This window comes from Pseudochaenichthys georgianus, chromosome 19 (genome assembly GCF_902827115.2).
Source record: "Pseudochaenichthys georgianus chromosome 19, fPseGeo1.2, whole genome shotgun sequence".
NCBI lineage: Eukaryota > Metazoa > Chordata > Actinopteri > Perciformes > Channichthyidae > Pseudochaenichthys > Pseudochaenichthys georgianus.
Window position 1 is genome coordinate 5,282,420 of NC_047521.1, and position 117,777 is coordinate 5,400,196.

At 43.7% G+C, this 117,777-nt stretch overlaps 1 protein-coding gene and 1 pseudogene across 1 annotated transcript; both read right to left on the bottom strand.

Moving 5' to 3' along the window:
* Window positions 1–11,162: 11,162 nt before the first annotated feature.
* Window positions 11,163–39,567, bottom strand: LOC117465155 (zinc finger protein 420-like; annotated as a pseudogene).
* A 3,131-nt stretch (window positions 39,568–42,698) lies between these two features.
* Window positions 42,699–74,490, bottom strand: LOC117464991 (ras-associating and dilute domain-containing protein-like). Its single transcript, XM_034107811.1, has 18 exons — window positions 74,342–74,490; window positions 72,376–72,578; window positions 71,832–71,994; window positions 70,005–70,237; window positions 68,567–69,006; window positions 61,787–62,083; window positions 61,266–61,670; window positions 60,516–60,553; window positions 60,230–60,423; window positions 59,727–59,839; window positions 48,115–48,379; window positions 47,160–47,332; window positions 45,950–46,094; window positions 45,671–45,855; window positions 43,865–44,249; window positions 43,593–43,789; window positions 43,370–43,509; window positions 42,699–43,262 (listed from the first exon to the last, which is right to left on the bottom strand). Exons 1-18 carry the CDS (start codon window positions 74,467–74,469, stop codon window positions 43,169–43,171), a joined length of 3,798 nt encoding a protein of 1,265 aa, XP_033963702.1. The 5' UTR covers window positions 74,470–74,490; the 3' UTR covers window positions 42,699–43,168.
* Window positions 74,491–117,777: the final 43,287 nt, after the last annotated feature.

Genomic DNA, 117,777 nt, shown 5'->3' on the forward strand with positions numbered 1-117,777 from the left:
CCTACACACTGTACAACACACACACACTCACACTGTACAACACACCACCTACACACTGTACAACACACACACTACACACTGTACACAACACCTACACACTGTACAACCACACACATACTGTACCACACACACCTACAGCTGCTAAAGCATAATCAGGCTACAGCCGTTGTGTATTTTATTATGTGAAGCACTAAATGGTTTTAGAAAAATATGGACTCTTTGTAGATATCTACTAAACTAAAGCAAATAAAGAGAGTAGGCCTGTTATACTGAGTGATATATATTTTACACACTGCTCTGCTTTCTGCAGGACCTCACAGCTGTTCTCACTGTAAACATCGCGTTGCGATGAGAGCAGGTTCTCAAATAATATCCAGGGGATGCATGCAGAGCTGTCATTGGCTGAGATAAGTCCGGCCGTGCGTCACGCCTCCACCGTTCCCGGAAATGCATCCGTGGAGGAACCATCAGTGTATCCTCGGTTATAGCTCCTCCAGAGAGCCTCCTCGATGCTCGATCCTCGGTCCTCGGTGTGCATTTAGAGAAATGAGACGTCCTTCAAAATGGCGCGCTGAAATTCATTTCCGGGTCACTACCGGAGGACCGAGGAGTCGAGGAGTCGAGGAGGGGAAATTTGAGTATTGAGAAGCCTCTATGGTGTAGTCCCAAACGATAGCTGAGGATTCTGGGTAGTGTAGTGTCTTCTGCCGTCCAAAACTCCGAAAAAATATTTGTTTCTCCGAATCGAAGGGGGAAAATACAAAAGCATTGTACACAATTCAAACCAATCAATGTTGTGTAATTAACAAGGACAATTTGGTGTTTTTTAGTCGATGAGTAGTGCAGATATCACTGTAAAATCAATCGACAGTAAGGAGAATAGGCTACTTACTTCCGGGTGTAAAATTCTCCGTTATCCAATGGGAATGGACGCTCGTAATACAGACATGATCATTATCTTTTAAATAACGTTAACTAAAGGGAACAATCTATTTGACACAGCTGAAGCTCTGGCCTTCCTTAAAAACTAACTAATTTAATAAAATCACAGTTGCATTACACACAATGCACTGTTTTTTGAGAACACAAATTCGTAACTAATGTAATTTTACATTCTGACGAAAAATAAAAATAATTATGAATACAAATAAAATAAAAGAAGCCTCCCGTGAGTTACTACACGCTATAAAGTAGATTTAAAAAACGTTGTATAGAATAAAAGCTCACTGCGGGACGTTGTAGAAATGCGTGTGTGCACCACGACAAAGGAGCCTCATTCACTTTACATTGGGGTTGTTTGCGTGGTGCCGACACGCAAATGTAACAAAGTTCGTGACTCCACCACGCATTGTGGTGTTAAGGAGTCGTGGTGGAGTCACGCATTCTGGTGAGATCAGGTTGCACCAGAAAGACCGATGGTACTGCATCTCCATTGAGTAATGGTTGTTCTTTAAATCCCATGTTTTAAATCCCATACTCTCAGAGTAGTCGTCCGGAAATGTGAAATGTTCGCTGCATACATGAGCCTGTAAATCTCTCGGTTCGGGCCGGCCACATTTCGCTAGCCACTGCCTCCGAATGTACTTCTTATGCTTACCTTTTGGCAACAGATGGAACCGAGCATTCCGTGGATTGTTCCTATCCGAATTATGGCAATATTTCGCGATACAGTGAGGCATATTTGAATAGAGAAACTACAGTAAATAACATGGAGATCAACGTGTCTTCGAAAACCAAACGCATGGATTACGTCACGTCCGGGAAATGGCGGCGCCCACAGTGTTTATTATTTCGGTATATAATCAGTTTAAAATCACTGATAATGTCATCGGATTAAAAAAAAAAAAGAGAGAGAGAGACTGGCAGAGACTGGTCTGTTTTATCGGATGATAATTTTTAAAAAATGAGTGTCATGAGCATACCATTCCTTTAAACAACAAATGAAGAACAAGAAGAAACACAACAACAAAACGAACTAAATACAAGAAGAAGAAAAGTTAGTATGGCGATTTCAGATAACACACAGGAGCTAGAACCCACCTGCTTCTTTTAAATCAGCTGTGTGGGAACATTTCGGGTTCCCTGTGGACTACAATAACGATGAAGTGTGCGAGTGGTGGATCCGACGAGGACGGTGTGTCGGCGTTGTTCCACAGCGGTGCGGTATGCTAAAACCAACACACTCCAAACATGCTAAATCATATCAGAAGGCATCACCCAGATTTGCCACTCACCGGAGCCCGGCAAAAGACAACAGCTGTTCAGCAGCTGATCCCCGCTGTTTTTAAGAAGCCAATAGACATGAGAGCCAGAGACCAAAATAAATAACGGAAGCTTTTGGCATATGTTTTTCAACGACTTTGCGCTCTTGAAACACTTTCTTATTATTTATGATGTAAGACATTCTTTTTAGTTTTACAGCTTGATGAAACCTTTTTGTTTGACATCAGCCATTATAGATAATATGGCCATCTGAGTGTGTGTGGTGCTGTTTATGGTTTGTTTTTAACTGTTTAATACAGTTAATTATTCAAAATGTCAGAGTTCCTTATTTTGAGACTGAAACTTGCACTACTGTTCAAAAATAAATAACAACAAACCTGGAATTATGCATTTGGGACTTTTTTTTGCTTTTTCTTGTTGTACCAAACCGTACCGAACCGTGACCCCCAAACCGAGGTATGAACCGAACCGTGACTTCTGTGAACCATTACACCCCTAGCGCGTTGTAATTTTGTCAGACATCCCCACGTGCCCCGCGGCCATAGGCGGCGCGTGAGGCTCAGGTTTGGGAAGGCTAAATCACTTTTTTTTTACCTGATGCTACCCGCCTCCGGTGTCTATAGAAAAGAGATCAACTCAGTGAAAGCACCACCTGCTGAACAATCAGAGCTCAGTGTGCGGAGTTTAAATGTATCAAGTCATATTACAGGATAAAGGAAATACAGTTTAAACTGCTGTATGCAGAGAAGACGCCGACGTGTCGCCCTTCATTCATATCACATTCAATCAGATCATCGATCATATAATATCATAGCCTATAACCTATATTATCTCCTTATCTGAGTTAGCTGAGCCGTATCTGGCCGTGCAACACTCACATGCGGCTTTCACACCAGCGCTTTTCAGTTTCTAGCTCCGAGCGGGAGCTTTTCTGGTTCAGCTCCAGTTTCCCTTTTCAGCTCCCGCTCTGTGCACACCGCCCACTGGCGCCCCAGAGCTGCCCTTGCTGCGTCATGACGTCACTGTTTACATCGCTGATTTGCCCCCCAACGGCAGCTCACAACAACAACAACTGCGTCGGGTCGATGATCGTGTTGCTTTTAATCACACGAAGCCAGAATAAATTGAATAACGACTTCTCCAACCTTATGCTTTGCTCCAGAGTGCCGTGGTTCATTGTTTATTAATGTGTTTCTGCAGCATTTACCGACCGCTGCAGTGCTGGCTGCTCTTCCACGGAGTTTTTCTCCCGTTAGCTCCCGGTTAGCTCACACTGCAGCGGCCGCTCTAAAGTATTCACTGTCCGACTCACACAAGCAGCTGATGCATATCCCCAGTTCCCCTTAGCCTAAGTGAATGTGTGTCAGTCTGAATTGACACTGTTTGGTATCACAACGCTGTTATGAAAGTTTCTCTGGTATAAAACGGGTGATGTTGGCATAGCAACCGAAGCTAAACTGACTACTTGCATCCGATAGCTGCAATAATACAAAACAACACGTCTGCCTCTCTCCACAATGATCGATAACAGCGAACGGATGGTCAAAGTAAGGCACAAATAAACAGAATCACACGAAGCCTGGTTAGTGTTGCCTGACTTTATAAAGTGTGTTTATAGTCACTACTGCTTGTAGGCAGGCATAACAGTCGACCCATGGGAGGTGGGTTTAGTTTCCTGCACGCCTCGACGTAAGAGAGACGTAAGCGACGTCACCTCTTAGCTCCAAAGCTCTTGCCTCTGGACCGACAATTTTTTGGAGCTGGAAATGAAGCGGATTCCGGAGCTAAGAGCCGGCGCAGCTCCGGTGTGAACTGGAAAACCCAGCGCTTTTCAGGCTCTAGCTCCGAGCCGGAGCTGAAAAGGCGCTGGTGTGAAAGGGGCATGTGTGTCACATTACATACTGTATGCAGAAGTATTATTTTAAGCAACACATTAGGTTGACGAAACACTCAACTCAAATGTAATTAAAGTCAGATCCACTCGTGTCTTAGGCTGCGGCCCCACGAGGACGAATTCGGTCGTTTGCGTTACTGTTTAGTGTCATATAGACCGTTCGGCCACACGAGGACGACCGAATATGGCACTAAACGACTGAGGAAACGACAACGGGTCCCAAGGTGGATAGAAATGCATACGCCACTCTCTGGGGGGTCAAACAGCTCCGTGTGTGCGCCCTATACGGACATTTTCAGATCACTGATAGTGATTGCGCAATAGCCCCGCCTCTCCCCACCTCTTCTGCTCACCTCCGCTTACCCCGCGCCAGTGCTGAAGTGTTTCGCCACCAACAACAACAACAATGGCGGATCGCAGAGTTGCTATTGTGCTCCGGACGCTATTGACCATGCTACAGTTGTTTGTGCAACATCTACAGCAATAATGATGAGGCAATAGCCCCGCCTCTCCCCACCTCTGCTGCTCACCCCCACGTCAAAGTAAACTGCATCCTGAATTCAGATTATTTATCGTTCTCTCGCGAGTGAAGTCTAATCTGACAGGAGGGAGACACGCAGCTCTGCTCACCTGCAGCTCCTCCCTCTGCAGCAAAACACACACTTCAAGTCAGATCATCACCCTTAGCTATTTTAATTACCTCTCAAACTCCCTAAACTAGTTATAAATATGTTTATTTTTATAGTCGGCCGGGTCACTGATTACTGGATGAGCTGCTGCATGAGACAGACACTGGCGCTGTCCGAAGAGAGGGAGGAAAAAGAGAGGCTCCGTGTATTTATTATTATATTATATAGAGTCGTTATTCATTTGTTTTAAAGCTCAATAAATAACAAAGAAGACCTTTGACCGGCACTTTTATAATTTTGTCCGGAAGATTTCAACTTTAATACACGCTGACTGGCGAAAAACTCTGCCCGGTTCCCTCGGCCCCCACCGCGGAGAATAAACAGAAGGGCAACCATGACAACCTTCTTCTTCGCTGCTTTTGTGGAGGAAGTTACAGCGCCACCTACAGGCTCCTGCATATGTACTGCAGCTTCTCCAGCGGTTGGAGCTAAACGGAGCGGTCTCCTGTGGGCAGACACTATCCGGATAATTATTGCATGTGGACGGAAGCCGTTTGCGATTGCGTTTGCGTTAATCCTATGCGTTTAGCCGTTTTCGTCCTCGTGGGGCCGCAGCCTTAGATGGGGCAGTGATATCATAAAACTGTTACGCTTTCAAACACTCGGTAGTTTATTTATTTTGTAACCAGTTGTTCTGTATTCACCTTGCAGGTGGCTTGTATCCTGGATTATTATGTTTAAGTCATGGATGACTAATATTAGACAAATATGAACTTTAAAGTTCATATTTGTCTACTATTAGTTTACTTTTCATTAATGAAGTATGACGCTGCGCTGTCAGTACACTTGTCCCTGTTTGTGATTGGTCAAATGTTGCTAACTCCACCCCTTTCACGTGAACGCGCTCTCAGCTGGTGAGAGAAGCTCTGGCTTGATTTACCGAGTTGATATTAACCAGCAGCGTCGAGATCTCGTTTGTTAGGGTTAGTTTAGATAACTCAAACATATCCAGGGTTTGAACTGGCTTCGTAGTACAGGGCACAGGTGGCTGCATAGCAGTGCTAATGTCAAAGACACAAACATTATACATTATATTTTTTATTTTACCAGGATGCAGTGACACAAATATTTGGGAAGGCTTACCCCCTAAACGCACCAGGAGCGTCTGCGCCGCGTTACGGCAGCGCCGCGGCGGTCGTAAGGATCGCGGCCACTCTAGTCAATGGGTGCTATTCCACCACACGCGCCGCGTTACGGCTCAGACGCGTCCCAGAAGCGGCTCGGCGCAGCGCTTCTCTAAAATTAGGATGAATCCTATTTTTGCCACGGCACAGCCGTAAGGTAAGGTCGGGCAGGCAGCCCCCCCCTCGCAGGAAGTGGAAAGGTGAGCATCCGGGCCAGGCCCATCCCGCATATATACTAATTTAGCAGACCCCCCTCCTTCATCACAACACCTCCACTACGATACGCACAATGGAACGACGAGGTGTTCATAATGGAAGTGGAGAAACACACCATTTTATACGATGTAACCAATGCTTTTTACAAGGACAACATCAGAAAGGACAAGGCCTGGTTTTTAGTCGCTGCAGTTTGTGGAGTGGAAGGTAACAACTACATATTAATGTTTTAAAGTTAATTAAGAACTGCGAGGCTGCACACACGACGCTCCGCTTCCGCAACGTTTTGAAACGCGCCTGGTGTGTTAGGTCGCAGGAGGAGGTCGCAGCCGCAACGTAACGCGGCGCAGACGCTCCTGGTGCATTTAGGGGGTTAGCCTTCCCTAGCCTACAGCACCCGCCGCCCCTGCCCGCGGCACTCCCGTACGTGCCCTGGCTGCAGCCCCTCCCTTCCCTGCTCTCAACGTGAACGCGCAGCGCGCAGAGCTGACAATCAGTCACTCAGTCAGACAGGCCACGGCGGGTGTGTGGTGCAGCAGCACGATTAAAAGTGCCCTCGTGACGACCAAGTAAGTAACCACCAGGTAACAAATACAACGAGTGTATTGTTTAATCCCCTAAATCAGATGCCAAACTAAACTATACAGGGTTCGTACGGTCATTGAAAACCTGGAAAAGTCATGGAAATTCAAAATGCAAATTCCAGTCCCTGGAAAAGTTATGGAAAAGAATATTTTTCCCAAAGTTTTGGAAAAGTCATGGAAATGTAACTAAAGTTGCGTAAATATAATTTACATTTGATCTAATCGCCGAAATAATCTGCGGTCGCGAGCTGTTCTGTGTTCTGTTCGTCCCCCCCTAGCTTCAGATTGGACCCCCCTAAGTCATTTAGAATAATACAAATAAATGTTAAAATAATAAAAACTGAGTGACAGTCAGTCACTCAGTCAGACAGGCCACGGCGGGTGTGTGGTGCAGCAGCACGATTAAAAGTGCCCTCGTGACGACCAAGTAAGTAACCACCAGGTAACAAATACAACGAGTGTATTGTTTAATTCCCTAAATCAGATGCCAAACTAAACTATACAGGGTTCGTACGGTCATTGAAAACCTGGAAAAGTCATGGAAATTCAAAATGCAAATTCCAGGCCCTGGAAAAGTTATGGAAAACAATATTTTTCCCAAAGTTTTGGAAAAGTCATGGAAATGTACTAAAGTTGCGTAAATATAATTTACATTTGATCTAATCGCCGAAATAATCTGCGGTCGCGAGCTGTTCTGTGTTCTGTTCGTCCCCCCCCTAGCTTCAGATTGGACCCCCCTAAGTCATTTAGAATAATAAAAATAAATGTTAAAATAATAAAAATGTTGATAATAAATCAGTAAAATCAGGCAAAAATAAGAATTAAATAACATAACCCTAACACCGAAATAAAGTAACCAAAAACCGAAAAGAAACGAACAAAATCCGCCATTATCCGGCAATTTTTTGCGCACAATTTCGGAGGGCACAATTTCGGCGCGACCGCCACGACGACTCAGAAGGTGCCCTTTTTTTTTCTCTTGAGCACCTGCCCCTATAAATGTCTGTGCACGCCACTGCATTTCAATAATCATAAAATCATGGCCATAACGAATAACATACCATTTCCAATATGAAAAAAACATTGAAACTTGTTTATTAATTTATTTTTGGTTCATTTATAGTTGTGAGTGTGTCTGTGCTCCTGAATCAGCCTCTCCTGTCTCCCTCCTCTCCCCCTGCTCCTCTTTGAGGCAGCGGCAAAGACTAGTTTTCTCTCAACAAGTTTTAAAAGTGTATCTTACCTTTTTTCACCTTAATATGTGTTTACATAACTGGTGACCACACCGTTTGAGACCCACTGAGAACTTAGACTAAGTTAACTATCTAAACACTCAGAGAGTCCTTTACCTCACCTGAGCTGAGCTTATCCCGAGCTTGAATGACACACAGACCAATCAAGGGCTTTGATTTATGATCTGTATGACAGTGGCCGTGTCGGCAGGCCACATCATGTGGACAGCCAGTCACCCTGTGTGAGGCAGGCCACTTAACAGGCCAGAAGGAGGCGAGATCAGTGCAAGGGAGCGAGGGATCATTGTCCACAAGTTAATCGATCGCAGATGGCGTCGTGGTCACGGACGAATACAAAACAAATTATAAAAAAGAAAATTATAAAAAAACAAAACCTAAATGGGTCGCGAAATATACTTGGGCGGCCGTTAATATACCTGGGCGGCCCGCCCAAGTATAGTCTATGTGTGGGAAACCCTGTTCTGTATTCACCTTGCAGGTGGCTTGTATCCTGGATTATTATGTTTAAGTCATGGATGACTAATATTACACAAATATGAACTTTAAAGTTCATATTTGTCTACTATTAGTTTACTTTTCATTAATGAAGTATGACGCTGCGCTGTCAGTACACTTGTCCCTGTTTGTGATTGGTCAAATGTTGCTAACCCCACCCCTTTCACGTGAACGCGCTCTCAGCTGGTGAGAGAAGCTCTGGCTTGATTTACCGAGTTGATATTAACCAGCAGCGTCGAGATCTCGTTTGTTAGGGTTAGTTTAGATAACTCAAACATATCCAGGGTTTGAACTGGCTTCGTAGTACAGGGCACAGGTGGCTGCATAGCAGTGCTAATGTCAAAGACACAAACATTATACATTATATTTTTATTTTACCAGGATGCAGTGACACAAATATTTGGGAAGGCTTACCCCCTAAACGCACCAGGAGCGTCTGCGCCGCGTTACGGCCGCGCCGCGGCGGTCGTAAGGATCGCGGCCACTCTAGTCAATGGGTGCTATTCTACCACACGCGCCGCGTTACGGCTCAGACGCGTCCCAGAAGCGGCTCGGCGCAGCGCTTCTCTAAAATTAGGATGAATCCTATTTTTGCCACGGCAGCCGTAAGGTAAGGTCGGGCAGGCAGCCCCCCCCCTCGCAGGAAGTGGAAAGGTGAGCATCCGGGCCAGGCCCATCCCGCATATATACTAATTTAGCAGACCCCCCTCCTTCATCACAACACCTCCACTACGATACGCACAATGGACGACGAGGTGTTCATAATGGAAGTGGAGAAACACACCATTTTATACGATGTAACCAATGCTTTTTACAAGGACAACATCAGAAAGGACAAGGCCTGGTTTTTAGTCGCTGCAGTTTGTGGAGTGGAAGGTAACAACTACATATTAATGTTTTAAAGTTAATTAAGAACTGCGAGGCTGCACACACGACGCTCCGCTTCCGCAACGTTTTGAAACGCGCCTGGTGTGTTAGGTCGCAGGAGGAGGTCGCAGCCGCATCTTAAAGCGGCGCAGACGCTCCTGGTGCATTTAGGGGGTTAGCCTTCCCTAGCCTACAGTACCCCGCCGCCCCTGCCCGCGGCACTCCCGTACGTGCCCTGGCTGCAGCCCCTCCCTTTCCTGCTCTCAACGTGAACGCGCAGCGCGCAGAGCTGACAATCAGTCACTCAGTCAGACAGGCCACGGCGGGTGTGTGGTGCAGCAGCACGATTAAAAGTGCCCTCGTGACGACCAAGTAAGTAACCACCAGGTAACAAATAACAACGAGTGTATTGTTTAATCCCCTAAATCAGATGCCAAACTAAACTATACAGGGTTCGTACGGTCATTGAAAACCTGGAAAAGTCATGGAAATTCAAAATGCAAATTCCAGGCCCTGGAAAAGTTATGGAAAACAATATTTTTCCCAAAGTTTTGGAAAAGTCATGGAAATGTAACTAAAGTTGCGTAAATATAATTTACATTTGATCTAATCGCCGAAATAATCTGCGGTCGCGAGCTGTTCTGTGTTCTGTTCGTCCCCCCCCTAGCTTCAGATTGGACCCCCCTAAGTCATTTAGAATAATAAAAATAAATGTTAAAATAATAAAAATGTTGATAATAAATCAGTAAAATCAGGCAAAAATAAGAATTAAATAACATAACCCTAACTTAACCCTAACACCGAAATAAAGTAACCAAAAACCGAAAAGTAACTAACAAAATCCGCCATTATCCGGCAAATTTTTGCGCACAATTTCGGAGCGCACAATTTCGGCGCGACCGCCACGACAACTCAGAAGGTGCCCTTTTTTTTCTCTTGAGCACCTGCCCCTATAAATGTCTGTGCACGCCACTGCATTTCAATAATCATAAAATCATGGCCATAACGAATAACGTACCATTTCCAATATGAAAAAAAATTGAAACTTGTTTATTAATTTATTTTTGGTTCATTTATAGTTGTGAGTGTGTCTGTGCTCCTGAATCAGCCTCTCCTGTCTCCCTCCTCTCCCCCTGCTCCTCTTTGAGGCAGCGGCAAAGACTAGTTTTCTCTCAACAAGTTTTAAAAGTGTATCTTACCTTTTTTCACCTTAATATGTGTTTACATAACTGGTGACCACACCGTTTGAGACCCACTGAGAACTTAGACTAAGTTAACTATCTAAACACTCAGAGAGTCCTTTACCTCACCTGAGCTGAGCTTATCCCGAGCTTGAATGACACACAGACCAATCAAGGGCTTTGATTTATGATCTGTATGACAGTGGCCATGTCGGCAGGCCACATCATGTGGACAGCCAGTCACCCTGTGTGAGGCAGGCCACTTAACAGGCCAGAAGGAGGCGAGATCAGTGCAAGGGAGCGAGGGATCATTGTCCACAAGTTAATCGATCGCAGATGGCGTCGTGGTCACGGACGAATACAAAAGAAAATTATAAAACAATTATAAAAAAAACAAAACCTAAATGGGTCGCGAAATATACCTGGGCGGCCGTTAATATACCTGGGCGGCCCGCCCAAGTATAGTCTATGTGTGGGAAACCCTGGGCTCACCAGCCAACTTTTAAAGTAAACTAAGGTACCAAAGTATACAGGAACACAACGCCTAACATTCCAAATATACAGGCCTCAAACAGAGACAGAGACATGCTGCACACTGCAGCCAGAGGAGAAGGAGAGAGGCCACTGCAACCTTCCTCAGGTCCTTGAGAGATGAGAGTCTCCTGTGTGGACTCTCATGTGTTCTTTAAACTTCCACTATGTGAAAAAGCTTTCTTACAGACTGAGCAGCTGTGTGGTTTCTCTCCTGTGTGGACTCTCATGTGTGTGTTTAAATTTCCACTCCATGAAAACGTTTTTTTTACAGACTGAGCAGCTGTGTGCTTTCTCTCCCGTGTGGATTCTCATGTGGTCCTTTAAATGTCCACTCTGTGAAAAAGCTTTCTTACAGACTGAGCAGCTGTGTGGTTTCTCTCCTGTGTGGACTCTCATGTGGTCTTTTAAACTTCCACTATGTGAAAAGTTTTCTTACAGACTGAGCAGCTGTGTGGTTTCTCTCCTGTGTGGATTCTCATGTGTGTCTTTAAATGATCACTCCGTGAAAAAGCTTTCTTACAGACTGAGCAGCTGTGTGGCTTCTCTCCTGTGTGAATTCTCATGTGTTCCTTTACATTTCTACGCTGTGAAAAAGCCTTTTTACAGACTGAGCATCTGAATGGTTTATTTACAGCACTGCCTTGTGGATCACTGACAGATTCATGTCTATTTTTCAGTGAGTTTGAGCCTGATGCAGGTTCTCTGGTCTCTTTCCAATCAGCACTGTCTTCAGTGTCAGGTTCAGAAGAGTCTCCAGTGTCAGGTTCAGAAAAGTCTCCAGTGTCAGGTTCAGAAGAGTCTTCAGTGTCGTCCTCAGTCTTTGGTTGTAAACTGCTCTCTGGATCTGAGTTCCTTGCTGGTTCTAGTCCTTGACAGTCATCTCCATCAGCTTCTGTTTCCATGTGTTCAGTTTTTCTTTGACGAGGCTGTGAGGACTGAGGTTTCTCTTCATCGTCTTCACTCTTCACAGGGTCAGGAGTGAAAGTGGACTTGGTGATATCAGCCTCCTCCAGCTCCTGAAGCTGCTCTCCCTCCTGACTGATCCTGAGTTCCTCTGTTCCTGCTTAATGTGTGGGGGGGGGCTCTGGGTCCTCCTGGTCCAGACTGGTGCTCCACTCCTGCTGGTCAGGGAAGAAGCTCTTCTTTAACCACCACCAGCTGCTGGGCATCTGCAGGAAACAGGAAACACACATCAGAACAAACTGTTAAGTGTTAGCATTTAAAATCTAATCACCATTACAATGGGAGACATTTTGCAGCCCTAATCAATGCCTTGTTTTTTATACTTTCACATTATCTTTCTTAGTCCCACCTATTGTGTATTTTTGTTGGCTCAATTCACCTCATGTAGCCCAACGCCTTTCCACTTCCAGTTATAAATGAAAAAGGGTTTAGCACTAGCCGCAATGTAAACAATGAATTGTATTTGGGATCGTTCACAGATGCACTACGCCTACAGTATATAATGAAAATACTCCGTTACAAATTAAAATCCGGCATTCAAACCTTATTTAAATAAAAGTATGCAAGTATCATCGGAACCATTTACGGCACCTCCTTATGTAAAAGTAATGATGGAGCAGTATTCCCCGTCAGTGTTTAATTTATGATGTTTCTTGATTATTTTGTATGTTGCATTTTACTGCTGAACATGTTCAAAGTTGCGCTTGTATACATGATTATAGATGAGGGAACCTGCTAAATATTCAGATGTGTTTTTTTAAATACAGTACCTGTCAAAAGTTTGGACACATCTTCTCATTCAATGTGTTTTGTTTATTTTAATTAGTTTCTACTTTGTAGATTAATATTGAAGACATCAAACTATGAAATAACACATATGGAATTATCTAACAAAAAAGTGTTAAAAAATCAAGAACATGATTTTTATTTTAGATTCTTCAAAGTAGCCCCATTTTGCCTTGATGACAGCTGTGCACACTCTTGGCTTCTCTCAGTCAGCTTCATGAGGTAGACACCTGGAATGGTTTTCAATTAACACGCATGCCTTGTCAAGAGTCAATGCGTGGAATGACTTGCATTCTTAATGTGTTTGAGACCATCAGTTGTGTTGTGCAGAGGTAGAGTTAGTTCACAGTGGAAAGCCCTATTTGACTGCTGTTGTAATCCATATTATAGCAAGAACAACTCAACCCAGTAAAGAGAAACGACCGTCCATCATCACTTTAAGAAATGAAGGCCAGTCGATCCGGAAAATGTCAAGAACTTTGATGTATCCTCAAGTGCAGTCGCAAAAACCATCGAATGCTATGATGAGACTGGCTCTCATGAGGACCCCCCGGGAAAGGAAGAGCAAGAGTTACCTCTGCGCAGAGGATCGATACATCAGAGTTACCAGCCTCAGAAACCGCAAGTTAACAGCACCTCAGATTATAGCCCACATAGGGCTCAAGGAGCAGACAATCTTAACCAGTTTAGCCCTAAGCCTGTTTTTCAATTCTCAGGCTCGAAAATGACCATATCTTCCCTTCTAAAAGGGTTAAATTAATGTTAGTTGGATGTAGAAGAGTCAGAATCAATATAGATGTTTTTATTTTAAAGAAAATTCAGATTGAACATAGTAAAAAACTGTAAATTATAGTGTCCGTCCAAAAATAATTTTGTACTTATAGTGAAAACTACCCTTGGATGATGGTAAGGTAGACTAAAAGCTTTAGGAATCCAAAGTACAACATATAATAAGTACCTGTATCAAGATTGATGTAAAACAAGTGACATTTGACCTGAAATGGGGGTTTTACCGTTTCTCTGGAACCCATTGGTCGATTGGTGATTGACATCTCTTTCTGACCGTTAGAGCCAATAGAATCGAAGGGGAATCTCCCCACTCACACACATGGTAAAACAAAAAGGTGGGGGCTTTGCGGACGCAGTTTTGCATGAGAGTGAAGCTATAGAGCTCTAGCTCTGACATCTGGAAACCGAAAAGCAGATTTATTGCTCATGGATTATCAGAAATCATTTCAAAGGGACACAGACACATTGGATTAATTTATGGATTAACTTCAGCAGCGGTTTATCGTTTTAATGCCATTGAAGACTGACCAGACTATGACACATGTGAGCCATGTTAGCATTTTTAGCTAGCTAGCGCCATATGTTTTGATGTCTGTTTTGTTATTACCTCCGTGAGTTCATATAATTGAGTGATAATAAGGGTACCCTTCGATTCTGTGTCACCTCACGATGTGAAAAGACGTGTTGGATGTGCACCAAAGATAAATAATAAGGTTTTGTGAGTGCATTTCGGTGCAGTCATCTGTTAGCATTTTTCGCTCGTTGCTAATTCAGAGGCTCAGCGTTAGCATTGTGGGGTTTTTTTGGATTTTTTTTTTTTAAATGATCAGTTAGATGAGTTTCTACCCGTTACATGGATATAAAACATTCATAGTTATTAAATGAACATGCCTTCAGACACTGTTTCCTGCAAGATGTTGCGGCAGTGCCCCAGTACCGGGGTCTCTCGGGCTTAACAGGTTAAAGGTCCCATGTCATGGCCATTTCTACTGATCATAATTCCATTGTTGAGGTCTACTAGAATAGATTTACATTGTTCAATGTTCCAAAATCACATTGGTTTCTCATACAGCATCTCTGTATAGTATGTGTATTCACTCTCTGTCCTACACACCTTGTTGGAGCTTCTGCCCCCCCCTCCCTATGAGCCCAGTGTGCTCTGATTGGTCAGCTCGCCCAATCTGTTCTGATGAGTCCACCGTTACAGCTGAACATCAGTGATTATGTTTTTCAATGGCGTCAATGGCAACCAGAAAATGACACCAGTAATGACAAACAGATGAGAATGCTGCGTGGGGGGTGGGTGCCGTGTTGGCGGGACGTTGCGGGGCTCGCTGCTCCGCCCTTTGAGGCTCGAGGAGCAGACAGTGTGAGCTGGATTACTGGTGGTGTCGTTCCTGGTTGCTCTGAGTGTGTTCGTGTACGGAGCTCGCGCAGCACCGCGGCTGAGAAAGATAAGGTTGTGTGGTGTGTGTGTGTGTGTGTGTGTGTGTTGTGTGTGTGTGTGTGTGTGTGTGTGGGTGTGTGTGTGTGTGTGTGTGTGTGGTGTGTGTGTGTGTGTGGTGTGTGGTGTTTGTGTGTGTGTGTGTGTGTGTGTGTGTGTGTGTGTGTGTGTGTGTGTGGTTGTGTGGAGCTCCGTGGATTGGTCCATTTGGACTTCGTTACGTCAGTATGCCCCGGAGGGAAAAAATGGAAAAAGAAAAATCTCCAATGAGGTGTTCTGGGGCAGCATAAATGTTAAAGGGGAAAGGAAACACCAATTACAGTTATAATATTCCGGTAGTTTATTCATTTTACAATGGATATTGATCGTAATATTTATGTGTATGATATTACTCGCCAAAAGAAAATTAATTATCCGCGGCCGGGTGGGGAATTCCGGGACCAGGCCCGCCATTAGGGAGTCCCAAATGGTGACGTCACTGGCTGTGTTTTCGCTCCACCTGAAGTCAACACAACGTAGCAGATATGGCAGCGATGGAGGAATTTTGCAATGAGATCGACGTTTTGAACGATGAATTTGACTATTCGTCGGGAGATGACATTGATGTGGAAGCATCTACAGTTACCAGGCATCCCATGGCCTATGCTTATGAACCGATTCGGTCGAATAGAGTGGCATACGATCCGGAATAAAAAATAAAAAAACACAATGCTAACAGTGAGCCTCTGAATTAGCCCCGAGCGAAAATGCTAACCTATTACTGCACCGAAAATCACTCCTAGCTCCCTTATTACTTATCCTAGCCGCACATCCAACACATCGTTTATGATCGCAAGGAGACACAGAATCTAACGGTGCCCACCTCAACACTGAAAGATACAAACTCGCGAGGTTATCCACAAAAACGTACATCAAAACAAGTGGCGCTAGGTACTAACATACGCCAGGCTAACGGCTTACCTTCCTCATTGTCTGGTCTAAACTGGTCTTCAATGGCATTACAACGATAAAAACGATGATGTAGTTAATCCATAGGTTAATATCCAATGGGGCTGTGTCCCCTTTGAAATGTTCTGATAATCTATAAGCAATACAACTGCAATTCCGTTATCTGCTGTCCGCTCTGTGCTCCGTGCGCTCTGGGTCCTGCAATACCATCCATCATCAATACTAGCCTTTTTAGGGCTGTTTTCGACAGATGAGCGTGTGTATGCCAGTTTAATTAGTTGAGCTATAGAACACCCCCAATTCTCTATTGTGCGTCATAATAATAGCTACCATTTAGTTTGGACGCGATTGCGTTAATTAATAAGGTCACACTGTGTCAGTAAATACATGTGTGAGCTAGTAATCTGGTAGTGTGCTGCAATATGTACCTCTCTCTCGGCAGCTGAAGCAACTCGTTTGGTGGCTCGAACTTCACGTTTGTTGACACTGTCATTGTCTTGCGCGGCCGACGTGCTGGGACGGTCGGTGTTCCCGACTGCATACGTTGAGAAATCGAATATTGTGGGAACAGATCCTGGCTTCAAATCCAATGTTTTGTATTGAACCAGGCATCCAGACTGGACTTTGAGCAGCTTCTCATCCTTTAGTGGCAGCCTATGGAAATGTACTTCTTCCTTCTTTGTATACAATCCATTTGTGCAGCCTGGGCAATACAATAAACTCCTGACGACGACCGTTTTCTTGTAATGTAAACTACTGGTGCATTGCACGCTTTCTCCCGTGTGAAAAGTCCCTAGATATTATGAGGTAATTGTTGATTTGCGGCTTTTGAACATAATTTGAATAGTTTTATAGTCAACCAGGTCTTGTAGTTTTAGTGTTTTTAGTTTGATGAATAATTTATTTGTTGGTTCTCTGTACGTAGTTTTATGTATAACTCGTATGGCTCTTTTTTGCAGGATGAAGATAGGATGTGTATTTGTTTTATGTGTTCCCCCAAACTTCCACACAATACATCATGTATGGAAGAATGAAGGAGCAGTACAGCATAAACAAAGAAGCTTGATTAATTAGGTATTTGGCTTTATTCAGAATTTCTATTGATTTGGATATTTTGGCTTTGATATAGCTTATATGTGGTTTCCAACTTAATTTATTGTCTATGATTACTCCAAGGAATTTTATTTCCGATACTCTTTCTAATTGGACGCCATTTATAGTGAGTTTCTTCTCTGTATTGGTCGATCGATTCCCAAATATTATGAGTTTGGTTTTGCTTGCGTTCAATGTTAATTTATTTTTGGTCAAACCAGATCTTCATCCTGCTCAGTTCCTTCTCCATTGTGACCAATAGCTGTTCTAAATCGTCCCCACAGAAGAGTAGACTTGTGTCGTCTGCAAAAAGAATGGTTTTAATAATTTTTGATACTTTCACATATATTATTAATATACAGAATAAATAGTAATGGCCCCAGGACTGAGCCCTGAGGCACCCCACATGTAACCCCCTGCAGTAGTTGTGATTTATGGCTTTGTAGTTCAACGTACTGTTCCCTGTTATGTAGGTAGCTGGATAGCCATGATAGTGCAACACCTCTAATGCCAATATCTCTGTAGTTTTTAAATTAATAATTCATGGTCAACCATGTCAAATGCTTTCTTAAGGTCCAGAAATATCCCTATTGCATATTCTTTATTTTCTATTGCCTTAGTAATGTGTTCCATACATTCTATAACTGCAAATGATGTAGTTCTGTTTGCTCTGAAACCATATTGTTGTTCATAGAGTATGTTATGTTTGGTGATGAAGTCATTTAGTCTTGTCTAGTAGATTGTTTCCAGTATTTTAGAAAACTATGAGAGCAATGAAATTGGTCTATAGTTTGACAGTACATGTTTATCTCCAGATTTATGTATTGGTATGACTTTAGCAGTTTTCATTTTATTTGGAAATACACCGGTTTGTATTGACTGATTACAGATGTGAGTTAGTGGTTTGGCTATACATTCAATAATGTTTTTAACTGTATACATGTCAATATCATGACAGTCTTTAGACCTTTTACTCTTACGTTTTTTAACTGTGTCAATAATTTCATTTTCATCAGTCCCTCTTAAGAATATAGTTTCCTTCACATATATATCTTTACTTTCAACACCATCACTACAACCAGTATTTGGAATTTCACCAGCTAGACAAGGACCAACATTGACAAAGTACTTATTGAAATCTTCGGCAACTGAGGTCATGTCATAAATTACTGTATCGTTTTTTGACAGAAAACTGTTTGGGTATTGTGCCTTTCCATTTCCTTTTTTAATAATGGTATTTAATACATTCAATGTGTTTTTAATGTTGTTTTTGTTATCCTCCAATGTGTTGTAATGATCCATTTTGCTACATCGTATTATCTTTGTTAGTTTGTTTTTGTATGTCTTGTATTTTTGTTCAGCCTCTACTGATCCATTCTTTAAGAAGTCTTTATACAATTCATTTTTCGTTTTACATGCATTTAATATTCCCTTAGTGATCCATGGTTTTTCAGCATATTTTTGTTTCACTGTTTTCTTTACACGAGGACAATGTTTTTCATACAGCCCTGATAGAATATGAACATGATTTCAGTTGGGGGGGACCTAACCTCCTCTAGGGGGTCCGGGGGCATGCTTTCCCGGGAAGATTTTTTTTTTTTTAAATGTTGAAGTTAAAAGCATCAATCTGGTGCACTTTGAGAGCAACATTAGGAGATCTATGGATACATCTCTCAACCTCCATATGAAACAGAATTGTAAGCAGATTTATTTTTCTTTATGGATATTTTACAAATCACTCCCCTTTCAAATTGTATTCTTGTTTATTAATAACAACTTTTTGCTACTGTCATATAGTATTTTATACCTGTTTACTTTATTCTCTTATTTTTTATATAACTATAATGATCATATAAAGATGTGCCTTTACCTCACTGGTAGTAGAAAAAGCTTCTTATATTCATTAGCATAGCTAGCTAATCAGATGCTAATAACAGTTATTGACTGTATGATCAGTATGACAGATGAACAGATCGCCACTGGGCTTACAACTAAGACACAGCCACGCAAAAACTGCGGCATGTGTACAGCTCCTTATGGGTACTGCAATTTGTGAAGTCCCGGCCCAGAGCCGTTTTGGTGCTCTCCGTCAGATTTGCACCCCTGTCAGACGAGACATATACCACGTGATGACACGTGGCACTCGCTTGTTTAATTTTTTTGCGGTCTAGATTTATTACATTTTTCTTTTTTGCGTGTGTTTTTAAATTACCTCGAGGGCCGTACCAAATGGTCTCGCGGGCCGTATACGGCCCGGGGAGCGGAGGTTCCCCACCCCTGACCTACACGATTGAGCTATCAAATTTATTTTTTTGCTTAAAATGCATGAAAAATGCACATTTTTCAAAATGGCCAACTTCTTGGGGGGCGGGGCTAATGGAAGCTAATTAGTAATATGTCCGCAATTCCATGAGGAATGTCTGTGTCAACATTCGTGAAGTTCTGAGAAACTATATGTGACTACCACACAATAGGGGGCGCTAGTGAGCAGCTTTTTTGAAAAATTACTTTTATTTTTACATTCTCGAAAAGGTCGTGGGCTGTGACGTGTGTCCCAAGTTGTGTCCGAGGCTCATTTTATGCTATCGCAATTTAAAAAAAATGTATAGGCCACGCCCACATTCTGCATTTGTTGCAACACTTTAAATCTCAGTTTGTAGTCACCCCCAGAGTATGTGTACAAAAAAAAATAAAGAAATTCTTCCATCCATTCTCGAGTTATAAATTGGTGGTGTTTTTGGCGCCCCCTATAGTCCAAAATGAAAATGCTTTGGTGTGCGTGTTCCCCAAGACAGACTGAACCTATCCATCAAAATATGTGATGTTTGGATACGTTGTTGATGAGTTATGAGCATTTCTTTCTAAGCCCCGCTGTTACGTTCCCTACTGGGCTAGGAGAACCAAAGGGAAGTAACACACATTTAAAATGACCAGGCGAGAGAAAAAGAAGAGGAAGCTGATCTCTGAAGCCACAAATTGAGGTTTTAATGGACAAAAAGAAAACGGGCTCACCAGCCAACTTTTAAAGTAAACTAAGGTACCAAAGTATACAGGAACACAACGCCTAACAATTCACAAATATACAGGCCTCAAACAGAGACAGAGACATGCTGCACACATGCAGCCAGAGGAGAAGGAGAGAGGCCACTGCAACCTTCCTCAGGTCCTTGAGAGATGAGAGTCTCCTGTGTGGACTCTCATGTGTTCGTTTAAACTTCCACTATGTGAAAAAGCTTTCTTACAGACTGAGCAGCTGTGTGGTTTCTCTCCTGTGTGGACTCTCATGTGTGTGTTTAAATTTCCACTCCATGAAAACGTTTTTTTACAGACTGAGCAGCTGTGTGCTTTCTCTCCCGTGTGGATTCTCATGTGGTCCTTTAAATGTCCACTCTGTGAAAAAGCTTTCTTACAGACTGAGCAGCTGTGTGGTTTCTCTCCTGTGTGGACTCTCATGTGGTCTTTTAAACTTCCACTATGTGAAAAAGTTTTCTTACAGACTGAGCAGCTGTGTGGTTTCTCTCCTGTGTGGATTCTCATGTGTGTCTTTAAATGATCACTCCGTGAAAAAGCTTTCTTACAGACTGAGCAGCTGTGTGGCTTCTCTCCTGTGTGAATTCTCATGTGTTCCTTTACATTTCTACGCTGTGAAAAAGCCTTTTTACAGACTGAGCATCTGAATGGTTTATTTACAGCACTGCCTTGTGGATCACTGACAGATTCATGTCTATTTTTCAGTGAGTTTGAGCCTGATGCAGGTTCTCTGGTCTCTTTCCAATCAGCACTGTCTTCAGTGTCAGGTTCAGAAGAGTCTCCAGTGTCAGGTTCAGAAAAGTCTCCAGTGTCAGGTTCAGAAGAGTCTTCAGTGTCGTCCTCAGTCTTTGGTTGTAAACTGCTCTCTGGATTTGAGTTCCTTGCTGGTTCTAGTCCTTGACAGTCATCTCCATCAGCTTCTGTTTCCATGTGTTCAGTTTTTCTTTGACGAGGCTGTGAGGACTGAGGTTTCTCTTCATCGTCTTCACTCTTCACAGGGTCAGGAGTGAAAGTGGACTTGGTGATATCAGCCTCCTCCAGCTCCTGAAGCTGCTCTCCCTCCTGACTGATCCTGAGTTCCTCTTGTTCCTGCTTAATGTGTGGGGGGGGGGCTCTGGGTCCTCCTGGTCCAGACTGGTGCTCCACTCCTGCTGGTCAGGGAGAAGCTCTTCTTTAACCACCACCAGCTGCTGGGCATCTGCAGGAAACAGGAAACACACAATCAGAACAAACTGTTAAGTGTTAGCATTTAAAAATCTAATCACCATTACAATGGGAGACATTTTGCAGCCCTAATCAATGCCTTTGTTTTTATACTTTCACATTATCTTTCTTAGTCCCACCTATTGTGTATTTTTGTTGGCTCAATTCACCTCATGTAGCCCAACGCCTTTCCACTTCCAGTTATAAATGAAAAAGGGTTTAGCACTAGCCGCAATGTAAACAATGAATTGTATTTGGGATCGTTCACAGATACACTACGCCTACAGTATATAATGAAAATACTCCGTTACAAATTAAAATCCGGCATTCAAACCTTATTTAAAGTAAAAGTATGCAAGTATCATCGGAACCATTTACGGCACCTCCTTATGTAAAAGTAATGATGGAGCAGTATTCCCCGTCAGTGTTTAATTTATGATGTTTCTTGATTATTTTGTATGTTGCATTTTACTGCTGAACATGTTCAAAGTTGCGCTTGTATACATGATTATAGATGAGGGAACCTGCTAAATATTCAGATGTGTTTTTTTAAATACAGTACCTGTCAAAAGTTTGGACACATCTTCTCATTCAATGTGTTTTGTTTATTTTAATTAGTTTCTACTTTGTAGATTAATATTGAAGACATCAAAACTATGAAATAACACATATGGAATTATCTAACAAAAAAGTGTTAAAAAATCAAGAACATGATTTTTATTTTAGATTCTTCAAAGTAGCCCCATTTTGCCTTGATGACAGCTGTGCACACTCTTGGCTTCTCTCAGTCAGCTTCATGAGGTAGACACCTGGAATGGTTTTCAATTAACACGCATGCCTTGTCAAGAGTCAATGCGTGGAATGACTTGCATTCTTAATGTGTTTGAGACCATCAGTTGTGTTGTGCAGAGGTAGAGTTAGTTCACAGTGGAAAGCCCTATTTGACTGCTGTTGTAATCCATATTATAGCAAGAACAACTCAACCCAGTAAAGAGAAACGACCGTCCATCATCACTTTAAGAAATGAAGGCCAGTCGATCCGGAAAATGTCAAGAACTTTGAATGTATCCTCAAGTGCAGTCGCAAAAACCATCGAATGCTATGATGAGACTGGCTCTCATGAGGACCCCCCGGGAAAGGAAGAGCAAGAGTTACCTCTGCTGCAGAGGATCGATACATCAGAGTTACCAGCCTCAGAAACCGCAAGTTAACAGCACCTCAGATTATAGCCCACATAGGGCTCAAGGAGCAGACAATCTTAACCAGTTTAGCCCTAAGCCTGTTTTTCAATTCTCAGGCTCGAAAATGACCATATCTTCCCTTCTAAAAGGGTTAAATTAATGTTAGTTGGATGTAGAAGAGTCAGAATCAATATAGATGTTTTTATTTTAAAGAAAATTCAGATTGAACATAGTAAAAAACTGTAAATTATAGTGTCCGTCCAAAAATAATTTTGTACTTATAGTGAAAACTACCCTTGGATGATGGTAAGGTAGACTAAAAGCTTTAGGAATCCAAAGTACAACATATAATAAGTACCTGTATTAAGATTGATGTAAAACAAGTGACATTTGACCTGAAATGGGGGTTTTACCGTTTCTCTGGAACCCATTGGTCGATGTTGGTGATTGACATCTCTTTCTGACCGTTAGAGCCAATAGAATCGAAGGGGAATCTCCCCACTCACACACATGGTAAAACAAAAAGGTGGGGGCTTTGCGGACGCAGTTTTGCATGAGAGTGAAGCTATAGAGCTCTAGCTCTGACATCTGGAAACCGAAAAGCAGATTTATTGCTCATGGATTATCAGAAATCATTTCAAAGGGACACAGACACATTGGATTAATTTATGGATTAACTTCAGCAGCGGTTTATCGTTTTAATGCCATTGAAGACTGACCAGACTATGACACATGTGAGCCATGTTAGCATTTTTAGCTAGCTAGCGCCATATGTTTTGATGTCTGTTCTTGTTATTACCTCCGTGAGTTCATATAATTGAGTGATAATAAGGGTACCCTTCGATTCTGTGTCACCTCACGATGTGAAAAGACGTGTTGGATGTGCACCAAAGATAAATAATAAGGTTTTGTGAGTGCATTTCGGTGCAGTCATCTGTTAGCATTTTTCGCTCGTTGCTAATTCAGAGGCTCAGCGTTAGCATTGTGGGGTTTTTTTTGGATTTTTTTTTTTTTAAATGATCAGTTAGATGAGTTTCTACCCGTTACATGGATATAAAACATTCATAGTTTATTAAATGAACATGCCTTCAGACACTGTTTCCTGCAAGATGTTGCGGCAGTGCCCCAGTACCGGGGTCTCTCGGGCTTAACAGGTTAAAGGTCCCATGTCATGGCCATTTCTACTGATCATAATTCCATTGTTGAGGTCTACTAGAATAGATTTACATTGTTCAATGTTCCAAAATCACATTGGTTTCTCATACAGCATCTCTGTATAGTATGTGTATTCACTCTCTGTCCTACACACCTTGTTGGAGCTTCTGCCCCCCCCTCCCTATGAGCCCAGTGTGCTCTGATTGGTCAGCTCGCCCAATCTGTTCTGATGAGTCCACCGTTACAGCTGAACATCAGTGATTATGTTTTTCAATGGCGTCAATGGCAACCAGAAAATGACACCAGTAATGACAAACAGATGAGAATGCTGCGTGGGGTCTGGGTGCCGTGTTGGCGGGACGTTGCGGGGCTCGCTGCTCCGCCCTTTGAGGCTCGAGGAGCAGACAGTGTGAGCTGGATTACTGGTGGTGTCGTTCCCTGGTTGCTCTGAGTGTGTTCGTGTACGGAGCTCCGCGCAGCACCGCGGCTGAGAAAAGATAAGGTTGTGTGTGTGTGTGTGTGTGTGTGTGTGTGTGTGTGTGTGTGTGTGTGTGTGTGTGTGTGTGTGTGTGTGTGTGTGTGTGTGTGTGTGTGTGTGTGTGTGTGTGTGTGTGTGTGTGTGTGTGTGTGTGTGTGTGTGTGTGTGTGTGTGTGTGTGTGGAGCTCCGTGGATTGGTCCATTTGGACTTCGTTACGTCAGTATGCCCCGGAGGGAAAAAATGGAAAAAGAAAAATCTCCAATGAGGTGTTCTGGGGCAGCATAAATGTTAAAGGGGAAAGGAAACACCAATTACAGTTATAATATTCCGGTAGTTTATTCATTTTACAATGGATATTGATCGTAATATTTATTGTATATGATATTACTCGCCAAAAGAAAATTAATTATCCGCTGGCCGGGTGGGGAATTCCGGGACCAGGCCACAGCCATTAGGGGAGTCCCAAATGGTGACGTCACTGGCTGTGTTTTCGCTCCACCTGAAGTCAACACAACGTAGCAGATATGGCAGCGATGGAGGAATTTTGCAATGAGATCGACGTTTTGAACGATGAATTTGACTATTCGTCGGGAGATGACATTGATGTGGAAGCATCTACAGTTACCAGGCATCCCATGGCCTATGCTTATGAACCGATTCGGTCGAATAGAGTGGCATACGATCCGGAATAAAAAAATTAAAAAAACACAATGCTAACAGTGAGCCTCTGAATTAGCCCCGAGCGAAAATGCTAACCTATTACTGCACCGAAAATCACTCCTAGCTCCCTTATTACTTATCCTAGCCGCACATCCAACACATCGTTTATGATCGCAAGGAGACACAGAATCTAACGGTGCCCACCTCAACACTGAAAGATACAAACTCGCGAGGTTATCCACAAAAACGTACATCAAAACAAGTGGCGCTAGGTACTAACATACGCCAGGCTAACGGTTTACCTTCCTCATTGTCTGGTCTAAACTGGTCTTCAATGGCATTACAACGATAAAAACGATGATGTAGTTAATCCATAGGTTAATATCCAATGGGGCTGTGTCCCCTTTGAAATGTTCTGATAATCTATAAGCAATACAACTGCAATTCCGTTATCTGCTGTCCGCTCTGTGCTCCGTGCGCTCTGGGTCCTGCAATACCATCCATCAATAGCAATACTAGCCTTTTTAGGGCTGTTTTCGACAGATGAGCGTGTGTATGCCAGTTTAATTAGTTGAGCTATAGAACACCCCCAATTCTCTATTGTGCGTCATAATAATAGCTACCATTTAGTTTGGACGCGATTGCGTTAATTAATAAGGTCACACTGTGTCAGTAAATACATGTGTGAGCTAGTAATCTGGTAGTGCTGCAATATGTACCTCTCTCTCGGCAGCTGAAGCAACTCGTTTGGTGGCTCGAACTTCACGTTTGTTGACACTGTCATTGTCTTGCGCGGCCGACGTGCTGGGACGGTCGGTGTTCCCGACTGCATACGTTGAGAAATCGAATATTGTGGGAACAGATCCTGGCTTCAAATCCAATGTTTTGTATTGAACCAGGCATCCAGACTGGACTTTGAGCAGCTTCTCATCCTTTAGTGGCAGCCTATGGAAATGTACTTCTTCCTTCTTTGTATACAATCCATTTGTGCAGCCTGGGGCAATACAATAAACTCCTGACGACGACCGTTTTCTTGTAATGTAAACTACTGGTGCATTGCACGCTTTCTCTCCGTGTGAAAAGTCCCTAGATATTATGAGGTAATTGTTGATTTGCGGCTTTGAACATAATTTGAATAGTTTTATAGTCAACCAGGTCTTGTAGTTTTAGTGTTTTTAGTTTGATGAATAATTTATTTGTTGGTTCTCTGTACGTAGTTTTATGTATAACTCGTATGGCTCTTTTTTGCAGGATGAAGATAGGATGTGTATTTGTTTTATGTGTTCCCCCAAACTTCCACACAATACATCATGTATGGAAGAATGAAGGAGCAGTACAGCATAAACAAAGAAGCTTGATTAATTAGGTATTTGGCTTTATTCAGAATTGCTATTGATTTGGATATTTTGGCTTTGATATAGCTTATATGTGGTTTCCAACTTAATTTATTGTCTATGATTACTCCAAGGAATTTTATTTCCGATACTCTTTCTAATTGGACGCCATTTATAGTGAGTTTCTTCTCTGTATTGGTCGATCGATTCCCAAATATTATGAGTTTGGTTTTGCTTGCGTTCAATGTTAATTTATTTTTGGTCAAACCAGATCTTCATCCTGCTCAGTTCCTTCTCCATTGTGACCAATAGCTGTTCTAAATCGTCCCCACAGAAGAGTAGACTTGTGTCGTCTGCAAAAAGAATGGTTTTAATAATTTTTGATACTTCACATATATTATTAATATACAGAATAAATAGTAATGGCCCCAAGACTGAGCCCTGAGGCACCCCACATGTAACCTGCAGTAGTTGTGATTTATGGCTTTGTAGTTCAACGTACTGTTCCCTGTTATGTAGGTAGCTGGATAGCCATGATAGTGCAACACCTCTAATGCCATATCTCTGTAGTTTTTAAATTAATAATTCATGGTCAACCATGTCAAATGCTTTCTTAAGGTCCAGAAATATCCCTATTGCATATTCTTTATTTTCTATTGCCTTAGTAATGTGTTCCATACATTCTATAACTGCAAATGATGTAGTTCTGTTTGCTCTGAAACCATATTGTTGTTCATAGAGTATGTTATGTTTGGTGATGAAGTCATTTAGTCTTGTCTAGTAGATTGTTTCCAGTATTTTAGAAAACTATGAGAGCAATGAAATTGGTCTATAGTTTGACAGTACATGTTTATCTCCAGATTTATGTATTGGTATGACTTTAGCAGTTTTCATTTTATTTGGAAATACACCGGTTTGTATTGACTGATTACAGATGTGAGTTAGTGGTTTGGCTATACATTCAATAATGTTTTTAACTGTATACATGTCAATATCATGACAGTCTTTAGACCTTTTACTCTTAAGTTTTTTAACTGTGTCAATAATTTCATTTTCATCAGTCCCTCTTAAGAATATAGTTTCCTTCACATATATATCTTTACTTTCAACACCATCACTACAACCAGTATTTGGAATTTCACCAGCTAGACAAGGACCAACATTGACAAAGTACTTATTGAAATCTTCGGCAACTGAGGTCATGTCATAAATTACTGTATCGTTTTTTGACAGAAAACTGTTTGGGTATTGTGCCTTTCCATTTCCTTTTTTAATAATGGTATTTAATACATTCAATGTGTTTTTAATGTTATTTTTGTTATCCTCCAATGTGTTGTAATGATCCATTTTGCTACATCGTATTATCTTTGTTAGTTTGTTTTTGTATGTCTTGTATTTTTGTTCAGCCTCTACTGATCCATTCTTTAAGAAGTCTTTATACAATTCATTTTTCGTTTTACATGCATTTAATATTCCCTTAGTGATCCATGGTTTTTCAGCATATTTTTGTTTCACTGTTTTCTTTACACGAGGACAATGTTTTTCATACAGCCCTGATAGAATATGAACATGATTTCAGTTGGGGGGGACCTAACCTCCTCTAGGGGGTCCGGGGGCATGCTTTCCCGGGAAGATTTTTTTTTTTTTTAAATGTTGAAGTTAAAAGCATCAATCTGGTGCACTTTGAGAGCAACATTAGGAGATCTATGGATACATCTCTCAACCTCCATATGAAACAGAATTGTAAGCAGATTTATTTTTCTTTATGGATATTTTACAAATCACTCCCCTTTCAAATTGTATTCTTGTTTATTAATAACAACTTTTTGTTACTGTCATATAGTATTTTATACCCGTTTACTTTATTCTCTTATTTTTTATATAACTATAATGATCATATAAAGATGTGCCTTTACCTCACTGGTAGTAGAAAAAGCTTCTTATATTCATTAGCATAGCTAGCTAATCAGATGCTAATAACAGTTATTGACTGTATGATCAGTATGACAGATGAACAGATCGCCACTGGGCTTACAACTAAGACACAGCCACGCAAAAACTGCGGCATGTGTACAGCTCCTTATGGGTACTGCAATTTGTGAAGTCCCGGCCCAGAGCCGTTTTGGTGCTCTCCGTCAGATTTGCACCCCTGTCAGACGAGACATATACCACGTGATGACATGTGGCACTCGCTTGTTTAATTTTTTTGCGGTCTAGATTTATTACATTTTTCTTTTTTGCGTGTGTTTATAAATTACCTCGAGGGCCGTACCAAATGGTCACGCGGGCCGTATACGGCCCGGGGAGCGGAGGTTCCCCACCCCTGACCTACACGATTGAGCTATCAAATTTATTTTTTTGCTTAAAATGCATGAAAAATGCACATTTTTCAAAATGGCCAACTTCTTGGGGGGCGGGGCTAATGGAAGCTAATTAGTAATATGTCCGCAATTCCATGAGGAATGTCTGTGTCAACATTCGTGAAGTTCTGAGAAACTATATGTGACTACCACACAATAGGGGGCGCTAGTGAGCAGCTTTTTTGAAAAATTACTTTTATTTTTACATTCTCGAAAAGGTCGTGGGCTGTGACGTGTGTCCCAAGTTGTGTCCGAGGCTCATTTTATGCTATCGCAATTTAAAAAAAATGTATAGGCCACGCCCACATTCTGCATTTGTTGCAACACTTTAAATCTCAGTTTGTAGTCACCCCCAGAGTATGTGTACAAAAAAGAATATAAAGAAATTCTTCCATCCGTTCTCGAGTTATAAATTGGTGGTGTTTTTGGCGCCCCCTATAGTCCAAAATGAAAATGCTTTGGTGTGCGTGTTCCCCAAGACAGACTGAACCTATCCATCAAAATATGTGATGTTTGGATACGTTGTTGATGAGTTATGAGCATTTCTTTCTAAGCCCCGCTGTTACGTTCCCTACTGGGCTAGGGGAACCAAAGGGAAGTAACACACATTTAAAATGACCAGGCGAGAGAAAAAGAAGAGGAAGCTGATCTCTGAAGCCACAAATTGAGGTTTTAATGGACAAAAAGAAAACGGGCTCACCAGCCAACTTTTAAAGTAAACTAAGGTACCAAAGTATACAGGAACACAACGCCTAACAATTCACAAATATACAGGCCTCAAACAGAGACAGAGACATGCTGCACACATGCAGCCAGAGGAGAAGGAGAGAGGCCACTGCAACCTTCCTCAGGTCCTTGAGAGATGAGAGTCTCCTGTGTGGACTCTCATGTGTTCCTTTAAACTTCCACTATGTGAAAAAGCTTTCTTACAGACTGAGCAGCTGTGTGGTTTCTCTCCTGTGTGGACTCTCATGTGTGTGTTTAAATTTCCACTCCATGAAAACGTTTTTTTACAGACTGAGCAGCTGTGTGCTTTCTCTCCCGTGTGGATTCTCATGTGGTCCTTTAAATGTCCACTCTGTGAAAAAGCTTTCTTACAGACTGAGCAGCTGTGTGGTTTCTCTCCTGTGTGGACTCTCATGTGGTCTTTTAAACTTCCACTATGTGAAAAAGTTTTCTTACAGACTGAGCAGCTGTGTGGTTTCTCTCCTGTGTGGATTCTCATGTGTGTCTTTAAATGATCACTCCGTGAAAAAGCTTTCTTACAGACTGAGCAGCTGTGTGGCTTCTCTCCTGTGTGAATTCTCATGTGTTCCTTTACATTTCTACGCTGTGAAAAAGCCTTTTTACAGACTGAGCATCTGAATGGTTTATTTACAGCACTGCCTTGTGGATCACTGACAGATTCATGTCTATTTTTCAGTGAGTTTGAGCCTGATGCAGGTTCTCTGGTCTCTTTCCAATCAGCACTGTCTTCAGTGTCAGGTTCAGAAGAGTCTCCAGTGTCAGGTTCAGAAAAGTCTCCAGTGTCAGGTTCAGAAGAGTCTTCAGTGTCGTCCTCAGTCTTTGGTTGTAAACTGCTCTCTGGATCTGAGTTCCTTGCTGGTTCTAGTCCTTGACAGTCATCTCCATCAGCTTCTGTTTCCATGTGTTCAGTTTTTCTTTGACGAGGCTGTGAGGACTGAGGTTTCTCTTCATCGTCTTCACTCTTCACAGGGTCAGGAGTGAAAGTGGACTTGGTGATATCAGCCTCCTCCAGCTCCTGAAGCTGCTCTCCCTCCTGACTGATCCTGAGTTCCTCTTGTTCCTGCTTAATGTGTGGGGGGGGCTCTGGGTCCTCCTGGTCCAGACTGGTGCTCCACTCCTGCTGGTCAGGGAGAAGCTCTTCTTTAACCACCACCAGCTGCTGGGCATCTGCAGGAAACAGGAAACGCACAATCAGAACAAACTGTTAAGTGTTAGCATTTAAAAATCTAATCACCATTACAATGGGAGACATTTTGCAGCCCTAATCAATGCCTTTGTTTTTATACTTTCACATTATCTTTCTTAGTCCCACCTATTGTGTATTTTTGTTGGCTCAATTCACCTCATGTAGCCCAACGCCTTTCCACTTCCAGTTATAAATGAAAAAGGGTTTAGCACTAGCCGCAATGTAAACAATGAATTGTATTTGCGATCGTTCACAGATGCACTACGCCTACAGTATATAATGAAAATACTCCGTTACAAATTAAAATCCGGCATTCAAACCTTATTTAAAGTAAAAGTATGCAAGTATCATCGGAACCATTTACGGCACCTCCTTATATAAAAGTAATGATGGAGCAGTAAAATATTCCCCGTCAGTGTTTAATTTATGATGTTTCTTGATTATTTTGTATGTTGCATTTTACTGCTGAACATGTTCAAAGTTGCGCTTGTATACATGATTATAGATGAGGGAACCTGCTAAATATTCAGATGTGTTTTTTTAAATACAGTACCTGTCAAAAGTTTGGACACATCTTCTCATTCAATGTGTTTTGTTTATTTTAATTAGTTTCTACTTTGTAGATTAATATTGAAGACATCAAAACTATGAAATAACACATATGGAATTATCTAACAAAAAAGTGTTAAAAAATCAAGAACATGATTTTTATTTTAGATTCTTCAAAGTAGCCCCATTTTGCCTTGATGACAGCTGTGCACACTCTTGGCTTCTCTCAGTCAGCTTCATGAGGTAGACACCTGGAATGGTTTTCAATTAACACGCATGCCTTGTCAAGAGTCAATGCGTGGAATGACTTGCATTCTTAATGTGTTTGAGACCATCAGTTGTGTTGTGCAGAGGTAGAGTTAGTTCACAGTGGAAAGCCCTATTTGACTGCTGTTGTAATCCATATTATAGCAAGAACAACTCAACCCAGTAAAGAGAAACGACCGTCCATCATCACTTTAAGAAATGAAGGCCAGTCGATCCGGAAAATGTCAAGAACTTTGAATGTATCCTCAAGTGCAGTCGCAAAAACCATCGAATGCTATGATGAGACTGGCTCTCATGAGGACCCCCCGGGAAAGGAAGAGCAAGAGTTACCTCTGCTGCAGAGGATCGATACATCAGAGTTACCAGCCTCAGAAACCGCAAGTTAACAGCACCTCAGATTATAGCCCACATAGGGCTCAAGGAGCAGACAATCTTAACCAGTTTAGCCCTAAGCCTGTTTTTCAATTCTCAGGCTCGAAAATGACCATATCTTCCCTTCTAAAAGGGTTAAATTAATGTTAGTTGGATGTAGAAGAGTCAGAATCAATATAGATGTTTTTATTTTAAAGAAAATTCAGATTGAACATAGTAAAAAACTGTAAATTATAGTGTCCGTCCAAAAATAATTTTGTACTTATAGTGAAAACTACCCTTGGATGATGGTAAGGTAGACTAAAAGCTTTAGGAATCCAAAGTACAACATATAATAAGTACCTGTATCAAGATTGATGTAAAACAAGTGACATTTGACCTGAAATGGGGGTTTTACCGTTTCTCTGGAACCCATTGGTCGATTTTGGTGATTGACATCTCTTTCTGACCGTTAGAGCCAATAGAATCGAAGGGGAATCTCCCCACTCACACACATGGTAAAACAAAAAGGTGGGGGCTTTGCGGACGCAGTTTTGCATGAGAGTGAAGCTATAGAGCTCTAGCTCTGACATCTGGAAACCGAAAAGCAGATTTATTGCTCATGGATTATCAGAAATCATTTCAAAGGGACACAGACACATTGGATTAATTTATGGATTAACTTCAGCAGCGGTTTATCGTTTTAATGCCATTGAAGACTGACCAGACTATGACACATGTGAGCCATGTTAGCATTTTTAGCTAGCTAGCGCCATATGTTTTGATGTCTGTTCTTGTTATTACCTCCGTGAGTTCATATAATTGAGTGATAATAAGGGTACCCTTCGATTCTGTGTCACCTCACGATGTGAAAAGACGTGTTGGATGTGCACCAAAGATAAATAATAAGGTTTTGTGAGTGCATTTCGGTGCAGTCATCTGTTAGCATTTTTCGCTCGTTGCTAATTCAGAGGCTCAGCGTTAGCATTGTGGGGTTTTTTTGGATTTTTTTTTTTTTAAATGATCAGTTAGATGAGTTTCTACCCGTTACATGGATATAAAACATTCATAGTTTATTAAATGAACATGCCTTCAGACACTGTTTCCTGCAAGATGTTGCGGCAGTGCCCCAGTACCGGGGTCTCTCGGGCTTAACAGGTTAAAGGTCCCATGTCATGGCCATTTCTACTGATCATAATTCCATTGTTGAGGTCTACTAGAATAGATTTACATTGTTCAATGTTCCAAAATCACATTGGTTTCTCATACAGCATCTCTGTATAGTATGTGTATTCACTCTCTGTCCTACACACCTTGTTGGAGCTTCTGCCCCCCCCTCCCTATGAGCCCAGTGTGCTCTGATTGGTCAGCTCGCCCAATCTGTTCTGATGAGTCCACCGTTACAGCTGAACATCAGTGATTATGTTTTTCAATGGCGTCAATGGCAACCAGAAAATGACACCAGTAATGACAAACAGATGAGAATGCTGCGTGGGGTCTGGGTGCCGTGTTGGCGGGACGTTGCGGGGCTCGCTGCTCCGCCCTTTGAGGCTCGAGGAGCAGACAGTGTGAGCTGGATTACTGGTGGTGTCGTTCCCTGGTTGCTCTGAGTGTGTTCGTGTACGGAGCTCCGCGCAGCACCGCGGCTGAGAAAAGATAAGGTTGGTTGTGTGTGTGTGTGTGTGTGTGTGTGTGTGTGTGTGTGTGTGTGTGTGTGTGTGTGTGTGTGTGTGTGTGTGTGTGTGTGTGTGTGTGTGTGTGTGTGTGTGTGTGTGTGTGTGTGTGTGTGTGTGTGTGTGTGTGTGTGTGTGTGTGTGTGTGTGTGTGTGTGTGTGTGTGTGTGTGTGTGTGTGTGTGTGTGTGTGTGTGTGGAGCTCCGTGGATTGGTCCATTTGGACTTCGTTACGTCAGTATGCCCCGGAGGGAAAAAATGGAAAAAGAAAAATCTCCAATGAGGTGTTCTGGGGCAGCATAAATGTTAAAGGGGAAAGGAAACACCAATTACAGTTATAATATTCCGGTAGTTTATTCATTTTACAATGGATATTGATCGTAATATTTATTGTGTATGATATTACTCGCCAAAAGAAAATTAATTATCCGCCGGCCGGGTGGGGAATTCCGGGACCAGGCCGCCGCCATTAGGGGAGTCCCAAATGGTGACGTCACTGGCTGTGTTTTCGCTCCACCTGAAGTCAACACAACGTAGCAGATATGGCAGCGATGGAGGAATTTTGCAATGAGATCGACGTTTTGAACGATGAATTTGACTATTCGTCGGGAGATGACATTGATGTGGAAGCATCTACAGTTACCAGGCATCCCATGGCCTATGCTTATGAACCGATTCGGTCGAATAGAGTGGCATACGATCCGGAATAAAAAAATAAAAAAAACACAATGCTAACAGTGAGCCTCTGAATTAGCCCCGAGCGAAAATGCTAACCTATTACTGCACCGAAAATCACTCCTAGCTCCCTTATTACTTATCCTAGCCGCACATCCAACACATCGTTTATGATCGCAAGGAGACACAGAATCTAACGGTGCCCACCTCAACACTGAAAGATACAAACTTGCGAGGTTATCCACAAAAACGTACATCAAAACAAGTGGCGCTAGGTACTAACATACGCCAGGCTAACGGCTTACCTTCCTCATTGTCTGGTCTGAACTGGTCTTCAATGGCATTACAACGATAAAAACGATGATGTAGTTAATCCATAGGTTAATATCCAATGGGGCTGTGTCCCCTTTGAAATGTTCTGATAATCTATAAGCAATACAACTGCAATTCCGTTATCTGCTGTCCGCTCTGTGCTCCGTGCGCTCTGGGTCCTGCAATACCATCCATCAATACTAGCCTTTTTAGGGCTGTTTTCGACAGATGAGCGTGTGTATGCCAGTTTAATTAGTTGAGCTATAGAACACCCCCAATTCTCTATTGTGCGTCATAATAATAGCTACCATTTAGTTTGGACGCGATTGCGTTAATTAATAAGGTCACACTGTGTCAGTAAATACATGTGTGAGCTAGTAATCTGGTAGTGCTGCAATATGTACCTCTCTCTCGGCAGCTGAAGCAACTCGTTTGGTGGCTCGAACTTCACGTTTGTTGACACTGTCATTGTCTTGCGCGGCCGACGTGCTGGGACGGTCGGTGTTCCCGACTGCATACGTTGAGAAATCGAATATTGTGGGAACAGATCCTGGCTTCAAATCCAATGTTTTGTATTGAACCAGGCATCCAGACTGGACTTTGAGCAGCTTCTCATCCTTTAGTGGCAGCCTATGGAAATGTACTTCTTCCTTCTTTGTATAAAATCCATTTGTGCAGCCTGGGGCAATACAATAAACTCCTGACGACGACCGTTTTCTTGTAATGTAAACTACTGGTGCATTGCACGCCATGTTGTTTGTTATTGAGCTTTGGCCCAGGAAGCCGTACCCAATCAGTGACGTCACTGGAAAAGTCCCGGAGCAATGGAAGCGCCCATGGTCATTAGGCACGTATTTCAAAAAGTAAATTTGCGTATCTCGATCGTTTACATTGGAAATAGACTAGATAAATACATTTCCTAATGGGAATATTGTCGCATGGAAAGCAGTTTGAAAAGTGTTTCCATTTCCCTTTAAGTGCCCATCTCCTTGTTGTCTTTTCTGTCTCCCTGCTGCGGTGCACCTGGTCTGCCCCTGGCTCCGCCTCTGCCCAGGTGTTCCTAATTCCACTCAGCCGTATTATAAGGAGAAACTGGAGGAGAAGGAGGTCTCGCCTATCCTAACGCCGGGAGACACTCGCCTTTAATTATCTCTCTGCTACTTTTGAGCTGTAGACCATTTATCTGCCGGATGCTTGTGTGAGTAAACGGCTATGCTTCAATAAATGATCATTACCAAGTACTGGTTTTTACGTGTATTATTTTATGTTGCGGGTCTCCCCAGGAGCCACTACCACGGAGTAGAGGACGGGTCGTAACAATAGACACGTCTTTTCTGTTCGAGTTTTACTCGCTACAGGGTGTACTTTGAGGGTTTGTGACTCTGCAGACCGTTTTCAGAAAAAGCTACATAACACACAAGGGGACGGGTAATAACAGGAAAAACATGACATGGGACCAGGCCCGCCGGATTCATTTTAGAAGTGGGGGGGGCAAAAAAGTGCGTTTGTATGGCCAATTCCCAAACCACGCCTTACACCCTACCCCTACACACTCCCCCTCCGTGACAGAGTGAACTCCGTGGAGTGACACTCGCAGCTCAACGAGGCTCCCTCCTGTCAGATGGAGGGAGTAAATACAGCAGCAGCAAGCTTTGGGACGGCCTCCCCTCTCTCCGGCAGAAACAGGAAATGCCGTAACTGTATGTAACAACGGTTTCAAATCAGCATCTCTTTGACAAAAAATGTAAATTGATCATCTTTAATTGTGTTACTTTTTTGTAAAGCTCGTTTAGTTTTAAACCTGATGTTTATAAGCTTCTTAGTTTTTTGCAACAGTCTGTAAATATACACAACTTTATAATAAAATGCACACATTTACCTTTTTCTAGACTAAACACAGGTATGATCCTAAGTTAAAAACATATGAGGATATCATGAGGTTGTTAACATTGCAATTTATCAGTGGGTTATTAATTCTGCGTTAGTCTTAGCTTAGGACAGTCATACATCATGAAGTCTTCATGGACAACATAATCAGCTGATACCCTCTGCAGGACGGAGTCCAGAACAAATTCCTTACAGGGACAATAAAGTACTATATCGTATCGTATATACCCATCGTACAGTCAGAGACAACTGTTCTGCCCGGAGCAATCGCGAGTTTCATCCACAATAACTGTCTGCATAGTGTTTTGCATTGCTTTTAATTTCAGTTAATATAGTGGTGAGTGACTCCAGATTAGAGATGTTAAGATTCACCGATTCGCATCGGTGCACCGGCATAAACGTTCACGATGCGAGTGCACCGGTTGAAAGAGTGCACATCGGCTACAGTTTGGGTTGAACTCGCGATGCATCGATTGCGTAGCGTCTTTGCATCGGTAAAAAACCGATTCAAAATCCCCTCATCTTGTCAACGCTCAGCAGAGACGATCTTTGATATTTGCTTCGCCACTACGGAGGCCAAGAGTCTCAGTTATCAACACACACGGAAGTTGAGGAGAAAGAGAAACACAGCGCACCGAAAAATACCTACAAATCAAACGTTTGGCAATACTTCGGATTGTTCAAGAAAGACTGTAATAGTCCTTTATGCTATATAGTTGACCGCAGGTCATGGAGAGTAATAAGGTATCCGTAGACCTTTGTATGAGGTATCTTTATTACTTAACAGGTCTCCAGCCATGATACATAGATCCGTCCAGAAGCGGGCTTGCATACACACAGTATCACTCCGCAGCCGCACGCCATCAGTAACGTCCTGATGGTATATGTGCGCGGCACTATATACTACAGACGGTCAACTTGAAAAATCGCTCGCAAATTGTTAACGATGCCGAGCCACTTTAAAGTACACGCGTAGTACGAGGGACTTAGCGACGCACATAAAGAGGCGACGTTAAATCACTCAGTGAGGTGTTCTGTCAGAGAGAATGGTGTTTAATTTACAGCAGCCTGTGTCGGCCAATAACAGTTTAAATGTCTTCCTTACTGTAAGCAGTTATGAAAGAGCTGTTTGTGAAAGGTTATTTGTATTCTTTATTGTTCCTATAGAACCCACTGCTTTCTGCTCACTGGTGAGTCAGCCTATGGATGAGTGTTAAGCACATCAGGCTGGCAGCTGTATGGGCATTGCACTATGCTAGCTGTTATTTGCACATTGTTAATCATGAGCAATGCATCCTTACATTGTTTAACTGTGGGGTGTTATACAATTGTACTGTAGCCTACTCTGGAGAGCTTTTTAAGGTAAAAAAATAAACGGCATGATGGGATGTGCAGTACCAAATATGTAAAGCACTTTTTTGTTAATGTATGATTTGCTGCATATAAGGAATAAAACAAAAATCCTCTGTCGTACCATATTGAAGTATCATTATTTTTGCATCGAGTTGAATCGCATCGTATCGCACCGAATCGCATAATGTTAAATCAAATCGTATCGAACTGTATCGCCACAGGGGTGAATCGTATCGTATCGCATCGCCTGGTGTTTCAAATGTATCGTTAATGTATCGTATCCTGGCAACGTATCGAGATACGCATCGCATCGGCCTCAGTGATGGAGATGCACATCCCTACTCCAGATACATTTGATTTATAAATTCATTAATTGTCTCGTGTGATGCATATTTCCCAGTGAGCATGAAGCTTTTCAGAGTGGGGTTTTTCTCAGCTTTTGGAAATTGCTCTCCTTATCCTCATGCCCCCTGATTGCTAGGCCCTGTCGGGTTAGAAACTGCAGACAACGCAGTTGCTCCATCATTCCATCTCTTCTTTTTTCCTGCTCAATACGCTGTTGTTTGACAAGCTGTATGTTGACTGGTGTTTGACTGAAGAAAGCGCACTTTATTTTAATACACTCTGTGGAAATGAGACTTTGCGTGGCTGTCCAGGAGGCTTGGGCACTTTTTCCAGTTATTAACTCCGGTATTAACAAAGCTATCATCTCCACATTTTGATTAATGAGATTTTACATTAATTTATATTAATGTTTTAATTACTTAATGACCTTTGTACGAGTTCCCCTATTCTTTATCAAGTAACATTTTAGAAGTGTTTAATTTATTATTGAACATATTTATTCATTGATTTCTTTATGAATTATTCTCGCGCAATTTGAATTAATCCAAAGTATTTGTTTTTATTTGCTTTTACACATTTAAAAAGAAAAGGTGAATAAAGAAGCACATTAAAACTAAAGTAACAATGTATGTCACATTTAACCAACTAGTGGCTACATGTATGGTAATTTTTAAATCAGTACATTAAATGGCATATTATCAATGTATGTATTTTTATAAATATATTTATTTTTGTAGGTTACTCTTCCGTAATACATTTTAATTATTATAATAAACTACATGTGTAACAATACTTACATACTTGTACTTAAATAAGATAAGAATCCATTACTTTAACTTGTAATGGAGTATTTTCACAGTGTGGTGTTTGTACTTTTACTTCAGGATCTACTACCTGCAGCAAGTGCTGATGAAGGGTCTAAGTGTTATTAATGTGATAATAAAGTGCTACTGGAGAGTGTAAAGTGTTAATTAAGGGTAAAGGGAACATACTTGCTCTGTGTATCCGAAGCTGAGGCTGTGAAACAGCGTCCAGTAGTTTCTGGAGTCTCTTGTTCTCCTCTTTGGAAAGAGACAGCTCCTCCTCGAGCTCTGCTATAGTTTTTTCAAACAGAGCAAATATGTCTTCAGCAGCAGCAGTGAGTCGCTGCTTCTTCAACGACAGCAGCATCTGGACTTTACTCATGTTTCCTAGATCACCATTTCCTGCATACTCCGTTAAACACACCGTTTCTCTCTCCATCAAACTCTCAATCTGACTATTGTTGCTAACGTGTTTCCCGCTAGCATGCTAGCTCCTATAGTCCGAGGTAAACGCTCCAGAAAAAAGAGCACACAGTCCATTCGGAGGTTTATCCGGACACACAGATGATGGATCAGTAGAGCTGGAGCTCACAAACACTTTCTCAGGAACACAGAGAGAGAGAACCGTAGCGACGAGACGCCACATGGGCTGCGTTTCACTTATCTTATTTTTCATTTCCTCGGTCTCGGTCTCACCGGAAGTTGATGCCGAAGGACCGAGGAGCCCGATTCTCACTTCGGTTAAATGGATTCCTTACGTCCCTGACTTGCGTTCCCTGTGACTAGTCCCTCCCACCAGGGAAGCATGGAGAGACGCAAGGAAACCACGAGAAGCAGGGGCCCCGGTTGCGTTCCAATAATCCAAAAATCAGCTCCTAAATTCTAACCCCATCTCCTATTCCTTGACCTCTGAGTGAAACGTCACGGGGTTAAGGGATAGTGGATAGGAGAATTCAAAAGGACTTAGGAGAAGAGACTGCGGTACTTTAGTTTAGAGAATCCGAATGCACTTTCACTATCCGACGTGTTTATGATGCGCCTGCGGACGTCATGAATGTGCGTCTGCTGCTGTGGGGAAACTATGGAAACTACAGTTTTCTATACAGCGGACTACAACATGGATGTTTAATAAGAACCACAGACTACTGTAAACTCATATAGAGACTCTGCACCATGCTCTGATGCTGTTGTTTTATGCTTTATGAACGTGGACAACAGAGAAACATATTCTTCATGACCAAAGTTGGAATTTAAATAAAAAAGGAAAGTGAAACTTATGCTCATCACCCTCTCCCTCCGGTCCACTTTAATTCAAATGATCCCAATACCTATGATTGTATGAACTATGAAAATATCTTAAAATCAATACAAATGTATTGATTATAAACGTTAGTCCTTAAAGGTGGGGTAGGTAAGTTTGAGAAACCGGCTCGAGATCGCTAGAATTTGAAAATACACAACCGGAGAAAATCTGCCACTTCCTTATAGAGCCCCTCCTCCAACACACACGAACGCGCACATGACCAATGAGGGCACGAGATAAGTTTGTGCCCCGATGGAAGGCTGACAGGCAGGTAGGCCTGTAAAAAGTACAATCAATCCGTTTAGCCGGGCCGGCTAAACGGATTGATTGTACTTTTTACAGTATTACGGCTTCTACGGATGACATTTTTTAATGGATTTTTTGTCAAAGCACTTAAGATATTCATTGCTATCGGGATGTTAAGAGCATTCCATGGAATATAACAAAAAGTGTATCTCGAGCCGGTTTCTGAAACTTACCTACCCCACCTTTAACATCTATCACTGTGTATATCACCATTCAAACATCTTTTAAAAGTTGAACAAACCCCACACAGCTCAGTAAAGACTGTGAAATGTTGACTTTATTTGATAATTTCAGTCAAAACTATAACGTTCATATTTCTCTTTTTGATTATAATACTGATGAACGTTCAGAAAAAAGCACTTTGGCAACTTACCACATACGTTTTAAAAAGCTTAATAAGCACCGTAACTTTCATGATATAATTTCTCCGTCATAATCGGTTGTTTCCGTGAACGGCCGACTGTTGAGTGACGGCAAATGCTGCGGCTGCAATGCATTGTGGGGCAGCATTTTCTCCTCTCCTTTCGGTAAGGGAGGTCCAGTGGTTCCTAAGCTAAAAGAGGTTATAAAGGAAGTTTGAAACCTCCTTTCCTTTCATTTAGAGAATTGGAACGGCACTTATCATGGCTGCCACTGAGGGACTTCCGGGTCATTTTACTTGGTTAGGAAGGTTCCTAAGTTAGCTAGATGGACTATTGGAACGCAACCCCCGTCTCAGGCATGGATGTATAATAAGAACTGGATACAGCGTGGGAGGCGGGGCCTCATTCATTCCTATGAGAGTTGGGGCCCTTCTCACTTCGGTTAAATGGATTCCTTGCGTCCCTCACTTACGTCGTTTCCCTGTGACTAGTCCCTCCCACCAGGGAAGCATGGAGAGATGCAAGGAAATGAGTTTTAAGAGCAATGGGACGTCCTTTCCTCCGGAGTGTCACGTGAAGCGACGTCCGTTTGTGATGACGCTGCACAGCTGATCGTCTGACAGCAGCCAGCTCTGTCCCCGTTATTTCCACCCCCGCCTCTGTTAGTACACATTTACTGACACAAACATTTGTATCATCTGTTGTAGACCCAAATAAATAAAATAAAATAAGAACTAATTCTCAAAACAGATACAAGCCATTCTTAAAATGTATAAACGAACAATAGTTTGATTAATATTGATTAGAGGGCACAAAATAAATAAAATAATTCAGAGAAGAAAAAGAGATATTATCTATCAAAACCCAGTTAGATTAACATTAATTGGATTGAACACTTTGTTTGTTTGTGTGGATATGTAGCACATTAACATTTTAATAGCACTTAATGACTGACTGAATGGAAATGACAATAAATGAAAATGTAAAACGAAAAAGGCGATCATGAAAATGTTTCCAAAAAATGAATAAAATGATTTTTGACCACTTTGTTGTTCAAATATATCACATATTTGTAACTAAATGATACATTAATTGAAACAAAACACAGTATAAACTGAGGAGTGACTCCCGTGAGGTTCATGTATTTTCTTCACTCCGCTAGGAAACTGCTCTCATGTCAAGAAGCATCAGATCAGTGCATGCACTGCCTCGTCCAATCAGTGAGCGATACACAGTAAGGGGGTGGGGCGAGTGTCTGAGGATTTCATCGGAGGATGGTCTGGTGGTTCCTCGGTTATCGCTCCTCGATCCTCGGTCCTCCGGCAGAAATAAGAGCCATGGGACGGTACTCAAGATGGCGCAGATCAACTTCCGGTGGGAGCGAGGAAATGAAAATAGTCGACCTGAGACGGGGCCCATCCTTTGATGAAAGATAACTTTAAACAAGATAACTTCATTTGAAAAAGTGACAACATTTGGGGGTAGGGGCATTGATAAGTCCTGAGTCATCTATGGCTCTTCGGGAGATGGTAACAGGAAGTGAGTCGTAATGTAGAAACTGACATATTGTATTTCTAAATAGTAAGAACATATTACTCAATTCAAAGATGAAATAATGTTCTTCAACTGAATTAAGATGTTCTTTTTTTGCATGTTGTGTTGCAGGAATTGCTGGAGACTGGAAAAACCAACTAACCGTGGAAGAAGCAGAGTACTTTGTCGCTATTTACAAAGACAAAATTAAAGATTTCCATTACAAATTTGATACTTAAACAATGCCTTTTCCAGCAATCAATAATGCAAAGAAACCTATAAGTTAAATTCAACTGATTAAAATGTACATTTGGTTATTGAGGTTTGTGGCAGCAGAAGTACAGAAAGACACACTTTCATTAAACTTCTCTAATTAGAGTTGATTGTCTCGTAGATGATTGGTGTCATTGGTATTATGCCAGAGCAACTTTCTCACTTCTTTATTTGTCAATTCAGTGTGTATTTTTACATTCAAGCTAACAGCATTACCAGACTTAGATATTAGACTCTAGATATTTGATGTAGAAAACTTCGGATCAACTTTTACTTGGCATTATAAAAGAATAAACTCGATGAGCCTCAGGTCTCCTTACTTGTATATATGTACGTTCATAACAACACAAATGAGATATCAGACCTGGTCATACCAAGAATTGAAAGTGACAATGAAATGACTTTGCCTTATAGAGAATGTATGAAGATGACTATGACTAATAAAACATTTCAAGTTAAGGTAAGCAGTCTGAAATCAATATTCTGTATTCACTTGAGCACAAACTCAAATATAGACATCAATATATCATGTTACAATGTAAAAGAAAACGCTTCAAGACTACATTAAGCAAATACAAACTATACTAAATACAAGGACAGGACATGACTCATTTTATAGTGCATTTTTATCTTTACATCACCCATACAGTAAACTTATATTACGGCACATGTCCTGAGCTTCAATGTTGAGCAAGATCTTATAGTTATCTTCAAGTGCGCTGATGGAGTCTTGGTTAAAATAAACAATAAAAAAAGGCCGTCAGCATTCAGTCTGTACAGCCTTAGTCATCCAGTCAGCTCTGGCCAGCAGTAACCTCAGTCTGTCCCCTGATGACTGGATCAGATCCTTGCCACTGAAAGAGATAAAACAGAGACACAGAGGTGTAGAAGACAACAACAACAACAACAACCTGTATTTGATATTTCAATATGAGTTTGCTCAGATTTGAATATTTCTTACCTGTGGTAGTCCAGTCCAAGCAGACTGACTCCATTAACAGCCAGGATCCTGTCTCCTGGCAGCAGCTTCTGACAGCGTGCTGCAGGAGAGTCTGGCACTACAGCGCGGATAAAGATGCCTTTCACCTTCAAGGGCGTGTCCTGGAAAGACATTTCAAAGTGTCATAAAAAAGCAGGAAAATGGGCTACTGTTTTGTATGTTGGTGTACATCTCTTTCAGTCACCCTTGTGTCAACCAGAGCAAGACCGAGTCCTCTTTCCCCTCGCTCCAGCTCCAAGCTAAAAACCTCATCATTATTGTCATCATAATGGTCATCCTCCTCCATTTCCTCTTTCAGTTCAACACATCTCTCCATCCTGGGGCAATCTGAATTAAAACGGTCTACTCTAAGAGCAGACAGACATTCAAACACCAATCCACCTAAGGAGAAAATAAAGCATGTTTAGTTTTTTGTTACTGCTGACAAACAGGAGACAATCATGAACGATGATGTACCTTCATCATGTGCATCTACATCCGAGGTGAGAAGTGTCTCACTTTCCCCATTCATCCATCTTTCCTGGTCTGGCCTCACCAAATGAACACGATCTACGATGTGGGGGGTGTTGGGCGGGGTGAGGAGACAGGAGGTTTCCAGAGCTGACCTCGTCTCACTGCTTCCACCAGTCTGCAGCTCCAGATTTCTGAGCTTCTGGGACAAAAGGATGGCACCTGAGGAGATGAACTCATCCAGGTATTGCGTGGATGACGGTGTTGGAGGGGATGGCGGTGATGGAGGTAAGGCACCAAAGGTAGTAGAAGGGGACTGGTGGTCAAAGACAATAGCCTCAACTGAAGACGTATCCAAGGTTTCCAGACTGGCTTTTGGAAGGATATCCATCTGAATGACAAATACAACAATCTTACTAGGGTCGAAGTAGTCTCTGTCTGTCTTTATGTCTTTTGAGTAACTTGACAACCATTTCAGGACTTCAGACTTGGCAGATGTATTTTTGCGAACCTACTGACGGGTGGTGTTGAGTGGGGAGTTGTTCAAGTTAGCAGTTCCTGAAAAAGTACCCAACACTAAACACTGGTTTAGATCAATTAGAAAACCAATTTGTAGAATTGGCCAACTTAAAGGGGAATGCAACCAATGTTATGCATAAAAGTGTGCTTGCAGGTCTGGGCAGTACTAATGCATGTGAAGTTGTAATGAACCTTTTTTGCCACCAGAGGGAGCTGTTTAACCCTCCTATTGCCTTCGTTTCCCCCCCCCTTACTTTGGTGTTCGGTCAAATTTGACCAGTCCTGTTTTAAATGCTATTACATTAACCATTAGTCATCACCAAATTTAATTTAACACCCTTTCAAACTGTACATATTGGATCAGACTACTGGTATACATGAACACTGCAGTAAATATAGAAAGAATAGACACTGAACATGTATTGCGTGTGCCAGGTGTGATCTATGTGGGGGGATGGGCACATAAGAGCGGGAAATGTGTCAAATTGATCTGTGTGTGTGTGTTTGTGTGTGCCAGGTGTGATTCACATGGGGGGATTGGACACATAAGGGGACACACACACAGCTAGAGTGTGTGTGTGTGTGTGTGTGTGTGTGTGTGTGTGTGTGTGTGTGTGTGTGTGTGTGTGTGTGTGTGTGTGTGTGTGTGTGTGTGTGTGTGTGTGTGCGTGTGCGTGCGTGCGTGCATGCGTGCGTGCGTGTGTGTGTGTGCGTGTGTGTGTGTGTGTTTTATCTGATCCGGATGGTTACTAATTCCTTTTCTTTATGGCGGTAAAGGGGAACACCATGGAGTTACAAAGTTGACTAAATCATCCAAAACTCAATGGAAGTGGTGATCAGCACTTGTATATGTTCACATGTCTCCTGTGAAGGATATCATAAAGCCTGAATGCAATTGAATACAAAACAAATAAGTTATGATTGATGAAAGTAGCAAATCGGTCAGATTTGACCCGAAGACAACAGGAAGGTTAAAGTCTAATACATTTGTGATGTCATGAGTTTTGTTCAAAGTACAGCCGTTATGTCAATCTTACATTAATCATATTACCAATGTGTCCTGAGGAAAATAGACTCCATTTGTATAAAACACTTTTACAGTATTGCGAACAGTCTCAAGGCGCACAATCACACACCGTTGGCAATGCTATTGGGAGCAATATAGTGTTGGATGCCCAATAATACTTTGAAAGTTGGTCCCCCCGAATGGCTGACAATCGCTCTACCTCGCTATTAGTATTATTTATATTCTTCAGTATAGTTATTAAAAATCCAACAATATTAATGTTGTACCTCTTGTTCCTTGGTAGCTGGGGCCTGATTGGACTTTGAGCTAGAAAGGCCAGACATGAACTCTTTGAGCTTGTCCAGCTGTTCCCTCACAGCTGAATCTGTTACCTGTCCGCCCATCTCAAACTGGTAACCCCCATCAGGCAGCACCAGAGGGTGATGGGTGTCAAAACTCTCCAGTATATCAGCTTAGGAAAACATGAAATTAAATGAACAAAACATTAGGGGGAAAACTCACGTGATCTTGTGGATTCTCATATTGTCATGTTTTTGACCTGTTACCAGTTTGGTGTGCTGCAGCCTGGTCCTGAACAGAGGGGGTCCAGCTGTGTCTGCAGGGAGACGCCGGGCCATAGAGACTCAGGAGGTGGTGCAGTTGGGCCGGACTCAGGGCGGGGTATTCAGAGCGCAAAGACACCCACGATGTCTACACACACAAATACAACATCACTTAAGGGGAATTAACATCTAACCCTAAACCTAACCCTTACAAACCATAACCACTAGATACCGAAACCTAAACCTACCCATAAACCAAGTATCCAACCTAGAATGTAATGATTCATTTTAATGTTCCCAAAAGGAAGGCGAGTCCCCACAATGTGACAGTGTTAACATATGTCCCCACACCACAGGCTATACAAGCACACCCACACACACCCACACACACCCACACACACGTTGTAGCTATAATGTCATAGGGACATCTTCAGACTTCGCTGCCATGACTGTCCCAACGGATAACCCTGATTATTTATTTCATAATGGAATCTGATCATTCAAGTGTAAGCTAGTACATTTTTACTGATAAGTACAATACATATTTAACAAAATATTCCTTTCTTAGAGAATTGTTCTGTGTTCTCTCTCTCCCTGTTCTCCTTCACACAGACATAAGGTGTCTCTGACAAGGACCATGTCTGACTAAACGAGCTCCTGGATCAATGCCTGCATGCTCTCATGAAATGTATTCTAAAATACCACAGCCCTGTTTCAACTGAGGAGGGGGGGAATTGCGCACGCTGACCTCAAACATGAGATTGTTATGGTTGTGGACTACCCACAGAATATTACCACATGGTACATAGCAGTAAAAAACCTTGCTGTACATTCCGTTAAAAAAAATATTATTAAATGAATCATGTACATTTCTTTTTTTTTTTTAAAGAATAACAAGATTATTAACATAATTTCTTAGGGTTTATTTACAAGAAGTGCTGGGTTGTTACCAAAGACTGTATACAAATATAATAGAGATTTATTTATACAGTCTAAACTAATAAAACTACCCACATAGTCCAGATAAGTTGAGTTTTTGACTTTTCTGGATATTTAACATTGTACATAAACACTTTAGATCTGAAAGCAATATCATGTTTCCACCCCTCTGCAGAATTCACATCTCTAAATGTTCAGCCTGTTATGTCTCTGCTGATTATTTATAGTAGGTTGAACCCAACTCAGCGGAATGTAAAGTGAGTGTATGTTTTACCTGCAGTAAATTCTTTCTAGGTGAAGCCAGCAGATTGATAGCTGATGCGAGTGTGTGTGTTTGCTCCAAGGCGATTTCCCCCAGTCCAGCTGTATGAGCCCATTCCAGGAGAAAGTCCAGATTGGCCCGCATGCGGACGCCCCTGGACCAGTGGTAGAAACCTGGCTCAGAGCCTGTGAACACATCAGGAGGAAATCAACTTTAAATCATTCCTTGTTCATTGACTTGGTTTCTCAGCTTTTAGGTCAACAGCAACACATTTGAGTCTTTCATCTCTGCTGTTGACCCTGGAAGTTATGTATTACCCATTATTCTAGACAATCTGCATTCATAACAAATCTGAAATCTGCCTGGTTGACAGGTTACACATCCTTTGTTTAGCTGCCACAGCAAAAACATTAAGAATTAAGCATTAGTCTGACTTAATTCTTTATTATTCTTGTTGTCAATAAATCTAATGAAAGGAACAAAATCAACATTGAATTCTTACTCGAAATACTCAATAATTGTGTGTGTGTGTGTGTGTGTGTGTGTGTGTGTGTGTGTGTGTGTGTGTGTGTGTGTGTGTGTGTGTGTGTGTGTGTGTGTGTGTGTGTGTGTGTGTGTGTGTGTGTGTCGTAACCATGAACAATGACACAATATTGTATGTTTTATGACTTCGTTACAAATACTCTTTCTAGCATACTAAATAAAACATATTGTATTCAACAGCTGAAAATAGTACCCATCAAATTCACTACTGATCTTGTTTGAGTAAAAATGTCCCTTTAAATGTTTGTTACAAGCTTTTAAAGATTGATGTCTTTAGGGAGGGTTTGGGATGTCAAAAGATGTTTAGACATTGGATTGCAAGAAGAATACAGAATGGTGCAATTCTACAGATAATAACTTATTATTATTATTAAAAAAAAACTAGTAGTAGTTGTAAACCTGCATACTCTTTGTGAACTGGTACCTCTCTCCATGAGTGAGTTGAAGAGGGATGCGTTGATGAAGTAGAAGAGGTAGCCAATCAGCTGTGAGGAGATCTCTGGGTGGAGCTGACAGTCACACAGCAGTCTCCAGGTGTCGCTCAGAACATCCACAAGATGCTGGATCTCACCAGGGACCTGCAGGGCACCGCTACCCAAGACAGGAGCACTCTCGCCAGGCACCTGCAGGTCAGGACTCTCGCTGAATGGGTCGCAATCCAGAAGGCCCGGCAGGACGGGGTAGAGGACCTTATGAGACGGAATGGGTGGGTTAGCGAACTGTGCAGATCAGCATGAGAGTGACTCACTCATCCATGTAGAAGATTGTTGACATTTCTGTGGGTACATTTGAGGTTGGAAAAGTTAACGTTGTGTGGTGGATGTTCTGATCACTGGGGTAAACTCAAATATTTCAGACCACCCATATTGCCTCTGCAATTCCGTCTCTGTGTTTCTTACACTACAACATACAGTAGTAGTATACTATATACATGTTTATACTGGGTAGTTTATTAACTTAAAGAGGCCCTATTATACTTATAGGGTTTTCCCTTTCATGTGGTACGTTATGAACGTTTTCTGTGCATGTAAATGGTCTGCAAAGGCCAAAATCCCAGAGTTCCCTCCAGAGGGAGTTTCATGATATGCTAAAGGAAAGGACATTCCCGACAAATCTCTGAGCGGTTGATCAATCACAACAGAGCCGGCCAGCTAACCAATCAGAGCAGACTGGGCTCTGGTTTCAGACAGAGGGTGAAAAGAGGTGCTGCAGCACAGGCAGTATGAGAACAATAAAGAGCTTTTTGAACATTAAAGCATGGAGACGTGTCACAGTAGAGACACTAAATACAAATATGAACCAGAACATTTGTATACTATGTCCTCTTTTAAAAAAAAATGATCCGCTGATTTACAACCGTCTGTTTCCCAATGTAAGTCAATGGGAATAAGTATTTGTTGGCCCCAAAGGACATCATGGAATGGAAAGGAAGTGTAATACCATCGTTTTTTCAATATGAATATTTGCTTCAACAGCCATTGCTCTTCCTGGGGTCTTGCATTAGACAGATATAAAGAAAAGCCTTTCCTCCTTTTCAGCCAAAGGTCCTCACTTCTCGTGAGAGCTCACCCTGTACAACGATAGCTTTGTTCGGGCTAATTGTACACAGACATCCCCTTTCCAATCCAATCTCACTCTTACACCCACAAAGCTTCCGAGGCCAGTGCCGGCCCAAGATCCACATTCCTAAAAAGCTGAATATGGCTCATGTGGGCTTGGCACGCCGCTGCAACAGGACTGCTGAGTGAAGAGTTCTGAAGGAATCCACCCTGAGCAGATCGTCTTACATGTACTGTAAGGCCCTGCAGCCAGAGCAGGCTCAACACGAACAGTAGAACATAGCAGCTCCCATCCAATTTGAGACAATGGAAAACATTAAGTCAAATAATCCTGAAGTGTTTTTGGTTGGAAAATATAGCTCAGCGGAGCCAGGGGAGATTCATTCATTCTGGGATTACCACATGCATCAATGGCACGCAGTATTTCACAGTCAAAACATTAAATGTGTATTCTGTTTATTTGCGAATTCACTATGATACACAAGTAAACACAGTCTGCCCACAAGTTTTTAAATTGCGTCTGTATCCGTCATGACATGTCTTTAGTTGGAATAGCTGCTCACCAGTGGCGCCTTTTGTTTTCCATCCCAGAGCAATTACCCTCACATCGGATGGGCGAGCATGAAATACTCAAACAGAACAAACAGAGATGTATCAAATGTAACCACAGAAAAGAAAAGAGCTATTGAACTTTTCGTCTTGTTGGATGGGAGGGTAAAAAGATAGAAACAGAAGAAGATGAAGTTCAGATCTGTTTGCCTTTTTTTCACCCTGGAACCTAAACTAAAATCTCTCCTCCACAAACTGAACCCGGGGTCAGACATGAGCCCTGACATAAATCACTATGTCAACTCACTGCTAGTAAAGGGAGAGGATACATACTAGGGTGAATGATTAGGCCTTATCTAGATTACCGCTCAGCTTGACATTGGTGACTCCACCACATTCCTCACAAATCTGGTCTGCACTGCTGGTCTGAGAAGAAAAACGGAGACTATGTCCCAGCTAAATCCACAAAATCTGCTTAACCTGTGAAAGCGCTGTGCCTGCTTCATCACAACGTTGTCTAGAGATCTCCACAGAGAAAGGAAGCACTGAATTCTTTCTCCTTTGTTCAGGAGGCAAACATACTGTGCATCACAGCCAGCGTCAGGTAACCCTCAGATGCATCGTGCTGTTACCTTCGCCTCTTCATGATGAGCAATACTGTGTTTATATAGTCAATGTGTGGCAGTCCATCAATTAACTGAACACCTATTCCCATGTAAAAATACATGAATCCTAAAGAGAGAAAGTATCCTACATGTCAGATTATAGCTAAAAGCTCATTTCCGTCTGCAGTCCTTTGGCAGGTACACACATTTCTTAGTGTCTTTCACACACACTTATAAAACAGACCGAAGTAAAGATTCGAAAAATATAATTCTGCAAAACAAAATCCTGCAAAACAAAACCACTTACCGGTACATTCCCATCAACCTTTGTTTTTACTGCTAATTTGTAAATAATGTACATAATGTCAGATTTATTTACATTTAAAGCTTCTTTTGAGTTTTGAATGTCTGTTGTCGTATTTGATGGCATCACCCTTACAAAAAACGCCACGATGTAGATTCTATATCTTCTATATTCATGCATTTTTGGGGAATAGAGGAACTCAGGATCACTGCTTGGTTCTGCACGCACATTTTTATGAAAACATACTTTATGGATTGATATTACAAGACAAATGAGCGTGTATCCAACCAGTCTCATGGGATCAAACCTGTGAAATCTGTCCAAAACCTGCAGGGCAGCAACTTTTCAGGAATTCCTAAAATGTCCTCTTTGGAGATACAATGCCATATCACTGACTTCCTTCCTGCATGGGATACAGAAGATGCATTGGACCTGTCTGTCTGAATCCCCAGAGAGAAGTGGGACCTTGGCATGGCTGCAGCTAACTGAAGACCCAGCGCTGTGTTAGTGCGACCTCTGATGTGGCTACTACTCGACATATTTCCTTTGACGTCAGGCCTCGCAGGAAAGAATCTGAGTGGCTCAGCTATCAGCGATTAGTCCTAATTCAGCTACTGACTGAAGACGAGTGAATACTGTAGGCTGATCCCCGCATTAGTATTATTTTGGATGGTATTTCTGCCCACACCCACACCGCCCAACTGGAAAATTGTCTGACAGTTTCCCGGCACACTTCCATGTAATGGGTGTGGTGGTTCAGTGAAACTCTACACAAATGAATGTGACTACAATACATTTCGTTCTCTCTTTTTTCAAGTAACACTTGGTTAGAATATACTGTAGCATGAAACAAACTTTTCAGTGTTTAAAGCTTTGTTATTTACCTTTATAGACAGAGAATAAATGGTAACAAGAAGAGCAGGTAAGAGGAACACAAAATGTGTTTATGTTATTTGTCAGGGTGATGAGTTAACGCAAGAAGAGATCATTCAATGGAGTTTGGCGCAAAATGTATCAGACATAATTTAACCTATTTATCTACTTTGTTGCAAGTGACCATGGTAGATATTTAAGCAATTAGATTAATCTACAATGTTACAATTATTGCAATAAAAAATAACAGTTTTTAATGATTATTTTCTTCCACTTGGTGGCAGTGTGACAACTTGGATGTGCAATATTGAAGTTGTCATTAACATTAGTAATCCACGCTTTAACAACAAATTGGCAGACATGAGTAACATTAACATTTCTCTGAGTTTTGTCCTGGCTAACCAGAAAATCCATTATTACCAACTAGAAGGGAACTTGGATAGCACAAACTTTCTCCAAGGCCATGTCCTATTTGCAATGTAAAAGGATATGAACCATTATATGTGTTTCTCATGCATTATTCTGACCCAGTCCCAAATTGAATGCGTTCCCTTCCAGCCCAGGCCCCTCCCTTTTAATATGATTCATTAAAGAAAATGCCCTGTATTTCCATTTATAATGCTAGAGGATAAACTGTTTTTTAGTTGATGAGTACTGCAGATATCACTGTTAAATCATTTGATCATTGGTTTTATTATGAAAACGTCGAGACCGGAAATGCTGTTTTCAACCCGTAACTTTACATGGAACCTGCAGCATACCTCAAATCATCTTCGTAATATCTATCAAACTATAGATCCTACATATTGACTGGACGTGGATTCTAAAAGTAAAATATACACTTCTCGCTAGAAATCGAATCAAAAAGCATTTTAATGGCCAAACTATCCTACAATTTAGGATTTTACAGAGAGGGCTATTTGTGAATAAACGACCATCTGTAACGTTTGCATTCAACGGGAGCACTAGAGGGCGAAAACTTGAAAACTATAGGTTACTTACGTAACCCCAAGCCTCAGAGTAACATGAAGTCACTATGGGATGCGCCTCATCGCGGAGCAAACAGAAGCATCAATCTCATTACGCCAATCCTGATTGGCTGGTGATCTTGACGCCAGCGTCAGGGGAAATCACCCCCTATAAGTAGCTTGCGCCACGACGCATGCGTCATTCAAAATAAGCACCTCTTCTCGCTTCACCATAGCAAGGAGGGCCGTCTGGTGAGACATCTCACTTCATGCACCAGCGACCTGGAGACAGGGAGGAGCCTGCGAGCTCCCTTCATAAAACGGCAGACCAAAGGATGTTGGCTAGCCGTCTTACCCTCAAAGCCCACATGGCATGCAGCAATAGCAGCCAGGTACACCTTGATCGTGGAGAAAGCTCTGTGTTTATCGATCAAGTCCTGTAGAAATGATAAAATCACCCCGACAGGACATTGAAAAGAGATGTGTCCTTCTTGAAGGCACCACTCCTCAAACACCCTCCACTTACAGTCGTAAAGAGACCTGGTGGAGGAAGCTCTCGCACTCTGAATAGTGTTTATCACCTTCTGAGGGAGTCCCACTGTATTCAGATTGTACCACTCACGGGTCAGGCCCATAGTGCCCCGCACTCTGGGCGTGGGTGAAGGATCGCCCCCCCCCCGCCTGAGACAATCTGTCCCTGCGTGGTGGGGGCCGCCACGGCTGCCCGCACAACAGCTGATATATCTCCGCCAGCCCGTACGTTGCGGGCTAGGGCGGAGACATCAGAGTAAGTGTGTGGCGTTGCTCCTTCACTCTGGCCAGAGTTGGGGGTAACAGAGCCAGGGGTGGGAACGCGTACAGAGGACCCGGAGGTCAATCGTGTACGAGTGCGTCCCCGCCTAACAGTGCGTTTAAATCGTGCATTAAAGAGAACAGCTGTCATTGAGCATTTTTTCTTTATGCGAACAGATTTAACGCGGCTCTGCCGTAACGCACCCACAGCGGACTCCCGATCCTTGGATGAGGAGTCCAGTCTGCATAGAGTGGTGCACCTCTGGACAATAGTTCTGTCCCGAGGTGCATCACTCCCGGTACCTGTGTCGCTCTCAGCGAGAGGAGACGTCTGCCGCTCCAAGGGATCAGTTTGTGTGCCAGTGTGTGTGACTGGAGACAACTCAACCTCCCTTGGCGGTTCATACACGATATCGTGTTGTCTGTCCTCACAAGGACATGGTGTCCTCTGAGAGAAGGCAGGAAGCGTTTTAGGGTGGGGAACACCGCTAAAAGCTCCGGGTAATTTATGTGCGCCCGCTGGAGGTCTCTGCTCTAGAGACCTCTCACCGGGCGACCTTCGCAAATACCCTATCAGCCCGTCTGACCTACGTCCGTGGTGACCACCTTCCGTGAAAGGACAGCACCCGTAGGCGCGTCCCACACTAGAAAAGTCGGGTGTAGTGCGCCCGTGGCGCGCGGAGAGTATTGGTGTGACGGTGGTGCCTTCACAGCTCCAGCCAGCACTGCGCCTGCGCGTGACGGTGGTGCCTTTACAGCTCCAGCCAGCACTGCGCATGCGTGTGATGGTTGTCTACAATGTTACAATTATTGCAATAAAAAATAACAGTTTTTAATGATTATTTTCTTCCACTTGGTGGCAGTGTGACAACTTGGATGTGCAATATTGAAGTTGTCATTAACATTAGTAATCCACGCTTTAACAACAAATTGGCAGACATGAGTAACATTAACATTTCTCTGAGTTTTGTCCTGGCTAACCAGAAAATCCATTATTACCAACTAGAAGGGAACTTGGATAGCACAAACTTTCTCCAAGGCCATGTCCTATTTGCAATGTAAAAGGATATGAACCATTATATGTGTTTCTCATGCATTATTCTGACCCAGTCCCAAATTGAATGCGTTCTCTTCCAGCCCAGGCCCCTCTCTTTTAATATGTTTCATTAAAGAAAATGCCCTGTATTTCCATTTATAATGCTGTCAAACAAAACCAAACTGAAAAAACCCCTTTGGCATTTCACCATGGCACTGGCCCCCCTAGAACCGCCCCTGGATAGACTGCCGCATAGCCTAGACCGGAAGCAGCAGCCACTCTGGTGGCTACCATTAGCAACTAACTTTTGCTCTCCGATTTTCACATAAAAATGGAATTATGGAACCTATGGATTAACCGATTCAGCCGCGTTTTTTCTCGTTTTAATGCCATTGAACACGTCTTTTGATCAGACGTGTTGCCTGTGTTTGCTTCCCCTGTCGTGAGTCCGGATCACTCAGTGATGATACTATATACCTAAATAATCTGTGGAACCTCAGCTTTAATCGGATATCTTTTATGTGCAGCTACGATAAGTAATAAGGGTACTTTTATCTTGAGTTCTGTGCCAATGTCCGTTAGCATTTTTCGCTAAGGGGTCATTTAGATGCTTCTTATGAGATTTGTGTTTTGGTCAAAATGGTTTGTATCATCAGTTAGCTGAGATTATTTCCGTTAATCTGCGCGTGGCGGTGGTGCCTTCACAGACCCGTCAATAATCCGCCTTTTGAGAGATGCCGTAGCTGCTCTCAAAAGGGGAAGAATTGGCGGGCTGTTTACTGGTTTTATTGATTTTCTTTTCATTTTTTTAAGCTGCGCCCTCGGCCTGAAGCCTGGATGCGTCAGCGGCAAATGTTTTATGACAGAGGAATCAATCAACATGTGACATGTGCAGAGTTGGGTGTAACGCGTTACAAAGTAACAAACACCTGCAAAGAACACATGCTAAGGTGAAGCTAACGCACATAGCTGTTGTTTATTTATATCACACGTAGTCTGTTCTTCTTCTCTGTTTTCCGGTTGTTGCCTGTTTTGAATGACGAATACACACTACCACCGCCTGCTGGTAAGGAGAGTTATTGCCACTCACGCATGCGCAGTTCGTACGTGCTCGGCTGAAGTCTTTGCGGTGTGCTCCAGTCTGGTTCCAGTGCAACACATTGCCAACACGCAGGAGAACACGCTGATGCAACAGCGTGAGCAGAGATAGACTGCGCAAAATATACAGATAGCAGGAGACAGAGGACAGCCACGGTCAGATAGCAGGAGACAGAGGACAGCCACGGTCAGATAGGAAAACATTCAGGAGCTATCTGGATCAGTCTTATGCGACAATGGAAACTGAACTAAAGAGAACATTTGAAACTTTAGCAGTCTGCGTGATCTGCCTGCAGTGAGGGGCGGGCCGGCCCTATGAGTAAAGTAACGAGTAAAGTAACGAGTAAAGTAACAAATTACTTTATGTAGAGAGTAACGAAGTAGTGTAATATATTACTTTTTTTTAAAGTAATATGTAATATATTACTTTTTTTAGTAACGACCCCATCTCTGGACATGTGTTTGTGCGGACTTGAGGATGGTGTTTAGGCATCTCTCGAGGCGGCGGGAACACATTCACGGAGGGGAGAAGGAGGGGCTGTCACGCCGCTCGCTTCTTCTTCCTCGACTGCTGGCCGAAATTCTGGGTTGGCTGAGCCTGAGCTGCAGCCGGAACCGGAGATTTTCTCGGCCAACTTGCCCTTGTCTCCAGCCTGGGCTGGGGACTCGGGTGGGCTGCGACCTCTGCTTGACCGGTGCTTTAAACCGAGCAGAGTTCGCTTGGGTGAAGGACTGCTGCTGCGAGGGCAGCGGCTGGACCCTTCGAGGGAGGCAGAGGTGGAGTGCCTCGTCCTCCTTCTTCTTTGTCTCACACCTCCTTTGCATGGAGGCGAGAGCGGAGCTGAAAATTCCCTCGGGAACGATGGGCATAACCAGCACATCTTCCCTTTCTCGGTCAGGGAGGTTGGTGAGGTTGAGCCATCTCGCTCAACCACCCCATTACTTTTCCCATGGCCTGGACGGCGCAGCGCTGGACATGGAGGCAAATGTCCGTGACCGCTGCCATCTCGTCCAGAGTGGCTGCTCCCGGGCTACCCGACAGGTCCTCGCAGAGCTCCGCTTGGTAGGCGGTTAGCAGCGAGGACACGTTCAGGGCCCTGGCGGACAGCGCTGCAGCTTTATAGGACTTTTCAGTCATTGTGGACTGAAAGTGGTCCGCCTTTGCTGGCAGCGTGGGGTTCCTGCTCGGTGACGGTGAAGGGCCGGTCTCTCCACGAGACCGACACTTCATCCAACGAAAAACCGGGAGGAGTTGCCTCCCTTTGCCCGCTGTTTGGGGAAGATGCTTCCCCTCGTAGCGGGACCTGGAGGTCTCCTTGGCCATTTCAGGCCACGGAACATTGAGTCTGACCGCAGCGCGTTTGCACACGGCCTGCAGGTCCATGCTCAGACCGGGCGAAGCTGGTGTGCTGTCGCCCAGGAGAGCAGCCCTCGCTCCAGGCTTTGCAGCCTGGGCCGATGACATGAAGGTGTCCTCTTCTTATTCATCTGACTCGGACAGGAGGAACGCCAGGGTGTCCTCCTCATCGTCCTCCTCATAATCCAACTCGAGGACATCCTCCACGGGTGAGACCATGGTGAGGTCTAACCGGGAGCCCCAGCTTGGTAAAGCGCGGGAATCCGTTCCCGCGTGTCTTGTCGTCACCGGGTCCCGGCCTGCCAGGGCGCGGGATTCCGGTTCTGAGGCCATCGCTGGCTAGCTTGTCTCGCTAGCCGTCGGCGGAGGCTCTTGACTGTGAAACGGACACAATGTCCGCATGAGCCGGGGTTGTCGATAGCGCCTCGGGCGTGTTCCAGCCCGAGGCAGGACGAGCAGACCTGGTGTGTGTCTGCGCCCGCGATCTTCAACCCGCAGCCGCAGAGTCGAGCCACCGAGTCCCTGACTCCTCTGGTGTGAGGGAGAGGGGCGTCCATCTTGGTCGCCTCGTGGCGTGGAGAGGGCCCGCTCTCGACAGGTGGGACGGGAAAAAAGGTATTACCACCTTGTCCTTAATCCGGAGAAAAAAGGACGTGTGGGTCTTTTATTCCCGGATAATACTGACTGGTGTGACAGTATGCTCCTTTTTAATCCTTTTCCCCTCCGTGAGGAAGAGAAAAGAAAAACTTCCTCGCTACCGTGGTGTCGGTAGAGAGGGAGCGAGCTAGCAACAGGTGTGCTGCTAGCTTGAAAAAATCGGACCTACCTTACTTTCTCGTAGAGAAGGGCGAGGTCGATTTTTAAGTACTACCGGCGTTAGTACTACTGTCTTCCTGCGAAGCAGAAGGAGTAGCCGGCTAGCGCCCGTCGACCGAAATGGTATTTTGGGTTCAGTCTGTGGACAGTGAAGCTTGCCCGGCTACTGTGAGATGTGCTCTGAAGCGAGAAGAGGTGTTTGAATGACGCATGCGTTGTGGCGCAAGCTACTTATAGGGGGTGATTTCCCTGACGCTGACGTCAAGATCACCAGCCAATCAGGGTTGGCGTAATGAGATTGATGCTTCTGTTTGCGCCGCGATGAGGCGCATCCCATAGTGAGACATCGAACGGAGTGTTATGAATGAGAACGTAATTATAGGACGTATTAAGCGCTTGAACAAACGACATATTTGGTCGTAATAATTGGGCCTGAACAATCGGCCTTGTGAAGCTGACAATTGAGCGACCCAGACCAAGCAAGGAGGCAGAGGCAGCACGTCTCAAATATAACCCGGTGTGGGCATTTATTACAGCATGAACACAGCCTCAATCCTGCTGCTGCTGTTCACGTGGGCACAGCCTGCAGCCACCAGGATCTCACACACACTACCACCCAAACAGCAAAACCCCAGAGCCTAAATGCCCAACCCAACAGGACACAGGTGAGGGGGGAGGAGACAACACAGGGCACCAGGTGCACACAATCAACGACAGACATGGGGAAAGGGGAACACTTTTCAACAACACAAAACTAAACAACCCGTAACGGAGGCCGAGATCTATGAGCCCAGAGATCACCTCCGTGACAGGCCTATTTGGTCATAGGAGTTGGAGGACTTGTTGAAATTTCTACCGGAGCCTCCGCCATGGAGCATCGGCACTTTCGGCAGGTTATTCTCATGCTGCTTTTAATCTGGAGATCAACAGACACTAGCGGCCTGCGCATATGATTATATAATCAGACAACGTCCGTTACAAAACATTATAACATATAATGAGAGACGTTTGAAGGAGGGGCGTTTCACCGACGACAGGTGTTCTTACTTTTATAGCTGACGGAGAATTTGTACTTTACACGACACTGTTCAACACTTAATTCTGCTTCACTCTTTAACTCAACAACCGCGGATGTCTTGAAAGACTCTTTCACTAAAGATTTTGAAGATATCCGCGTTCTTGTGACACGTAAATACTACGCTTCCTATGTTTTGGTGCGGACTGCGTTCACACCAGCAATGAACCGCTCCAGAGTTCGCAAGCAAGCGCTCCGAGACCACCTATTTTAGCGGACCAGAGTCCGGTTGTTTAGTTCACTTCAGAGGTCTCGGATTGTGTTCACACCGACCCAAATGAACCGCACCAAGCGGCTAAACGCACCAGGGTTCCATTCAACCGGACTATACAAGGCAGGTGTGAACGCACCCTTCCATGTGTCAAGTCAGGCAAATTGGGTCCCAATGTTATTGCATCAACGATCTGTTAACATTAAAATCACTAAATATATGCTGTAACTATTTTTGCTCAAGGCAACTCAAGGGCTCAGGTAATGTGATTACTATATGAATAATGGTCCAAAATAACATTAAATGCATAGGGTTTTTTGTTAAAGGGTTATATATAATGCAACATGCCACTTTTTCCCCCCAGTCCGCCCCTGGTCTCTCTCTCACACACACACACACACACACACACACACACACACACACACACACACACACACACACACACACACACACACACACACACACACACACACACCCCCCCTGGGTGTCCTGTCTGTCTCTGTGTCATAATGCCCTCAGTGTGGTCTGGCAGTGTCACTGGTTGGTCTTTAGTGAGCTGTGAGAGTGGGCTCTTTATTCTCAGCCCTTGTCTGATTATTTTTCTTTTCTTAAAACGACACTTCATAATCATCAGTGAGAGGAACAGATTAACTATTTTGGTCAAGAAAGGTTCCTTGTTCACTAAGGTAAGGTAGATGTTGTTGAGTTTACCAAGACACCAGAGTACTATTTAAGTATGGTACGTTTGTTTTAATGCTGTGTAAACTATAGGTGTGTTTGGCCGTCCTCTCACCTTGGTGATGTAGTACACACACTGCTGGAAGGCGAGCATGATGACTTCCTCCAGGATAGCCACCGTCTCCTCGCTGGCTGAACTGACACAGGACAGACGCATCTCCAACCGGGCTGAAATCACAGTCAAATATGTGTGATACTAGAAAGGTTTCACTAAGCAACTGTATACCTTTAGTCAGCTTTGGTTGGGATGCCAACTTTTTTTTTTTTTACAAAGAAAATGTTTATTATCATTAGTTAGCTGGCCTTTTAAGCATAAGGCTTTGCTTATGTGACCCATCAATACATTACTAAAAAGTGACTGTGGTTTAGGGTTAAAATGATCCCCAGCCAATGGGTGCCTCAATGGTATTAAAGTCTATCTAAGTCACTTAAGACAAGAGCATTTAAGCCATGTAATGTACATTAATGCACATCTGTGTGGTCATGATTTTTCTTTTAAGGTCGTAAAAAATGAACTTAACAATATTTAACAAATTCAAAGCTCAACAGGTGACTAACCCAGGTCCTCCACCTCTTTGTCCTCGTCCTGCTCGTGCTCTTTGTGGGTTCTCCACTGCAGAATCACAGGCAGCTGGAACTGCATGAACTGCAGCAGCTCCAGGCTGTTGGACATCCACACCACCAAGGGGCGCAGGCCTGACATAACCTCCTGCTGGCTGAGGTCCTCTGGGTTTGAGCTTTCACCATCAATACTAGCCACACAGAAGAAAAGATCTGCAGATTAGTATCTAAACTGTAATGTAAGGCAAGTGATGCTGAAAATAACTCTGTAAAGATTGCTTACACTTCAGGTTTCACTGCAGCTAGGTCCTTAGTGTGCTCCTGTTAGACAACACATTATGAATGTAGAACATTTCAATGTTATACCAATAGACTATGCAGTTGGCAGGAATATATAATGATAATTATAAATCTGGTAAACCACAAATACATCATATAGAGTTGAAGCAGCAAAATGATTGTGCATAAAAATAAGTCTTTATAGTGAGTTTTAAGGAGACTTGACATCCTAAAAGTATTGGGTGTTCTGAAAACTGTCAATTATTGGCATAAACTAGCAGATAGAAAGCTACATTGCTAACAGGAGCATGAGCTCATTTAAATGCAACTGTGACCATTTAATTGCATTGTTTTCTTTATTTGTGTTTATATTGTGCTTTATTGTTTAATACTTATTTCCAAAATAATCTAATATCAGTAAATTATTTTTAAAACTACAGTAGGAGACATATATAGCATTTTTACTCCAATTCAGTAGGACGGTAACCTAGCATTCTTGTATTAATGATCGATCATTTAGTCTGTAAAAAGTGAATTCCACAAGTCAAAGATGATGTTTTTAGATGTCTTGTTTTGTCATTCAAAACCCCAACACATTCCCCTGAATATGATGATAGGATATCTCCACATTTGAAAGGCTGAAACGGCATGGTTTTTGAACGGAAGATTACATAATCAATTATCAGTTGACGATTATTTTTCAGCCCATCAACTAATCAATTAGTCCAATAACCATTGCAGCTGTTCCACTCACCCACATGGCCGTCTGAACTCCGTTGGCTATGAGCAACAGCAGCCTGCGCAGATCTGAGGTTTGAAGACATGAGGCTGAGTGCTGCACACACATACACAGCAGAAATGCAGCAGTCTGGGGGGGTCTGTCGTTGCTGCTGGTCCTTCCCATGGCAAATATCTCCCTGACGATGTGATCCTCATCTCCACTCTCGTACTGCAGAGTCAGGCTGTGGCATTCAGGGGATTGAAAAAAGGGCATGCCTCTGTTTAGTGACTGTTTGCAGCTGGAGCTGTTGAGGTCAGTGCAGGTTGTGATGCAGGTGTTGCAGAGGATCCTTCCTTCTGTGGGGCTGGTTGTAGTGGCAGGATTCAGCGTCCAGGGGAGGGCAGCCATACTGGACTCAGGAGCAGCATCGTAAACATCCTTCATTTCCCAAAACAAAGAAACAAGAATCATGAAGGAGCATTTATACATATGTGGATTTCGTTTTCTTTCGCCAGTGTGCCTTTATTTCTTTCCTTTCCGCATCTCACTTTCACCTTGTGTGTGGAAGCACATGGATCCTTAAATAGAAACAGGTAGTGCTGTCCCATCCCAATGACATCACCACTGTTGAGCTGCACTTCTTCGCTCACCGCTTCGCCATTTCTCATCACCACGGCGTCCTGACAGGGGGACAGCATGGTGGGGCCGCCAGCGCCATGGCGATTGAAATAACAGTGCCTCAGGAGAGTGTCATTGGAAAAGAGAAGGATGCCAGGCTTCGACTCGTCTTCAGGATCAATCTGCCGACCAAATAGAACTTTTGGCCCAGCGAGAAGGTAGATGACAAAGTCCTGAGTAGAGAGATACATTACAAAGTTACCACACGACATGCAACACATTTGATTTGGACTCAGTACTGCTACATATTGTCATTGAGATTGTATTTTGATATTGTGCTGTTCTTTTCTTCTTTGTTGGTTTCACGGTTACCGTTGCTTATAAAAACTAGCTAACTGATGTATGTTTTATGTCTATTCCAAATGAACAGTGTTAAAAACCATCCAAGTAACCTATGTGTACTCAAATACTGCACTTAATCCTGCATGTGTTGTCACTTGTAAAGCTAATCAATTAGTCTTTCTGAAACGAACGTACAATGTGTCATAGCGCTAGCCATAGAAGCGTAAGTGTTACATAGTGATGTCATTATGTTACGGAAGTAAACAAAGGAGTTCAATGGAGGCAGAATAATAATTCATAGCAGTTCTAATAATCTATTCAACCTTAAAGTAACATTTGTGCAAACATGGCATGGCATGCTGTTTTCAGTTTTTGACCTAAAGTTAAAGTGAATCTCTTTGGGTTTCGCTGCTGGACTTTGAACAGCTACGAAACAACAGTGAGTGAAGCAGTCTAATCATGTGGAGGCATTAGAGTTATATTCTTGATCTGAGCCTGAGTAGACAAACAATGTTTGATTAATCACCGTAAGTGGCAGGCACAATGTTCGGGGGTTATTATGCATGACACTCAATCTTTTCCAACAGGAAAGATTAAAAACACTTAATGAATTCTTCAGAGATAGATTTGGTGAACCTTGCATTAGTGTATTCTTATAAGGGGTCTTTTGGGAAAACAAATGTGACGCAGAGTTAAAACCACAACAGTATGTGAATATGTGCTCTGTGTGTGGCTGCTGCTCACCATTAACACCATGTGTAATCAGGCAGGAAGCAGCAGGGTCGTCTGTTTCTGTTTCCTGATCAGTGTTATGACACACATGTTCTACCTACTGTTGACTGACCTCTCACATCATGATTCTCCGTCTCTCTTTACTCTGAGATAACATGCTGTCAGGGCTGCAGGGAGTGTGCATCAGGTATAACGCAGTATTTCATCATTCAAATTTAAAGTAATGCACAACTAACATTTTGTGTAGAAGCCAATAAAAGCCTGCATCCATTTCACTAAATGGGGCGAAGCCTGCGAGCTAGTTCAGGCAGTCAACTCGAGCACTTGTGCTGCATTCATACATAACGCCCCCTTGCCACTCTACAACCAACCAACCAGAGTCTCCTTAATATGCCGCTCTATCTAACCTGCCAGATCTCTCTCCATGCATTGCTTGCTGCTGCTGTTGCTGCAGCTACTTCCACGTCGCTGCTGCTCGCTGCCCCCCCACCACCCCAGCTTCCACCTGTAGTCTCGGGGGTTAGTTATTTAATCATCACTCATGGCGCTATGTATATCTGTGGAGTGATGAGACCGAGCCTAGACACCAAACTCAACTATATGCTGCTTCTAATAAACATGTTAAAGAAACACGTGAGTTGTCTGACTGAACTTATATAAGAGGTTGTAGAGAGGTAAAAAAGATAATTTGACAGTTGACCAGTTATTGTAGCAAAGAGTCAAACCTGTACAATATAGAGTCGTTTCTTTTTTAAACAATGGGTTCTTCGATTTACAGGAAGACAAAAGCAGCCTCTCATTTCTAGCAGATAACCATTGATTTTAGTGGCTACAATTATGACTGGCATTAGCATATAGCTAGCTAGCACATAGTTGGTGCAGTATCTTGATCTACAAGCTAAATGGCAACTAGTCATCCAGAGACAGAGGTATCTAGCCAAACTAAAACACATTAAGCCTTCCATTGGACTGTATACTGCCACATGTGATGATTTTATTCTTAATCACTTAATGATTTTGTGTAGCAGTTATTTTTGTTATAATTTTGACAGTAAACAACTTTTATATAGCACACTTAAACTGTTTCCGGCTTCAGGTTTTCATTTGTGCATCAAGTGCAGATCATTCCTTAAAACACTGTCCCCTAGGGGGCTCCGTAGCTTCTGCTCAAACTGTACGCTTGCACTCAGATATATTGCTGCTTACAGTTCTCATTCATAACACTCGTTCGATGTCTCACTATGGGATGCGCCTCACCGCGGAGCAAACAGAAGCATCAATCTCATTACGCCAATCCTGATTGGCTGGTGATCTTGACGTCAGCGTCAGGGAATTCACCCCCTATAAGTAGCTTGCGCCACAACACATGCGTCATTCAAACACCTCTTCTCGCTTCAGAGCACATCTCTACAGTAGCCGGGCAAGCTTCACTGTCCACAGACTGAACCCAAATACCCTTTTCGGTTGACGGGTGCTCGCCGGCTACTCCTTCTGCTTCGCAGGAAGACGGTAGTACTAACGCCAGTTAGGATTACAATCGACCTCGCCCTTCTCTTCCCCGGAAAGTAAGGTAGGTCCGATTTTTTAAGCTAGCAGCACACCTGTTGCTAGCTCGCTCCCTCTCTACCGACACCACGGTAGCGAGGACGTTTTTTCTTTTCTCTTCAACACGGAGGAAGAAAGGATTTAAGGAGCATACTGTCACACCAGTCAGTATTATCCGGGAATAAAAGACCCACACCGTCCTTTTCTCCGGATTAAGGACAAGGTGGTAATATCTTTTCTCCCGTCCCACCTGTCGAGAGCGGGCCCTCTCCACGCCACGAGGCGACCAAGATGGACGCCCCTCTCCCTCACACCAGAGGAGTCAGGGACTCAGCCCTCATTCTGGAGAGAGAGATTCTCTCACTCCTAGAAAAGAGGGCTATATCTATTGTACCCGCCGAGCAGAGTCAGGGCGGCTTCTATTCCAAGTACTTCCTCGTTCCCAAACGGGGAGGGAACGGAATTCGGCCAATACTTGATTTGAGGGCTCTGAACAAATATCTAAAAAGATATAAGTTCAGAATGCTCACTCACACATCTCTGCTGCAGCTCGTGCGACAAGACGACTGGTTTACATCAGTCGACCTGAGAGATGCGTATTTCCACATCCCAGTATATTGCCCACACAGGAAATATCTGAGGTTCGCATTTCAGGGGATCTGTTACGAATACAGAGTACTCCCTTTCGGTCTGTCTCTCAGTCCAAGGGTGTTTGTACGATGTACGGAAGCCGCGATAGCCCCGTTGAGACAACAGGGCATTCGCCTGGCGACCTACCTGGACGACTGGCTGCTTCTCGCACAGTCGGAGCAGGAGGCTGTTACGCAGACAAATGTCCTCGTAAAGCACCTGCTCAACCTGGGTTTCATAATAAACACAGAGAAGAGCATGTTGTGCCCCGCGCAGACTGTGGCAGCCATGGCAGCTGCCACCACGCAGGGACATACTGTCCCAAGCGGGGGGGGCGATCTTTCACCCACACCCAGAGCGCTTGGCTCTATGGGCCTGGCCCGTGAGCGGTACCATAATCGGGGGTGCTTTGTCATAATGACCAAGTCCCCTGTGTCCTGGGCTATCCCTTACAAGGGCAAGCCTGTTACTAAGCAACGGCTCTCCCACTGTTTTCTGGAAGCAATTGTTGTGGGGCCCGTACAAGTCAGAGCTCACAGGCACCCTCGGGTTCGCGAGTTCTCTTGACTCAGGGTCTGGCTGCATCCTGGGCTCTGTCCAGGATGTCTCCCATCCAAGACATTGTCTGCCTTTTAACAGTCTGGACGTTTTACTCCCAGTTTGACTCAAGCAGTGCTGGGCACCTGGTTGAGTCGGAGCCCTACCTGTTAAAGTTCTGATCGGTTTGGTGATTTTCGAGATAAGCTCGTCTGGCAATACGGGAGCTACAATATCCCATAGTGAGACATCGAACGGAGTGTTATGAATGAGAACTATAAATTACTTACGTAACCCCAGGACTCAGAGTAACATGAAGTGAGATTTCATTTCATTTCATTTCAAACCTTTATTTATACAGATAAATCCCATTGAGATCATTGATCTCTTTTTCAAGGGAGACCTGCTCAAGTAGTTCCACATGAAACATAAAAACATAAACAGAACAACTAAAGGACATCATACAGCATCATTTACATAATTATCCACATAAGCAGGTACCAACAGCTTCCGATTGACTAGCATCCAACCGAGCTTTAAAAACATTTAGTGGCACCAGATGGCACCAGACGGCCCTCCTTGCTATGGTGAAGCGAGAAGAGGTGTTTGAATGACGCATGCATCGTGGCGCAAGCTACTGATTTCCCTGACGCTGACATCAAGATCACCAGCCAATCAGGATTGGCGTAATGAGATTGATGCTTCTGTTTGCTCCGCGATGAGGCGCATCCCATAGTAAGACATCTCACTTCATGTTACTCTGAGGGCTGGGGTTACGTAAGTAACCTATAGATTTCCTGTGTTCCAGCTTAAAACCTTCTCCTCGCACTCAGGCTGTTTCTGTGCGCTCGTGAAATGTCTGCTCTCAGATTTCTGCTGTGCGCGCTTGGATCTTTTGTGCAACAACCCTGTCAAAATCCCTCAACCAGGTGTCCTTGCGGGTGCGTTCGCGTTACTAATTAGAGTGTCCCGTAAGGGCGGTTACTCTTTGGTTTATAAACTACCGCCCTCCACGGCTTTATAACATAACATGTACTTCACTTGTTTAATTTACAACTTTTAGGGGGGGAAGCAATCTAACATCTAACAACAATTTATTGTCTATTGTTATTTTTTAATATTCTTTGCAGAATTTGGCCGTCTAAAATGTCCTCTTGGGATGCCGTACAGCCAATGCGTGACGTCATTAGTAAGCGTAACGGACCCCGTGCTAATCTGGTAGGCCGTGCAGATATGCAGTGATGTACCTGAACGCGTTCAATGAACGATCGTTCATGAACGCGTTCATATTTTGGGCGAACGTGAACTGAACGTACTGTATTTCCGCTAGATGAACGTAATTGAGAACGCGTTCATTCTCAGCGCTGTATAACGGCGTTCAAAAGTGCGTTCATTCTCAGCACTGTATTATAACGGCGTTCAAAAGTGTGCCAGATTTCATATGCCTTTCAGCCGAAAACCCAGTTAAAACACACCGTAAACAGGCTTCAAAATAATGCGGAAAACCACCCAATCTGGCAACAGCAAGCTGCCTGTGACGAGTACACGCCTGTCACCCCTGGCTGTCGCACTAAAATATAAATATACTAAATATATCAGACTCCTCACAACAAACAATGTGGAACCGCGGAACCGGCGAGCATTGAATGAATGAATTGGTATGGACGAAGCCGAGAGCAGCTGCAGCAGCACTCGCTCAGAGTGAGACTCTACGGCGTCGGCGTATGAGCATTTAAAAGAGTTTTACGTTAAAGTCAGTACTGACTCAGATGGAAAAATCAAACGTTTGCCTGTAAACTGTGTCCGCCCGGTTTGAAAAAGCAAGTCCGTACATCGACGACGTCGACAACAAACCTTAAACGGCACATTGAGAATAAGCACACGACCATCCTTTCACGGTATGTGTGAGTGGCGAATAAAAAAGAGCGCCAAAACAGATCCACTCCCACCCAAATCCCATTAACATCGTACAGGAGACAAATAATAGCTCGCAGCAACGTATTGAAAAAATAACTATAAACTATAAATTAGTTCATTTTTGAAACCATGAACTTTAGTTCAACATTTTGAATTATGAACTATGAACTGAACTAGTTCATTTTAAAATGTGTGAACTGTGAACTGAACTAGTTCATGTAGAAAGTGAACTTTCCCAACACTGCAGATATGGTACCTACACCGGACAGCGCAAAATGCGTAGATGAAGCACTACGTCATGAACGCAATAAATCTACCCTCGTGGGGGCGCGCTCATGTGATTGGCTTAGAATTGAGGAGACATCTGATTGGCTATAGATAGAAAAAATTACAAGTACGAATCGGCTGACCGTCAGGGGAGTCTCAAAAAACCCACACACGAATGCACAGCGATCCGTGCACAGAAAGCAGTTTGTGTTTGCAGGTTCAGGATTTAAACGGAAAACAAATATGTGAGGATCAAAAATACACATGTAAAACTTTTTTCTGTATTTGGATTGTATTTACATGTATGTGAAACGGAACACATTTGTGTGTGCATTGAAAAACACAAGTGTGGATCTGGAAACACAAGTGTGAATCCTTCTGTGTGCACGTGTGTATTATGAGACTGTTCTGAGCCCATAATTGCCACCCTCGTGTAGTGGCACATGTAACTGAATTCAAAGCTTGGAGGATGTTTTATATTGTTGCTGAAATGCACCTTGGGAGTTAACCTGGACCTTGAAATGTTTCCTAACAAGTTCTTACCTTTGATAATGTAAGCACCAGAACATTTCTAATAATTCACATCTGGACTGATTACCATGTTTTTCAATACCATCCAAGCCACAGAGCAGCTCAAACTGTGAGTAACTGCCCACAGCTATGGGACTTATACTTCCAGTAAAAAGTGAACCCAAAATAACTCGGCCAACTTCCCCCCTCGACTGCAGAGTGTGTGAATGAGATACCTGTGTGAGGCTGCAGCCCTGCAGCAGCAGAAGGTAGGGACAGTCGTGAGGAGGGTGAATGGAGTACTGTGTGGTTTTATCGTCGCTGCTCTCCTTCTCTGACTCCTCTCCTTCCCGCTCCCTTCTCAGCCTGGCCGGACAGAGGGTCTCTGTTTTGGGCTGCGACCCACCGTCCCCTTGCGAGGGAACTGCCAGGCTGCGACTGTGATTCTGTTCTAGGCTTGTTTTTGATCGCTCGTAGCATTGCACTGAGGTTTGATTCAGACTGTCTCTGCGTTCCTTGTGGCATTGATCTGCTTCCTGTTTGCTCTCAGAGTCTAAGAGGTCCATCTCACTTTGGCTCCTCCACAGTTTGTGGCCTCGCCCCATGGTCCTCTCGATGAACGTGGAGGTCACTCTGGAGCGGCTCTTCTGCAGCTTTCTCGCCTGGGCATTGATACCTAACAGGGAGATGAACAAACAAATAATAACCTGTTAAAGTAAGCTGCTATATAAATATATCAAACACATTAGTAATGGAATGTAGTGATAGGGCAACACCCGTTTTCCCCCCGAGATACTGTGAGGTGTTAGTGTGTGTTCTGTCATGTGGACATGGTGTGTTTATGCCAGAGTCAACATGGAGAAGCCCCACACAGGAAACAGACCTCAGTGGAAAGAAAGACAGAGCTCATGGAAATAAAAAAATACACCCACCCAGCAGGCATCGACAAGCTGACACTGATAGAAGGCTGCCACAGGCCGCGCCATTCATAAAAGAAAACACACAACAGGACCCACACACACACCACGACCGCAGCTGTGTCAACCACAGCTGGGGACATGATAGTGAGGGGTCCACCCTGCACGTTTACTGTGCCCTAAGTGTGTGTGCCCTGCATCTGTGTCTGTGCCTAGACAAGGGTTACATACTGATATCATTATGTTATGGTAACAAACAAAGGAGTTCAATGGAGACGTTTCAGGCGGGGGGGAGTGTGCGGGAGAGAACCTCCAGACCATTTACATGCACAAAAACCTATATATCAAACTGCAGGAAAAATAAATCCCCAAAAATCAGAATAGGGCCTCTTTAAGTGTTGTAAAAATAGGGTGTGTCACTGGAAGAAGTTTAATTGAATCATACAGTGTCTGCAAATTCCATTTTAAACTTCACTGGCGTTTTTAACAACAGTAAGAATGAAGTAGAAATGTTAAAAGAAATTGAAATGAAAGAAAAACTGTAGACTTATTAAAATACAGTTTGGTCTGTGTGGCTTGGCTGGTGTTCACTGGAAAAACAGCGTGCCAACAAACCACATTTCTACTGTGAGAACTCACAAAACTGGATTTAATATTGGCAAAACATGTAATGGTGCAAACTCTTATTCCAAGAGCAGCTCACTCACACCCCAAATAAGGATGTGGTGTGAAATGAGGCTGAAGTCGGACACCCTACCAGCGGTGATGGTGTCTTTGTCTTTGGATGTCTTTTCCTCCACTAAGCTTCTCCTCTGGATTTCGAAGCGTCTCGCCAGGCCTTCTCTGGGTTTCCATAGTGACTGCAGGAGGAGGGGCTTCTCATTGTCGCTCACGACCCGAAACCCTTCTGTTCTCCACCCATGATCTCGGGTAGAGCCGATGGTGTCACATAGGACGTAGGAGTCGGCCTCCTCCTTGCTCAGGCCATACCTAGATGACACAATAAACATTATATTATTTATTAGGATAAAAGAAACTGAATGTGCTCTCCAAATATTAGCCTTTAGAAACGACTGGTTTCCTGCATTTTACATGAAAATTAATTGTCCCTCCTAGCTTCCTAACATTAAATACGTCAATAAAGATAACACATAACATATCTGGTATGAAGTTAACCTTCAGATACTCCTGTTCCAGACGTTTCTTTGGATGTCACCTTTGAGCCATGATTAAGTCCAAAATGTGGCCTGCAATAGACCAACCAAGGCTCATTTTTAGCTTAGCTGTTTTTTGGAAATGCCTTTTGGGTACTAATTAAGTCATCGATTTCCTGCAGCCACTTTCGACGAGTTGAGTCAGCAGGATGATGGTTTAAAACAATAAATATAATCGTTTTTTGTACAGCTGTGACTCAAGGATCTTCACGTTCACCTTCTACCAACCGACTGAAGCTACGTCCCTCTTCAAGGGGTGCCAACCACTCTACGACCAACAAAAGACCTGTGAGAGTTAGACGGTGGTGCCAGTCGTTCTTTCCACCAGAGGAACATGTGTTATTTAAAGACAGGCCAAGCCAAGGCTAGTCTACTCACATATATACATAGACGTCTTTGACATTACGTAACGTAGACTCCACCATATCTTCCACAATGTTTCTTTAAAGCTGTAGGATTTCAAATTTCAGAAACTTCAACACAGAGCTCCACTAATCTCTAAAGCTATATAAACTACATTGCTACCAACTTTATCCCATTTCTTTGCATACATATATGCAAGGGAAAAGATCAGCCTGTAGCTGAAAGAGAGGTTTAACCAGAACAGTAAAGTTATAGGCTTTAATGGGATAAAATAAGCTAAAATACCGACAGCATATCTAGCCATTCAATCCATTATTTAAAGTTATATCGGAGCAGCTCTTATGTGAAACATTTCAATATGCAAACATACTGACTAATAAAAGATTGTTTTCAGAAGTTTATTTAACTATTCTTCATGTCCTTATCATAGATATTCCATTAGACCTGCTTACAATAAAGGAATCAGCTCATCGGGAGTCTTTATCCTGCTGTTCGCTTACTGTATTTGCTAACCTATTACTGGATAAGGGATGTAGTAAAGATCTAAATGTCACTAGTGCAGTGTCGACTTTCCCTGACTCTTTCCTCTACAAGCTGAATAGCATTTATATTAATCATTCCATTATGCTGTTGGCTGTAACATAAGCAGAGGACGTTCACTCTCCTCAGAGGCATGGCCAACACTGGCTGTCTTTCACACCGATCTGCTGTTTGCTCTAGACCTCTCAGAACTACTAAATAAACCATTTGGCTCTCACATCGTTCGCACTGTGCTGCAATTATAATACACAGAACAAAGGGTCAGGTTAATTTCGTTCATCTGAAATATATTAACCACATGAACATGCTCTCCTTTCATCAACCGCCATCACGTTCTGACTGCTTTTATATACAAATGATGTAGCACAAAGGTATTTTATAGCAGTTGATGGACATACAAGGACCCACATGCGAAGCAGACACATATGGCCAGCAGACGCTCACACACATGCTCAGATCACACATACCGTTCAAGAGCCTCTTTGACCAGTTCCTTGGCGCTGGAGTGTGTGGTGGCCAGGACGCTCTTATAATGCGCTCCCTCACAGATCTCATTCCCAAAGATCTTCAGGATTCCTGGAGCTGTGATCTGATTGGACAGCTCGGATGGGTCGTCCGCTCCTAAAGCATCTGCACAGATCACTGCATCACAACACATGGCGACAAAGGGAACACAGACGGCTCTCAGCTGAGGAAGTGAGGTTACTCACAAAGAGACATTTCAAAGAAGAAAGATAATAGTCCAACACATTAGCAGCAAATGCAATATCAATCCTCTATCTATCCTTTTGCTTCTACATTTTCTAAAATTCAACCAATAGCATCTTTTGTAAGATCCTCCATGCCAACTAAATGCCACATCCAATGCCAAATCCCTCTTAGTAATAGAGGCTTTTTGTCTTAAGGGTTACTTGGACAGCTCCTACAGAGCAACATGAGACTCCCTGAGACTAAACTGACCTTTAAATGTAAAACCACTGGCTAAAAGATCAAAAAGTCACCGTGACGTACTGCTTTCCTTTCTTCCTGGGATGGAGATGGAGGTCCTGATGCCTGCTGGCAGTGCCATGGAGCCTGCGTTGGAGCGGGGGACACGGAGGAAGACCCCTGAGAGGCGGTTAGTTTGGCGACGGATGCGGCTCTTGCTGGGCTGTCGGACAAACACACCCTCTGCTGACCGGCTGGTGGAGGAACTGCCAGTGGAGGAAGCCGATCTGAAGAACACAGGAGAATGAGGTCAGTCAGAACGCTGACTCACTAGCAGCTGATCTGTACCTTGACGTCTGAATTTGACCTCTGGAAGGTCAGTAAGACAAGGTTTCTCGAAAGGGACCAGTTTTCCAACATCAAAAGAGAAAGTAAAGTTATCAACATGAGAAAATATGGTGACAAGAAAGAAAGAATTAGCTGAAAATGTGCAAAAACTGCATCAAGGCCTTATGATGCTCCCAAAAAATCACTTTGTTCTCACCTGCTACAATGCTCCACCTACATGTCTGTCACCAGCACAGTGCCTTCCCCAGCCTCATTCACCAAGCTCCCCCAGCTCGCTAATGAAATAATGAAGTGTTGTTTTATTTCTCACCAAGCCTGTAAGCTTCTCACTGTGGTTCAAAGGTTCCCTGCAGTAATGCCAAAAGATTGAGGATACATACATGCAGGGCCGTCCCTGGCCAACTTGGGGCCCCAAGCAACATTGTGAGATGAGCCCCCCCCCCCACCGACAGGAGTGACATTTTTTTTTTCACAGTACTTTGCAAATATAATTCCTGTTTATTATTATTATCAACACAGTTACTTTTTTATACAGTGAGGTAAATGGTAATTGTGCATGTATGTCGTTCAGTATGCATTTACAGGTGAATATGTCTGCATTTCCTGCCAAATACTAGCCTCAAAAAGATTAAAATAGAATTAATGCAAATAAACTACTTCTACTAATAATAATAATCATAATCAATAATATAAATACTATATTATTTTATTATACTATTGTTGTAATATAGTCAAGACAAAACATGCTTATTACATGCTCAAACACTGATATTTCTTAAATCTGTATTCAAATGTAGTTCCCTCTGTCAGCAATGTATCAACAGCTACACACACATTTCTATCAGTATTTCTCTGTGTTGTGGTTGACATGATGATGACTGTTAGGAGTTAAGGGGAGAGGCGCGGAGAACTGCGCTGAGAACTGCGCTGAGAACTGCGCTGAGAGCTGCGCACAAGCCAAGCTCATAAGCCGAGGCCCCCTGCGCGAGGCCCCCTGCGCAATGTGAGGCTCCATGCAGCCTGCATGATCGGCCTGGGACGGCCCTGCATACATGTCAGTCAAACTGGTAGGAGTCTCTTGTAGAACAGAAAGGGCACTGAGGGAATATGATGGCAGACTGTCAGCTGTTTAATGATTTTAATCTGAGAAGTTGATTGGTATTTGTTTTGGTGTTACCATCAAATCGGAGATACAGGATCCCATAATTTAATGAGGTTGACTGAAGCATATTTCTTTTTGTGCACCAGTCAATCCTAGAATTAAATACTAATCCGAGGTTAAATGTGTTAAACGGTTTTTAACATGTTGTCTTCTGTGATTGTATGATAAATGTCTTGTATCTTGTCTTAATAACTGTCCTTGTTGAAAATGGAGCTACAAGAAAAATGTCAGACTTGATCAAAGTATTATCCTATTCTTGTTAAAAATAAAATGCATTCATATAAAAATATTACATTTGTAAGATGCCTTTATGAGTTGGTGTTTGATTTCCTACCATCAAATCCTTCTAAAGTCTCCCCCCTTAACAATTAGGCTACAGAACATTATTGGCAGAAGTTATACAACTATTAGACGTACAAGTATTGTATCTCAAAATGTTTTGAGAGCATAAGAAAAAAAAAATGTTTAAAGCAAATAAGTTGCACAATTACACTTGTATACTCCTGATAACTCTTTTAAAATAAGTTTGTAAATACTCACTGATGGGAACCATCACTTGTCTTCCTCCCCAGCTTGACAAAGCGTCTCTTCGGTGAAGCTGCGGGTAAACTCGGGGGTCTCGGTGGGAGAGATCGCAGCTCCTCAGAGGAACATCTCATCTGATTCATTCCTGTCTGCTGGATATGGGGATTCCTGTGCGATTAAAGCTGTTCCTTAAATAGACAAATGGTTCCTATCATGCTCCATTAAGCTGTGTTTTGCTTTATTCCCGGGAGGTTTCATCCATGCCATGCGTAACGGATCCATCCAGCTTCATTTTACGCACTCCGAACCAGGCGCTGCAGATGTTTCCAGCCCTCATCCAGCTGTTGGATCTGACGTAGTTCAGTCCAAAGACGGGCAGCTTTACTTCACACTATTTCTGTGACGCTCTCAAGTCAGACAAGTAAAATATGAATGACTGACATCAAGTCAAAAAGTGGACAAATCTGAACGCCTAATATTATGTTAGTTATTACGCGCTCTGCTGGAGGAGGCAGTGTGTTTCACATCCAGATGGAAACCGCTCTCCAGACGTGCTTCGACAGCGCAAATGTTTGGAGGTGCCAAATGCCCCCACCCATACCGAAACTTTCAAAATAAAATCCTAATCGGAGAACGCGTTTCAGTTATCTGGTCATTAATTTCTCATTCTAAAGGCATTCATATTTCACCAGACATCTTAAGTTAAAATTGTGCTGCAAGTACAAGTCCTGCATTCAAAATATTAGTACAAAAGTACAAGCATCAACAATACTTAAAGTAACAAAAGTAAAAAAAAATAGTAATTTTCCCATTTTAGAATCATATGTATTAATTTACTGGATTGTTGTTATTCAAGCATTATTGTGTTCCTAATTTCTGGTAAATGTGGAGCTAATTTAATTACTTGATATACTGCTGCTCTATATCTTAACCAATACTTTTACACCATAGTTTGTTTATTAGTTTATTTATACTTTGTATTATTTATTTTATAATCTGAATATTTTAATAACTAATTTTGTAATATAAATGAATTGGACTAAAAAGTACAATATTGGCTTCCAAAATGTAGTGGAGTAGAAGTATAAAGTAGCATAAAATGGTTCTATTCAAGTAAAGAACCCCAAAGTCGTACTTAAGTACACTACTTGAGTAAATGTACTTCAATACATGACACCACTGGTACTTGTTCCCTAACTCATATCAGCAGGAAGTGTCACACAGGAGGTAGACAGTATCTCCATGGTCAAGAACCAAAAGCTCATGTCTCCCTCTAGTGGCTGCACACGGATCTGAACGAAAAGATAGGAAGGTACGATTTGGATGAGTTTCAAACATCCCACTAATATAGACCTATTTCCATTATTATAAATTAAGCAACACATCAGTTTAGAGTAGTAGTAGTAGTAGTAGTCATCTAGCTCAGTGTTTAACTGCAACATTAAAATGAAGAACACGCAGAAAGTTTATTTTTGAAGGGTTTCTCTTTACACGAACTATGCAGTGGGGAGTTCAAGTGGCTTTTTACATGGGGCCCTATTTTTACATGTGTCACCTATTTGATTTTTGAGTATAATTACACTGACAGGATATTACTGCAGAAAGAACATACATTTTAAATGTTATCACTTACTCTGAAAACTGGGCTTTCTGTATCTCAAACTGTACCAATGGAGGAAACATGGAGGACGCCAATATGCTGTCAATATACGAACACTTGGGCATTAAGGTGAGTTAATTTACCCTATACATTTCTAATATACTATTTTAAATGATCTAAGACAGGGTTTTGCAATAAGTGGATCATTTATTCGTGACATGGTCGCATTTCTCATTCTTTCACACACAGTGACGTCACGAGCTACCCACAATGCAACGCGCACCATAGATATATATATAAATCCGCCATTTTCCTGGAGGTGCAAATATCCTGGAGGTGCTAATGTAAACAGCTAGCTAACGTAGCCAGGCAGAGCGCACTAGGTTTTTTTTTTCTGAATTAACAACCGAAGAAATCGCTGCATGTCTTCGGATTACATCTCTGGACTGGAGGGGTGTGCTCTATGTCGTTACCAGCGTAAACTAGAGCTGTGTGGGTTGTCGGATTGCCCTTACAGACTGCCTGCAGACGTATGGAAAAACGACTCTCGAAAGTGGCCTTCGTCGATTTTGGCAGCAGCTACGTCTATCTTCTGGAAACACCAGGTGAATACCCCACTTGTCACAATAATATTATCATGCCAATGCATATATGTGGTATTTTAGAGTTCACTAGATATTGATTAAGGCAATAGACTATGATATTCTGCTTGCACCTCGCGTGAAATGGCGCATACCGGAAGTACGGTGTCGCCCTCGGCCCAAAACTCGTATGTGTGTGTGAAAGAATACTTTTCAAACTTTGCACGTGTGCACATCAACACAATATTCAGCTCTTATCTGTCACGAGACTGATTCAAACGTAGTTTTAGGAGCATTGTTATTTTTATGTCGTGCTTACATGCTGGATATTTCCATTATAGTTATATTAAATTAAACGTGAAAACAATAGTTTGAGCTGGTCTCACGAGAGCTCTGCGTGAGACTTGAGGGTTCCATGGTTACTTGTATGCAGCAGCGTCATATAGATAGAAGTGTTACGACACCGGAAGTCCAAAAACGGTTATCGTCACGTGGTTCATGTAGACGAGGATCGTTCCCCGGAAGTTCACGGCGGGCAATGTGAATGCATTCATAACAGGAGATAGAACTACGATTTTTGTTAATTATTAGTGAATAAAGGTTTTGATTTGCAATATTTATACAACAAATCGATATGTGTATGTATTTACATCAATATGTTTTCAAAAATAAAATCGAATTTGCTAATATTAAGTGATAATATTAGGATTAGTGTGAACAACTAGTTTACATGTTAGGCTAACAGTGCCTTGGTTAAAGAGCCTGTTGCTGTTTATTTATAGCTTTGAATTCTTTCAAACCAATATTATCTTCTTAAACTTGTATGGTAGTCAGGAGCATCACTTTCTAATGTTTATTGATACATTTAGAGGGAGGGGATCTAAAGTAATGCTTTACAATTCAGATTAGATTCATTTCTACCATTTTCTTAAATTCATGGTAGTTTCAGTAATCCCCTGATAATTGAGGACACAAGTTATCTAAATGACTAATGTCATCTTTATGGCTTTCAGAAAGGACAGGAGACCGACAGGATATGATGATGATGATGATGATGATGATGATGATGATGATGATGATGATGATGATGATGATGATGATGTTAAATGTGTTGTTTTAGGAACATCCATTGCAAATACATGGAATTCAATAAACATTGAATAGCATATCATGCAGTTTGTCGGTGCCTTTTCCTCCGTGTTGTCCTGGTTTGCTGTGCTGCCTCCTAGTAGCCACCATGGTTTGCTGTGCTGCCTCCTAGTCGCCACCATGGTTTGCTGTGCTGCCTGGGGATGCTCCAATCGCTCAGAGAAAGGAGTACGAATGTACGGCTTCCCCACTGACACAGAGCGGAGGAAAAAATGGCTGGCTCAAGTCAGCAGGAGCAATTTCACGACCAACAGCAACAAAATATGTGATGTAATTATATACAAACACTGCATTTGCACTTTTTCACAAAACGAAAACCACACCATTGGGAAAGCTTAATGTTTTGTTTAATACAAAAAAACAGGGAAAGGCTTGAAAAACACTGAGAGTTGAGACTCAGGGTGCAGGGTGAGGGTCTCAGTGCAGGTATTCAGGCTCCATTGAATCCCCCTCTGGTTCTTGTGCTGAAAGAGGGAGTAGCAGACAGGAGAAAGGGTCATACACACCTATATAGCACACCTATTGCCTTGGGGAGATAAGGTGTTTACTTATATAAAACAGTAGTATTAAACGTATCTTGTGTTTTCACTCTCACTTAAGTCCCTCTCCCTTTGCCATCAGTCCAGAATCAGCTGAGCTGCAACATTATACAGACAGGTAATAATCAACATAATCACAAGGACACAATATGGCTCTGCTAAAAACACTCACTCTTACACGCACCAAAGTTATATTTATCTAATATTTAACTCCCTCCACCCCCGCATACAATCCCGTTTAGAAGCCCCTCTTCTCTAATTCAACATGTTGGACGAAATGACATTAAGAGAACGGAATTTACAATTAAAAGGCTGTTCAACGTGTGTTGCTAACTTGCTTCGGTATGCTAGCTTAATCTGTTATCTGTAAACGTTCCCTAAATCTACTAAATTAGGGATAATCCACTGACATCCTTTAATACACATGTTCATTAGAATCAGATGTACTGATAATATCCGCAATATAAATCTTTAAACTTCTTCTTACCTTTAAAAGTCCGTCACGAACGGTCTATTATGCTGCAACTCCACAGCTCTGCTAGCCTTGGCGCTAACTTCCGGGGAACGATTGAGAGGCTCCACGATCCGCCATTGCTGTAAAAAAGTGGTCCATTGGAGTGAACGGAGATGTCGTAACTCTTCTATTAAATAGCTCTGGTATGCAGGCTCCAGGTTTATGCTCTAAGTTTGAAAAAACACAAACTTGCTGACGGTCAGAAACTCAACACTTCTGCTCTCACTCGACAATTTCTCTGAAAACCCCCCACAAACCTGAGACTTTTTGCTTCCGGACCTCTCCCTAAACCCTACTGTCAAAACTTACAGGACGTTTTTCGGGTTAGATGTGACATTTATTCACTTTTTCACTTTTTCACCCATTTCAATGCATTTTATCATTGACGCTCTCCAAATAGGGTTGCCAACCGTCCCGTATTAGCCGGGACCAGAGATGGGGTCGTTACTAAAAAAAAGTAATATATTACATATTACATATTACTTTAAAAAAAAGTAATATATTACACTACTTCGTTACTATCTACATAAAGTAATTTGTTACTTTACTCGTTACTTTACTCGCAGGGCCGGCCCGCCCCTCCCTACAGGCAGATCTCGCAGACTGCTAAAGTTTCAAATGTTCTCTTTAGTTCAGTTTCCATTGTCGCATAAGACTGATCCAGATAGCTCCTGAATGTTTTCCTATCTGACCATGGCTGTCCTCTGTCTCCTGCTATCTGACCGTGGCTGTCCTCTGTCTCCTGCTATCTGACCATGGCTGTCCTCTGTCTCCTGCTATCTGACCGTGGCTGTCCTCTGTCTCCTGCTATCTGTATATTTTTGCGCAGTCTATCTCTGCTCACGCTGTTGCGTCAGCGTGTTCTCCTGCGTGTTGGCCATGTGTTGCACTGGAGCCAGACTTCAGCCGAGCACGTACGAACTGCGCATGCGTGAGTGGCAATAACTCTCCTTACCAGCAGGCAGCGGTAGCGTGTATTCGTCATTCAAAACAAGCAACAACCGGAAAACAGAGAAGAAGAACTACGTGTGCTATGTGCGTTAGCTTCACCTAGCATGTGTTCTTTGCAGGTGTTTGTTGAGGTTTGATTATGACTGATTTTAGAAAGTAACGAAGTAACGCGTGTCGGGGCAATGTTAGTAACTGTAGTGTGATTACTGGATTATAAAAGTAGCGCGTTACACTACTCCGTTACCGACAAATTAATATTATTACAGTAACGCGTTACAAAGTAACGCGTTACACCCAACTCTGGCCGGGACGTCCCGTATTAGCCGGGACGTCCCGTATTTGAGCCAAAAGGGGCGTGTCCCGTACGGGACATTGTTTGTCCCGGACTCCCGTGTAAAGGGAAAAATAAAAAATATGTTTCTGTTTGCGCGCAATGCAGTGTGTCTGGCTGCGTGCCTGTGTGTTTGTGTGCTGTATGAGAAGGGCGCTAGGACCTCTCAGTTGACAGGGCAGGCACAATGCTCGCACGTGTGTATGTGAGATTTTCTCCGGTGGGCCGTGGGCGCGGCATCATTGTTTGTGTGGCATGTCAGCCTGTTCTATTTCGTATATGGCTTCGCTATGGGCATAGATATGTCTCATAATTATTTGTGTGAACATAAAAATAATTTGTGTGTAAATATGTGATTTGTAAATGTAAAACAACATCCACAAATGCATATAAAAGATTTGCAAACTCACAAATACATTTGCAAGTGTAAAACGGATCTGCAAATACGCTAAATATGTTCACAAATAAAAAAAGATCTGTGAATATCTCTTTAACATTTACAACTTTCGATCAGGCATTTCTGAATCCATTTTGTATTTGTGGACCAAAAATGCGCTTGCGGATCTCAAATCTCTGTTCACGGATCTCAAATCTCTGTTCGCGGATCGTCTTTTTACACACACGGAATTTTGAGACATATTTTCCGCCGGTCTCGGCTAAAATCTACTCGTGTCACTCGGTTATTTTCGGAAACCACATGATGGCCTGCTGATGACTACATTTCCGCATGGTAATAAAGTAATCTGTAGAAAAGCACCGTATTTAGGTCAGCCTTCATATAAGGCTACATTACATGTTATAATATTCATCGTGTCCTTTCTACTGATATATTCCTGTCTATTGCTTTCATTTGTATTTAATATTATTGTGTTTATACTTGTTTCCACACATTTCACAATTTGTGATGAATGAAGTATCTATCTATATATGATATCCATCTATCTATATATGTCTGTCTATCTATCTGTCTGCCTGTCTATCTGTCTGCCTACCTACCTACGTACCTACCTACCAACTAGTTGTTTTGGTTGGAAAGGTTTTGTCATTGTATTGCTCTTTACCAGCACCTGCAGAGTACAGGACTTTACATTGTAAATATTATATCAATCCATTGGTTTCTAGCATATATCATTTGCAAGTGTTTAAAACAAATGTGGGATACTGATTTCATAAAAAGAAAGACATTCATGATTGTCAATCATTCATGATTGACAATCATGATTGTCACATTGACATTCATGATTGTCACCACAATATATACACAGGTAAAGGGGACACAGGTGGAAACAATCAGGGCGGGGAAAACAATCAAGGACGCAGGAGACAGAAAGGGGCGGGGAGTGTGGAGGCCTGAAATGAGAGGGATGATTAATTAAGGGAATAAACATAAAGCACAGGGCAAAGGGACATGACAAAACTAACATAAAGAATAAACTTTCACTATTAGTTTCCTAGACATGACAGTACCCCCCCTTCTAGGGACGGCTCCTGACGGCCCAGGCTCCTCTGAGTTGAGGCGGTCAAAATCCTCAATGAGGCTTTTATCTATGACGAAGCGGGAAGGAATCCATATCCGCTCCTCAGGACCATAACCCTTCCAGTCAACTAGTAGCTGTCGCCCTCTACCCCTTTTCCGACTAGCCAATATCTTCTTGACGGTGTAAACCGGACCTCCATCAATCATCCGGGGGGGTGGGGGGGGTTTGGCGGTGGGAACCATAGCGCTCTCCTTCAAGGGTTTTAGTTTCCCTACATGGAAGGTGGGATGTACCTTCATGGACCTGGGAAGCCGTAGTCTCACTGAAACCGGGTTGATGACCTTGGTGATGGGAAAAGGACCCACAAACCGGGGAGCCAATTTACGGGAGAGTACGTGGAGGGGAAGGTCTCGTGTAGAAAGCCAGACTTTTTGGCCTGGCTGGTATACAGGAGCTGGTCGGCGTTTTCGGTCTGCTGCTCTTTTCACCAGTTGTGAATTCCTGCAGAGGATCTTCCTAGCCGCAGCCCACACGCGCCGACAACGCCTGACCAGCGCGTGGGCAGACGGGACCGTGACCTCCCTCTCCGTGGCTGGGAACAGTGGCGGCTGGTAGCCATAAACACAGTGAAATGGGGACAGGCCCGTGGCAGAAGTAGGGAGGATGTTGTGCGCATACTCAACCCAGCTGAGGTGCTCGCTCCAGGAGGATGGATTCTGGGACACCAAGCAGCGCAAACAGGTCTCCAGTTCTTGATTTAGGCGCTCTGTCTGGCCGTTAGACTCCGGATGGTATCCTGACGAGAGACTGACCGTGGCACCGATGAGGCAGCAGAACTCCTTCCAGAAGCGTGACACAAACTGGGGGCCCCGGTCGGAGACAATATCCTTTGGGAAACCATGAAGCCGAAACACATTATGCATCATGACCTCAGCCGTTTCCTTCGCTGAGGGCATCTTGGGCAGAGCAATGAAATGTGTCATTTTCGAAAAACGGTCCACTACTGTAAGAACTGTGGTTTTACCTCTAGAGAGGGGCAGGCCAGTGACGAAGTCCATGGAGATCTCTGACCAGGGTCTGTTGGGAATAGGGAGTGGTTGTAATAGTCCTATTCGCGCCCTGGAAGAGGTCTTGTTTCGAGCGCAGACAGGGCACGCCTCCACATACTCCTTCACCTCCTTCTCCATGGATGTCCACCAGAAACGTTGTTTTATGATGAACATAGTTCTCTTGACTCCAGGGTGACAGGTGAGCAGCGAAGTGTGAGCCCAGTGGATCACCTGTGGTCGCTCGGCCTCCTGAACGAAAAGCCGGTTAGGCGGGCAACCCCTTGGTGCAGGAGCTCCAGCATTGGCTCGTATTACCTCCTTCTCTACTGACCAAGTCAGCGCTCCTACCACCCGGTTTAATTGGATGATGGGTTCCGGCTCCTTGACTGCAGGCACAAACAGACGGGACAGAGCGTCAGGCTTGACATTCTGAGACCCCGGCCTGAAGGAAAGAACAAAGTCAAAACGGTTGAAAAACAAGGTCCACCTAGCCTGGCGGGAGTTCAGTCTTTTGGCCTTTCTTATATACTCCAAGTTTTTGTGATCGGTCCAAACCACGAAAGGATGCTCGGCTCCCTCCAACCAATGCCTCCACTCTTCCAGTGCCAGCTTCACGGCCAGCAACTCACGGTTTCCCACGTCGTAATTTCTCTCTGCTGGGAAGAGCTTCCTGGACAGGAAAGCGCAGGGGTGAAGTTTGTTGTCCTTCTGTAGTCGCTGGGAGAGGACCGCTCCCACCCCTTCGTTGGAGGCATCCACTTCTACCACAAACTGACGAGTGGTGTCCGGCAAGGTGAGTATGGGAGCAGAGGTGAACATTCCTTTAAGCCGAGAAAAAGCCTCCTCAGCCTGAGGAGACCACAAAAATGGCACTTGAGGGGACGTGAGGACATGAAGAGGGGCTGCAATAGCACTGAACCTCCGCACAAAATGTCTGTAATAATTTGCAACGCCTAAAAACTGCTGCACTTTCTTACGAGAGTCAGGGGTAGGCCAACAAGCTACTGCGCTAACCTTCTCTGGGTCCATCCTAACCTGACCTGGCGAAATGATGAAGCCCAAGAAAGTGACTGTCTCTGCATGGAATTCGCATTTCTCTGCTTTGACAAACAACCTATTCTTGAGCAGCTCTTGTAGAACCTGGCGGACATGTTGTTTATGGGTGTCAAGGTCAGGGGAGTAGATCAGAATGTCGTCAAGATATACAAAAACGAAACGGTTCAGAAACTCCCTCAACACGTCGTTGATCATAGCCTGGAACACAGCAGGAGCATTTGATAATCCAAATGGCATTACACGGTATTCATAGTGGCCTGAAGGGGTGTTGAAACCCGTCTTCCATTCATCGCCCTCCCTGATCCTGACTAAATGATAAGCGTTACGCAGGTCTAACTTGGTGAAAACCTTGGCTCCCTGAAGCTGCTCGAAGGCTGACGAGATGAGAGGAATGATTAATTAAGGGAATAACCATAAAGCACAGGGCAAAGGGACATGACAAAACTAACATAAAGAATAAACTTTCACTATTAGTTTCCTAGACATGACACGTAGATAATCACTTATGAGAATATAATGCATTGGTGTATATTAAACTAGCCAACAGTTTAAAAAGCACTACAAAAGTTTGTCAATATTAACCATAAACATTTACATTAGTGAAATGACACATCAATCAATGTTTATTTTAATTTTATTTTTCACATCACATACACATTAATGCAGCTATATAATCAAAAGTGTTAACACATACAGAGAACCTTTTAAAGCATAATGAGTACTTCAAATGTAAGTCCATTTGGCTAGTACTTACATACCTTTACTTAAGTAAGACTATAAAGGCAAGACTTTTACTTCAGTCAAGTATCTGAATACTTTGTCTGCTGGTAGTCCATGGATCCATTGCTCTTAATTTCCAGTCGTAAAGAGAACCAACTGTAATGTGTTCAAGTAGATGTCCTTTCCAAATGAATCTGATGGTCACATTGGGTCAATATTGCATTAAGGTGTTCCATCTGTTGATCACTCAGAGGACTCCGGGTGACAGGAACAACTATTCCCGAGTGTTCCTCACGCAGATGACCACTGGCCTCCCAGTCAATGTAGGGGATCTGTAATCTCTGTCACAAAAAACAAAACCGTTTTTAAAAATATGTATACTTTTCTTCCGCTGTTATACCGTTATAATTGTATACAAAAGAAGAATAAAGAAGTATCACTACATTCCTATGCATTAATATAATTACTTATATTGACTGTGCGTGGGCCTGGCAGTGGGAGATTAATTTCAGGCAAAAGTGTGCACAATCAAAGGTAGGGCATGTATTTTAATTGTTTTAATAATGTATATGGTTATAAAATATAACATTGAAACACTGACGCAAAGAACAAGTATATGTGGAATGTGTTATTAAGTAAGTTTGCTTGACTACAGTCCAGTTCTGTATACTACATAATAAAATATGAAAATCGTTAATTTCTTTGTCAATTACTTTTATCAAATGAATATCCCACATTTGTTTTAAGCACTTTAAATGTTAGAAACAAATATTATAGAATTGATATAATATGTACAATATTTAAGTCCTGTACTCTGCAGGTACAGATAGATAGATCGATAGATAGATAGATATATGGATAGATAGATAGATAGATAGATAGATATATGGATATATAGATAGATGGATATCATATATAATAATAATAATAATAATAATAATACATTACATTTATAAAGCGCTTTTCCTGGTGCTCAAAGCGCTTACGAGCAAGTAAAACAAAATAACAACAAAAGTAGAAAGTGCTAAGCTCGGAGGAATAAGGGCAAGGGGTTATATAGATACTTCATTCATCCCAAATTGTGAAATGTGTGGAAACAAGTATAAACACAATAACATTAAATACAAATGAAAGCAATAGACAGGAATATATCAGTGGAAAGGACACGATGAATATTATAACATTTAATGTAGCCTTACTATGAAGGCTGTGTATGTGAAAAATAAAATAAAAATAAACATTGATTGATGTGTCATTTCACTAATGTAAATGTTTATGGTTAATATTGACAAAACTTTTGTAGTGCTTTGTATACTGTTGGCTAGTTTAATATACACCAATGCATTATATCCTCATAAGTGAGTATCTACGTTTCTCAGAGAAACAGCCCTGTTTCCAGCATTGTGACTATGTATTTGCAAAGGATGATACAAGCAAAACAATCTAATCATAAAATGAAATAAAGTTGTTGCATAAATGAAGTGGAGTAAAAAGTAAGAATAATTCCAGTCCTGTATCCTACATAATAAAATATGACAATCATGAATGTCTTTCTTTTTATGAAATCAGTATCAGTAACACTTGCAAATGATATATGCTAGAAACCAATGGATTGATATAATATTTACAATGTAAAGTCCTGTACTCTGCAGGTGCTGGTAAAGAGCAATACAATGACAAAACCTTTCCAAACAAAACAACTAGTTGGTAGGTAGGTACGTAGGTAGGTAGGCAGGCAGACAGATAGAAAGACAGACAGATAGATAGACAGACAGATATAGATAGATAGATGGATATCATATATAGATAGATACTTCATTCATCCCAAATTGTGAAATGTGTGGAAACAAGTATAAACACAATAACATTAAATACAAATGAAAGGAATAGACAGGAATATATGCATATACAGTCAAAAGGACACGATGAATATTATAACATATGTAATGTAGCCTTACTATGAAGGCTGACCTAAATACGGTGCTTTTCTACAGATTACTTTATTACTGCACTGGTAAAGTAAAATTAGGGCGATTAATAAGATGTGAAGTGCTTTGTAACTTTGACCCGCTTGACTGAATACACAACAAACAATGAAGAAAGAGTTTTATCTGGGCTGCTTCGCTGCCAGCTGCTCCCCCGGGACCCGGAAGTGGCGTATAGCCTGCACTTCAACATCAACGAAGGTGCTCGATATGCTGTATTGAACCAATAACACAAACTAACTGTATCACTATAACATGATGATGATGATGATGATGATGATAATGATGATGGTGATGAAGAATGTATCTAACGTTCCGCTGTTCATTATAATACAAAAACAGAGCATTAAACAAACCATCATGCTCTTACTTTGAAATCATGCGGAAATGTAGTCATCAGCAGGCCATCACGTGGTTTCCGAAAATAACCGAGTGACACAAAAAGATTTTAGCCGAGACCGGCGGAAAATATGTCTCAAAATTCCGTGTGTGTAAAAAGACGATCCGCGAACAGAGATTTGAGATCCGTGAACAGAGATTTGAGATCCGCGAGCGCATTTTTGGTCCACAAATACAAAATGGATTCAGAAATGCCTGATCGAAAGTTGTAAATGTTAAAGAGATATTCACAGATCTTTTTTTTATTTGTGAACATATTTAGCGTATTTGCAGATCCGTTTTACACTTGCAAATGTATTTGTGAGTTTGCAAATCTTTTAAATGCATTTTTGGATGTTGTTTTACATTTACAAATCACATCATTTACACACAAATTATTTTTATGTTCACACAAATAATTATGAGACATATCTATGCCCATACTTCGCCCTCTAAGGCTATCGCTATAGAGAACCGCAGTGACGCGTCGTAAAACCCGGAAGTAAGTTAGCATTTTTAGCACTTCCGGTTCCTTCGTCAAAAAAGCAATGCATTTTCTCCATAGGCTTTTGGAAAATAGCTCCAAATAAAGTCTGTGGTTGACACAAATTAAAGAGATAAATCATGTTTTGTTCTACGACAGTAGATACATCAGCAGTGACCCCACTGGTGATTTTTGAAGAGTTTACGTGTCTGAAAAACGATGGTTGTTACCGAGTGGCCGAATAGGACTACAGAAATGGTCGAGGCCGTTGTACGTCATTACGCCTACACACGTAAACACTCCAGCTAAGTTTGTTTTCCCCTGTGTTCTGCTTGAAAGCAAGTACCTGCCTATCTTTAGTATCATTATCTATATCTGACCATTAGAATCTGTATTTTTGAAATTGTCGTTTTTAACACCGTAATTTTACAAATTATAGAATAATTAATTACCAGTGTTTTCCAATTTTACTCGGCAGTTCGTTTCGTTAGCTAACGTTAGCTAACGTTAGCTAAAGCTAGCGCTACTAGTTAGCTACGCAATGGTTTGTTGCTTTGCTCCGGGTTGCAGCCACAGGTCTTTGCATGAAAGGTGCTCGTTCTATCGTTTCCCGGCCATGTTTTGTAATAGCTGCTTGTCTCGAAACTCCTTTTCCCTCAACAATTTCCTTTCCCGAGCGCCACTCTCAAACTTTTTCTTCTCAAACTTTTTCTCCTAAACAACCTTCATCTGTCACTCAATCACTCGCAATTTGAATAAGTCACATGTGAAACATATTCTCATTCTGATTGGCTGTTAAGTGGTGCCCACTGACTGTTACGGAGTCATCATGTTTGAGAAAAATCTCTGGAATCCATCGATCTGATTGATTAGCGGAGCAAAAGATCAAAATACTACGGAGGGAAGATATTTTCGTTTGGATTACTGGTCTGGGGGAAGCTCGTGAGTGTGTGTGTTTGTGTATTTTTGCGTTTGTGTGTAATGTGTTTGTTTCCTGGGGAACGAGAAACACCGGCTGTTGTTATGCCTGCTGTGACGTCAAGTTACTCCGTTCTCCGCTTGTAATTATGCCGTTACAAGCTTCAACGTTGTATTTATCATCTGAATTTGCCGAAACAATTTTAATATTCTGAAAGCCAAGACTTTGTTTATTTGAAACCAGATGAAAACAAACTGTAACGGACCCTGCCGTGTTATCTATGATTACTATACGCCTTACATTCATAATGTCAGCCGGAGGGAGGGGGAGTGAGTGGCGAGTGAGAGCTGTCATCTTCCCTTTACAGGCTTCAAAAATGTATTTATCGTGTGATTTTGGAAATAAAAGTTTCATATTCTGAAAGCCAAGACTTTGTTTATTTAAATGTTTTTTAAAAACATCCGAAATAAAAAACTTTTGTATTGGCTCATGATAGGCCCCTGATCTCCGTAGGCCCCTGGGCTTCAGCCCAGTCAGTCCGTGCATTAAGGCGGCCCTGCCTACACACGGTCATAATAACCCATGAGCGCCGTTTTAACGCCTCATGTGGACAGCACTGCACACACCTCCACTCATCCCCTGACGGCCCGTCCACACAGCGGCGTGCGTTGACGCTTCCCCATTCACTTTGAATGGGGTGACGTCACTTTTAGCCGAAATGCATCGTGGGAAGCGACGTGGAGCGTAGCTGGCGTGGCTCGCTGCAAAAGTTGAGCAATGTTCAACTTTTGACGCCTCGGCGAGGCGTCAGCCAATCGAATCATATGCCAGTACAAGCTCTAGCCAATCAAACCGCTGCTTGTGTGTCAGGGGCGGGAGATTCATGTGATTGGTTGTTGGTCGAGTTTCAGACACGCCCGCCGGAAAGCGTCAGCGCACGCCGCTGTGTGGACGGGCCGTGAGCGTGTGCACGCCTCATGATGACAGCCGGAGTGAAACGCAGCGTGTGGAGGCTTCCTCGCAGCCCTTTCGCCGACGGCCCCTACACACGGCGGCGTGCGTTGCCGCTTCAACGCTTCTGCCCATTCACTTTGAATGGGGTGACGTCACGATTCGCCCAACTGCATTGTGGGAGCAAAGCGTAGCTTCTCTCGAGGTGCTCACTGCAAAAGTAGAGCAATGTTCTACTTTTGCCGCCTCGACGGAGGCGTCAGCCAATCAAATCCCTCGTATGTAAATCTGACAGTACAAGCAATAGCCAATCAAACCGGGTGTATGTTGGGAGAGCCAGACCGCAGTTATTTCCCATATGTCAACAAAAGGAGGAGAAAATGATCGTGGCGGTAGGGAACATACAGGGATACAAACCGGAGGAGCCAGGCATGGGGGGAGGTGGCAAAGACAGTGGGGGAAACTGGTAGGTTTTCGCTTGTTTGGGGAGTTTATATCCAGTGTATTTCGTTTGAATGGACAGCTAGCAAGCATAGACAGTATATTTAGCCAGCATGGATGTAGCATGAATGCTTTGCTTTGTATGTCCGGGGCGGGACATTCATGTGGTTGGTTGTTGGTCGGGCTGCTCGCGTTGACTCCCCAAGCTCAAGACACGCCCACCGCCAAGCGGCAACGCACGCCGCCGTGTGTAGGGGCCGGTATTGACATATGGCTCTCCCAACATACATTGATTGGCTACTGCTTGTACTGTCAGATTTACATACGAGGGATTTGATTGGCTGACGCCTCCGTCGAGGCGGCAAAAGTAGCATATATTTAGTGATTTTAATGTTAACAGATCATTGATGCAATAACATTTGGACCCAATTTGCCTGACTTGACACATGGAATAAAACATGGGCGTAGGAAGCATCCTCAATGTGGGTGAGACAATTTAACAGGGGGTGTGGGCAGGTGGTGGACCTCACCTCCTCTAGGGGGGTCCAGGGGCAAGCTCCCCCGGGAAGATTTTTTTTTAAATGTTGAAGTTAAATGCATCAATCTGGTCCATTTTGAGAGCAAAATTAGGGACTAAATCTATGGCAGTCAGTAGGGGCTTAAACTGTGAGCCGTAGGGTCGCCGGTTCAAGTCCCCGACCAGACCTATTTGGAGTGTGGACTTCTACTTGGAGAGGTCCCAGTTCACCTCCTGCCCTGCCGTGGTGCCCTTGAGCAAGGTACCGGACATCCCCCTTCCCCCCTCACTCCCATTGCTCCGCGGGTGCTGTACAATAGCTGCCCACTGCTCCTACTACACTCCTGGTACTAGGATGGGTTAAAAGCAGATAACACATTTCACTGTGTGCTCTGCATGTGAGACCATTAGAGAGGGTTTCATCCCTCCCAATTCTTCTTCTTCTTCTTCTTCTTCTTCTTCTTCTTCTTCTTCTTCTTCTTCTTCTTCTTCTTCTTCTTCTTCTTCTTCTACACCCATATAAAACAGAACTGTAAACAGATTCACTTTTTTCTTTCAACATTTATTTGAACAGCAAGTGGAGGCAAAAGTGACTGCACCCAAAACAATAAACCTGCTAGCTAACTAGCCTAAACTCAGTAACAGAATGTGGGAAACACGTTCTTAATTCTCCACAGCCGCGCGACCTCTGAGTCAGACATCACCTCCCCCTTTTCTATCCTACGGGTACAGCCTCTATGGTACAGCCGTACAGCCACTCCCCCTGAACCCTGTTGTAACAACATAATACACTTTTTGGGGATGCAGCTTGGGATGTGAGGACATGGCTTAGAAAGTGTCGCCTTCTGTCCTGCCAGAGTTGGCAGGACATTAATTAAAATGTCGAACTCGGACTTCATTTTAAGGACATTTCGGCCAGGGGTGTAGAGCTATATTTGTTCAAGCACCTGATTGGCAAAACAGGAGAGTGTGTGTCTGCCTTGATCTATGTATTCATGTCTGTGACTCTCACAGTATGTGCTGCCCGCAGCTGTTTTATAGAAGGAAAACCTCCTTCACTTCATGAAATCTCTGCAGCACCAGGAGGCAGCGGGAGGGTTAACTCAGCCTCTGAGAAGAGGAGCGAGCAGTGCCTTTCACGCACCGCCTTTCACGCACCGCCTTTCACGCACCGCCTTTCACGCACCGCCTTCACTGTGTTTACCTTCAGAATCAATAGAAAGGCTAAAGAGCGGTGTGGCTGATGTGTTTTAACCACACACACCTCTACATACACACACACACACACACACACACACACACACACACACACACACACACACACACACACACACACACACGATTTAAACGCAGACTTTTGTTCCTCCATGGACCCGCACATTTTTTTCAAACGCTCCCCTTTTTGGTCCATCTGCGCGGTTTTGTGCGCTGTGATGATTCGGCTGTATTCTCACTGAGTGAGTCAGTCAGCTGATTGATGGGAAAATGGTTGGTTGAAGGATAACATTAAGTCTAATAATGATGTACCGTGCATGTTCACATCATGTATACTTTGCATTACTTAATACCATTTTTCCTATATTTATTTTTTAACATTTTGGACAAAATAGCCAATTGTACATCGAGGTGCCCAGATGTCCCTAGTGCCCACCTATCCGATTTGAACATGCTGATGTACAATGTGATGTAGTAGCCTAATGCAGGTGTAAGATCATTGTGTTTGTATTGTGTTATAGGTATGCATAGTTTTCTATGCATTTTGGGGGTTTTGGGGGTTTGACCCCTCGAACCCTAGGGGGCTGGCTCCCCCAAAAGAATTAAATAACATAACCCTAACCCTAAAACTGAAATAAAGTAACAAAAAAAAGTAACTAAATCCGCCAGAAACCCGAAAATCTTTGTGCGCATGTGTCCCGTTTCTCCATTTCTGGAAGTTGGCAACCCTATCTCCAAACCCCTCAAAAATCACCGATATAACTGACAATATTACCAATTTATTATATTCTCAGTGATAATAAATCATATTAGGGTGAAATAATCCTGTCGAGACCAAATACTGACTACCCGTTTCACCTTTTGAAAAAGTTAGCATGCTAACATATTCTTTTTCTTTTTACTTTTTAGTGCTACATAGGCTACCATAGTGAAACCATAAAGTGAAACAAGCAGTGACAACATTATTATATCCTTTTTATTTGAAAATGAAACTTAAACTAACAAATATTTGGGTCATTAATGAGTATTTTACACACAACTTAAAAGTTCAGTTGGCAGCGTGTTTTGATCAATACACAGCAGAGTAAGTGAAACTTCAAAAAAAGGATTAGAAATAACATTTTGTGAACAAAAAGTTATATTTTAATAAATTCATCATTATTGAGACAAAAGTTGGTGCATTCTTGAGTCCTTTTTCCAGCCTAAAGCGTTGATATGTCTCACAGTTACGCCTTGTACCAGCGAAATATGGCCACATTTGTAAGACAATAACAAAGGTTGAACGAAATGTATTCATTCTGGACTTTGCTATTATTTCATTCTGCAAACAATCTTACTTGTGATTAGTTTTCGTGCATGTTTTTACATTTTGGCTTTGCAATATTGGTCCTTTGTGGAAGTCATCATGGTATAACACTCCATGGTATATCAACCTGATGTGTGCCCAGCAGCCACCCCCCATCTTTCACAGGATCCCAGCAGCACTTGGCCCCTCACCTGGCTCCGCTTCATCCAGTCCACTGCCATCCACGGTAAGAAGGGCGAACACTTTCCAGAAGCTAAACATCACACAATGTACCCAATGACTATATGGATGTATTGTCCTTGACAAAAGTAAAGGCAAGACATTGTTTCTTGCAAGCTTCCTTTTTCTTTTGCTCATATTGCAGTAAAATGCTCTCATGTGTGTTTACTTTATGCAGCGTTTGTTGAACAATGTATTATTGCATTGTCCTCCATTTAATTCAGTGTGTGATGAGAGAGTGATTATTGTGTAACCCTCGCTGGTGTGTCGTCATGACGTGGAGCAGTGGTCTGATTGTTGTTTATATTTCTACCTTCAGATGGACCGGTGCTACAAGTGGACAGCTGTCCTCCTGCCAGACCCCAGTGGACCCCGCCTCATCCTGCGCAGGACCCCAGCCCCGCCCTCCCAGAGCAGCTCCTCACCTGGCTCCCCAGGTACAGCTGCCTCTGGATCTAACACTTCTTCTTGCTCCCCCTTCAGGGCCGTCTGCAGCTCCTCCCCCGGCTCCTCCCCCGGCCCCCCAGCTGGCCCCGCCCCTGAGCCGAAGTGGAAGAAGAACCTGAGGCTTCTGATGAAGAGGAGGGACCAGGCTGGCAGTGGCAGCATCAGGAGAGGCGCTGAAGCTGCAGGTAAGTCTGACGTTGGCTCCTTCTCTCGCTCTTCCTCTCGTTCCTCCTCTTCCTCCTCCTCTTCCTCCTCCCCTACCTCCTCCCCTCGCTCTTCTTCTTGCTCTTGCTTCTCTTGCTCCTCCTCTCGTTCTTCCTCTAGCTCCTCCTCTTCCTCCTCCTCTAGCTCTTCCTCCTCCTCTAGCTCCTCCTCCTCCTCCTCCTCTTCCTCCTCCCCTACCTCCTCCTCTCGCTCTTCTTCTTGCTCTTGCTTCTCTTGCTCCTCCTCCCCTGTCCTCTCCTGCAGACCCCCCCCACCTGTTCCCGAGGAGGGCTGGGCTGCGTTCCGATAATCCAAAAATCAGCTCCTAATTTCTAACCCTATCTCCTATTCCTTGACCTCTGAGTGAAACGTCACGGGGTTAAGGGATAGTGGACAGGAGAATTCAAAAGGACTTAGGAGAAGAGACTGCGGTACTTTAGAGAATCCGAATGCACTTTCACTATCCGACGTGTCTTGAATGTGCGTCTGCTGCTGTGGGGAAACCATGGAAACTACAGTTTTCTATACAGCGGACTACAACATGGATGTTTAATAAGAACGAGGGACTACTGTAAACTCCTCTAGAGACTCTGCACCGTGCTCTGATGCTGCTGCTTTGCTTTATGAACGTGGACAACAGAGAAACAGATTCTTCATGACCAAAGTTGGAATTTAAATAAAAAAGGAAAGTGAAACTTATGCTCATCACCCTCTCCCTCCGGTCCACATTAATACAAATTATCCCAATTTGTATGAACTATGAAAATATCTTAAAATCAATACAAATGTATTTATTATAAACGTTAGTCCTTAACATCTATCACTGTGTATATCACCATTCAAACATCTTTTAAAAGTTGAACAAACCCCACACAGCTCAGTAAAGACTGAAATGTTGACTTTATTTGATCATTTTAGTAAAAACTAACGTTCATATTTCTCTCTTTGATTATAATACTGATGAACGTTCAAAACAAAGCACTTTGGCAAGTTACCACATACGTTTTAAAATGCTTAATAAGCACCGTAACTTTCATGATATCATTTCTCCGTCATAATCGGTTGTTTCCGTGAACGGCCGACTGTTGAGTGACGGCAAATGCTGCGGCTGCAATGCATTGTGGGGCAGCATTTTCTCCTCTCCTTTCGTCAAGGGAGGTGCAGTGGTTCCTAAGCTAAAGGAGGTTATAAAGGAAGTTTGAAACCTCCTTTCCTATCATTCTCATCATTCTAGAGAATTCGAACGGCACTTATCATGGCTGCCACTGAGGGACTTCCGGGTCATTTCACTTGGTTAGGAAGGTTCCTAAGCTAAATGGACTATTGGAACGCAACCCTGGTCTCTGGTGCCGTGTGCTCATCCCACCAGGATCATCTTCCGGGGGCCGCAGCGGTCTGGCTCCTCCCCCCGACCTCAGCCTCTGCCAGTGAGGAGGGTCCATGGTTGCGTTCCGATAATCCAAAAATCAACTCCTAAGTTCTAACCCTATCTCCTATTCCTTGACCTCTGAGTGAAACGTCACGGGGTTAAGGGATAGTGGATTGGAGAATTCAAAAGGACTTAGGAGAAGAGACTGCGGTACTTTAGAGAATCCAAATGCACTTTCACTATCCGACGTGTTTATGATGCGCCAGCGGACGTCATTGTGTGCGTCTGCTGCTGTGGGGAAACTATGGAAACCACAGTTTTCTATAGCGGACTACAACATGGATGTTTAATAAGAACGAGGGACTACTGTAAAGTCATCTAGAGACTCTGCACCGTGCTCTGATGCTGTTGTTTTATGCTTTATGAACGTGGTTGAACTGCGGCTGCAATGCATTGTGGGGCAGCATTTTCTCCTCTCCTTTCATCAAGGGAGGTCCAGTGGTTCCTAAGCTAAAGGAGGTTATAAAGGAAGTTTGAAACCTCCTTTCCTTTCATTTGGAGAATTGGAACGGCACTTAACATGGCTGCCACTGAGGGACTTCCGGGTCAGTTTACTTGGTTAGGAAGGTTCCTAAGCTAAATGGACTATTGGAACGCAACCCTGGAGCAGCAGTGGAGGAAGAGCGTCCGACTCCTGGTGAAGAAGAGGAGCCAGGTGGGCAGCAGGTGGCGCAAGAGAGGAGCCGAGGCTGCAGGTAATGAAGCTAAGCGCTTCTGTCCTTCCACTTAATTTCAGCAGGTTTTTATTTTATTGAATTGGGCTAACTTGAGTTACATTTGTTAGAACTGAAATGCCTTGATTTGTTGTATTTGATTGAAATTGAATTGAACTACATTTATCTAAATGTAAACTATACAAATGTATTCATTTGACTTAAAGCACTTTTAAATGTGAACGGGTAAGTATTTAATATTCAAAACCAAGCTGTAAGTTCTGGGTCCCATGAAGGACCAGCTCCGTGATATCCTTCTTTACTGTACTGAACACAGGCCTGTGTCTATCAAACATGTTCATATTTGTAAACTTATATCATTTAGGTAATGCAGTCTGTTTATCTCCATCTTAATACAGAGTGTAGTTGATATCATCCTAAACTGTTAGAATAGCATTCCATCTTTTCTCTTTGGTGAAAGACATTTGACTAAAATCCACACTGCTTTGAACAACTTTTTTCACACATCTGAAAATGCCACAAGGCTTTTCCACCAAATCCTCTGACAGCCCACAGAGTTCCATTAATAAATCAACTTATGCTATGAAATAAAACAAATAAATACATATGTAAATGTAACTTATAATCACATTTAACTAAATGTATTATATGACATTGCACTCAAAGGAGTACTACAACTGTAACTGTAGTGCATGTAAACTCAGTAGATATAACACACTGCTGCCACAGGGGGGCGATATTACAATGAAACACTTCCTAAAAACTAAACCATGCCTTGCAGCGTAATCACTCAAAGGGCTGCAACTAAATACATTTACGGATTCATTTTACAATTATTACCCCATTACAATTTTGATCTATGAAATGTCAGTTCAGAGTACGATTTAAAAATAACTACAAATCAATGGATGTAAGGGTGCTTAATTATATATTCCTATGATGACCAAGGCATGTCTTCAAACATCTTGTTTTGTCATTCCAGAATGAAAAGACACTCACTTTCATAAGGCACAAAATACTTTTATCATCAATGAGATTACATATAATAGCATCAAATGGAAAAACTCAAGTAAAATACAAGTAACTCAAACATATGTTTATGAACATTACTTGAGTACACTCGCCTTCCACCACTGACTAAATACATATTATACCAATCATTTGTATCCTAATCCAGAGGATTATGACACATCTGCCACACCACAGAACTCCTTCTAAAGCCTATGTTTAGCACTGATGCCAATTATAAACATAATCCTGATTCTAAAGCCAAACACATGTGCCAAAGTTATTCAGAATCAGAATACCTTTATTAGTCCCACAGAGAGGACATTTGCATCGTTGCAGCAGGAAAGAGCCACAGACAGCTTAATGTTACATATGTTAAAACATTTATTGATTTTATTCTACGTTTATTGGCAGTATTTTTCTTCGTAATAAGATTGCAGGGCTGTATTGATTTATAATGTCAGATATTTGTGTAAAACAACTTCACATGTAGCTTTGGGCCACCTGTTTAAAAGTCTCCTATCATGCTATTTTTAGGCATATATTATGGGTCTCAGATATATACAAATATATAAAAACATGTCCATGATGTGTTTTGCTCAAAATACCAAACAGATCATGCATTTTAGACATCCCTCATATCCCTGTATTTCAGCTGTTAGAGAAGTGCTGATCTGGGTCCTTAGCTTGAAAAAAAAAAAAGAGGAGGGGGAGCTTGTGCCTGCTCAGAATTCTACGAGGTACTCAGCTAAATTCTGCAGTGATTAAACGCCATATCATGTTCCAAACCACATCAAGGATCATTTCTGAAACAAGCCTGGAGCTCAAATTCTTATTTTCTTGCGGGTTTCCCACAAGATGAGTTCCTTTTTTTATTTCCTGCTTCTTTACACATACTCTGTCCAGTACAGGTTAGCTCTGAGTGTTAGCAATGCTTGCTAATGTCAACAAAGACCATATTACGTCCAAAACACGTCGGGCATTGTTTCTGATAGTGCCGCGGGTCCACATTTCTGATATTACGTCATATTGGACACAAATCTGGATCTGCTCCGTTGTACCCCCGTTTTAGAGATTTGGGTATGGAGGAAAAGAGAGGGTTTTGTTTTCTGACACTTTGTGAGTTCCCTGACACACCGGGGACACATATGTATCAGGGTTTCCGTTAGCCGGTAATTACCGGTTTTTACCTGGTAAAATTGATAAAAAACCGGTAAATTCAAAACCTGACGGTCAAAATGTCTGGTAATAATTAGGGAGGCTCCGATAGATCGGCCGCCGGTCATTATCGGCCGATATTCACTCTTAATAGTTTGATCGGTGCTCTCTATAAAGGCCGATCAGGAGAGCTGGATCTGATCGATATGGACATAAACGCAAGTGAAGTTTAACCGGACGAGAGAGAGATCAGATCAGCTGCTGAGTCTGACCGAGACACGCAGCTCTGCATAATCACCTGAAGCCCCGCCCTCTGTTTAGCGAGCTGCAGGAGCTGCTTGAGAAACTGACGTGCTGTCAGGAGAGAGAGGGAGGGAGAGGGGAAAAGAGAGGCTCCGTTTCTCCCGTGTTATTATTCAAAGTTGATGTAAACTTCTGAATAATGTACGTTATCTACTACAAGTAGTTTGTTTGAATGTAATAATTATGTTGTTTGTTGTTTGTGAAATCATTTATTGAAAATTAATCTGAATTTTTTCGATCTGTTACGATTATAAACTGAAGCAATATAAAAATGAGCCCCGTGAACTGAGTTTTAAACATCAGCATATCTGCTCATAGTCCGGTAAATTACTTGCTTACGGAAACTGCTACACAACTCTTATTATTATTATTGAAATATGACCGGTAAGTTTCAAATTTGTCCGGTAAAATAAATTCTGCCCGGATATTTGACCGGCGAGAAAAAATCCTAGCGGAAACCCTGATATGTATGTATAAAAGACATAAAAAAAGTGCATTTTACATGATAGGTCCCCTTTAAATCAAACATCAGCGAGTGAGGGAAACCCCATCTACAAGGCATGCAGCGATAAAGGGCTTACAGGTCTACTTGCACAACACAACACTGCTGATCCCTGAGAAAATGTGACAGCTCCTGCAGAGTCAAAATAACACAAGGCTTCCCGAGCATGTCACAGAGAGTTCACTCTGCAGGTCCTCTGCTGGCGGCCTTCATTCACCTGCACCACAGAGGAACTCACCACAGAAGCATCTGTCTGCAGGGCAAGGTCAGCTCCTCTAGAAACCAATAGGAAGAGAACAGAAGGGCTTAACGGGTAATTAGATCCTCTGATGGACGATAGGAGCAGCACCTGCAGCAGAAGGCATGGAGAGAAGGAATTCCAGCAGAGTAGAAAAAGGTCTGAATACACAACGTTCCCTCAGTAGTGACACAACACAATGTCTTTTTCACTACAGATGAAAAACAAAACATTGCTTTACCGTCCATTTCTTAATTATCTGTATTTCTTCTATGAATTGATCTGAATTGACTTGCTTGCAGTACAGAGTATGGCATAACTGGCTGCAAAGATCTGATTCAAAACCCCTGTTCAAAACTAGATTAGACGTTTTTTTCAGTTTCCATAAAAATTCAACTTTATTGTGATTGCACATAGTACAAAGATAGCAGTTTGCATCCTGCCCGAACGTGCAAAGAGTAGATAACGTGCAGATGAGGTTGCCTTATATACACATACTGTGGGTTACAGTCAGGGGCGGACTGGGGGGAAAAAGTGGCCCGGGGATTAATTGACAGACAGGCCCACTTAATGCGCGGCATGTCGATACATGCCGATGCCGGCCGGCCACGAAAGTATGTTACTTAACAAAAAACCCTATGCATTCCATGTTATTTTGGACCATTATTCATATAGTAATCACATTACCTGAGCCCTTGAGTTGCCTAGAGCAAAATAGTTACAGCATATATTTATTGATTTTAATGTTAACAGATCATTGATGCAATAATATTTGGACCCAATTTGCCTGACTTGACGCATGGAATAAAACATGGGCGTAGGAAGCATCCTCAATGTGGGTGAGACAATTTGACAGGGGGTGTGGGCAGGTGGATTTAACTTTTGCCATCCGGGCAGAAATATCGTCCCCCTCTGTTAAAAAAGAACAGATCTCGGCTGTCTTTCGTCCCACAAGCCATCAAACTCCTAAATAAATGATGGCTAGGACGCACTGTTTACCCAGCTGGTCTAGCCCAGTGGCCCTGTCCCCCCTATTTCGCAAATGAGGGCCTATAGGCCCCTTGTCATGTCTGCCGATATCTGGTTTTCTTATGTCTGTTTGTTTTAAGCTGTGTCTATGTTGTTGTCAGTGACTGATTGTTTTATCTTTTTAAATGCCTCTGTGATGTGCTGCAACCCATTTTCCCCTCGGGGACAAATAAAACGAATACTACTACTGGTGGACCTCACCTCCTCTAGGGGGATCCGGGGGTATGCTCCCCCGGGAAGATTTTTTTTTTTAAATGTTGAAGTTAAAAGCATCAATCTGGTGCACTTTGAGAGCAAAATTAGGGACTAAATCAGATTTACTTTTTCTTTCAACATTTATTTGAACAGCAAGTGGAGGCAAAATGACTGCACCCAAAACAATAAACCTTCTAGCTAACTAGCCTAAACTCAGTAACAGAATGTGGGCAACACGTTCTTCTCCACAGCCGTGCGACCTCTGAGTCAGACGTCACTTCCCCCTTTTCTATCCTACGGGTATAGCCACTCCCCCTGAACCCCGTTTCAGGGGGAGCGATGTTTGGTCAGGGTGGCGTGCAGTTGTGACGCTCCTAGGCTCCTTCAGCTTCATAAAGGGACGCAAATAGCTTTTAACTCATTGCAATGTATTCCCATCTGCGGTGGGATTTTACGCTCATGGAAGCACGGCATTCGTTTGTGTCGGCTGCCCTTAAAGGCAATGTGAGCGTCCATTCCCATTGGATAACGGAGAATTGTACACCCGGAAGTAAGTATTCCCCTTACTGTGGATTGATTTGACAGTGATATCTGCACTACTCATCGACTAAAAAAGACCAGATTATCCTTGTTAATTACACAACATTGATTGGTTTAAATTGTGAGCCATGCTTTTGTATTTTTCCCCTTCGATTCGGAGAATCGAAAGGAAAAACAAGAAGTGAGGATACCCGGCCCGGAGGAAGCCCGGGGTCCCCTTCTGGAGCCAGGCCCAGAAGGAGGACTCGTCGGCGAGCGTCTGGTGGCCGGGCTTGCCACGGAGCCCGGCCGGGCCCAGCCCGAAAAGGCAACGTGGGCAACACCTCCGCTTCTCTGTCCCGCGGGCCCACCACCTACGGGAAACATCGATGGGGTCGGGTGCGCTGCCAGACGGGTGGCAGTGAAAGCGGAGGGTCTCGACGGACCAGACCCGGGCGGCAGAAGCTGGCTTTGGGGACGTGGAACGTCACCTCTCTGGGGGGGAAGGAGCCGGAGCTTGTGCGGGAGGTGGAGCGGTACCAGTTGGATCTGGTTGGGCTCACCTCTACGCACAGCGTCGGCTCTGGAACCTTACTTCTGGATAGGGGTTGGACTCTATTCTTCTCCGGAGTTGCTCAGGGTGTGAGGCGCCGGGCGGGTGTGGGGATACTCACAAGTCCCCGGTTAGGTGCTTCGTTGTTGGAGTTTACCCCAGTGGACGAGAGGGTCACCTCCCTACGCCTGCGGGTTATGGGGGGGAAAACTCTGACTGTTGTGTGTGCTTATGCACCCAACAGCAGTTCAGAGTATTCGGCCTTCTTGGAGACCCTGGAAAGAGTCCTGTATGGGGCTCCTGAAGGGGACTCCTTAGTCTTGCTGGGAGACTTCAACGCACATGTGGGCAATGATGGAGACACTTGGAGGGGCGTGATTGGGAGGAACGGCCCCCCTGATCTGAACCGGAGTGGTGGTTTGTTACTGGACTTCTGTGCTAGTCATGGATTGGCCATAACAAACACCATGTTCGAACATAAGGATGCTCATAAGTGTACGTGGTACCAGAGCACCCTAGGCAGAAGGTCCATGATCGATTTTGTTATCGTATCATCGGACCTGAGGCCGTATGTTTTGGACACTCGGGTAAAGAGAGGGGCGGAGTTGTCAACTGATCACCATCTGGTGGTGAGTTGGGTCGAGTGGCGGGGGAAGCCTCTGGATAGACCTGGTAAGCCCAAACGTGTAGTTCGGGTGAACTGGGAACGTCTGGAGGAGGCCCAAGTTCAGGAGGCCTTCAACTCACACCTCCGGCGGAGCTTTTCGGGCATTCCTGTGGAGGTTGGGGACATTGAACCAGAGTGGTCGGTGTTCAAAGCCTCTATTGCCGAAGCCGCGGTGGGGAGCTGTGGTCTCAAGGTCTTAGGTGCCTCAAGGGGCGGTAACCCTCGAACCTCCTGGTGGACACCGGTGGTCAGGGAAGCCGTCCGACTGAAGAAGGAGGCCTTCAGGGATTTGTTATCCCGGGGGACTCCCGAAGCAGTTGCAAGGTACCGACAGGCCCGAAGGGCAGCAGCCTCATCCGTGGCCGAGGCAAAGCAGCGGGTGTGGGAGAAGTTCGGAGAAGACATGGAGAAGGACTTTCGGGCGGCACCAAAGTTGTTCTGGAAAACTGTCCGACACCTCAGGAGGGGGAAGCAGGGAACCATCCAAGCTGTGTACAGTAAGGATGGGACGTTGTTGACCTCAACTGATGGAGTGTTGGGACGTTGGAAGGAACACTTTGAGGAACTCCTGAACCCGACAACTCCGCCCTCTATGTTAGAGGCAGAGCTGGAGTATGACGGGGGATCAACGCCAATCTCCCGGGGGGAGGTCACTGAGGTCGTCAAACAACTCCACAGTGGCAAAGCCCCGGGGGTGGATGAGATCCGCCCGGAAATGCTGAAGGCTCTGGGTGTTGAGGGACTGTCATGGTTGACACGTCTCATCAACGTTGCGTGGAAGTCGGAAACGGTACCGAAGGAGTGGCAGACCGGGGTGGTGGTCCCCCTTTTCAAAAAGGGGGATCAGAGGGTGTGTGCCAATTACAGAGGCATCACACTACTCAGCCTCCCCGGGAAAGTTTACTCCAAGGTACTCGAAAGGAGGGTCAGGCCGATTGTCGAACCTCAGATTGAGGAGGAACAATGCGGATTCCGTCCTGGTCGTGGAACGACGGATCAGCTTTTTACTCTCGCAAGGATCCTGGAGGGGGCCTGGGAGTACGCTTATCCGGTCTACATGTGTTTTGTAGACTTGGAGAAGGCGTATGACCGGGTTCCCAGGGAGTTACTGTGGGAGGTGCTGCGGGAGTATGGGGTGAGGGGGTCTCTACTCAGGGCCATCCAATCTCTGTACTCCCAAAGCGAGAGCTGTGTCCGGGTCCTCGGCAGTAAGTCGGACCCATTTCCGGTGAGGGTTGGCCTCCGCCAGGGCTGCGCTTTGTCACCAATCCTGTTTGTAATATACATGGATCGGATTTCGAGGCGTAGTCGTGGGGGGGGGGGTCTGCAGTTCGGTGGACTAAGGATTGCACCACTGCTTTTTGCAGATGATGTGGTTCTGATGGCTTCATCGGTCTGCGACCTTCAGCACTCACTGGATCGGTTCGCAACCGAGTGTGAAGCGGCTGGGATGAGGATCAGCACCTCCAAATCTGAGGCCATGGTTCTCAGCAGGAAACCGATGGACTGTCCACTCCAAGTAGGGAATGAGTCCTTACCCCAAGTGAAGGAGTTCAAGTATCTCGGGGTCTTGTTCTCGAGTGAGGGATCAATGGAGCGTGAGATGGGCCGGAGAATCGGAGCAGCGGGAGCGGTATTGCAGTCGCTTTACCGCACCGTTGTGACGAAAAGGGAGCTGAGCCGGAAGGCAAAGCTCTCTGTCTACCGGGCCATTTTCGTTCCTACCCTCACCTATGGTCATGAAGGATGGGTCATGACCGAAAGAACGAGATCGCGGATACAAGCGGCCGAGATGGGTTTCCTCCGCCGGGTGGCTGGTGTCTCCCTTAGAGATAAGGTGAGAAGTTCGGTCATCAGGGAGGGACTCGGAGTTGAGCCGCTCCTCCTTCGCGTCGAAAGAAGCCAGTTGAGGTGGTTCGGGCACCTAGTTAGGATGCCACCTGGGCGCCTCCCTAGGGAGGTGTTCCAGGCACGTCCAGCTGGGAAGAGACCAAGGGGTAGACCTAGGACCAGGTGGAGGGATTATATCTCTTCGCTGGCCTGGGAGCGCCTTGGGATCCCCCAGTCAGAGCTGGTTGATGTCGCCAGGGAAAAGAAAGTTTGGGGCTCTCTGCTGGAACTGCTACCCCCGCGACCCGACCACGGATAAGCGGGAGAAGATGGATGGATGGATGGATGGATGGATTCGGAGAAACAAATATTTTTTCGGAGTAAAGGATGGCAGAAGATACTACACTACCCAGAATCCCCAGCTATCGTTTAGGACTACACCATGTGCTCTGTTTGACAAACCCCGTTTTTTTTCACCATTCATTCCAATGGATGGCGTCTATGTCACGATCTATTTTCCCCTGTGCAGTTCCAGGTTGCGTTCGGATAGTTTAAAAATCAGCTCCTAATTTCTAACCCTATCTCCTATTCCTTGACCTCTGAGTGAAACGTCACGGGGTTAAGGGATAGTGGATAGGAGAATTCAAAAGGATTAAGGAGAAGAGACTGCGGTACTTTAGAGAATCCGACTACACTTTCACTATCCGACGTGTTTATGATGCGCCAGCGGACGTCATTTTGTGCGTCTGCTGCTGTGGGGAAACTATGGAAACTACAGTTTTCTATGCAGCGGACTACAACATGGATGTATAATAAGAACGACGGACTCATCTAGAGACTCTGCACCGTGCTCTGATACTGTTGCTTTATGCTTTATGAACAACAGAGAAACATATTCTTCATGACCAAAGTTGGAATTGAAATAAAAAAGTGAAACTTGTGCTCATCACCCTCTCCCTCCGGTCCACATTAATACAAATGATCCCAATACGTATGATTGTATGAACTATGAAAAGATCTTAAAATCAATACAAATATATTTATTATAAACGTTAGTCTTTAACACCTATCACTGTGTATATCACCATTCAAACATCTTTTAAAAGTTGAACAAACCCCACACAGCTCAGTGAAATGTTGACTTTATTTGATAATTTCAGTAAAAACTAACGTTCATATTTCTCTTTTTGATTATAATACTGATGAACGTTCAAAACAAAGCACCACATACGTTTTAAAATGCTTAATAAGCACCGTAACTTTCATGATATAATTTCTCGGTCATAATCGTTTGTTTCCGTGAACGGCCGACTGTTGAGTGAAATGCTGCGGCTGCAATGCATTGTGGGGCAGCATTTTGAATGGAAGACCGCCTTCAACACCTCTTCGGGACATTACGAGTACCTGGTGATGCCATTTGGACTTACCAATGCCCCTGCAGTTTTACAAGCATTGGTGAACGACGTACTCCGGGACATGTTGGATCGTTATGTTTTTGTTTATCTGGACGACATTTTGATTTTTTCAAAGAACCTCAAAGAACACGTGCATCATGTCCAGACAGTCCTCCAGAGACTTCTGGAGAACTCGCTGTTCGTCAAGACGGAGAAGTGCGAGTTTCACACTTCTTCGGTCGCCTTTCTTGGCTACATCGTGGGTCAAGGAAGTGTGGACATGGATCCTTCTAAGGTTTCAGCGGTTACCTCGTGGCGGGTCCCTGATTACCGGAAGGAGCTGCAGCGTTTCCTGGGATTCGCCAACTTTTACAGACGGTTCATCCGTGGCTACAGCACCGTGGCCGCCCCGCTCACCGCCCTGACCTCGTCCAAGGTGACGTTCCGATGGTCCCCTGCAGCCGAGGAGGCTTTTCAGGACCTCAAGGGCCGGTTTACATCGGCTATCAGATCCCGCTGGTCAGTTGGTGGTGGAGGTGGATGCTTCTGACGTAGGGGTGGGGGCCATCCTGTCGCAACGTTCTGGTGAGAACCAGAAGCTCCACCCCTGTGCTTTCTTTTCGAGGAGATTGAGTCCGGCGGAGAGGAACTATGACGTGGGGAATCGGGAGCTTCTAGCAGTCAAGTTGGCGTTGGAGGAGTGGCAACACTGGCTTGAGGAGACAGAACAACCATTTCAGGTTTGGACCGAGCATAAGAACCTGGAATACATCAGGTCGGCCCAAAGACTGAATTCCCGGCAAGCCAGGTGGTCGTTATTTTTTACCCGGTTTAATTTTTTCCTCTCCTACCACCCGGGCTCCCGCAACGTGAAGGCCGACGCTTTGTCCCGGCAGTTCGGGGGGGGGGGGGGGGAGACACCTGGGGTATTCCGGACACTATTCTTCCTGCTCCTCGGGTGATCGGCGTCCTCGCTTGGGAGATTTAGGAGAGGGTTAAGACAGCTTTGGTGGACCAACCCGGTCCTAGTTCTTGTCCTCTCAACCGTTTGTTTGTGCCTCAGGTTTTGAGGGCTGAGGTGCTTCAGTGGGCTCACAGCTCCAGACTTTCCTGCCACCCTGGAACTCAACGTACCAGAGAGATGGTCCTACAACGGTTCTGGTGGGCCACGCTGGAGGCTGACACCCGGGAGTTTGTGAACGCCTGTCCTGTGTGCAATCGGCACAAACCATCTCACCAAGCGCCAGCTGGCCTCCTTCATCCATTACCGGTCCCACGTCGCCCTTGGTCACATATTTCTTTGGACTTTGTGACTGGTCTACCACCGTCCCACGGACATACTGCCATCTTGACGGTGGTAGATCGGTTTAGTAAGATGGCTCATTTCGTACCCCTGCCTAAGATCCCGTCAGCTAAGGAGACGGCAGAACTGATTCTTATCCACGTTTTTCGCATTCACGGACTGGCGACTGATGTGGTTTCCGACCGGGGGCCCCAGTTCACCTCTGTGTTTTGGAGGGAGTTTTGTGAACTGATCGGGGCGACGGTCAGTCTCACCTCCGGTTTCCACCCACAGGCCAATGGCCAGACCAAATAGAAGAATCAGGAGATGGAGACCACTCTCCGCTGCATGGCTTCCGATCATCCCACAACCTGGTCAAAACAACTCCTGTGGGTGGAGTATGCCCACAACACCCTCATCAGTTCCGCTACTGGTCTTTCCCCTTTTCAGTGTGCATACGGTTTTCAACCCCCATTGTTCTCTGCATTGGAGAAGGAGGTTACCTGTCCGTCTGTCCAGGCTTTCATCAGACGTTGTCGGAGGACTTGGAGGCAGGCTCGAACAACTCTGCTTCAGTCTGCTAACCGGTACGCCACATCAGCGAACCGCCGACGCACCAAGGTACCTGTGTACCAGGTAGGCCAGAGGGTGTGGCTTTCCACTCAGAACATTCCCCTTCGGGTGGAGTCTAAGAAGTTAGCGCCCAGGTTCAATGGACCCTTCAAGATTGTCAAGGTCATTAACCCTGCAGCAGTTCGACTGAGTTTGCCCCGGAACATGAAGATCCATCCCACCTTCCACGTTTCTAGGATTAAACCTGTCCGGGAGAGTCCTATGATTCCCGCCGCCCCTCCACCACCACCCCCTAGGATGATCGATGGGGGTCCTACCTACACCCTTCGTCGTCTACTCCGTTCCCGTCGCAGAGGAAGAGGGGTTCAATATTTGGTGGACTGGGAGGGCTATGGTCCTGAGGAAAGGCAGTGGATTCCTGCTCGTCATATCCTCAACCCTCAACTCATCCGAGACTTCCACCTGCGTTACCCGGAGCAGCCTTCTAGGACCCACGCTCAACCAGGCGTTAAGCCAGGGGGCACTCGTCCGCGACAAACCAGAGGCTTCGTCGAGGAGGAGGGGGAAGTGTCATCAGTCGAGGAGGACGAGGATTTCCAGGAGGGAGAAACCGAGAGAGCATTCTCAGATGAGTATTAACCTTTCCCCATACCTCCACCTTCACCCTGTGTCTGTAGGGTTTTTATTGATTCTTCTTTAATTCTTTTTTTTTTTTTCTCTCTAGAATTTTCTTAGACGTCAGGAGGCGTCCATTAAGGGGGGGGGGTTCTGTCACAGTCTGCTTTCTCACTCACCTATTTTCTGCATTAACTTTCCTTAGTCACCTGGTAGTCACACCCTGTCTCTCTCTCACTCTGTTACACCCATCAGCTCCATTAGTATTTAGGCCCACTTCACTTTCACCTCAGTGCCAGATCGTACTTTGCAGCATGCCAGTCTTTCCCGCATTACCCTTCAGATTGCTCTCCCGGTTTCGACCCTGCCTGTCCCTGACCAGCCTGCCTCGCCTGCTCCCTGACCCGTTCTGTACCTGCGACTCCCGTCCTGCTTTCTCCTGGAACCCTCGCCTGTCCCCGACCAGCCCTTTGCCTACTATCTGCCGTTTTGTCTCCTACCAGCCTATTGCCTTCAATAAAGCTGGTTACCGACTATCCCTGGTTTCCCGTGTTCTGCATTTTGGTCCTCAGCTCGTTTGTGACAAACACAGAATTGTTAAATATAAAACACAGAATTTGTGTGATTATACTAAATGATTTACAAATAAACACTGCATATTTACAACTGTTACACATGCTAATGTAACGCAAATGTTTCCAACTTGGGATGAATAAAGTATATCTTATCGCTGATCGATGGCTACTGCCATATTTGCAAAATTTGCCTCTGAACCTTGACAAGTGCATGTTTCAGGCTTATCAATTAATATAATGTAATGTAATGTTATCAATTAACAACAGGAGGGGTCACAAACGTAAGACCAGTTGTTAAATAAAGCTCTTCTGACCTTATCTGGCATGTGGGTATATATATTAATGCTGCCCATCATGGGCACAAGCAATTTTCACCTATTTATTAATTATATGTTTTAAATTTGAGTGTTTCCTATCCCCTAAACCTCCAGGGATGTACACAGTTTAATACTGGCAACTTTTTAAACGTCTTTTAAAACTACAACTCCCAGTAGAGACGTGCCATAAATAGAGAACATAATAACACAATAGCCAGCATGTGTAGTTCTGGGGACGCGGTGGGGGAGGGGGGGACGCGGTGGACCCGTTCAAATCCAGTTTTGGACAGTCTGCCGTGGTTCCATCCCATTTCAAGTGCTGTTCGACGCTCGGCGTAACCCTCGGAGCACACTCTCCAATCACAGAGCTTGAGGACTATCACGGGGTTTGTCAAGCGAAGCGGAGAGAATACTTACTTCCCGGGTAATATTCTCTAAAGCAAATGAGCTGCTCCGACCCTCGGTCCTGACGGACTCCAACTTGTGTTTATTAATCAAACAAATAAATAAACACAAGGATAATTATGTGTTATTGTTCAGTAAATGTAGAATTGCACAGGGGGAAATAACGTAGATCGATGCCACAATTTTAGATGCGGATAAACTAATAAGTTTGCGCTGTGGACCTATACATTGACGGGGAAGGGGGTAGCAATAAAGATAACACCATTAAACATTTACACAACATAACAGAAATAATATCGATAGCAGCGTCCCTAGCAACACGTAGCAAGTAGTTAATAATAATAAAAGACATTAAGAAAAAGGTATTTTAAACAGTCATTAAAAAGCTACACAATCTACCTGCATTGTATTACTCTAAACGTGTAATAGCGTGCTTTAACCAGTAGGTGGTTTGGGTTAAAAAGCTGTCAAGTTTACAGTGTTAACAAAATAAAATATACTGCTGTTTCTGGTTTAGTTTAATAATAATAAAAGACATTAAGAAAAAGGCATTTTAAACAGTCATTAAAAAGCAACACAATCTACCTGCATTGCATTACTCTAAACGTGTAATAACGTGCTTTAACCAGTAGGTGGTTTGGGTTAAAAAGCTGTCAAGTTTACAGTGTTAACAAAATAAAATATACTGCTGTTTCTGGTTTAGTTTACGACAGATATATGTTATTGTTTTGATATTTGTAACACAAAAGCGATGGAAAAAACCCACAGCAACACAGAAAAGATGGTCTTAACATGACCCAGCGGTCTAGTAGTTAATAAAAAACAATAATATCAAAACAAAATATTACTAATAACTTGTTTAATTCAAACTGAACGGTAAAAGAATAGTTCTCATTCATAACACTCCGTTCGATGTCTCACTATGGGATGTGCCTCATCGCGGAGCAAACAGAAGCATCAATCTCATTACGCCAATCCTGATTGGCTGGTGATCTTGACGTCAGCGTCAGGGAATTCACCCCCTATAAGTAGCTTGCGCCACGACGCATGCGTCATTCAAACACCTCTTCTCGCTTCAGAGCACATCTCTACAGTAGCCGGACAAGCTTAACGGTCCACAGACTGAACCCAAATACCCATTTCGGTCTACGGGCGCTCGCCCGCTACTCCTTCTGCTTCGCAGGAAGACGGTAGTACTAACGCCAGTTAGTATTAAAATCGACCTCGCCCTTCTCTTCCCAGGACAGTAAGGTAGGTCTGATTTTTTTTAAGCTAGCAACACACCTGTTGCAAGCTCGCTCCCTCTCTATCGACACCACGGTAGCGAGGACGTTTTTTTTTCTCTTCTCCACGGAGGAAGAAAGGATTAAAGGAGCATACTGTCACACCAGTCAGTATTCTCCGGGAATAAAAGACCCACACCGTCCTTTTCTCCGGATTAAGGACAGGGTGGTAACATATTTTTTTCTCCCATCTTACCTGTCGAGAGCGGGCCCTCTCCACGCCACGAGGCGAACAAGATGGACGCCCCTCTCCCTCACACCAGAGGAGTCAGGGACTCGGTGGCTCGACTCTGCAGCTGCGGGTTGAAGATCTCGGGCACAGACACACACCAGGTCTGCTCGTCCTGCCTCGGGCTGGAACACGCCCGAGGCGCTATTGACAACCCCGGCTCGTGCGGACATTGTGTCCGCTTCACCGTAAAGAGCCTCCGCCGACGGTTAGCATGACAAGCTAGCCTGTCGGAGCAGGACCCCCCCATGTCCACTGACCCGCCGGCCGGCAGTCAAGACACGGGGGCATCCGCCGCAGAGAGTGAACCCCTCTCCGTGTCGGTCTGGGGCTCATTATCTGCGATGGCTACAGAACCGGAATCCCGCGCCCTGGCAGGCCGGGACCCGGTGACGGCAAGAAACGCGGGAACGGGTCCCCATGCTTTACCAAGCTGGGGCTCCCGGTGAGACCTCACCATGGTCTCACCCGCGGAGGATGTCCTCGAGCTGGACTACGAGGAGGACGAAGAGGACGCCTTGGCGTTCCTCCTGTCCGAGTCGGATGAACAGGAAGAGGACACCTTTATGTCATCGGCTCAGGCTGCAAAACCTGGAGCGAGGGCTGCTCTCCCGGGCGATAGCACACCAGCTTCGCCCTGTCTGAGCATGGACCTGCAGGCCGCGTGTAAACGCGCTGCGGCCAGACTCGACATCCCGTCACCTGAAATGGCCAAGGAGACCTCCAGGTCCCGCTACGAAGGGAAACATATTCCCCAAGCAGCGCGGACAAAGAGGGAACTCCTTCCGGTCTTCCCGGAGATGTTGGATGAGGTGTCGGTCTCGTGGAGAGACCGGCCCTTCAGCAACAAGGTCCCAATCCAGGGTGCCTCCTCCCTAGACTGTGACGGAATGGAGAAGCTCGGCCTGCTCCGCATACCGCCCATGGAACCGCTGGTAGCGGCCCACCTCCTACCGAGGGTGGGCCCGTCACCAAGCAGGAACCCCACGCTGCCAGCAAAGTCGGACCGATTTCAGTCGACAATGACTGAAAGGTCCAACAAAGCTGCAGCGTTGTCCGCCAGGGCCCTGAATGTGTCCTCGCTGCTAACCGCTTACCAAGCGGAGCTCTGCGAGGACCTGTCGGGAAACCCGGGGGCAGCCACTCTGGACGAGATGGCAGCGGTCACGGACATTTGTCTCCGTGTCCAACGCTGCGCCGTCCAGGCCACGGGCAAGGCAATGGGGATCATGGTGGTGCAGGAAAGAGCGAGATGGCTCAACCTCACCAACCTCCGACACCGGGAAAAGGAGGATGTGCTGGATATGCCCATCGTTCCCGAGGGAATTTTTGGCTCCACTCTCGCCTCCATGCAAAGGAGGTGTGAGTAGAAAAATAAGGAGGACGAGGCACTCCACCTCTGCCTCCCTCGAAGGGTCCAGCCGCTGCCTTCGCAGCAGCAGTCCTTCGCAGCAGCAGTCCTTTGCAGCAGCAGTCTTTCGCAGCAGCAGTCCTTCGCCCAAGCTGCCTCGAACTCTGCTCGGTTTAAAGCACCGAAGACGCAGAGGTCGCAGCCCGCCCCGAGTCCCCAGCCCAGGATGGAGACGAGGGCGAGCTGGCCTAGAAAATATCCGGTTCCGGCTGCAGCTCAGGCGCAGCCAACCCAGAATTTCGGCCAGCAGTCGAGGAAAAAGAAGCGAGCGGCGTGACAGCCCCTCCTTCTCTGTGACAGAGCTGGAAGTCCACGGTTCCCCAGCTCTGAATCTGTTCCCGCCGCCTCGAGAGATGCCTCAACACCATCCTCAAGTCCGCACAAACACATGTCATACATTGGTTGATTTTTCTGTTATAAAACATTTGCCGCTGACACATCCAGGCTTCAGGCCGAGGGCGCAGCTCGAAAAAATGAATAGAAAACAATAAAACCAATAAACAGCCCGTCAACTGTTCCCCTTCTGAGAGCAGCTACGGCATCTCTCAAAAGGCGGATTACAGGCGGGTCTGTGAAGGCACCACCGCCACGCGCATGCGTAGTGCCGGCTGGGGCTTTAAGGGCACCACCGCCACGCGCATGCGCAGTGCCGGCTGGGGTTGTGAAGGCACCACCGTCATGCGCAGTGTCGGTGGGGATTGTCGAAAAGGGGCACCACTGTGTTCAGACACTAGAGAGTCCCATAACACAACAAATAGAGACTCAGAGGGGAAGAGATGTGACATCTCCACTGGCTCTAAGGAGCATGCAGTGGAAGATGCTCACATCATCTGCTTGGGTTTTCAAGACAGTAACACGGGGCTACTGACTCCAATTCGCTGTCACCCCCCCTCGCTTCTCGGGCATTCTGCATTCGCAGGCCCGAGGAGAGTCAGCCCATATTCTGGAGAGAGAGATTCTCTCACTCCTAGAAAAGAGGGCTGTATCTATTGTACCCGCCGAGCAGAGTCAGGGCGGCTTCTATTCCAAGTACTTCCTCGTTCCCAAACGGGGAGGGAACGGAATTCGGCCAATACTTGATTTGAGGGCTCTGAACAAATATCTAAAAAGATATAAGTTCAGAATGCTCACTCACACATCTCTGCTGCGGCTCGTGCGACAAGACGACTGGTTTACATCAGTCGACCTGAAAGATGCGTATTTTCACATCCCAGTATATTGCCCACACAGGAAATATCTGAGGTTCGCATTTCAGGGGATCTGTTACGAGTACTCCCCTTCGGTCTGTCTCTCAGTCCAAGGGTGTTTGTACAATGTACGGAAGCCGCGATAGCCCCGTTAAGACAACAGGGTATTCGCCTGGCGACCTACCTGGACGACTGGCTGCTGCTCGCACAGTCGGAGCAGGAGGCTGTTACGGAGACACATTTCCTCGTAAAGCACCTGCTCATTCTGGGTTTCATAATAAACACAGAGAAGAGCATGTTGTGCCCCGCGCAGACTATACTCTTCCTGGGTTTACGCCTGAACTCGGTGCCATTTTCAGCTCGCTTGTCAGCGGAAAGAGTGAAAGCTTTCAGAGCTTGTCTCGCTCAATTCCAGCTGCGCAAACATGTTCTCTTCAGATCATGCCTGCGATTGCTGGGGCTCATGGCGTCAGCCATCCCAGTCGTACGACTGGGACGCTTACACATGAGGGAGTTTCAGCGCTGGGTGGCCGCCCTAAAACTAAACCTCTATGAGAGACGTACCGGGAGTGATGAACCTCGGGGCAGACCTACTGTCCAGAGGTATACCACTTTATGCAGACTGGACTCTACATCCAAGGATTGTGAGCCAGCTGTGGGTGCGTTACGGCAGAGCCGCGGTGGATCTGTTCGCATCGAAAGACAACGCTCAGTGTCAGCTGTTCTTTTCGATGCGTGATCTAAATGCACCGTTAGGCGTGGATGCACTCGCGCACGATTGGCCCCTGGGCCTTCTGTACGCGTTCCCACCCCTGGCTCTGATACCTCCAACTCTGGCCAGAGTGAGAGAGCAACGCCACACACTTATTCTGATAGCTCCGCACTGGCCAGCTATGTACTGGCTAGCGGAGATATATCAGCTGCTGTGCGGGCAGCCATGGCAGCTCCCACAACGCAGGGCAACACACTCTCACTCCCTAAGCGTCCAGGAGAGACGTTTGGTCAGTGTCCGTCACGTCCAATTGTGACGCTCCTAGGCTCCTTCAGCGTCATAAAGGGACGCAAATAGCTTTCAACTGATTGCAATGTATTCCCATCTGCTCATGGAAGCACGGCATTCGTTTGTGTCGGCTGCCCTTAAAGGCAATGTGAGCGTCCATTCCCATTGGATAACGGAGAATTGTACACCCGGATGTAAGTATTCCTCTTACTGTCGATTGATTTGACAGTGATATCTGCACTACTCATCGACTAAAAAACACCAGATTATCCTTGTTAATTACACAACATTGATTGGTTTAAATTGTGTGCAATGCTTTTGTATTTTCCCCCTTCGATTCGGAGAAACAAATATTTTTTCTGAGTAAAGGATGGCAGAAGACACTACACTACCCAGAATCCCCAGCTATCGTTTGGACTACACCATGTGCTCTGTTTGACAAACCCGTGATAGTCCTCAAGCTCTGTGATTGGAGAGTGTGCTCCGAGGGTTAAGCCGATTCTCGAACAGCACTTGAAATGGGATGGAACCACGGCAGACTGTCCAAAACTGGATTTGAACGGGTCCACCGTGTCCCCCCCTCCCCCACCCCGTCCCCAGAACTACACATGCTGGCTATTGTGTTTCGCAACATGTTCTCTATGGCAGGTCTCTACTGGGAGTTGTAGTTTTAAAAGACGTTTTCGTATTTCCCATAATAAGAAGTTGCAAGTATTAAACTGTGTACATCCCTGGAGGTTTAGGGGATAGGAAACACTCACATTTAAAACATATAATTAATAAATGGGTGAAAATTGCTTGTGCCCATAATGGGCAGTATTACTATATATACACACATGTCAGCTAAGGTCAGAAGAGCTTTATTTAACAGCTGGTCTTATGTTTGTGACCCCTGTTGCATGATAACATTACATTAATTGATAAGCCTGAAACATGCACTTGGCAAGGTTCAGAGGCACATTTTGCAAATATGGCAGTAGCCATCGATCAGCTTAAGATAAGATATACTTTATTGATCCCAAGTTGGAACATTTGCGTTACATCAGCATGTGTAACAGTTAAATATGCAGTGGTGTTTATTTGAAAATCATTTAGTATAATCACACAAATTCTGTGTTTTATATTCAACAATTCTGTGTTCTTTATTTATTGATTGTTCAATACCTGACAAGGCCGGAGATGAAATATCTACATACATCTTATAAGAGTATAATACATTATGTATAATATCAGTTAACATAAGTGCTTCAATATAGTTAACATTGCCGGAGGTATGCACAAATATTGATAGATGTCTTGTAATGCACTATTGAGGAACCTGCGACCCAAGTTTTTCATTCAGTGCAGAACTACACCATAGTTGTGTAGGCCTATATGATATGTCAATAAACCTTAGAAAATCTTGAAATCTTGAAAGGGATGTGCAAAATAGTCATTATATACAGTTTTTAATTAACTATTAGTAGAGAATAACGAGTAATGAATATACTTTATAGGGATCCTATTAATAACTAATAATAAAAATAATGAAATTCAATAACATGCTTTAACCACTAGGTGTCCCTATATATCAGCTGTGCACCTTGATGGTGTAAATACACAACCCAGTCTCACGGCATTTCGTGTTCACCAACACGATTTTTAATCTATTGATTCGTGTTCACCAACACGATTTGCCCCTTTTTTTCGTATTGCACAGCACGATTTTAAAAGCAATGTATTTCTACTGGTAATGTGTTTCGTGCCTGCAGGCTGCAGCACGTCTTTTTCTCCGGTCGGGTCGTGGAAGACCGGAAGCTGTGTGGTTCATAAAAACATGTTCTTACTCAATATCAAGCCACAGTTATTGCTTTTATTTTAAATCGTATAATTTCGGACTTTTGTTGCCGTCTGTGAGGAAAATAAATGGGGCTCAGAGCCTCAGGATGCTGAAATCTGTATTTAAAAAAAAAAAAATTCCTTCTAATTTGTTATTCTTTTCAAAATAACACACTGTTATTTACTCACCAATAACACACAATTATCCTTGCTTTTATTTATTGGTTTAATTCCATAATCTCGGGCTTTTTTGGCGTCCGTCAGGAACTGAATTTCAAAATAAATATAACCGGAAACAGACGTAGGCATTTCGAGCGATTACCCAAGATCCTCAGCTATGGTTTTAAGCTCGCTGATTGGATGTGTTAGCCGCAATGCATGCTGGGATTTGGTGTTTATATTATATGAAATCCGGAAAACATTTTAAAAGAATAAAATAATACTTAATTCCGAGTGCTCTTGCTTTTCTCTTTGAAAGTCGTCACATAACGGCATTGTAATATACGGTTCGGCTGCATTACATATTACAGATCTGCCGTAGTTCTTTATTTAGAGAGCCCTGAGGAGAAGACCTTTGGAAAAACTGGAAGAAATGCCGCCGAAACTGAATACTTGACGTGGATCATAAATATATCAACAATTAAACAACATCTTCGAGTTCTCTTCACACAATACGTCTCCTTGCAGTATCAACACTAATTCGGCTGACTTTTACATTTGATCTAATTCATAGATAGGTTATATTTACACCATAACGGTGCACAGCTGATAGAAAAGGACTGTAGTTTCTAAAGATATTACTGATTTTCTTTGAATGTAAGAATGTAAATACTGAGTCTGAAATAGTATAGCAATATGCTGTAAAATGATGTGAAAGCATGCATAAAACTATACATCTTCAGATGTTGTACATACACACTAATGTATATACAGCCATAATACAAAGTTATTATGGCTGTGTGTACCTCTACCTCCTAGTGGTTAAAGCACGTTATTGAATTATTGTTTTTATGTGTTATATTTGATTAAAAAAATATTAAGAGTACATACTTTCATAGGGGGAAAGTATAAATATAGAAATATAGAATATAAAAAATCAAGAAGATACTATAAGTGATCTCTACAATAAAACAGTTTAGTGCAGGATGTACAAAGATATTAATAGGAGGAGGTGCAAAACAGAAAAACGGATTAACCTTTATTTAAACATTAAATAACAGATTAAGGTCTTCTTTTAAATAAGAAAAAAACGTTGGGGGTATCTATCTACAGCTAAATATTAAGCCTGACAAAGTAATTAACGTCTAATATATTGCTTTCCTGCAATGTTAACTATGTTGAAGCACTTATTTTAACTGATATTATACACATTAATTATACTCTTATGTATGTAGATAGAATAAGAAATGTGCAGAATATGACAGTTTAATGGTGGAGGTACACACATATTGATAGATGTCTTGTAATGCACTGTTGAGGAACCTGTGACCCAAGTTTTTCATTCATTGCATAACTACACCGTAGTTGTGTATGATATGTCAATAAACCTTTGAAAATCTTGAAAGGGATGTGCAAAATAGCCATAATATACAGTCTATTAGTAGAGAATAACGAGTAATGAATATACTTTATTACTTGTTTCCATTCATGTCAATTGCAGATACATGTTTAATCTTCTCAAGCACCAACTATCAAATATCTCTCCTGATTGTTGGCACTTGACAATCACCTTCCCTGAATTTTACTCAGGTGTAACTAAAGTCTGATTTAAGGGTTGTTTATATTTCACATAATTAATCAGAATCTGCAAAGTAACTCAAATAAATGCAGTGGAGTAAAAATACCAGGTTAACCTCTGAATTGTAGTGGAGTAGAATTACAAAGTAGCAATGAGCTGTCATGTGGGTATATATTAATGCTGCGCATTATGGACACAAGCGATTTTCACCCATTTATTAATTATATGTTTTACATTTGATAACACCAATGTGTTTAATAATGGCAACTTCTAATTGTGGGAAAAACGAAAACGTTCAGTAGAGACGTCCCATAGAACATTTTGCGAAACACAATAGACAGCATGTGTAGTTCTGGGGGGGTGTTCAATTCCAGTTTTGGATAGTCTGGCGTGGTTTCGTTCCATTTCACACAGCTGTTTGACGCTCTGCGTAACCTTACGGGGACTGTAGTCCTAAACGATAGCTGGGGATTATGGGTAGTGTA

Coding starts and splice junctions, on each gene's coding strand:
- LOC117464991 (XM_034107811.1), bottom strand. CDS start 74,469: ATGAATCAGATGAGATGTTCCTCTGAGGAGCTGCGATCTCTCCCACCG. Junction 62,084..68,566: donor AGGGCTGCAGCCTCACACAG/GTATCTCATTCA, acceptor CTCTCTACTCAG/GACTTTGTCATCTACCTTCT. Junction 43,510..43,592: donor TTGCTCTGGTTGACACAAGG/GTGACTGAAAGA, acceptor ATGTCTTTCCAG/GACACGCCCTTGAAGGTGAA.